Here is a 142617-nt window from a genome sequence, read left to right as displayed (position 1 = left end):
GCATGGTGTGTAGTGTATTTTTCCAACTGTTTGCCGCGATGAATCAGTGCGTTTTTCGTGGTTGGTCGCAGTCTACCGGCTCACTCTCTGACTGGCCGGTCCACGGTCAACACTCAACAGTACTAGTACATCTAGAAGAGATAATCAGCACTCATGTTTCTAATGTTCTTAGCCAGGAATCTTCTACAGAGAACTACCTGCATATGTGAATGCATAAATGTGTGTACATGTCGGCATTGTGCCGAAGTAATTCAACATTGAAATGGTCCGGGCGATAACTTTTAATTTGTCCAAATATCTTATTACTCGATCCTGTCATGTACTAGCATTTGCATTTATCATGGCGAAACAAGGATGATCTATTGATCTGTATCCCGGTCAGGGAACTGTATACAACAGTTCACCAGGGACTCAGGGAATACTGCAGTAGTGCTTAATCACCAGTTCATCACTGTTTAGTGACAAATTCTTGTTTATTCTTCAGTAAATGTCTCTTAACGTGATAATTTTGCTGTATACACTATGCTCATATGGAGTACTAATAATCATGTTGTAGCGAGGATGTTTCTTCTTAAGTATATCTACTTTATCATCGATATCAATATATAATTGCTTTTCACAATCGGGCATTTTCAATTTTTGCTGGCAGGTGCTCCTTAGAAATGAAGATTTCCGAGCGCGAGCATCGCAACTGCTTTTTGTAGACAGGCAAGTTAAGCCGCATGCCTACACTAGAATTTTAGCAAAAAAAAAAATCCCACAGATCTGTGAAACACTAGCGCCAACCGCCGCCACCACCCGGAGCCCGTCACAGTCGATGTCGTCGTTGAGGTCGAGGAGTTGAGAGGAGCAGCCGATGCGCGCTGTGAAGGAGGAGCCAGGTGCCTGTCTGTCGCCGCCGGCTGATCCCGCCCGTCACGGGGCCGCCATCGCCGGATCTGGCCGTCACGGTGCCACTGCCGTCGGATCCCGCCATTGCAAGGCTACCTACTATGAAAGAGGAATCGAGGCGCGTGCGGTGGTGGAGGAGGAAGAGCGATATGCAAACCTTCTTTTACTCTGTTTATAACAATAAAAGGGAGTGTATGTAAAGTCTAATTTTGTAGTAGTGTACTAATTTGTTAGAAGATCTTATCGTAAATGAGGCTAACAGCTGTTAAAAATCAAACTTATTAAATGTTAAGACGTGATAAACCAACGAAATGTGACCGGTCTTCAAACCAAACACCCTCTGAATCTTGCTTCCGGTCAATTAGCACGCTAGCTCCCGGATGGGTCAGACAAGTGCCCAGTGACAAAACTACGATCGATGTACTACTGTGGTTTATGGCTATTACTCCATCCGTTTTATAAAAAATTAATCTAGTACGAGATCTAGTACGAAATGTAACATATTCTAGTACTATGAATCTGGACATATATCTATCCAAATTCGTAATACTAGAATATGCTACATCCTGATTCGTTTTTTATGGAACGGAGTAAGTAGCCAATAAGAGCACACACTTCGTGGTCTAGGATTGATAACGTTGCTAGCTCAGCCACTGCTGTCAATCTCTTTGGTGATAACGTATTGCTGTGAGTTTGGACCGGTAGAGATCTTCTAGGCTTCAGTCCAATAGTCTCAAATCCTTATCTTGGTCTATAATATGGTATATTCATATATACTATGTATATACAACGAACTAAACAAGTACAAACTCCTCCATCGTTGTCACTGAAAACGAACTCTAAATTAATCAATTTGTCGAAGAGGACGGGATCAAACCGGAAATCGAATAACCAATTTTAAGCAGGCAGCTAAAAAAAAGAGAGCTGAGGCGACGTGCATAAGAGCACAAAACATGCCGTGAGCCCAGTGACGTCTTCATATCCAAGTAAATTCCCAGTGAAAACGATGGCAGTGGAGTGTACGTACGGTAGAGCTGCAACCAAAGGGCGAGACGTGGTAAAAGAGATCGAGATCTTCTGAGTGCTTGGAACATGTCAAAACTCAAAACTAGAGTGAAAAAGTTGAATGCCGTGTTAAACGTACTTTTCCTAGTATCTACTGGAACAGTACCCACCAATTATTAACAACATGCCAAGGATGATTATTATTCGATCCGCAAGTGCTTTTTCAACGACCTGGTTATACCGAACTAATGCATGCCTGTTAGTACACGGCCAACAACGCTCACGTTGCAATCGAGTGCTATAAACTAGGCTATATATGCACATAAATCGTTTTTTTATGGTAAATAACTAAAAAAATCATATTACATCCATGAAACTTTTATTTTTAAAATTCTTTATGAAATGTTTCCTGACTTCAAAACTAGACACCATTCATCACTGAACTTCCTACAATGTTTACTTCTCATCATTTGACTAGATTCAAAGTGGTTTGGTTGACAAGTGGTGTTAATGTGGCAGTTGGATTTATCTTGAAAATGTATAATGTTTTTATACTTTAATTTTAAACATTGGTTAGTCTAAATTTAAACTAATCAACGTCATACTTAAAAAAAAGAAAGAAAGAAGGGGTATTAATTATGAAAATAGTAAATAACCTAGAAAAAATTCTAAAGATGGAGGATTTCAAACCGAATTAAATATTGTTTTCTACCAACAATATAATAAGATAGGTTCAACATGGAAACCACATTGCTCCCCATAATTATGATTTGGGACATATGAATGATCCCACTCCAACTAGTAGTAGTAATAAAAGGAAACGGAAGGACACAAATTTTGTCTCGTCCACATTATCAGTCCATGTCAATCGCAGATGAATCATCTCAATGCAGGCCACTTCACGAATGGTTTTGAGAGGCCACTGGCAAAGGCCGAGTTTAGTTCCAAAATTTTTCTTCAAATTTTCAACTTTTTCATCACATCAAAACTTTTTTACACATACAAACTTTTAATTTTTCCGTCACATCGTTTCAATTTTAACCAAACTTTCAATTTTGACGTGAACTAAACACACCCAAAGCAAGAAGTTTCGTTTTCTGAAATGAACCATACCAAATTGATGCGAGGTTTCGTATTGATACAATAAAAAAAAGATTACAACCTGAGAAGTTGCAATTAGAAAAAGAACACATTACCACGCAACACTCCCCAATCATCCCCAATCATCCACCGGCTTAAGAAAAGAATTGATGTCGAGTCAACCGCCGCTGGAAGCAAGAAATTCCGTTGAGACGGAAATTAAAGCAAACCATTGGCGAAGTACATACTCCTGGATCAAGCACACTTGGGGTTTGACTCTCCCGAACTCAATGGCATTGACAGATTAAGTGGGTGTTTAACAACAACAAAGGTGTGGCATCAGGTGGTGCGTGGGCGTGCCGCGCGCGCGCGGTGGTGGATTCCGTTCCTCTTCCCTCCCCACTGCAAAATCCGCTACTTTCTGTACGCGTCATCTTTCTCTTGCGTTGGACGCGTACGTGCCGGGTTATCCACTCCGAATTCCGAACTTCCGATGCCTCTCCGCAAAGCGTGAGATGCTCTAACGCCACCGACAGGTGGGCCAGGGGAGGATTTCCGGGTCCACTGTCAGTGGAAGCAGCGGAAACTTCAGGAAGTAGTCCCCACCTTGGCGAATAGCCTTTCCGGTGTGACCACCCGCGCGGGCTCGGACACAAACGTGCGCCACGAGAGATGCGCACTACGCGAAGATGTCACCACCCCGGCCGTGTGCCCGTGTGGCTGACCAGCGGGCCACCGTATCCGCGGAGCCCACCTGTTGGTGAGCGAGCCGAGTGCGCGTAGCTTTGCAATCTGGCCGGGCGGGCTGCTTGTGAAGAACGTGCTCTTGCAACGGCATGAGTGCACGACCCGTTCCTTCCATGCACCTTTATTCTTGTACTACGTGGTGGTGAGCCCGCGCTAATTAGCCTGACCGCTGAGTCGCTGACATGGTGTCCCAGCGCGCGACGCCACGGCCACCCACCGATAGCCCCACTAGTTTAGCCAGCCCGACCCTTCGCCCTGGTTAAGGTTGGATCCGCTGTTGTCAGGTCAGGTCAGGTCTAAAGCCAAGGTATGGACCCCAGGCTATTTATGATCTGTCCTGACAAACTGGAGATGGAAATAGCCAATCACAGGAGAGTGAAGGACTAGTACCCCCTCAACCCCAGCTCATTCAGATATCTCAATCATCATAAAATCGTGGTCATCTCCCTAAACACAAGTTACCACGTACGGCAGCAGCAGCTTCAGAAGCACGAGTTCTGGGAACCAACAATTTCGTTCAGAAGGTTCCATCTTCTAGTTAACCAGGATTTTCCTCATAAATCCGCTCGTAATAACTTCAGTACAAGTATAACCCAGCAATAATAACACCAAAACAACGATCTCCAGCTGATGGATGGGCCGATGATCCGGTCAAAGGATGCGCGAGGCCGAGACCAAGGCCGCTCTCCACGTCGATTCTCCAGTGTGTCTAGGACTACTAGCTTAGTTCCACGACCAAAGACCGGTCCAACCCTTTGAACATTAGACGCACCACGTCCCTTTAAACACCCTGGAAAAATCCCCTTTTCCGTCCGTCCTAGTCCAGTCAAACTTCTTACTCTTCCAAGTGAGGAGCTTAAGCTGAGCTAACTGGTGCCCCAGCTCCGTGCACGCCGGCTATAAGAGGCCGCCCTCCCGTTCTCCCCACGCTGCCACGCACACACACATCGTCTCGGCGACACACGCGACCGGCTGGCTTAGCTAGCGAGCGAGTGGCATGAGCAGCGGCGCAGCTGGCTGGTGAGAGTGAGTGAGTGACCGATCGATCGAGCTTGCTGTGTGTGACGGATGGAGGGCTCGTCGTCGGACGGCAGCAGGTACGGCGGCTCCGGGAGGTGCGCGCTGGTGGCGGAGCTGGTGCAGATGCAAGGCATGGTGAGGCAACTGGAGGCGGAGATGGGCACGCATGGAGGCGGCGGCGGTGGGGGTGGTGGGGCGGCGCCGATGGCCGCCGGAGCGGACGAGCGGTGCCGCGCGCTGGTGTCCGGCCTGCTGTCGTCGATCGACCGGTCTATAAGCATCGCGAGGTCGTGCTGCACGGAGGCCGCCGCCGCCGGGCGCCTGACCCAGCAGGCCGGCGCCGCGCCTGAGTCGCCGCCGTCCGCCGACGGTAGCGCCGGCTCGGACCTCGGCGCCGACTCCCGGTGCCGCGCCAATGCGGCGGGGCCGTGCAAGAAGAGGTAATGATTAAGACCGCGATGCCTAGCTAGTTGATGCGATGTTGTTGGCGTGTTTTGATTAGTTTACTAATCGTCGTTGGTTCGCGATCGCGATGATTAATATATGCAGGAAGACGCTGCCCAAGTGGAGCAAGCAGGTGAAGGTGAGGTCCGTGCAGGACGTCGGCCCCCTCGACGACGGGTTCAGCTGGAGGAAGTACGGGCAGAAGGACATCCTCGGCGCCAAGTACCCAAGGTCAGCGCCGCTCCTACCAAACACCATTCCTTTCTCTACACCGCGCGCTCGATCGCGGGCACGTTGACCGGTTTCTAAACCAACGAACTCTCTCGCTCGCTTGCAGAGCCTACTTCCGGTGCACGCACCGGCACACGCAGGGCTGCCACGCCAGCAAGCAGGTGCAGCGCGCGGACGGCGACCCGCTGCTCTTCGACGTCGTGTACCACGGCGACCACACCTGCGCGCATGGCGTGCGCTCCGCCGCCGCCGCCATCGACGGCCAGGCCGCGGCGAGCGCGGAGCAAAAGCATCAGCCGACGCCGCCGCAGGAGCAGAACGCCGTCTCGGTCGCGTTCACCTCCATGGCCGTCGTCAACGCATCGACGTCGTCGCCCTTCGTGTCCCCGGCGATGTCGGACTGCCAGATTAGCTACGAGCTGGGCGGTGGCAGCATGGCCGGAGTCCGCAACGTGCCCGACGTGGAGCTTGCCTCCAAGACGAACTCCTCCATGGGAGACGACATGGAGTTCATGTTCTCGCTGGACTCCGATTTCTTGGACACCTACAAGTACTCCAGCTATTTCTAAGCGAACCCCGTAGTAGCGCCGCCGCCGCCGCATGACACGTAGGCACGTAGCTTCGAGCCTTGTACAATTTTCCTACACGTTGCCAGCCAGCTTGCCACATTAGCTAGGGCAAGCACCACGTACTAGTTAGTATACTACGTCACATCTTAAACCTTCGCCGTTTTTGTCTCAGCTTCTTCTTGCAGACTGATGCAGATGCAGCTTGTTTATCCTCTTTGATCCGAACGTCCTACCAAATCATGTATTTTTTTTCGACGGTCTAAGGCAAGTTTAATTTACAACACAAATTTGTCTTGTTTCTAGTAGGTATTGATTACGGTGCAAATTCTCCGTGCATTAACCCCGGACAGCGTCATGTTAGTTCGTCGGAGGTCCAAAGTCAGTGCCGGCTGGAATACAGCACGTACGATATGTGGATGTGATCTTCATTAAAGTGCACCGTGAGAGGTCAGAGGGCACGAATTAATTGATCAGCGAGCAGGTAGATTCTGATGGATTATTGGTGGATTGAGTTTGTACAAGCTTACAGATGCTGCTCCTTTAACTCTACCAATAGAAACCAAAAACACTTGCCGTCACCTGCAGGTTACTGACTAGTGACGACAACAATGAAATGACAGCTGGATGCTGACGTAGTGAACTGGGACGCTGACGGCTCGTATATATTTAGCAGTTACCACTAGCATATCCTAGTATATATACTGCTGGACTATATATGTTAATGTTAGTGTATTCCAGGCTTTTTCCTGTAAGCTGGTACACAACTGTAGATATAATTGAGCATGTCTATTCCACTGGTCTATTGTTCAAACATTCCACGGTTGTATCCGGTACTAGTGGCCAGGTTTCCCTTACCGCCGGTAACCGCGCGGTTACCGTGGTTACCGGGCTTATCGCGGGGGTACGGTAATATAAATACCACGGTAATTTCCTTAAATTTAAATAAATTTAAAAAATAATTTGAATTTTTAATAAATTTTGCACGGTTTTTCACGGTTACCGCGCGGTAACCGTGCTTACCGCCGGGGCGCAGTAACCCCGGTCCCGACGGTTTGGGAAACCCTGCTAGTGGCACTACTCTCTATCCATTTCTTATTAACCCCCAGTCCATCATTCAATTTTCAAGTGAATTTTTTGCTAGCTCTTTTGAATTGAATTTAGGAACCTAGAACTACAATGTGGGAGAAAGACGTTTAGATTATATTGCAAAGGGGAAAGTTCGTGTACACCCTAAGCTATGCACGAAATTCCATCTAATACTATGATCTTTAGAATTAGATATCTAACCACCCCGGGCTTTCTTCGATCCCCCAAAATTTTCTGCTATTTATACAACCCCTACCCTAGTCTTATCTTGCTTATATGTTATAAGCGATTTTGGCTACGTGGTATACACATTGGATGTGTATGTCTAAATCGTGATGGACTTCATATCACAAACAATAGCTACCCTTAATAGTGATTTAATTAGTCACATCAGGTAAACTATAACGTATTTCCTAGGTCATCTCGAAGATTGATAAAGCAAACACATAATGGTACGGTAAAATGGCTCGATCTGTTTTAATATCGACGGCGATACGTGATTTTGTGGTTATGGTTCGAGCCAATTAAGGTGACAGATCATAAGGTTAGTTAGCAGCCATGGATGAGCGCCTGTCCTATGCTCCTAGCTAGGGAACTCAGTAAAGGCTTGGTCATCGTGTAGGTGGAGCACGATGGACCAAAACTTCATCTCCGATTGGCCGACAGCACCATCCTTTCCAGGAGTCCTATACTATCATGGGGAGAGAGCTACGGAGACGATCGGGGCTGGGAAAATCGGACGCTGCTGACGTAAGCCCAATTTACGTGTAAAACTATTTTAAACTGGTTTTTCTCTTAAATTACTTATCCAAATCATAATCCGATTACACCATTAAATTCGTTGCAATTAAATCTTTAAAACAAGACCACACTTGGATATATTCCGATGAAAAAAATAGCTTATTATTAAATTATTTTTAAATATTACACGATGTTCCACTAGGTATATCGGAATTATTTCACTAAGTAGAGCGAAAATGTTTCACTCGTTTAAATCGGGTGTTGTTTCACCTTATATAAAAACAATGTTTCAGCAAATAGTGAAATAATGTTTCAGTTCAGAGCAACATTAGATCTATACATAGTGAAACATTGTAAGTACACTAGGTGAAACATTTTTCGGTGGAACAAAAAATAAACCAAATTTCCTTAATAGGGGGTTTCCAAAATACGTGGGTTTTTTTTTCCAATGGAATGTTTCGTTCACTGCAACATTAGATCTATACATAGTGAAACATTGTGAGTACACTAGGTGAAACATTTTGGTGGAACAAAAAATAAACCAAATTCTCTTAATAGAGAGTTTCCAAAATATGTGGGTTTTTTTTGTTGTAAAAGAGTATTTTAATGCACTGCAACATTGGATCTATATAAATAATGAAACATTGTAAGTAAACTAAGTGAAACATCTTTCGTGGAATAAATGGGAGAAAGAAGTGGGTGGGTCCAACAGTACGAGCGTGGGGAGGGACGCGCGGGGGGAGCGTCCGATCCGGCTCCCCCCGCGTCGGGCGCTCGGTACCAAGCATTCTCGCTATTATGGAGCTTTGGATATATATAGTTGGATTTGGATGGCAAGTTGGCGACGAGTGATCATGACTCATGAGCCATCTGCTTGATCTATATGTCTCTTACTTTCTTACTCATATATAGTCACTACAACAAAAATATTATATAAAGACACTTTCTTAGAGGTGTTTGTAAATTGCCTATAAAACCAGGGATTTTATAATGTAGAAACAGTGGCGGACACACCCATTGGGTAGGGTGGGTCGGCCGGCCCAGCTACGGTCCGTGTCACCCCACGCTCCCAAACCTCATTTTTAGTCGTGTTTCTAATACATTAGTCATCAGTCTACTATTGAATAATCAGATAAGTTAAGTATTTTAAGTAGGAACAAAAACATTTTATAAAAATTCATGTATAAGTAGTACCATTTTTTATCATTTCTGATTTTGGCCATACATACAATTCGGTTTTTTTATATTTCTTTAGTGCATAATACAGTCTACATTAAATAGCTAAATTGGTAAATATATAAAAAAATTATTTTACTCACTTGAACTACTTTGGCGAAGCACTTAAACCCCTAAATATTTTTTCATCTCGTTTTATACCCTCTAACTATTGAAAGTGGTCCCTGTCCCCTTACTGTCTAACAACATTTCTCATTTTTCTTTATCTCTCTACATATAAGTCATATACATTTGTTCAACCACCAATCTTCGTCGTTATCTTTCTCAATGTTCGTGTCATGTGATGTGCCCAAGCCGTGAACCAGCGGTTATGGTCTATGTGTGTTGTGCCATCACTTAATTAGGGCTAGCTCTGTCACCCCATCTGTATTGTAAATCTGCGTCTGCCACTGTTAGAGGTACTTTCTAGAGGCACTTAAATTGCATAGAAAATTTTTACTCTACTTTAGTGATATTATCAGTACATTTTGTCAAACTTTATCTTGTGGAGGTAATCTTTCGATATTTTAAAATATGCCTGATATGTAAATGCATTTTCTTGAGATATTTTAAACTCTTTTAGGAACGGCTCAAACATACAAGTAATGATATAAGGTTGAGTCTGTTAGTGCACTAAAGGTAAAAATGATTTGGCCAAGAGATCTTGAGTTCAAGGATTGGTAATATTAAGGAAAACTATTTTATTATCTTTTTTATATTTGTTTGATATGGTTGTGATACAGTTTAATGCATTTACCCTCTTATAGATATTTTATAAACGTCTCTTTGTTTGTAGAGACAATTCACCATAAGACACTTACTATATTTTTTTAATATGCCTCTACTGTAATGTAAATACGTTTGAAAATTAAAGTGTCCCTATAATATTAAAAAAAATATCTATATGAAGCATTTTTTATAGTGCAGATGCCTGACGCTATATTTGTGTCATCGTGTAGTGGGTACTCCTCTACAACTTTTATCCTATGAAAATAGAAGGTCATAGATTACGTGCAAACAAACCTCAAAATATTAATTGAATCATTGATAGATAAAAAAACATTCGGATTTATATTGTGAAAAACTCTTTCGCACAATTATAATTTTTCATAACCAGGTACTCCCTCCGTACTCATAAAGGAAGTCGTTTAGGACAATGTTTAAGTCAAACATTAGGAATATAAAACATGAATAACTCTTAAGTTGTTGAGTTTGAAAATATAAAAATTATATAAATAGATTTGTCTTGAAAAATACTTTCATAAAAGTATACATATATCACTTTTTCAATAAATATTTTTATAGAAACAAGAAGTTAAAATTGTGTTTTGGAGACCGTGTCGCTGTCCTAAACGACTTTCTTTACGAGTACGGAGGGAGTATGTAGTAATCACTAAGGGCCTGTTAAGTTCGTGAAAAGAAAATTTTTGGATGTCACATCGGACGTTTGACCAGATGTCGAAAGGGGTTTTCGGATACAAATGAAAAAACTAATTTCATAACTCGCCTGGAAACCGCGAGATGAATAATTTGAGCCTAATTAATCCGTCATTAGTACATGTGACGCAAAACTAATTAATAGACGTCTAACTTAATAAATACTCTCTCAGTTTCTAAATATTTGACGCTGTTGACCTTTTTAAACATGTTTGATCATTCGTCTTATTAAAAAAATTAGGTAATTATTAATTCATTTCCTATCATTTGATTCATTGTTAAATATACTTTCATGTATATATATAGTTTTACATATTTCACAAATTTTTTTAATAAGACGAACAATTAAACATGTGCTAAAAAGTTAACGGTATTAGAAACGGAGTTAGTATCCTTTTAACATGCAACAAAAGTGTGACAATTAATTCAGGATACAGGAATACATCATGTTAGTTGTTAGCAACATTGGGTTATATGATCCGGCTGGGGGAGGCCGGAGAGCGGAGATTTACTCATCATGCACCCACCGGATGATCCGTACGTAACCATCTTTCGATTATCTCGAAAATGAAAAGTTGTTAGAGGACATACACAGGAATCACACCATGCATAGCCAACACTTCTACAAGGTGGATGTACTGTTCGACCAACACATGCAGATGTAGTCGGCAACTACTCCATGAAAGCAATGGCTCCTCCTCAAGTGGTACACTATATTTATCTTCCACAAGACCACAACCTACAATGTCAAGATCAGCTAGCTTTTACTCTTCCTCTCTCTCACATATGCAGTCTTTTCAGCTTTAAGGGATGACAAAATTAAATGAAAACATTATCGATTCGTTCATTAGGGAATAGTGTATTACAAATAGTTGAATCACTATGCTTCCGTTTTCATAAAACGTTTTGACTTTTTAAAATTAAACTTTTATTAATTTGATTAAGTTTATAGAAAATCATAGCAATTCTTACGACACCAAATTAGTTCCACTAAATCTAATATTTTATATATATATATATATATATATATATATATATATATATATATATATATATATATATATATATATATATATATATATATATATATATATATATATATATATATATATATATATATATATATATATATATATATATATATATATATATATATATATATATATATATATGATAATATGTTTGTTTGGTGTTGAAAATATTACTATATAACTTTTTTTTCAAAAAAAAAGACTTAAAAAAAGTTAAAGCGTGTCTTATAATATGGAATGGGGGAATATTGTTTTGAAGTTTGAACTTCCATAGAGTATACAGCCGCCGCGTACTGCACCCAAAATTAGAGGAAAAAATAGTACTCCCTCCGTTTCAAAATGTTTGACACCTTGACTTTTTAGTACATGTTTGACCGTTCGTTTTATTTAAAATAATTTGTGAAATATGTAAAACTATATGTGTACATGATAGTATATTTAACAATGAATCAAATGATATAGAAAAAAAAATAATTACTTAAATTTTTTTTGAATAAGACGAATGGTCAAACACATACTAAAAAGTCAACAGTGTCAAATATTTTGAAACGGAGGGAGTACTTCCTTTGTTTCATATTATAATACTTTCTAGTATTACTCACATTCATATATATGTTAATAAATCTAGACATATATGTGTTTAGATTTATTAACATCTATATGAACGAGAGCAATGCTAAAAAATCTTATAATATGAAACGGGGAGTATACTATTATTAGAGCACCCGCAATGGTAAAGTAAGGTACTATCTATAAAACATGTACATCTCAGCAATAGACTAGATTAATAGTAAACCACTTCAATGGTATGTCTACATCGGTATCTATAGCTCTCTAATCCATTGCCTCGTTTTTCTCTATAGACTATCTCCAGGTTAGTAGATAGCTTTGCTCTCTCTCTTCATTTAATCTCTTCCAAGTAGGAAAATATACTAACGTGGATCTCTTGTAGAGAGCCTATAGATAACCATTGCGGGTGCCCTTATCAATCTGCACAAACATTTGGTTGGAGAATCGGAAATCGAGAAAACATGAAGCGCACGCATGCTCGACCAGCAGTACGTAGTTTGACACTTAGAGCACCCGCAATGGTAAAGTAAGGTGCTCTCTATAAAACATGTACATCTCAGTAATAGACTAGATTAATAGTAGAGCACCTCAATAGTATGTCTATATGGGTATCTATAGCTCTCTCATACATTGCCTCGTTTTTCTCTATAGACTATCTTTAAGTTAGTAGATAGCTTTGCGCTCTCTCTTCATTTAATATCTTTCTAGTAGAAAAATATGCTGACATAGATCTCTTGTAGAGAGCTTATAGATAAGGATAAGGATTGTGGGTGACCTTAGGAGTACAGGCTAAGAGCCGAGGGCCCGGCCGCTCGTCATTCTACGTACGGCGTATTCATTTCCCATTATGAAAATTAGGAACCCAACACTGTCACACACCCACAAGACCACAACCCAGACAAACCCACAACCTTGGCAAAGAAGACGGATCCAAAAGCAACAAATGTAGTAATGCTGTATCCTAATATAATCCTCCTCACCGCAACACTGCATTCAGAGGGAGACCGGCACTACAATTCTATAGCCACCAACCGAGCTCTAGCTATCTTCCTTCCTAGCTTCCGATTGCTCTGGTTTTAGCTTTAGCTGGCTCGACGCCCCTCCCCATGCAGTGCGTTGCGTAGCCCAAGTATGGAGGAGGAGCAGGAGGCAGCAAGGGGAGCCGCATGGGACTGCGGGAGCCCGCTGTACGACTCCTTCGAGGTGGCCAGGCTGCACCACGTCCTCGAGAGCAACCTGATGATCCTGCCGCCGTTCCCGCCCGACGACGACGACGACGCCGCGGCGCAGCGGATCATGCTGGACGATGGCCGGCGTGCCGCCGAGGTGGACGACGCGAACGGTGCGGCGGCGAGGAAGAGCGGCGGGAGGAGGAGGAAGAGGAGGACGGCCGGGTGGAAGGCTGCGGCGGCCATCTACAGGGCTGTCGCGTGCTGGAGGCGGCCATGGTAATCCGATGCGTCCACTGATCTCATGTCTACTCTTGGAGAGTCCGGACTGCGTAGTACGGTCTATCTTGAGTACTTGTATATTACATTTTTCCTATCTTGGGGGTCTACTATGTTTGAACAAAGTACACATTTTCCTCTTTTTTTTCCCCAAAAAAGTAATATTTTTTTGTCGAGAGAAAGTGTGATATTCTTCAGATCTTACGTACACATGACAGTATGTTGTTCCAATGTCACTATGTCAGCGATCAACCCATACCTTTTCCGTACAAAATTGTGTGTGGTCGTAGCACCAACCGTAGTACCAACATTGCGTGTACCCGGGAAAATAATAAAAATTTATGGGTTCCACATGTCAACTATAAAAAATAATTTTAAAAAGGTGGAACCCATGTGGTCCCATATGTCAGCCTCCCTCTTCTCTCTATCCCCCCTTTCTCTCTCCCCTACAAGGCAAGGAAAAGGGCGATCGGCAGCGGGTGGTCCCAGATCCAATTGCCACATAAACGCTACATCAATGCCACGTAGGACAAGGATCTAGTCAAAGGGAGCCACGTCATCCAAAACCGGGTACAATACTGCTGAGGGACTTCTTTTGTACTGTTTTGTAAGTTGGGGGACCCGTCGTACCCGGTTTTGCGACGGAATTTTTTCGTTTTTAGATTTTTTTTTAATATTTACAGAAATAATCTATCGACCAAAAAAATTGCAGAAATAGCCCCTGCCGCCCAAATGGTGGGCGGCAAGCTGACGTGGCAGACGGTGGGTCGACCGCGCCGTCTGCCGCCGTCGGCCAAAATTGCGATTAGGCCCTTGCCGCCCATACAAAGGGCGGCAAGGGGCTAATTGCAATTTTGGCCGCCCATTCAGAGCTTGCGGCCGTACTTTTTCATCTGGGTCCCTTGCCGCCCCAGTAGAGGGCGGCAAGGGACCCAGATGAAAAAAGTACGGCCAAAAGATTTTTCTATGTTATGTTAATAATAAATAAAGAAGTATTTATTGGTAAAACTTGTTAATATTGTTATAAAAATGTATTGAAGTTGGTTGTTGCGCAATTTCATATGTTAAGTGAGGTATTATTTTGTACCTTATTCGACGTATTAGTACTCGGATAATTTATATAGGCCTATCGCAGTCTAGGTCGTAGAAACATTATATGGACTTAAACAAGGAGAATTATGTAACATGAAGAAATAGTAGTACAATTTGAACATGATACAACTATTTGCATTGCGGTTACATAGATGATATTAGATTCGAACTAGGAGGGAGGTTGACGGAGCTCGTGGCTCCTCACCGGGAGACCGCGCAGGCCCCCCTTTGCCGGTTCGGCCGGGGGCTTAGGGTGAGATCTCAAGCTCTCGCTGTGTGTGGAAAGATCGCGTGCCAGGAAGAAACACGAGACACGGACGATGTATACAGGTTCGGGCCGCTGGGAAGCGTAATACCCTACTCCTGTGTTTTGGTGGATTTGTGTGTGGAAGAGCTACAAAGTGTGAGCCGACCTCTCCCTTGTTCTAGGCTCTCAATCTGGAAAAGAATCAACCAACCCCCGCTCTATGGGCAAGGTCCTCCTTTTATACTTCAAGGGGATACCACATGCACCCCTCCCTTTCCAAACTGGACTTTTCTTCTTTACATAAATGGACGGAGATTTGCACGGTTGCCCTCCGAACGTCCTTCCGATGGGACGGCACATACCTACCTCCACTCCTGCCGGGGGCAGGCGCGTCGTGGGAACGTGGCTGTGCGCTGACAATATGAGCAGTGTCAGACCGGTCACAAATCGGTCATTCTTGTCCACCGCGTGTCAGCTTAGCAACATGCATGTTTGCCCTTCTTCACACAACATCTTGCCTGTAATGGTTAGGATGAAGCCTGGCATATATCGATCGGGGCTAACGTGCCATCTCCGGGATGTAACACGCTAGCTCCAGCTGAGGACGAGTGCCTAGAGGCTCTCGTCTTGACGGGATGGGGCGAGGCGTGCGTCAGACCGCCAGTCGCCACCTAACCGTTGATCTGACCGGTCTGTGACTGGTCACAGACCGGATAAAAGAGCGCACTGCATTGCGCTGCATGCAGCGTGACACGCTTGACTAGACCGCAATAAATGCGGTTAGGTGAGCCCTACCGTGTTCACCCAACCTATGTACATAGTGCAAACCCCACAAGGGGTCGGGGCACCTTGGCCCTCGGGGCCGGGGCAGGAGCAACCCGACCCCCCCTCGGGGAAATCAGGAGGAGGGCGGATACCTCACCCTCGGGCCCGACGTCCCCGAAGGTGCCAGGCCACGTGGGCGATTCCATCTGCCTCAAGCCTCCGGGCGCAATACCCCCGGTCCCATATCACCGACAGTAGCCCCCGGCGTTATGTCAGGGCGATCACTCTTCTCAAGGGATGCGGTCGGGCATGACGCCACTCTTAAAGCCTGGTGACAGGTGGGACCGGTCTCCGTGATTGAGCAGAAACCCAACGGTCTCAAACTACGCATATCGGTAACGGTGTCTTGGCCGTCAGTCATGGGCGGTCTCTTCAAGACTGCCACACCACTTGAGCAGCGCGCGAATCTGGGTGAGCAGATTTGTCTCGCCCGGAGATACGGTAACGCCGCTTCGGTCGGCGAGCGTAATTAACGCGCGCACGATACAATCCATTTCGATTGCCACAACCGCATACCCACTTCATGCGCCGTAAGCGGGCGAATGGGATTAGTGGAAGCGTGGGCACGGGAAACGAGGGAGCGAGATAGCGAGATACGAGGGAGCGAGGTAGTGGGCGCGAGAAACGAGGAGCCAGGCCCAGCGATGGCAAGGGTATAAAAGCATCGAGAAAAGGATTTGCTCCCTTCCTTTCGCCATTGTTCCTCTTGCCTTCGCCGCCTGAGCTCTAACTCTTTCTCTGCTACGCCCTACTTTCGCCACACGCGCTCGTTCTCAATCATCTCTTCCTCCACCGCCATGGCTCGGGGCTCTGCTCTGCTCGACGGCAGCGTACTACCGCCTTCCCGCATCGTGAGCGAGAGGCAGGCTGGGCTGCCGCGCCGCTTCATGCCGGAATCCGCGACCGGCCGGGAGATAGTGATGCTGGGCGAGGCGCGCCCAGCACCAGACTACCCGGGGCGGTCCATCTTCTTCCTCCCCTTCGCAATGGCTGGGCTGGTCCCGCCATTTTCTTCTTTCTTCATGGATGTCCTGGAGTTCTACGATCTCCAGATGGCGCACCTCACCCCCAATGCGGTGATGACATTGGCCATCTTCGCGCACTTGTGCGAGATGTTCATTGGGGTGCGCCCCTCTCTTCAGCTGTTCCGGTGGTTTTTCACCGTGCAGTCGGTGTCACCGCCGTCGGTGGTTGGCGGCTGCTACTTCCAGCCGCGGGGGCCGGTGTTGAACCGCTACATCCCCTGCGTCCTCCGCAAGAAGTGGGACGACTGGAAGAGCGACTGGTTCTACACCCCCCTCGCCAACGAAGCGCACCTCCGACTTCCAAGCCAGCCCCCGGCGCAGGTCTCCAGCTGGCGGGCGCCGGTAGATCTGGGGGAGGACTACGACGCCGTCCTCGACCGCCTGGCGGGCCTGCGATCCCAGGGGCTCACCGGGGCCATGGTGTACGGCGATTACCTCCGCCGCCGGATTGCGCCGCTCCAACGGCGCGCCCGGAGCGCCTGGGAGTACACTGGGCCTGAAGACTACATGCGGACCCACCAGGGAGCCAGATGGGATTGGGCTCCCGAGGACTTCAAGATCGTGGTCCAAAGGGTGCTGAATCTTAGCTCCGCGGAGGCGTCTCGCATTCCTCAGGAGATCCTCCCCCTCTGCAGCGATCCCGACCGCGCCTCCATTCTAACCATTATGATGGGGGTCGGGGCCTCAGAGGAGAGAGCCCCTAAGGGCCACGACGGCGCGGGCGAGCGCCGCCGGGGGGAACAATCTGCCCCAGGAGGGGGTCGTGCTTCTGGGCCCCGCGTCGGGGGCTCGGGGAGCAGCCGCCCTGCCGACGCCCAGGGGAAGAGGAAGCTGGGAGGAACACCTCCCACATCTCCTCCCCGAGGGGGCGGGGCGGCGCGTGCCAGCAGTCGGCGCCCGGAGGGGGCCGCGCCGACGTCGCAGCCCGAGGGGGAGCGCAAGAAGAAGCGGCTCCGCAAGATGGGGGAGACGGAACCATCCCGGGGAAACCTGATTTCCCCTCCAAAGTGGTCATTTAACCGACCCCCTCGCAGGTTCGCCCCATTCTCATTGCGACCGTCTTTCTTCTATCCCATTGAGCAAGTTTTCTCTTACCCATCTTGTTTGTCTTCTGGTTTTTTATTCTGCTTCAGCGATGCCCCGTCACATTCCTCCCGCCACCCCAAGTCCGGCCAGTCCGAGGCCGAAGATCCAGCGGCCGCAGAGGAGCGGAGGCGAGAATCTGACCGGCGTGAAGCCGCAGACCGCCTTCGGGAAGCTGAAGAGGCCGCCCGGGAGGCCGCCCGGGTTCGCCAAGCGGAGGAAGCTGCTCGGGAGGAGGCCGCCCGGGCTCGCCAGGCTGAGGCGACAGCTGCTGCTGGCGCGTCACTTGGGCCCACTCCCTCGGGCGGCCCTCAGGCGACGTCCTCCGAGGCGGCTCGCGACGAGGCCGCGGGCGCATCGCCTGGGCCTACCTCACCGGGCGACGCCCAGGACCAAACGGGCCCGGGGGACATCCCCGAGCCCAGCGCATCCTCCGGGGGGCCAAGCCGCGTCGCATTTTCTCCAAGGCGGCTCTTTTCCTCATCTTCTGTCGCCCCGCTGAGCGCCGAGCCCCTTCTGCAGGCCCTGGCCGCCGCAAACACTGCAGTGCTGGATGGGTTCAACGCCCAAGTGGAGGCCCTGCGTGCGGAACGAGCGGAGCTCGAGGCCGCATGGGCGCGCGTTGAGGAGGGGCGGCGCTCGGTGGACGCCATGGTGGAGGTGGGCCGTAAGGCTCACCGCCGCCACATCTCGGAGCTTGAAGCCCGCAAGGCGGCGCTGGCGGAGATCGCCCGAGAGGTGGAGGAGGAGCGAGAGGCCGCCCTTATCGCCACCACCGCGATGATCGAGGCGCAAGACACCCTCCGCCTTCAGCACGCAAGCTGGGAGGCGGAGCTGAAGAAAAAGCTCGACGCCGCCCAAGGGGTCCTTGACTCCGCCGCTGCCCGAGAGCGGCGGGTAACGGAGACTGAAGCGGCGTCTCGGCGGCGCGAGGAGGCCCTTGAGTCCCGTGCCATGGCGCTGGAAGAACACGCCGGCACCGTGGAGAGGGGCTTGACGGACCGCGAGGCCGCCGCTGCTCTCCGGGAGGCGACGCTGGCGGCGCACGAGGCCGCCTGCGCCGAGGAGGAGTGCGCGCTCCGCCTCCGCGAGGACGCACTCGCTGAGCGGGAGCGAGCTCTCGAGGAGGCTGAGGCCACGACCAAACGGCTGGCGGACAGCCTGTCCCTTCGCGAGGCGGCGCAGGAGGAGCAGGCGCGCCGCAATCTTGAATGCGTCCGCGCCGAGAGAGCCGCACTGGAGCAGCGGGCTGCTGACCTCGAGGCGCGGGAAAAGGAGCTGGACGCGAGGGCGCCTATCGGCGGGGCGGCCGCGGGCGAAAGCGACTTAGCCGCCCGCCTCGCAGCTGCCGAACACACCGTCGCGGAAATGCAGCGAGCGCTGGACTCCTCCACCGGGGAGGCCGAGGCCCTTCGCTTGGCGGGCGAGATTGGGCCCGACATGCTTTGGGATGCGGTCTCCCGCATGAAGCGCGCCGGTCGGCAAGCGGGCCTCTGGAGAGGCCAGACGTCGGTGCCCCCCACCAATCTGGAAGGCCTCGCTCCGCACCTCAACAGGATGGCCTGGGTTCTCGAACAACTCCCCGAGGAGCTTGAGAAGACCATCAAGTCATCCTCGAGGGACCTCGCGCGGGGAGCGGTCGAACTCGTGCTGGCGAGCTACCAGGCCCGGGACCCCAACTTCTCTCCATGGATGGCGCTGGAGGAGTTCCCTCCCGGGACCGAGGACGACGCGCGCGCGCGCGTCCGGGATGCCGCCGACCACATCGTCAACGGCTTCGAGGGCTCGGCCCCTCGGCTCGCGTTCGCCCCTAGCTCCGACGAGGAGGGCGATGCCAGCAGTGAGGACGACGGTGGCGACGAGGCCGGCGACCCGGGCGCGTCGGAATGAGCCCCCGAGCCCCCGTCAATCTTTACTTTTTTCTTTTTCTTTCTTCTAAGGCCTTCATGCCTCTTTTGTATAGATCAACTTAATCTGCAAAAAATGATGAAAAATTTCTATGTTAACTTTATTTTGCTATACATATGAGTTGAGGATGATTTGTGCCGTGGTCCTTTTGCATTTTAGCTTGATTTAAGGGCTCGTGCTCAAGTCCCAATCCTCAGATGGCTCGGGTCGGGGCTAGTGCCTGGGGAGATCCACATGTCGAGACTGGCCAGGCCGGGAACATGGTGACCGAGGGTTATGGGTGACCCGATTGTGGGTTTTTGCCGATTCCCCCCCGGAGTTCACCATGCCCCGGGGCACGGCTCGGTTCTGGGCCCCGCTTGGCGATTTTAGCTGACCGAACCGAGCCCCCGAGGGCAAGGTTGAGCACGAGTGACCTTATTTCAAGTTAAGATTCTTCAGAAGGAAAAACGGCACAGACACAACCTTTAGGAAATTGAAACTTCTTTTATTGAAATGCTAAAATAAGAAAAGTAAGACTGTGCATGTGTGGTAGCCCCCGGCTAACCCTGCACACCCGAGGGGGGTGCGGGGTTAGCCCGAGCCCGAAACCGGACACCCGACCCCCCCCTCAGGGGTAGAAGCGACGAAGGTGTTCGATGTTCCACGGGTTTGGCAGCTCAGTGCCGTCGCCCGTGGCCAGTCGTACGGAGCCCGGCCGGGGGACGCCGATCACTCGATACGGACCCTCCCACATTGGTGAGAGCTTACTCAGTCCAGCACGCGTTTGGACGCGGCGTAGGACGAGGTCGTCGACGCAGAGTGATCGGGCCCGGACGTGGCGCTGATGGTAGCGCCGTAGGCTCTGCTGGTAGCGCGCGGCTCGGAGGGCCGCGCGCTGCCTTCGCTCTTCCAAGTAGTCGAGGTCATCTCTACGAAGCTGATCTTGATCAGCCTCGCAGTACATGGTGGCCCGAGGAGACCTCAGGGTGAGCTCAGATGGGAGAACCGCTTCTGCGCCGTAGACGAGGAAGAAAGGCGTTTCCCCTGTCGCTCGGCTTGGTGTGGTTCGGTTTGCCCAGAGCACCGCTGGCAACTCCTCGATCCATGAATCGCCGTGCTTCTTGAGAATATTGAAGGTCTTGGTTTTAAGGCCTTTGAGGATTTCTGCATTGGCGCGCTCCACTTGGCCATTGCTTCTGGGGTGGGCAGGTGAGGCGAAGCAGAGCTTGATGCCCATGTCTTCGCAGTAGTCGCCGAAGAGTTCACTAGTGAATTGGGTGCCATTATCCGTAATAATACGGTTAGGCACTCCAAAACGGGCCGTGATGCCCTTAATGAATTTAAGAGCAGAGTGCTTATCGATCTTGACAACCGGATAAGCCTCGGGCCACTTAGTGAACTTGTCGATCGCGACATACAGATACTCAAACCCGCCCGGGGCCCGTTTGAACGGCCCCAGGATATCAAGCCCCCAGACAGCAAATGGCCATGACAGTGGTATGATCTGCAGGGCCTGGGCCGGCTGATGGATTTGCTTGGCGTGGAACTGACACGCTCTGCATCGCCGGACCAGATCGACTGCATCATTGAGAGCTGTCGGCCAATAAAATCCTTGACGAAAGGCCTTGCCAACCAGGGTGCGTGAGGCGGAATGGGCTCCGCACTCGCCCTCATGGATGTCAGCAAGAAGCTCAACGCCTTGTTCCTGAGGAATGCACTTCAGGAGGATCCCGTTAGCCGCGCGCCGATAGAGGGTCCCTTCTACCAGCACATAGCGTTTGGAAATGCGTTGTACGCGTTCACTCCCTTCGCGATCCTCAGGTAGAGTCTTATCTGTGAGGTATGTTTGGATCTCAGAGATCCAAGCAATCAATCTCAGGGAGCTTGGAGCACTCCCTTCGGGTCCCGAGGCCTGGACTCCGACGGGCCTCGGGGGCCGGTCAGGCGCATCCGTCTCCCCTAAGGGATCGGGTCGCGCCGACGGCTGGGTAAGCCTTTCTTCAAAGGCGCCCGGTGGGGTCTGGGCCCGCGAGGACGCGAGCCGTGAGAGTTCGTCGGCTATCATGTTATCCCGCCTGGGCACATGCCGAAGCTCTATTCCATCGAAATGGCGCTCCATACGCCGTACTTGGCGCACGTAGGCGTCCATCTGCGGGTCAGAGCACCGATACTCCTTACAGACTTGGTTAACAACCAGCTGAGAGTCGCCTAACACCAGGAGGCGGCGGATCCCCAGCCCGGCCGCCACTCTGAGTCCGGCAAGGAGTCCCTCGTACTCTGCCATATTATTAGTCGCTCGAAAGTCGAGACGGACCAAGTATCTGAGGACGTCTCCGTTTGGAGAGGTCAACGTGACCCCTGCACCGGCGCCCTGGAGAGACAGAGAACCGTCGAACTGCATCACCCAGTGGGCGGTTTGAGGCAGCTGTGAGGGGTTCGTGCTGGCCTCGGGCATTGAGACGGTCTCTGGAGCCGGGGTCCACTCTGCCACAAAATCGGCGAGGGCCTGGCTCTTGATAGCGTGGCGTGGTTCAAAGTGCAGATCGAACTCAGAAAGCTCGATTGCCCATTTTACCACTCGTCCTGTACCCTCTCGATTATGCAAGATTTGACCGAGGGGGTAAGACGTAACCACAGTGACCCGATGCGCCTGGAAATAATGGCGCAGTTTCCTCGAGGCCATCAGAACAGCGTAAAGCATCTTCTGGGCCTGTGGGTATCGGGTCTTGGCGTCCCGGAGGGCCTCACTAACAAAGTAGATAGGCCGCTGCACCTTTCGGCGGGGCCGATCCTCTTCGCTAGGGGCCGTATCCCTGGGGCGTTTTTCGTTTAAGTGGCCTTTCGGGGCGCACTTGTCTTCTGTACCGATGACCTCGGGGTCGGAGGATGAAAGGGGCGGCCTTCCCTCAGTGGCCTCGGGGCCGTCCTGAGGGTCGGGGGCACCTGGCATCGTCGGACAAGCGGGCAAAGGGCCAACTCCGGTCGTCAGGGGCCTCTGGCCTCCGTTCGGCTCGGGGGCCTCTTCTCCCTGCTCTCTCCCGGGTCGAGTCAGCACAGGGTTAGCCTCGGGGCCAAAGGGCGATAGGTGCGGCCTTCCCTCAGTGGCCTCGGGGCCTTCCTGAGGGTCGGGGGCACCCAGCACCGTCTGACAAGCGGGCAGAGGGCCGACTCCGGTCGTCAGGGGCCTTAGGCCACCGTTCGACTCGGGGGCCTCTCCTCCCTGCCTGCTCCCGGGCCAAGTCGGCACAGAGTGGGGGTGCGCAGAATGAGGATTGTCTTCATCGCGCTCCACAACCAACGCTGCACTAACTACTTGGGGGGTCGCCGCTAAGTAAAGTAGTAGGGGCTCATTTGGCTCCGGGGCGACTAGAACTGGAGGAGAGCTGAGATACGCCTTCAACTGGGCAAGGGCATTTTCAGCTTCCTCCGTCCAAGTAAACGGCCCCAAGCGCTTGAGGAGCTTAAACAAGGGTAGCGCCTTCTCTCCCAGCCTCGATATGAAACGACTTAGGGCGGCCATGCAACCAGTGACGCACTGCACATCCCTAAGTTTGCTGGGGGGGCGGATCCGCTCTATAGCTCGTATCTTCTCGGGGTTGGCCTCAATGCCTCGGGCAGAGACCAAAAACCCGAGAAGTTTGCCCGCAGGCACACCAAACACGCACTTATCGGGGTTCAGTTTTATGCGGGCGGAGCGGAGGTTCTCAAAAGTTTCCGCTAGATCTGAAAGTAAAGTTTCTTGGTTGCGCGTTTTTACAACCAAGTCATCGACATACGCCTCAACATTACGTCCTATTTGGCTACCCAAAGAAATTCGAGTAGTACGCTGAAAAGTAGGACCTGCATTCTTTAACCCGAAGGGCATTGATGTATAACAATAGGTTCCTACGGGGGTAATGAACGCAGTTTTTTCCTCATCCTCCCTAGCCATGCGAATCTGATGATAACCAGAGTATGCATCTAGAAAACACAAAAGGTCGCACCCCGCAGTGGAGTCGACGATCTGATCTATGCGAGGCAGGGGGTAAGGATCCTTAGGACATGCCTTGTTAAGGTCGGTGTAGTCGATGCACATCCGAAGCTTGCCGTTCGCCTTGGGAACGACCACCGGGTTCGCCAGCCACTCCGGATGGATGACTTCACGAATGAATCCGGCCTCCAGAAGTCTCGCCACCTCCTCGCGGATGAAGGCTTGACGTTCCGGGGCCTGCCGCCGCACTTTCTGCCGAACCGGCCTTGCGCCCGGCCGCACGGCGAGACGGTGCTCAATCACCTCCCTGGGGACCCCGGGCATATCCGCTGGTCTCCATGCGAAGACGTCAGCGTTTGCCCGCAAGAAGGAGACGAGCGCGTCTTCCTATTTGCCATCCAGAAGACCACCGATCCGTGTGGTCTTGGATGGGCCGTCGCCCAAGGCAACCTCCTTGACCGGGACCTCGTCGCATGTGGCAATCCGCTGCCTCGGGGCGGTGGGGGCAGAGGGGCCAAGCCTCTCGTCACCACCCTCGGGCTTGGACGCAGCAGCGAGGCGGTCGGCGCGCTGCTCCATGCAAGCAAGCGCGACTTTAAGATCGCCATGGACAGAGATGGGGCCACCGGGGCCCGGCATCTTCATCTGGAGGTAGGCGTAGTGGACCGCCGCCATGAACTTCACCAACGCGGGCCTCCCTAGGACCGCGTTGTAGGGCAGACTGAGGTCCGCCACATCGAAGCTCACCCGCTCCGTGCGGAAGTTGGCAGGTCCACCGAAGGTGACCGGTAGGTCGATGTGACCTAATGGCCACGTGTGCCCCGGCGTCACACCGATAATCGGCTGGGACGGTCGGAGCACCATCCCCGGGGCCTTGATAGCATCAAAGGCCGCGGGGGAAAGGATGTTGAGAGCCGCTCCTCCATCTATGAGGACACGTCCCAACTTCACGTTGCAGATGGTGGGGGAAACTACCATCGCAACCTGCCCTCCCCGGGCAATGCACGGTGGGTGGTCGGTCTGGTCGAAAGTGAGAGCAACCTCTGACCACCGCGCCCGACGCATCGCCTCATGAGTAGGGGCCATGGCCAGAAGCTCTCGCTTCATAGCCTTGAAGCTCCGGCGAGAGACGTGAGCACACGCTCCTCCATCGACGGTGGCAATGGTGGCCCCAGGTTCTTGGAAACCTAGGTCATCATCACCATCATCGATGTCAACAGCGGGGGCCTTCTGCTTGGCCTCACTTCGCCGTTTACCGGAAGGAACCGCCGGGGACTTGCCCTCACGGCGTTCCTGCCTCCTGTCCTCCTCCCACTTCCTCGTTCGCTCAGCCAAATTTTTGACTGCGCGACAGTCCGCGAGATCGTGGAGGGAGGTGTTGTGGACGGAGCACCACTTGCCGGCGGGGCGCTCTCTGCTGGGAGTACCAGCCTCTTTCTTTTTGTCGCTCGCAGGCCTCCCCTTTCGGGTGGCCCGCGGAGCGCCTTCGACGGCGAGGACATGACCCTCGTCGCCGGAACGGTCCGACCTCTTCTTCCTCCTCCTGTCACGCCGCCCTGTCTGAGCGGCGGATCCGGGGGCGGCCGAAGCTGCCACACCGGAACCGGAGGAGTTCCATGTCCACGCTTCCTCCTTACGAGCCACTCGGTCCGCGAGCTGAAAAAGCTCCGCGGTAGTCTGGGGCTCTTTGGAAGCGATCTTTTCGAGCATGCGGTTGTGCCGCACGCCCCCCCTGAACGCGTAGATCACCGCGTGTGCAGGGATGCATGGTATAGTATTGCGGACTTGGCAAAACCGCTGAATGTACGAGCGAAGCGACTCATCATCGCCTCGCTGTACTGCATGCAAGTCCGCTTCTTCGCCTGGGCGCGGATATGTGCCTTGGAAGTTCATGGTGAACTGTTGGCACAAATCTTCCCAGGAGTGGACCGACGCGGGTGGCAGGTTCATTAGCCAACCCCGCGCCTGTCCTTTTAGGGCCATGGGAAAGAAGTTCGCCATGACCCTGTCGTCTCCCCCAGCGGCCTCGATCCCGGTCGTATAGACCTGGAGAAACTCGGTGGGGTTGACGCTCCCATCGTACTTCTCGGTGATGGTGGGCCGGAACCTTGGGGGCCAACGGACATTCCGAAGACTCGCCACAAAGGCTCTACAGCCGACACCACCAGCCGGGGGCACGGAGGGCTGATCCTCACGTCCATGTCGAGGTGACACTCTGGACGAGGAGGCGCCCTCCGTCGCACGGGGAGTACGCCGGCCATTACGCCGGCGCTCGATGTTGAGGCGGGCATCCGGCTCCCCGTGCTGATCCTCCCGAGTCGAGGGTGTCGACGAGGGAGTGGCAGCCGAATGCCGTGCAGCCGCCGCCGCTCGCCGCGCCCTCCGCCTTGACGACACGGAGCCGGTGGTAGCGGCGCCGGAGGTCTTGGTGGTGGCGGACCGTCCACCAGCACCCAGGCGCTGCTGTGCCGTCATGACCAAGTTGGCCACATCTTCCAGCCATCGTTGGGCTGGAGACTCCGGGTCATGGACGACAGGCGGGTGTCGTAGGAGCGCGCCAGCAGCCTGAAGCGCACCCTGAGGCGTGCCGCCGTCGCCGTAGACGAGGAGGCGGCGCTCCCCATCTTGCCGTCCTCCTGCACCACCTGCAACTGGTGATGCCACGGATTTGTCGACCTTCTCAAGCGCCTCCCCCTGCTTAGGGCTTTGGCGCGGAGGAGGTGGGGGAGTACGAGCTCGACGGCGTGGATTCGGCTCCCCGTCGTCGCCGCTCACACTCGGAGAGAGGTCGTGCGCTTTTCCTTGCTCGGCCATTAGGCTAAACAAGAAAACTTGGCGCCCACGGAAGAGTCTGAGAGCTCAGAAAACACACGCTGAGCCCCCTACCTGGCGCGCCAGATGACGGAGCTCGTGGCTCCTCACCGGGAGACCGCGCAGGCCCCCCTTTGCCGGTTCGGCCGGGGGCTTAGGGTGAGATCTCAAGCTCTCGCTGTGTGTGGAAAGATCGCGTGCCAGGAAGAAACACGAGACACGGACGATGTATACAGGTTCGGGCCGCTGGGAAGCGTAATACCCTACTCCTGTGTTTTGGTGGATTTGTGTGTGGAAGAGCTACAAAGTGTGAGCCGACCTCTCCCTTGTTCTAGGCTCTCAATCTGGAAAAGAATCAACCAACCCCCGCTCTATGGGCAAGGTCCTCCTTTTATACTTCAAGGGGATACCACATGCACCCCTCCCTTTCCAAACTGGACTTTTCTTCTTTACATAAATGGACGGAGATTTGCACGGTTGCCCTCCGAACGTCCTTCCGATGGGACGGCACATACCTACCTCCACTCCTGCCGGGGGCAGGCGCGTCGTGGGAACGTGGCTGTGCGCTGACAATATGAGCAGTGTCAGACCGGTCACAAATCGGTCATTCTTGTCCACCGCGTGTCAGCTTAGCAACATGCATGTTTGCCCTTCTTCACACAACATCTTGCCTGTAATGGTTAGGATGAAGCCTGGCATATATCGATCGGGGCTAACGTGCCATCTCCGGGATGTAACACGCTAGCTCCAGCTGAGGACGAGTGCCTAGAGGCTCTCGTCTTGACGGGATGGGGCGAGGCGTGCGTCAGACCGCCAGTCGCCACCTAACCGTTGATCTGACCGGTCTGTGACTGGTCACAGACCGGATAAAAGAGCGCACTGCATTGCGCTGCATGCAGCGTGACACGCTTGACTAGACCGCAATAAATGCGGTTAGGTGAGCCCTACCGTGTTCACCCAACCTATGTACATAGTGCAAACCCCACAAGGGGTCGGGGCACCTTGGCCCTCGGGGCCGGGGCAGGAGCAACCCGACCCCCCCTCGGGGAAATCAGGAGGAGGGCGGATACCTCACCCTCGGGCCCGACGTCCCCGAAGGTGCCAGGCCACGTGGGCGATTCCATCTGCCTCAAGCCTCCGGGCGCAATACCCCCGGTCCCATATCACCGACAGAGGTAGTGCAATAGTTGAACACAACGACGATGTAATAATGGGACAAGGAAGCATGACAGTAGAAATTTCAATATGCCAAGTTGTCCGATAATAGCTAACCCCTACGTGAGGATCCCTCTCCTCTCTCAAACCGCGCTTTAGTAACCCTGTATTGCTCTGGTAGTTCAAGCTGCACAACACGGCTAGGTGGAGTTAGAACCCTTCTGGTGTCTATCCATTCTCTGTATTGACATCTCCTTGGTGGTTCCTGGGAGGAAAGAATAGATGTAAAGCAAGCAAAGTTAGTAAATGTTGTGAGAAAATAAGGAATCATGTAATCAAAATATTCTTACCATGAAATTGTCGTCAAGAATATTTGGACAAACAAAGAACCTTCGACCCAATGTTGTAGGATTTATGGAACGAAGAACCTGACAACGATCACCACACCTGCATCTTGGACGGGCTTCCCATGGAGGGAGTGCCGTAGTTAGCTGTCACGCCCAGAAATTCCCGAATAGGATTCCAAGCAGAATGTGTATAAAAATCCCCGTCCAGGACCAGCCGGGGTACACAAACGACAATGTTGACATACAGATCCACGTCTTACAAACATCATAAAGTCTTACATAAATGCAGCGGAAGGAAAGGAAGACAACAGGAGCTAAGCCTGGACTAAACTTTGACTAAACTGCAGCGGGAACACCACTCCACAGGCATCCTCGACGGCACGGACGAAGCCTACTCCTCGGGGAAACCTTCATCTGACGCATACCCGTCCTCTGGGGTTGGGAAAAGTAGAGCAAGACTGAGTACTACCCACTGTACTCAGCAAGTCATACCGGAATAGGGGTATGATGCAGGGAATTAACAAAGAAGAGCTAGAGTGGTTCATTTGCATAAAGCGAGCATTTATAAACAGAAATTGAAAGATTTAAACAGTTGTGATAATTAATTAATATTAATCATCCGCTGTCCAACGCTAACCCACGTTGCGACAGGCCCCACCATCCACCTAAACTATCCAAATTCAAAAGATTACACTAGGGTGAGACTAATCACGGTGAATCTGGTTGACCGCCCATAACCGCGGGCACGGCTATTCGAATAGTTTTACTCTGATCAGAGGTGTACAACTTTACCCACAAGACACAGCCCCACGACACGTTTCCGTGCGCCGACATGTCACCACGACATACCGGAAAGAGGCCGTGACAGGACCCTTCGCATAACCCCCTCTAGCCAAGCACACCACACCTCAGGTTTCACCCCCGTCCCCAGCGGGCAACGGGCAGTCCCCTCTCGTGCCTAGGTGAATCCGGAAGCGACAGAGGCCGTCGCAGGGCCCGCCCCGCTCCATCACGCCCACCCTTGCCTGGATGCGTCGACTAGAGGAAAGCTACACTACAAGCCCAGCCGTTGCCCACGCTGGCTTGTGGTAAGTACGATAAGTTCTTCCAGGGCATCCCGTGAACCGGTCCTTAACTGCCATGGGTGCGACCAGCAAAACCATGCACCCACAGCCCACCATGTGATTCATTTTATTTAACCAACACCAGAGCGGTGGTACTAATCCAACATTACCATTAGAACCAACAGTCTAAACATTAATATGATTTTCCCCATTGTGAACTAGTTGAACTAAGCATGGCTAAGCAATTCCTAGTCCAAACTCTAATCATGTTATAACCCCAAGCTAACAAAGGAGCATGATATCCAAAAGAACATGGCTGTAACAAAAGGTAACCGTCCCATAGTAATATTATAAAACAATGCAATATTTGAAAGAAAACAATAGAGCATTTGCAATATGGGATCAACATGTTCAAGTGACAAGCATGACTTGCCTTGCTCTGCTGCTGGAGGGACCTCGGCGACTATCTCGAAGTACACCGGAGCGTCGGAGAAATCGGAATCTAGCGACATACAAAGCAAACATTGCAAACAGGCTATAAGACTACTGAAACAGGGAACAAAACCATTTTTAATGGATTTTACACATTTTTCTTGATTTACTGAGACTTGAATGGGCTTAAACGGAGCTCGGATGAATTAGTTATGAATTTTAGAAGATTCACTGTGTTTATTACTATACAAGAAAAACCTTAAATTATTTATTGCGCAATATATTCCAGGGCTGACGTCAGCACGGAGGGGATGCGGCGCCGACATGCGGGGCCCGCATGTCAGCGGCGCACGGATGGCCGGTCTACCGTGGACCGGGACGACGCGGGTGATCCACCGCCGGTCCACGGGATCGACGGCCCGGATCGGCCCGGAACCGATCGGACGGTGCGGCGGCGGCCAGGCTAGGCTCGGCTCGGCACAAAGCCGGCCGACCGGTCACGGCGACGGCGCGCGCACGCGCACGCGCGTTGCCGACGACGGCAACCGCCGGCGGAGACGGCAGCGCAAGGCGGCGCCGAAGGGCGGTGAGGCTAAAGCGACGACTAACGGGCGGCGGCGCTAAAGCGGCGGCTAGGAGGGAGAGGGAGGGGAATAGAAGGGAGAGGGCGCCTCACCGAGGGTGGCCGGCGCGGAGGAAGACGACGATGAACGGCGACGGCAAGCCACGGGAGGACGACGTCGGCGGGCGGACGAGCTTCGGGGTGCCCTAAGGAAGGAGAAGAGAGGGATTAGAGAGAGGGAGATGGACCACGGCGACCGGAAACCATGGCCGAACGCGGCGGTGGAGGTGGTGCTCACCCGAGTGCGAGGGAACGAGGGTTCCGGCGACGAACCTCGACGGAGGAGGGGTGGACGGGGTGGATCTCGGCCACGCGAACCCGACGGCGGCGACGGCGTGGTGCGGCGGCTAGCGGCGGCCGGAGCAGCGAAAATGGCGGCGGCAAAGGGTTGCACGGCGCGGGAGCGATGGGAGGCTCGAGAGAGTGCGGCGAAATGGGGAAAAAGCGAGAGGGAGCGACGGCGATGCTTAAATAGGGGGAGAGGGAACCGGACGTGGCCGGGAGAGGCGGGAATCGCCGGCCGACGTGGGGAGTGGGGGAGGAGAGAGAGGCGGGATTCGATTTTCGAATCCCGGCCATCTCGGGCGCGGGCGCGAGCGGGAGAGAGAGGGGAGTGGGCGCGGGAGACGCGGCGCACGCGCGGGCGTGGTCGACGTGGCCCGGAGGAGGCGGAGACGTGGGCGCGGCGACGGTTGCGGCGGCGGCGGCGCGAGCGGGATCGGCGGGAGGTGGGGGAAGGACCCGACAGGTGGGCCCCACCTGTCGGCGACCCCGGAGAGGAGGGCGGCGGGCGGCCTGGCTGGGCCTCGGCCTGCGGCCGGCCCAGTAAGGGGGAGGGAAGGAAGGAGGGAATAGGCCGGCGGCCCATTCGGAAAAAGGAGGAAAAAGGGAGGGAAAAGAAAAAGAAAAAGGAAAAAGGATTTTCCCTGGAATTAAAATATTTCTTGCTCAATTTTAATTGGTTAAAATTATTTCTAGAGCTCTGAAAATTCCACTAAAAATCCTGTTAATGAGTTTCGACATGTAGAACTCAAGGAAAAAATTCCACATGTCAAATCCGATTATTATTTGCATTACTTTCTTAGGGTTTTCTCCTGATTTGCACCGGTATTTTCTTAGGGTCATTTATAAATTACAATTTTGGCTTGGGAGGAAAACTTCGGGGTGTGACATTAGCACCCGCCAGTCGCTCTGTTGTTCACGACATTGTCGTTCATAAGCCGCTTTTCTCTGTAAGTATTGCTCAGTACTTTCGGATGCGAAATACCAGCGACCTTCTTGTAAACAAGTGGTTAGGTCGAGAACGGGATTTTCTGTATCGACCCACTCGATGTATGCGCAAGCCGTAGTGCGGGTCTGCCGAATAGAGTAGTGTTACGAAGAATAAAGCGATTGCCCATACGGAATGAATAAGCATATACAGATAATAAAATACCTCACGGTCATAGTTAGGGCACCTAAAAAAGCGCCTTCCTCGAATTTCAGGATTCCTCGAAGCCATTAGTTGGCATCGATCACCGCATAGGCAGAGAGGACGCTGGCACCAAGGTGGTAGTAGGTATACACAAGGATCGCTACGCCAGTTTGGATCCTCAACACCCCGGCGTCTAGCCATTGACGAAAGCCGGTCGGATTTGTAATGAAGCAAGTGGGGAAGAGAGTACTGAATGTGACTGAGTTCTGAAAGATTGTGAGGCCTCACTCGTTAAGGCGACTTATATAGACGCAAAAAATCGAGTGATACCCCTGACATGTGAACGTGGTGGGGTATGGTGGGTACGCCTGATTGGCGCCGAAAGATACATGCATGATCGGCGCCGAAAGTTACATTGGTCGTATGCGCCAAATGGCGGGCAAAGCTCTTCCAAAGCTCATTGAATTTTTTCTCCTGGTTCTGATTGCACAGCCTCTTGAACATGTTCATGAGCTCCTTGTTCTTGAATTGCTTGAAGAAATTAGCTCCCATATGACGCATGCACCACCTACTCTGTACATCTTCCCAAACACCGGGGTATCCTCGTTCCATACTCCCAAACTGCAACTCTCCTATCGCTCGCAGAATGCCAGCGTGCCTATCATGTATCAGGCATACATTTGGCCTCATACCAACAACTTTTGTTTTAACCAATTTCAGGAACCAGTACCAGCTGTCGGTATTCTCACTCTCAACAAAAGCAAATGCCAAGGGCAATACCTGATTGTTCCCATCTACCCCTATTGCTGTTAGTATCTGGCCCCGATACTTTCCTGTCAAGAATGTCCCATCAATGCAGAGAACAGGACGACAGTTCACGAATGCCATCTTGCATGCATGTAGAGCTAAGAACGCCCTTTGCAGTACACTCTTGCCAGGATGTTCAATTGAGGGGAATTTCTTCACTTCGTAAGAGCTCCCAGGGTTTCTTTCCTCGATAACACCAAGCAGGCGTGGCAAATTGTCATACGAGGCTTCGTAAGTTCCAAATCTCATCTCTATTATTTTCTGTTTGGCCCTCCAGGCCTTGGCATAGCTAATAGTATACTTGTATGTCTCTTCAATGTGTCGGATTATTGACCTTGGTTCATATGTGAGATTATCGATGACATGCGCATACATCTCAGATGCAACAAATGCACATGTAATGTTCCTGTGGTATTTCTGAACACCAGGTAGAAAACATGTATGCTTGGTAACAACTGACACTGTCCAATAATCCTTCCATTTCCCCTTATACGCGTGCACTCTCCAGGGACAACCATCTTTTTCCTTAACACACCGAACTTCATATTGCGACCGGTTCGACTTGGCAACCCAAAACTCTCTATGAAGTGACACTGCAAAATGTTTTACCGCCTCCTTCATATCTTCTGCTCTACTATAAATCGCTCCCTGAATAACCTCACTTTCTTTGTACTCCCATCTCACACTATCCTCTTCAGAGACGATCAGCCCAGAAAAATCCTCACTAGCCCATTCTGCTGGATTAATATCCGTCTCATCATCTGACGAATCACCTTCCTCTACACGCTCGTTGTCAGAATCCTCCCTCTCCATTTCATCCACAATGGCACCGACAGTCTCCCCCTCGTCAGCCACTCCACCTGGTTGAATGCCCACTGGAGCTACTACGCCCCCGTCCTCTCGTGCGTTGACCTCCTCCACAGAAGTCTCGTTTACTTCAGCACTTGGTACCTCGCCATCATCCATGTTCGTCTGCACACCTGGATCCTTCGGGTGAACAAACGGAACCAAAGCTAGAGGCCACCCGCGTTGCAATGCATTTTCCAAATACCATCTCCACACTCGAGAGTTTTGAACTGGCATTAGTTCCCAATAAAAACCCTCAGTTGCCCGACTTACTATAACATTGATTGTTATGTCACTTGTCTGTGGATCAACTCTCAAGCCCCTCATTAACCATCCTTTTATAGAAGGTACACTCCTCTCAGCCGGTCTCTCAATTCCCCTTTCTGATACAATAAAATCTGACAGATCTACCCCAGTTGGCCCGTAACGGACGTTTCCTGGTCCATGGTAAACTTGGAATATTTGTTTGTTCGACATATCTGTCAACGAAATAACTAGATCATATTACTCTTTCATGCAATAAACATCTACAACGTAATATCTTCTTGTGTAAGCCAATGCAACGGTAATGTATTAATTCCAAACTAGCAGATCTACGTAGTTACCGATATCTACAATACGCACTTCTAGATTAGTACAACTAAAACCCTAAAAATATAATGCATTTATTCAAACAAATTTTTAAAGAATACACACTATTTAACTCAATAGTCACATATAGGATCTATGAATATTACCTGAAATCGGCGTCTGAATCCGGCAGGGCTTCGCCCCTTCTTCTCTTCTCCTCCCCTCTCTTCTTTTTTTTTCACTGGAATTGAGGAGAGAAGAATGAGGGCTTGGGGCTGGGCAGCAGGCCTTTTATAGGCAGCGAGGCCTGTCGCCCGGCCAGAGGGCGGCAAGGGGCCGCCTGCAAAATAGCCGGCCCCGACTGGCTTTTTTGCATTCGGGCCCCTTGCCGCCCCACCAGAGGGCGGCAAGGGTTTTCCTGCAAAAAACCCTCCCTCCGTCACCGTCCGTTCCTCCCCCGTTTGCCACGTCAGCTTGCCGCCCCAGAGGTGGGCGGTAGGGGCTATTTCTGCAATTTTTTTGGTCGATAGATTATTTCTGTAAATATTTTAAAAAAAATCTAAATCCGAAAAAAATTCGTTTTGCGACCAAGGAACGAAAATAGGGACTGGGCGACAAATAGAGAGACCCAAGGTGAACTTATTCCTAGTGATGAATATCGCTGCCGAGACCCACGCGCACCTTGGCGGCTGGGCCTCGCAGCCAACCGGCCGGCCAGGCCTGTCCCCCTCCCTTTGGTTACAGCCCACACAGGAAATCCCTGGCCCGATCAAGATCGCTTCGGAGTTCGGACGCCTCGCTCGCCGTCGCGACACGCGACCAGACCAAAAGACTCGCACTCTATCAAGCGGCCCTGCGGCCACGCGTCGCGCAGAATTCTACCCGCGCCCGTGTCCCGCTTCTCCCACGCCTGCCGGCCGGCTGGCCTGCTAAGCCATCCGCCGGGCACGATGGCACGGTGCACCCTGTACGTGCTCTCTATGGCTCTGCTGTGCAATCCTAGGCGAGAAGAATCCGACTCAACCTAGACCAGCTGGCTCCGCGTTTCTTCAGAACAAGGAGTCCAAGCAGCTGACTCTCCAAGAGGACCAAGACTCCCAATTCCCAAGTGCACTTTGCCTGATCTCCTACTAACCTTATTCTCTACGAATCATACTACTGAAGTAGATCGTACAGATTATCCCCTCACGAGTCACGACACCGCTCATTCAAGCGTGGGTTGGGAGTTTGTTGATCGTCTACTTGCAGAGAGCCAGGCAAAGCGACTCGACGACGGATATGATGAACTGCTTGGCATGACTGCATGAGCATCCAAGTGCAGGCTGAACCGCTGAAGGGACCACCCACATGCGATTGCTGCATCAGTTTAGTCAAGTTCAGTGTCAGGGCACAAAACACCCGACGACCACACTGAAAGATCTGGTGGCAACGTGACGGCAGTAACAGTGACCAAAAGGCGTTAATCCGACACCAAGAAGGCAAGCACATGACACGAGAGACAGAGATAACCAATGATCAGAACAGACGAAATCAGCACATGCTTCATGCTGCCTCGGCCGAAATGTCAGCTTAAGAACTAAAGAACCCAACTCAACGCAATACAGCATCTCAGCTACAAATAGCACACGCTCATCGGTCACGACATCGGAGCAGCTCTATGGACGGAATAATATCCTGAGCCTTCTCTTTACAAACATCCCAGCAAACTCAGCTGCAAATCCTCTAGCTTCTTCCTCTCTCGCCATGCTCAAATGCTGTGACAGCCGCTCCAACTTCTACACGCTACCTACCGTTCTCTTTGCTCGCCGTCGTTCTACTCCTCAGCCGTCTCAACTCGACCACGACGACGCTGATGTTGTCCTTGCTGCCACGGGAGATGGCGAGCTCGACCAGCAGGGCGGCAGCATCGGCTGCGGTGCTCCCGGAGACGGATTCTGGGTACTTGGAAGCTGCCCGCCCGCTTAAGCAATTTCTCGCAATCTTGCAGGCCACATCGTTGGATACCACATCCCACAGCCCGTCGCTCGCCAATATGAGGAACTCGTCCTTGTCCGTCCTGTCCATGACTGTGACCTCAGGCTCAGCTATTACATATGGCTTGAGGTAATAGTCTCCTGAAATTGCAGAAGAGATGAAAGAACTTCAATTCAGTGATCAATTCAAAATAGAGCTAGAGTCATGACTAGTGATATGACTGTATCTATAAGATTATAACTTGTGATGGTTTATCAAAAATCACAAGTGGTCTGCTTTGCCCATCTCAGGGAAGTTGGCAGTTTGGCACAAGAACCACTACTACTATGCTAGTGTAGAATGACTTTAATGGAGCGCGCCAAATTTTCAAAATGGCTGCATACTTGCATATGAAAAAATGATCTACATTCAGCTGTATATTCTCTCTTTCACAGATACTACAATTGCTAGTCTCAGCTAAAAGTATCAAGCATGTTGATTATCTTTGTTTAGAAAACGTTGAGGGCAACAGAAGACAAAAACGTACCAATTGACCTAGAAGTAGCAAGGACACCGAGGATACGGTATCCATTCCAATTGATAACCCTGCCACCTGCTGCTTCTACTCTCTCCATCTCGTCAGGTCTGTCTGGCTGTGTACAGTCAACAAAAGTTTCATTAACATTTGCTGCAACAAGCATTACGCCCCTGACAAAATGAAACCACAAATCAAGAGAAGTACTAAAGGAGGAAGCTAACCCCCAAAAATACACTGGTCACAGGAGAAAAATGCAAATATAAAAGGCTTTGTTTAGGCAAAGGGAGCAATACATAGTTCAGAACTTCCACATTTCAGGATATTATGAAGTTTATGTTTTTGTACTCGGCAGGTGGCAGACGAGACAATATGCACAACTTGTGGTTTAAAATGATGGATATGATGAAGCATCAGTGCTTTTGTATAAAGCTGCTCTAACAGAAAGGACATATTGGATGAAGCAGAGTTGGTATCTAAAGGAAGTATAATGCATGAACTGTCAGCGAATGTCAAGAAAATTATATGTTCTAGTTGCGGATATGTCAAGCCATATCAAGTGCGACTGGAAACTTTTAGCTTTTTCGGTATTGACAGTGTAACGAACAGGAAAATTGTTTGTCAACAACCTTCCTTAACCACTCTGCCAATTTCCTATCACCCCAAATAGAAATATCTAAATGAAGTGACAATATGACTACAATATCTTGGTTGTGCTGTGTAGCACGAACTTCCACGTATTTAGGAGCTGTGGCCAATATTTTGAACTTTCTCATCTCGCTAACAAATTTATTCAAGCACACATATAGGACTATTGAATATCTTTTCTGAACATCATTACAGTTCAAGGCTTGCATGCTATATAATCGAGGTTGGTCCCCACAATGACACTTAAAACGCCTAGCTGATGAATGACAATGCTTAACGCAGCAGCCTGACGATACTTCAATAAACAACTACCACACTTGATATAACTTGACACACCAGCATCTACAACACATTATTTCTTCACCTGCCTCTAGTAGTGTTCATGCATACACTTACTGTAGACACCAATCTCAACTTCATCACACCCTAAAAAGCCAAACGTTTTGCTCCCCATAGCTACATCTACCTTCTAGGCATGTATCATATACCTACGAGCACTGTCCAGTGTCCACAGCATGGCATTAGCATTGTAAAAACTGAAGAATATAGCAATTAAATATATGGATAGTCAAAGATGCCTCCAATACCAAAATCAAGTACCTTTGTGTACAGATTAAAGCTTAAGATAGCTTTTTTTCTGACATCTAAACATTTATTGTAGTTGAGAAAAAGATATATTAATTAAGAAAAACATCCAATACGGTACATTCAAGCTCAACAGGGCTGAATAAGATGCAAACACCGTGTAAATTGTTAAGGGCATGGGGGAGTTTTCTTTACAGAAACCGGTAAAGCAATATTATCCTAGAGAGCTGGAGTTAAATCGAACTTTGACTATATAAAAGTAGACCTTTAATTTGGCATCAATAAACTAAAGAAGTTAAGCTAGCCATCAATAACAAAGCAAAAGGTAGCTTGAGTCAATAGATGCCCGGTTGCACTATTTGAGCACAAGGGCATATGGCGGTACAAATCCAGACCTAGCCAAACACTGTAAAGAGAAACTTTGCTCACTCCTAATGCATACCACTACCAAACTTACAAAACTAAATAACACAAGTTGATTACGGCAATAGAAGCCCTTGCGGTTTCGTTCCGCGAAAGGGAACTTCATCACACTTAGGAAAGGGACAGGCAAAACAGAGAAAGCAGTTTGACACTCATGTTTGAAGTATCTCTCTTGGCAATTGCCAGTTTATTTTCGGCACGTGCAGAGTTGCAGCCTATGAGCCTATCTTTCCAAACCCCCACATAGCTGTACACAAAAGTCTTAGGGCCTGTTTAGATCAATTTGTTGTGGCAAATTTTCTTGGCAAAAGTTTTGGTGGCAAAAGATTTGGCATTGAAGTTTTGCTAGTTAGTGTTTAGATGCATGGTAAAGTTTTGCCATTTTACTAGTAAAGAGAGAGAGCACGGCTCCAAACGCACTTTTTGGCAAAATTTGCTACTCTAGACTCCTAAATGACAAAGGTCAGATTGTCAACTTATGCTACTAGTATTTAGATCCATTTTGACAAAAAGTGCTCCAAAACAGCAAAACATTTGCCATTTTGGAGGAACTAAACATGGTCTTAGTTTCCATGAAGTTGAACACGATTCTAGATACCATTTCAAAACAAAATATAAACAAAGGGAAGAACTCATCCTCAGATCCTCACCACAGTTCCAGGGAATTTAGCACCTAACGGCCTAGCGAAGACATTGACCTGACTTGTCAGTTAAAAGGCAGTGATTCCGCAATTCTCAACTCTAAGCAGCTAGGATAAATCATCTTGGATGTTGTATGTGTATTAGCCTGCCTCTTCCCAGAGGCCATAATCCCAGTTTAGCTAATTAATGCCCTGACCCTATGCTGCTGTCTGCCCATCATCTCAAGCATCACTGTAATGACAACCAGGAAGAAGCTTGAAACACATGCCGCGCGCTATCAGCAGATTAGCCCTGGTAGGACAAGGAAAAGCTGATGCTCGCCTTTGCCCACAAGGATAGCGAGAGCATCAGAAACCGATCCGTTCTATTCCAAACTGACTCTGAGCCATCCAAACTCTGCCGGCACACTCTTGGTACTACTACTTGGTAACCAGGAGCAGAGCACTATCACTCCTACACCACTCGACAGCTAGCCCCAATGGCGTACACAATGCACGTACGTACGTGCGCGCGCGCGCGCGCGCGTGTCGACACCTCTCCGCGACGATTAGTACTCCAGGCCGGATTTGGTCATTTACCCCCCCCCCCCCCCCCCCCAACGACTCCGGCCAGGGAGGTAGGAGAGTCTCCGCAAATTCACCCCCATTCGCACACAACGTGACAAGGCGGCCTAGTCCCACACGCCCACACCACACCACCGCACCCTCCTCTCCAATTCACCGCAAATCGCCTTCCGTTTTGGCGCAAACGTACGTGGTGGTAGCTAGTAGGGCGCGGTGATGTAGCCTTGCACGTACGTATCGGCAGCGGCGCCACAGTACGCTACCAAAAGCGACGAGTAGGCGAGCCAGCGGGGACGCTTCGACACGGCCCGCACGCACGAAAAGCAGAGGTGGTAGTTGTTGTTGTAGGCGACGCGGGGGGAGCGAGCGGCAAGGGCGACACCTGTACGTAACCACCACCCCCCCCCCCCCCCCCGGGGCCCGCCCGAGCGAGAGAAAAAAAAAATCTCGCGGAAAGCCCGAAACCGTGGTGCTTTGACGACGACGTCCACGCGTCCCTGATTCGCAGCAGGGTTCGCTGTTGCAGGTTGCACCCCGCAAAATCTAGATTAGTGTGGATCTGGAGCGCGTGGTTTGGAGGGGGGGGGGGGGGGGGGTAATCATGCCGTTGATGCATGCTTTCTTGGCGATGTGTTTTGTTAGGCGGTGAGGTGAGCGGGTGGGGGCGTGGCGTGGAGTGTGTACCTTGTGGTCGGAGGAGAGCGGCACGGCCACGCCGCCGCGGGAGAGGACGGCGCGGGAGTCGCCGCAGTTGGCGACGACGATGCGGCGGGGACCCACGACGGCGACGACGGCGGTGGAGCCCACCGTCTGCTCGCCCGTGTCGGCCTCCTCGGCGCCGCCGACCTCGCCGTCCACGCGGGTGAAGCAGGCCGCCATGGCCTCCTTCCAACGGGCGCGGTCCTCGTCCTCGACGTCGGCGCCGCCGCCCCCGCCCTGCAGCAGCCTCCGCACCCGCACCTCCTCCGCGAGCACCACGTGCATCCGCTCCCGGCACGCCTCCGCCACGCGGGACCCGCCGTGCCCGTCGTACACCGCGAAGAACCCCTCATCCTCCTCCTTGCCTTCCTCTTCCGCGACGCCGCTCCCCTCCACCGCCGCCTCCTTCGAGGCGGCCAAGAACGGCGCCGCGACGAAGATGGCGTCTTCCATCTCCCTCCGGCGCCCGATCACCGACACCGCCCCGTGCGACACGCACGCCGGCCATCTCGCCACCTCCGCGGTGGGCTCGGGCGCTACCTTAGCCGACTCCGACGAGTCGGAGGAGCTGTCCGACGCCGGCCGCACCCTCTTCGCGGCGTCATCCTCCGCCACCGCCGACGCCGTCCGCCCGAGCCTCCGGAGCTCAAGCCTCCTCCTCCTCGCCGACCTGGACACGGTGCCCACCTTCCTGTCGCCGGCGAGGACCTCCCGCACGGCCATGGCGGCATGATCCCGCCTGCTTGTGTCACTGCTCATTTCCCTCACCAGAGAGAGCAAAAGAGAGTGAGAGCGTGGCAACGCGAAACGGCATTAATACCCGCGTCCGCGGGGAAGAAAGGTCCGAGGAGCCATCCGGGCCGTCGGTTCGTCCTTAGATGGCACGGATGCGTGACAGCGAGGGCGGGAGCCCGTATCCGGACGTGGATCTCGCGGGCAGGGACGTGGACGGCCCAGATCAGCCGGCGCCCGGCCCGTGGCTCTCGCGATGAGCGGCTTTCCATCTCGGGGCTCGAGGAAGGGCGTGGTGCACCCGGCGCAGGTGAACCACAGGGAGGGGATCCGAACGCCCTGGTGGTGTGGCCGGGATGTCAGTGAGGTATGGCTCTTGTAGACAGGGTGCAGGGAACGGTCACGGCGGTTGGCGCTTTTAGGTAACGCGTGGGACCCGAGTGGGAAGGCGAGAGGGGTTACGTGGAGGTGAGAGAAAAGAGGGTTCTGTAGGGGCATGTCGTGCAATTTTGACTGGTGGGCTGAATTGGTAGATGCACACATACAGTGACAATCTCGACGTGTCAATAGCCCAACATGCTCAATTCTGTTTTTTGAATTTTTGCCAAGTGTATATCTCCTTAACATTTGTCAATTTTATCTCAGGGCATCCACAATGTACTACAAAAGTAGTTCATAGGGAATAAACTATTCCATTCAGCCATCTAGTAACATTGTGCAACTAGCCCATATAAAGAAAATAGCAAAAGGTATCAATATACATATAGACTACCCATATGACATAAATAATATTATCTATCTCTACTTCTCTCTCTTCTCCTAATGTCAGTCACATTGTATCCATATACATTGTGAGGATTGCTATAGTTAAAGTTTATTTATGTAGGTCCCATCTATATAGACCACTTTTGCCATATACATTGGTGATACCCACTACTCCCTTTACCCAATAATATAAACATAAAATTTATCTGAGAACATAGGTTGTACATTCGCAACTACTTTCTCAAACAAATTATAATCACCCGTGCATCATTTATTTTCTCACATACTTTCTCATGTTAACTGATCTCGACCATCCCTTACAAGAAGAAACCTTTTTTCTAAAAAAACCTTATTAGCTTCATCTAAATTTTTTATTTATTTCTCACAAAAAAGTGATATATTGATTTCGATGTTTTGTCATTGTAGTTTATTTTTTTCAAGCATTGACGAGTCTCTGAAAACACGTATAAAACTTTCTCGATTATTCTTTTTTTTTTTTACAAATAAGCGTACGAGCTGTTGTAGGCAAAACGATGGTTAGATTGTTAAGCATTTCTTGTGCAGGTGCACAACCACAAGGTGCTTATCTATACTACTATAAAAAATAATAGTGGTGGTGTGACAGTTCTGCCACAGCACACCATTACTTTTGCACATTTTACAAACTGGAGTAGTCCCTAATATTTCATACACTATGTAATAGTTTAATATTTATTTGAATCAAGTTAATAAAATCTATATAAAAAAAGTATGGGTATTATACCAAAGCAATAGGATGGGAATTTTGCTAATATTTTAAAATAGAGAAAGTAAGATTTACATACTTGATAGGTATCTTGGAAGTTGTTTTTCATTTTGCAATATTTGGTTCTAAGAGTATCAAATTATAACGCACACTAGAAAATGCAGTATTACAGTATCTTCCAAAGCATTGTAAAATTTACTTCAAATAATAAGCACGGCCTAGATCGAACGGTTATCAATAAAAATCAGTAAAATTCAAACAAAAATTGTCAGAAAAAGTATTAATTTTAGTCTGAATATTTTTGAACTTGGCCGGTCAGCTTGTCCAACGTTCCTAAATATGGAACATCTTGATAAGGTCGATAATCACGAATTGACGACAACTGGGTATATTTTAGATCTTCTTAATAACACCGGTGTTTATTTTTTGTTAAAAAAAAATCTTCGGTGTTTTAGCGTGTTATTCTAATCATGAACGTACCTCGCAATCATGAAAGGTAAGTAATCTGTCATCGTTAGGTGATATATGACTTTGATAACACACGAGTTAGTATTCACGCGAGGCGCGTCGGTTTCCTTCAAAAGCATAACCACAAGATGCGACGCGGCACGACGAAAGGGACACCCAGCAAGGCCAGCACACATAAAACACACAAGATTGATCGAGGCAGCACGCCGGGCACCTATAGGAGCGCCACCGAGCTCTCGGTCTCCCGAGACGAACGATCGATCCACGCTTTCAATCCACAGCGCGGTATGGTGGCGGAGACTGGACGGTGTGGAGAGCGGAGGCGCGAGCGAGCGGCCGGGCGAGCGAGCGAAACCGTGCATGCACGAGACGAGCGCGTGGGACGCCCGCGGGCGCCTGGGTGGATACGGGGAAAAACCCTGCGATTTGAGGTGGAGCGTGGCGCGCGGAGGCGGACGGATGGGGACGCGTGTCGCCGGCTACCGGACGCGCGGGGGGATGCCAGGGTCCAGGTGCAGCGAATACCCTGCGCCGCGCGCGCGACGTGGAGAACGGCCCCGGCCATTACCGTCGAGTCGAGTCCATCGTTGCACGACGACTCCTCGGATGTGGCCATGCCGTGTCGTACGCAAAGCTCGCCCTCCTACTACCGCGCTATGGCTTACCCTCGCCTAGCCTGCTGCAGCTACTCGACACGTGTGGCACCGCCTTTACTTCGCGGAACAGGGGGCCGGCCGGGCTTGTACTCTAGCCTTCCCCCACGCTCGTGACCTGCCCACCGGCGCACCGCTCCTGTACCAGGAGTTCTCTGGTTTTTGATCGATCCATCCCGGACCAGTATTGCAGTTGTCGCAGTGCTGCACTAGCATGACTGACCTGACCACCGCAGTCAGTTTCTGTACCTTTCTGTTCGAGGTTTTTGGAGAGATCAGGCGATGCTTGCGCCCATCGTGCCGCTGGCGATTTAACGAGACTTGGAAGCAACAAGCATGGGCAACATCAATAATAACTGCTTGGAGTATTTGCCAGCGCGAGCATGCCAGCATGGTAACTTTTGGTCAGCTAAGGAGTAGGGGGTGTTGTGTTTACTAGACTTTAGCAGTGTTTAGATTCTAAATCTATTATATTATTAAAGGAACAGAAAAAGGAGTCTTCACGTTCGCTCTCATAACCTACAAATTCTCACATTAATCGGAGAAAAAGAAAAAAACAGAGTCCATATATAAATACAATTTAGAAATAGCTGAAATTCGGAATTAAAAAATAAGGAATATTAGAAGAGGAGACTAGAGTCCATATAGAAATACAATTTTGAAATAGCTGAAATTCGGAATTAAAAAAATAAGGAATATTAGAATAGGAGACTAGAGTCCATATAGAAATACAATTAGGAAATAACTGAAATTCGGAATTAAAAATAAGGAATATTAGAAGTAGAGTATAGAATCCATATAGAAATACAATTAGGAAATAATTGAAATTCGAAATTAAAAATAAGGAATATTAGAAGTAGAGTATAGAGTCCATATAGAAATACACTTAGGAAATAATATAAATTTGGAATTAAAAATAAGGAATATTAGAAGTAGAGTATTGAGTCCATATAGAAATAAAATTAAGAAAAAAAAGAAATTTGGAATTAAAAATAAGGAATATTAGAAGTAGAGCATAGAGTCCATATAGGAATTTAAAACTAACTAAAATTTGAAATAAACATAATAAAATTAAAAGTTGAGTTTACAGTCCGTAATACAATTTACAAATAACTAAAATTCGAAATTAAGAAAAACATGGGAAGAAGAGTTTAAGGTCAATATAGGAATACAATTTAGAAGTAACTGAAATTCAAAATTAAAAATTAAAGAATATTGAAAGATGAGTTTAGAGTCTACATAGAAATACAATTATAAATAATAAAAATTTAGAAATAAAAATAAATAATATTGGAAGAAGAGCATAGAATCTATATATAAATATAATTTACAGAAAGTTCGGAATTAAAAAAAAGAAATATTAAAAGACGAGTCTAGAGTCCATATAGGAATATATATAATTTACAAATAACTAAAATATGATATTAAAAATAATTAATAACTAACACGTATATAAAATATAATATGAATATTACACATTAGTAGTTTTGTAATGTTATTGCAAAATTTATAATTATGTTGTCATTTTAATATATTTGAATAATATAATGAGAAAACATATATTCTATTGTATGAGATAAAATATAATGATGCTAACCACGCAATCTGCGCGGGCCACCATGCTAGTTTTTTCTTTAAACTTTCAACTTTTCCGTCACATCGATCTTTAATTTCTTACACACGTAAACTTTCAACTTTTTTATCACATTGTTCTAATTTCTTCAAACTTTTAATTTTAGTGTGGACTTGTGCTAATCAATTCGGAAGCCAATGTAGTGGTTGAAAATTGAAAGAATAATGAGCGTGGCACAATTGGAGAGGCAGTACCCAGGTACGTACGTACTAGTATTAGGGCAGTCCCAACCCATAATACTAGACATGGTTTTCATAAACTCCACATCATCAAGAAACTAGTACTAGACACTACTCTTCCAATGCAAACACCGCTATTCCATACTTCAATTTAATACTACTTATCTCACATGATGTCTTCGATATTGTGTAGAAACCATGTCTCATGTAAGACATGGTTTCCTTCTCTTTTCTGATTTATTCACTTGCCACATTATTTTTTTTATCCTAGGTGGCAACCTATTTAATACTATGAACACCATCCTAGTCATTGGGTTGGGAATGCCCTTAGTAACACACATGGCGCCTGCACGACGAAATAGGAGTTGGAGTATACTCTGGTATGCTTACGAATTGAAAATCTTTTGGGTCGTTTTGACCCTACATGTATATACGTGCACGCATGGATGATGGATCGATATACGTGGTCTAACCATGATCCATTTTTTGTGGTTAGACGAGACCCCCGTGGATTTTCGTCATCATCATACGCCTCAGCGATCGGCAGATATTTGTGCACGTTGAGAGCAGGCCTGTTTACGTACTCTATCTCCGCAATGCCCGCTCAAACAACCGAGGAGGCATAAACGCCGATATACTAGGACGTGGAAACTAACCAAGCACGTATACATCTTTGTGAGATCGTGCACTACGTACGTACGTGCCGACGATCGAGGATCGATCGAGTCGGTCATGTGGAAAAAGTTGGAAGACATGATGCATGGCATGCCATGGGAGAAGGTATGGGGCCGTTGCATCTGCAACCTACGAACGGCAGGCGCAGCTAGCTACTCACCAATTTATAAAGGAGGCGGTAGACGTGGCGCGACACGGCTTTGTGTATAGGACGAAAGGGCACCGTGTCCCGTGCGTGCGTGGCCTCTCCCGGCCGAATAAAGTGAGTGCAAGTCAAGCGTCGCGCTCGGTCCTGTCGCTTTCATACGTGAACTTTTTTTTTTTGCGAGTTTACGGAAAGAGCGTAATTTTAATTGGGAGCGTGGCTAGCTTGAAAATGTTATCCGTCGTGATGTCCATCACGAACTCACTTGTTAGAAAAGTTAAAAGGAATGCTGTTGCACATATGCACAAACCAAACGCGTACTGAGCCACTGAGCCTCGTGTATCCGGCGGGCAGATAGAGAGCGAGAGCGAATTTACCCAAGCAGAAATACGTAGGTGCAGTGCAGTTGTTCGGTACAGCCGGTGGGAGCAGCGGCAAGAAGACAGTGGCGAGTGGACCCCACGTGCCAGAGGAGCCCAGCTGATTCATGGTACTGCTACAATCGCCGACGGCCGTACGATGTAACCCACATATATAGACGTAGGGTCCACCGGAGTACCGGACCATACCGGCCCGGCCCACATGCCGTAGAGCTGTTCGCAGCCAAGCTAGCTATCCACACGCTGACACGCGTATAGGCGGCTACACCGACTCATCACACACCAGAAGAGCGCAGTTGATCGAGTTGGGATCAAATCTCAGATTATCAGAGGCAGAGCACCAGGGTTTCCTTTACCGTGGTTACCGGGCTTACCACAGGGTACGGTAATATAAATACCGCGGTAACCTCCTTAAATTTAAATAAATTTAAAAAATAATTTAAATTTTTGATAAATTTTGCACGGTTTTGTACGGTTTTTCACGGTTACCGCGCGGTAACCATGCTTACCGCCGGGGCGAGGTAACCTCGGTCCCGGCGGTTTGGAAAACCCTGCAGAGCACCTGGTTTTGTCAGGGTACACACGAATCAGATTGTCTCCTCTGTCTGTTTTTTTTAAGAACTTGTCTCCATTCATGAGCCCTTTAATTTGTCTCGTTGGAAATGCCGATAAGTGCTCCAACTCTCTTCTTAGCTTCAATGTCTGTGCTGCGATAACTTTGGCAAATCACCCCCTTTTTCTCCTGTGATTGAATGGGGTAGAATTTTACGAAAATATTTTGTAAGAGGGAGGAGAAGAGAGCTAGTAGGAAAGGACATTGTGTAACTTTAACCAAGAACAATAAACCGAGGAGGATTGAGATCCCCTGACTTTAGGGGTTAAAGTTAGAGGTTAACCGTACCGTAACTTTGAGCTGTTTTCAGCCGTCCGATTCACAACGAACGGACGTGATCGATCGCTACAACGATTCGTGAATAGTAACTATGAACAATACATTTCACTATTATGCACAGTGAAAAACTGCAAAACATTGTTTTCTACTGTAGCAACAGACTCATTTCATCGTGCGTCTCTACCTTTTTCCCCTAAAGGCAGAGGATCTGGATCCACCGGGCCAGGGAGGCTCAAGCAGTGGTGGGGTCGAATAAAGATAGCCAAGGTTTGAAGGAGAAGAGTAAGAATTAGAGATTGGTTACATATGAAATAGGAAATAGAAACAATAATGAGGAAGATATACTATCTCTCAGAGTTTAGGCAATTGATTTATATTGGTTTCGGTATATTATAGATATTAGTTAGGACGGATACATGGCCAATAACCCTAGGCCATGACTCGGGGTATGAGATCGAAAGCCCATGCACTAAGATAAACTTTTCACCATAATAGACCAAGCTCGTGACAAAATAGTACATGTCAGCCTAGGTCTTACTCCAATCTAGATTCACAACCTCCACTTTTGATTATATATAGTGATAAGATTATATGTATATAATTTGGTAGCTCTATAATCTTAAATCTTTTATAACCATTTTAGTGCACAAAGAGACCATACATTATGTTTTCAACTGTTGGCAGAAGGTTTGAAGGTTTAGCATAATTGAAAATAATCTATTGAAGAAACAATTGTTGTTAGGTACTATTGGCGTGAAATTCATTACAACGCACCAAGGCCTAGGAGATCTGCTTAGCTCTGGTGCAAATCCTATCAATTAGATTCAGGGCGTGTCAGCTAGTTTGATCCTGCAACTAACAAGATGGAAATGAATCGATGATCAAGAAGCCGATCAGACAATAAATCAATGGGAAGTAGCGAGGCCAACCAATGTCGATAGGGTTTTGATCAATCAGTTATAGGCTCAATGTAGATTCATAATCAGATAAACAATGATATTCACGCTATCATGGCTAGAACTAAACTATGCATAGTCATCAATAAATCATTCTTTATCAAAGACAATCTTGATAGATCAAACCAAACCGAGATAGTATAAGATTTGAGTTCATAAAGAGAGATTTAACTAGTGAGTATACGAGTCTGAGTATAAGCTGATACAATACTTAGAAAGTAGTAACAATATAACTCATCGGCTAGAACTCCGAGATGAACGTTGCATAAAAAAACCTATCGGCTTAGTAGAATTAAACTTATTAGCAGCAATCTAATATATTAGACCTAACCGAGACAGTATAAGATCATAGATAATAATAGGAACCTATTTAGCCAATGGATCATTAGATCTAAATAAATGTGATGGATATATCGATCAATCTAAAACAAAAATACGATTAGAGAAATACCAACTTAGTCAGAATATCGGACCTAACTGAGAATGTCCTAACTAAGCCGTTATGACTCTAAACAACGATGCAGTTAAAAATAATAAATATATTAGATAGGCAATGCTTGAGTTAACTTGAATAAAATATCGGACTTAACTGAGAAAGTTCTAGCCACACTGATACAAGCGAACTTGACGAAACTTACTTCCTCGCTGGAGATCGAAACTGATGCAGCCTAACTCGAAATTAAGAACTCGTCGGAATAAAAGGTGGTGATGCTTTGAAAGTAATTGTATTGATTTGTGGAGATAGTTTACAAAGATCACGGGTGTACATATTTATATCCTTGGGTTGATACAAGTCCTGATTGGACACGAGATAAGACTCCTAACAAGAAAAGGAAAATGATTAATCCTGCCTATTTAGAGATATACTAAAAATATGGAACTGCCTTGTCGTGGCCTTCACGATTCCTCTTTGAATTCAGCTTGATTTGGATAAACTTCTATCTACCAGTCTGCTTCGTCTCCAATATGACCAATAGACATAAATCTGAGTTGTTCGGATAGAGGCTAACTTTGCCACAACTCCATTCGCCATAATTAGAGCAAGCCATACAAAGTATGATCAACAATTTGTTGGTCACAAATATGGCAAACTTTTGCTAGAAAATAAAAGTATTACATATGGGCCAACATAATAATAAAGTGTGACTTAGCTCAACTGTGACACTCACCCAAACACCAGCCTAAGAAATTATGACCTGTCCAAGGTTTAGCATGACAAACTTCGGTCGCCAACCAAACAACCCCCAAGAAACAGGACAAGCATGAAAAAAAAATCATATCTTCGTAAACATGTAGGGAGTTTTATGTTCCGATGCTTTCCATATTTCATATGCCACTGGTCTAGACTATGTAGGGTTGTGTGGCTACATGACATCACCGAACCTGACTAGTTCAACAAAAAATTTTAAAGCTAATAGAAAACGATAGATAATTCCACTTACACTACAACACACCTCTCACGTGGGGGCTCCCTTGAACCTCAAGGTGTAAAATAGAAGTGACATACATTTTTATTAATTGCGCACCGAGCATGATTTAAATTCGAAATGATAAGACTTTTGACTTTGCATGCAATCATATTAAGTTACATGTACTAACCAGTTAAATAAAAAACTTAAGCTGGTAAGAGAAAACGGATAAGTCACTTATATTGCAGCACGTACTCAGTACCAAACCTAAAACTCGACAAGACACCATATTGTCACCAAAGATGAGAAGCCATAAACCAAAGGACTTGGACTTTTAGTTGCATTTTGAGTTGAGGTCTCGAGGATGACCCTGACCTAAGTGTGGTAATGGGCCTGTGTTTAGTTCACGCCAAAATTAGAAGTTTGTTCGAAATTAGAAGATGTGATGGAAAAGTTGGAAGTTTGTGTGTGTATGTGTCAGGGTTATGGATACCACATACCTAATAGTAGTCGACTAAATCTCGGCAGGACCTACCACATACCATGTCTTATACGGAAATAACCTTCGGATATAGGAGGAGTTCCCACTGGTGGAGAAAGGGTTTTTACTCCCGGTTCGTAACCCCCCTGTAGTCCCGGTTTTACAACCGGGACTACGAATCCGGGACTAAAGATCGCTATCTTTAGTCCCGGGTGAAAAAACCGGGAGTAAAAATCCATTTTTAGTCCCGGTTGGTGTTACCAACCGGGACTAAAGATGCTTTATCTTTAGTCCCGGTTGGTAACATCAACCGGGACTAAAAAGACTAGATCCGGTTGCTCTTTATTATTTTCTTTTCTTCATTGTTTTCAATCAAAATCACAAATCAATCCCGTCCCAAAATCACAAATCAATCATTCTCAAATTGCTTCCAAATCCACAATCGATCATCTCAAATACTCAAATACATCACAAAATCTCAAAAAAAATTACATCACAACTTCTACAAAATTATCAAATATTCACATCACACACAAATCAAATACATCACACAACAATCAGATCCAATCAAATACATCACACAACAATCTCAAATTCTTAAAAAAAAAAATCCGCCGCCTCGCCGCGCGCCGCCGCCTCGCCGGCCGGCCCTCCGCGCCCCGCCGCCCTCGCGCCGGCAGCCGCCGCAGCCCGCCGGCCGCCCGCCCGCCGCGCCCCGCCGCCGCGCGGCCGCCAGCCGCCGCTGTGCCGGCCGGCCGGCCCGTCGTGCCCCGCTGCTGCGCGGCCGCCAGCCGCCGCCGCGCCGGCCGGGCCTCCGCGCCCCGCCGCCCTCACGGCGGCTGCCGCCGGAGGCCGCCGCCTCACCGCGCGACGCGCCGCGGCCGCGCCGGCCGGCGGGCCCGCCGCGCCCCGCCGCCCTCGCGCCGGCCGCCGCCTCACCGCGCGCCGCGCCGGCCGGGCCTCTGCGCCTGACCGCCCTCGGTCTGTTAGAGAGAAGGAGAGGAGAAGGAGAGGAAGATTAGGTTGAGGAGATAAGGTTGAGGAGAGGAAGATATAAGGTTGAGGAGAGGAGGAGAGAGGAGTTAAAGGAGAGAAGGAAATACCTCGATCCGATCGCGCATGCCTCTCCGATCTCTGCGTCGATCTTTTTTCCCGGTTGCGCATGCCTCTCCGATCTCCACGTCGATCGGTTGGTAACACCAACCGGGAGTAAAGCGTATGGCGATCTTTTTTCCTGGTTGGTAACACCAAACGGGACTATAAATGGATCTTTAGTCCCGGTTGGTGTTACCAACCGGGACTAAAGATTGAAAAGTAGCATGGAGCTTTCAAACCGGGACTAAAGATGTTTTTAGTCCCAGTTTTTAATACAACCGGGACTATTGTGAAATCTGGTCGACCGATCAAAGATGGTTTCTCCACCAGTGTCCGCATAAGGAAGGATGAATAGAGTTCTACATGGAAACGACAAGTACTACTCGGATTGTATCCATATTGGTTTCCCTAGTTCTACTTGGACAAGGGGACACCTCTGGGTATGAATACAAGGCCCCCTAGGAGGAGAGGGGACATGGAACAATAGATCAAGACACAAGATCAACATACAAGCCAACATGCGCCAAGACAAGACGCCTGATATCGATTTCAGAGATAAGCATGGCTAGTCCCCTACGGTGTCTACAGATACTGTCAGGAGAGACATAACAATGTCTCTGATCTCGCCGGATGCGGATTCGAGGAGGAAGACTACCCTGTTGTCGACTATGTGATGATACTTTAGTCCGCTATGTCGACAACAGACAGATAGGCTACCCCAAATATTGTACTGGTGTGATTATGGTGAATAAGAGCAATGGCCGGCTTCGGGCAACAGGATGTAGGGCTATTACCTGCCAGATAAGGAGCCCGAACCTGTATAAAAATCCATGTCTCCATCTCTTTTACCTCAATCTCGCATATACCCTGGTACCAACGATCCTCATACCATCCAAATACCGTAGTCGTGATACCAAACGTCGACAGTATGAAAGTTTTGATGTGATGGAAAAGTTGGAAGTTTGAAGAAAAAGTTTGGAACTAAACACGGCGTGGGTCTATCTTTTTAACTAAAAAACCGTTAAAGATTATGCATAAAATAAAGTGAGATTTTTTTACTTAATACTCCCTCCGTCCTAAAATATAAGCATTTTTAGTACAGTGACAAGTCAACTATTTTAAATTTTAACTATTAATAGAAAAAAATTAAAAAGATCAATCATATAAAATTGATGTTACTAGATTTATCATTAAATAAACTATCATAATATGTAAATTTTTATTTAAAACATCTTATTTTTATAGATATTATTGGTTAAAGTAGTATCTCGAAAACCGAATCAGAGTTCAAAAATGTTTATATTTTGGGACGGAGAGAATACTGCATACGAGAACTATAGATAAGATATGTTGGAAATTTGGTCATAATTCGGCATATTTTAATCCAAAATATTAAGACAATAAACATGACATTTGCAATATGAATAGATCTAGTGACAGTGCTAGATGTATACAACTTGAGTATTCTTAATATGAAATAAGCATCAACATTTACATAGTAACACAATGCTGCCATTGCGAAGAGTATTAACAAAGAAGCATCTAATAGAATCAGGAGAATGAAAGTATACCCTGAGAACGTCCCACCGCTGGATTTTGAGGCAGTATTGTCTCCGTTGATGTCGTTCATCATCTTGTCTCCAATCTCCGTCGACATCTTGGTGAAGGCGTCGATGCAGCAGCAGTAGCCGTGAAGAACAAGAGCAGTCGCGCTTGAAGAGTTACCCAAAAACTTGATCGTCCGCCTACCCGTGCAGGTTCTCAAGCGGACAGAGTTTCGGAGGCACCTGCTCGTCCCGTACACCTGTGCGCGCAGGTGAACAGAACCGAGGAAGGATTCTGCAGCTCAAGAACAGAGGAGGAGGAACTCGAAGTGCAAGAGAGGTCGTGAAGAACTTCCGTCCTTCTGAGGAGGAACTCGAAGTGCAAGAGAGGTCGGGAAGAACTTCCGTCCTTCTGGTCGCTGCAGAGTATATATATGCGAGCGCGGGAGTCACATTCGGAGTCATCAACCGCGGTGTTTAATTCCGTTACCGACGGAATCAATTCACGGCGTTTAAATCAATTCTCTGTGTTTATTACCAATTCACGGCGTTTAATTCCGTAACCGACGGAGTCAATTCACGACGTTTAAATCAATTCTCCGTGTTTATTACCAATTCACCGTAACCGACGGAATCATTTCACGACGTTTAAATCAATTCTCCGTGTTTATTACCAATTCACGGCGTTTAATTCCGTTACGGAATCAATTCACGACGTTTAAATCTGCGTTTAATTCCGTAACCTCCGTGTTTATTACCAATTCACGGCGTTAATTCCGTAACCTCCGTGTTTATTACCAATTCACGCGTTTAATTCCATAACCGACGGAATCAATTCTCTGTGTTTATTACCGTCCGTTACAAAAGAGAGAGCGCAGCAGCAATTGTCTGTCTCGCCTCGCCCCGTCTGGTTGTCCGCGCACCATCTCAACCGGTCAAGAGACTCTCCACTAGCTCCGTATTTAAGTTGAGACCTTTTCACTTAGATTTCCAAGGTGGTATTATTACCCATAGCACTTAATGTGGGCCAATAGAATTTATTAGGATTTAATTGGGTCTAGCCCATTAATCTAATAAGATAGTATAAAAGGATCCATAATTCTTACCCCATTACCAGTTTATCACCCTACCCTTAGGTCCCTGAGCATGGACCATGGTTAACAGAAAGCACACAGGTGTGCAAGTGCATTTAGCGCGTCGCCTGGTTGTGGACTTGTGGCCTGTGGGATCTTTTTGGAACGGCAGCAAACTGTCTCCCTCGCACAGTTCGCACGCAGTCGCTGGCTCACAAGTTGGGCGGGGCTCGCGTCCGTCCGTCCACGTGGCTTGCGGCAGCCAGCCATGAGCCATCGCACGGGGCGAACCGACCGGTGGCTTCTGCGGCTTTTGCCCGGCGGGAGCAGCACGAGCAGTACAGTTACACAGTAGTAGTAGTTACGTCGTACACTGCTGCATGGGGGCAGCTTGGCCTGGGCTGAGCTCCGCACCGCGCGCTGGTCACACACGTGTTCCCCTGGGCTGCATGTGGTCGCATGAGTCATGGCTCGCATTGATCAACCGTATGCTGTGATGCTGTCCTGCGCGCAGCAGCGTCACGCCGTATGCTATGCTGTGACGCTGTGTTTGCTCGCCTCAAGGCGCGGTTCATGCCTGGATTTTTCACATTTTGTTTCTTTTGAAAAACTTATTTCCTAAATAGACTCCTGAAAAAACTTATCCCAAAAATAATTTTTTTTGGGGCGCCAGAGTGGCTGGCGCCGTCATCCAACGGGATGACGGTTGGCGCCGTCCTCGCCTCCATTCCTGTTTCTCTGTATGGAGTTACAACGGTGTCATTTTTTTTATTTTTTCGGATGTTTTTTCACACTTAGGATCACGATACAATCAACCACAAAAAAAATTTAAACTCGAACTAGCACTTAGCTAAGTCTGAAAATAGCTAGCATACCACTTATTCTACTTTACACCTTCACTAAAATTAGACCATAACTCCTTTAGTAAAACCCTTTGATCAGTATGTTACACATAATGCACTCTATCACTATATGAAATTACTTAATCTAATTCAAAATATAACCACATGAACAGTACAGAGAGATGCAATTTTTTTATTTTTATTTCATTTTTTTGATTTTTTTTTACACTTAGGAGAACATAGGAACCAACCATATAAAAAATAAATTCAAACGGACAAAATATGTGACTTGTATAATTTTCCAAAACTCTACCGAAACAGACAAAATATATCATTTATTAAAATAGGCGTAACTTTTTCATACGGACTCAGAATCAGGCAAATAATATATCCACGGACATCTACAGAAAATGTTACATCCGATTCTCCATATTCCGGGTAGAGCTTTGGAAAATTCCACAGGACACATATTTTGTCCGTTTGAGTTTATTTTTTATATGGTTAGTTCTTGTGAGTTCCTAAGTGTGAAAAAAAATATCAAAAAAATAAAATAAAAAAGTTGCACATCTCTCTCCTCTGCACTAGTTCGGAGAGAGAGGAGAGGAGAGGAAAAATTCCACAGGTCACATATTACATCCATTTGAGTTCATTTTTTCTATGGTGGGTTCTTATATGTCTCTAAGCGTGAAAAAAATATCAAAAAAGAAAAATAAAAATAAAAAAATTCGGGGGGGGGGGGGGGGGACGCCAACCACTCTGGCGCGCTCCCCCTAGCCACCTCAGCATCGCCCCGCCACGTCGGCAGGGGGACGGCACCAGCCACTCTGGTGCCCAAAAAGGACCATTTCTGGGATAAGTTTTTTCAGGGGTCTATTTACGAAATAAGTTTTTTAAAAGGACCAAAATGTGAAAAATCCAGCGGTTTATCTGTGGTTGTGTTTGTAATACGGAGTAGTACAAGTTGTTGCGGTACTCGCAAGATAGTGGCGGTCTGCTGCTGCTGCTTCTGTCAATTGGAATTGGAACAGCTTGAGCGATGGAGTATTCATAATTCCTCTCTGCAAAAATATCTCTTCCCCTGTTACAATCTGCTCGGTCGCTATTGGGTGCTCGCCGAGGCGCGGAGCACACATGTTTGGGGGTTTGGGCCCACGCTCCTTCGCTGAAATGGGACCACCCCCTCTACGTTTGATGTACTTTATTGTTTGAGTAAATTGCATCACCGGTACACGAACTTGTCAGATGTGTACAATCTAGTGCATGAACTTGTAAAATGCTCGTTTTGGTGCATGAACTTGTCTAGCATGCGGAGGAAGGCGAAAAGGACACTATATTGCTAATCTTATTGATTTAGGGCATATATCTAAGAAGGTTGCTATTAGACATACACCTCTTCAATAAAAAATAGAATAGAATATAGTGATAGTAGAAAAAGATTAAAAAAACGAGCAATGGTATAAATGTTAGAAATATATGAAATTCATTATTTTTATGGTGAAGAATAAACTAGAGACCAAATTTATAAATATTGAATGTCCTATGCATACTCACTACACGCATGCACGTCACATCCTAATCAACATCGCTTCATAAAATTATCATTTTTAAATTATTTTGGTCCTCATTTACATTGACAAATTCATATACTGAAATGAGCATTTTACAAGTTTATGTATTAAATTGCACCCACCTAACAAGTTTGTGTAGCATCAATGTAATTTACTCTTATTGTTTCGAAGGGACTAGTAGTCCAGATGTCAAGTGTATAGAAGAATAATCGTCACAACGATGCAGTCATACAGAAAATCATTTGAACTATTAGTCAAGTCGAGGTATGTTTTTGTTCGTGTGTGCTCTAGCCGTCAGAATTTTTGTTTGCTGATTTTTATTAATCGCTTTTGTGGAGGCTTATACATGCAACAGTTTATTGTTGAATGGGTAGCTAAGATGAAGCAACGGCGAAGTCTGCCTTTGAGGCCAAAGGCAGACGATGTGAACCCTTAAATGTTCGGCAATGTTAAATCCAGCAAAGTCTTTTGGATATATCTGAATTCTGAAACGGCCCCGATGCAACGATCCTGTGCTAATTCTAAACGTTTTAACGCATGGAAGCTCAAACTCCAACGTGCAACGATTGCCGCTAATTTTCGATTTTAAATTTGGCAATTTCAGGGGTCAGGCAATACAGAAACGGTGCTTGCGATTCTTCGTACAGGTGCATACCCCGTTTCTACGAATAAATCATATATGTCAAGACGTTTCCAAAAGAGATATTACAACATTTTTCCGTCCCTACTATGAACATACAAACAGCATGAGATTGGTGCTTCTGTCAGCTCCTTTGATCTTGGATGTTCTAGACGGCATGGCGAGCTCATTTGGCACTTCTGTACATGTTGTCAATTGTTCCCTGCAAATCGAAGTAAATTTAGAGCTGCTAGTTAACCTCTGAATGTAAGGCGTCCGAAAACCCTTTTTTTTGGTTCTTAGTACAAAAAACAAATAGTGGAATTCTGCTGAAATAAAGGGACAATAGCTTCAGAATTATCGAGATCTAAAACTGATTCAAAGGACCAAGTAAGCAAAATGAGAACGTTCTACACGCGTGAAGTATGTAAACAACATATGCCATCAGTATGACGAGAATTTGAATGAGCAATACCTGGTAGTACTTGAGCAATTGAGGGCGCTTCTTTTTATATGTTGGAGTAATCAAATCACGGTCCATGTCAAATGGCACTGGTTCAAGATGTACAGCCTTTATGAATTCAAAACCTTTGAGCTGCAAAAGTACGTAGAAAGTTAAGGAGTTAATAGGAGCAAGCGGACAAACGTGATATATAGAAGAGATTAATTTCCTTTCAGGAAAAAAAAGCAAGCAATAATCAAAATATTACCTTCTTCTCTTTTCCTACTTTTGACAGTTCTCCCAAAATGTATTCTTTTGCTTTGGGGTTCTCACACAATGCCTCCAAATCACCACTGATTCCATTTGCTGCAGCCCAGCTCTCCAATGCTTCCTTGTTTGGATTGACCACAGCAACAAGGAATGACTCAAAGCTATTCCCATATACCCATATCTGAACAGATGTTCAAAAAAAAAAAAAACAGAGGAAAGTTTTTCAAATTGTTTTAGCAGAAACAGAAGGTAATGACCCATCAGTCATTTATGATACCAAAAAGGCAAAAACAATGTCGCAGAATAAATTTAAGGAGCAGAGAACTTTAAAGCAGATAGCCATATACCGAATCTATAGCAGAAACAAGACCATAAATGTTCTCCAAATTTTCTACTGCTACATATTCTCCTTGTGAAAGCTTGAAGATATTCTTTTTGCGATCTATGATTTTCATACTTCCATCAGGTTGCCACTCACCAATGTCTCCTGCAAGCAGAGAACAGATGTTTCAATTTTCAAACCTCTCTTTGCAACTAGCTGATCATATTAGTACTGTCATCCAGGCACAGTTTAGTAAAAGAGAGTAGAATGCCTTGCAATCTAAAGCGGATGTATACTCTGATTAATTGCTGCTTAAGCTTAGCTAGTTAGCCCATTCTCAGTATCACAGTGTGGACCTACTATTGATATTACAAGGCCTAAAATATTAAAACATGAATCCTACTCCAGAAATGAAATTATTGCAATTGTGGAAATGGTATCTGACATTCTTTTTACTGCTGCAGCCACTAAAATCTACAAAAAGCCCCCATAAGGAGAGAAAAAAAAAACTATGAAAAAGCAAGACATACCAGTATGGAACCATCCATCAATCAAAACATCCTTTGTAAGGTCTTCACGCTTGTAGTATCCTGAGAATACTGTTTCTCCCCTGATGCAGATTTCGCCACGCGGTCTAGTTGCAAGTGCATCATAATTCATTTCAGGCACTGATTCCAGGCAGACATCAATATTTGGCACTGGAGGACCAACAGTCCCTATCATGCACATCTGATTTGGTAGGGAGACGAAAGATCCAGCACAAGTCTCCGTGAGACCTAAAAGAGACCAAATGATTCAAAACAAAGTTCTGTTGGAAAAAAAATTCAGGTTACATGGATCAATGATAATGACCTACAATTTAGGAAACTTTTGTTTGTTTTTATGGAGGAAACCAATTTAAGAACTAGTGCATGTTGACAGCGTTTGGAAAACAACTGGTAACCAGCCCATAACTGGTTAGAAGGTGGTGAATAGTGCCAGAACAAACCAGCTGCAATACTTTAATTTAGATTTGAAATTCGTAATTTAATAATTTTGATATTTACTAACAGAAGCACTTTTTTGCTGACCAGTTACCTTCTGCTTCGGGCTGGTACAATGCTACTTGTTAACAACCAGTAACCATTGTTTGAATTCCAATATTTGAATGTTTGTCTGGTAAATTCCGTTAACCTACTGGTTACCAGTCCAGCCCAGGAGATTAGTATTTTTTTCCACCAATTTTAAAACTTTGCATGTTGCACAACAAAATCAAATCAAAACTTCCATTCAAAAAACAGAGATTTCCATCAACACAATTGCCTTCTATTAATATTTTCAGAGTTTATCTTTTGCTAGTAAGAGCATAGATTGAATAGACCAATAACATCAGTGATGTTGTCATCAAAACAATTGAGTTATCCCATCAAGTATATATAGCATCGTAGAAAATAACTTTACCTACTCAGTTACATCAATTTATAATGCTTTAATAATTAATTGGATGGTATGTCTAATGCATACAACTAAATAAAAATGATTGTACTGATCAAATGGACTAGAAAAGACATGATAGATCAAGAGAGTTGCAAGTGTTCTTTTATCACAAGATTTTCGGTCCAGTCTTTGCGTTCGTACTCCTCCCGCTATGACTGCGGGCGGGTATTAGGATTATTTATTAATCTATAGGCTGTTCAACTCCTAGACCTTTACTCTCCTAGACCTTTGGTCTTATGTAATTCACTTGTATTGATTGTATCTCAGCACTAGCATTCATTGTAATTCAGCTATATATATAAGAGATCACCTCCCCTCTTAGGTGAGGCATCTATCCTACTTTCTCTACAAAGATAACAAACAAAGATATACCATATCCTTGTAAGACATGTGCACAAGTCACCACTCTCAGGTATTCTTCAACATGAGTAGCAAGTGGAGCAGCTCCGGACAAAATAACACGAACATTTCCCCCAAGACCTTCTTTCACCTGAAGCATGATAAATTAAATTTCTAAAATAAGAATGGCAAGTTTAAGAACACATAAGAGTGAAGAAGTAGCGACTGCAAAGTTCAACTACCTTACTGAAAACTACTTTGTCACATATTGCGGCAGCTTCATTGTGCTTAGCTCCTTTCATCATTCTAAATTGCTTGCTGCAAAATATAATACCTAGGTCATACTCGATTCTGTGACAGGTGAAATACTTCAATTTGATAGTTACAGATTATTAACTAATACTAGCATAAAGTGAACTTCAGAAGAAACATTGGACCTATAATATTAAAAGTGCAAACAACTATTCCACATTTTCTATTCCCCAAAAGGCAAACATTCAGAGTACAAAGAGTAGTAAACTTACAATTTGTAAGCAAGATTGAACAATGTACTCTTTATGAAACCCCCAGATGCAATTTTAGCTTGGAGTCCTGAATAAAGGGTAAAAATAAGGGAAAGTTCCATGAGCACGAGCAAACTCTAGCAAGATCACACTCACAGTGACAATATCAAATCCTTTTAAAAAGTACAAGCAAACTTCAAGTCGACAGAACAAAACTATCACCAGGTTCATGCATGAGCATATATAAACAAACAGAAGATCCTCATATACCAAAAGCACAAATATGGTTCAAGTTTGCATTAGAATAAGATATGAAGTACTCAACATTCAACTATTGTTAGACACAGGAGAATTCCTTGGTGAAGTAAGAAACACCAATAACAATATAGCCAAGTTATTAGGTAGTTTCTTGAGTAAATTAGTATAAACACCTTGCCATGACATGTCAAGAGTATCAGTGGATCAGACAGCCAGCCATCTAAGAATTTACCAAACAAAAGAGCAAACCACACCATTAAGACCAATAAGAAGTATTTCACCAAAGGAAAATGACAGATTCAATCTATATTAATTAGTGTATATATTAAAACAATATCATCTAAGAATAATTGCTATTGAACAATATGATCAAATGATAAATATCTACTGTCTTGCCTCACTTAATCACAAAAATATCTCACTGGATGCCTATGAAAAAGTATGACGACTGTTAATAATTTTCCATACACTTCAAGAGCTCCTTACCAGAAAATATCCGGTCAAGCACACGTGGAACAGCACACAAGATAGTTGGTTTCAGTGTCCCAATATCTTCAACAAGCAGCTTAACATCCTGAACCAAATTTTTAAGATAGTCATCACAGGTTCAAAAAATCAAAATCCAAGAGGGATCAGTAAACATGTAACGGTGCTTACCCCACGCCAAAATCCAATGGAAGCACCATGGAACATAAATAGCTCTTCCACAACACGATCAAAGATATGAGCAAGTGGAAGATAAGACATGTAAACATCGGTTTGCTCCAGCTGAGATTCCCGCATAGTTAAAGCAATTAAAGATTGATCAGTGATTATATATGGATGCATAATGAAAGGGCTGCTGGCATATCTTACCTGCTCATTTACACAGTTAAGCAGCCGATCTACACCTGCGACTAGGCAAATAATGCTTGCATTGGAGATCAGTACACCTTTGGGGTCACCAGTAGTTCCACTGGTATACATTATAGTACATATGTCAGTCTTTGCTTTCACTGGAAGATCGAATTCTTGGTCTGCCTGAAGATACAATGTCATGTGAAAAATAGAATATCTGAAAAGCTATCCTAATAAAATAGGTGTAAAATGAACTCTTGAAACAACTTTCCAAATTAGAAAGAAACAAAACTACGAGAGGTTTAGGACCATAGGTAGACTGTAGTAACTGGTGACAACAAAAAGTTAGCAAACTTGACAAAAGTTTGTAGGCAAACAACATTAAAAATTAGCGTTTTCAACTTCCATGTTATACAAATGAAGTTACATCAAAATCTTTGCCTATACAGGTATTGAAGGATCTGTGGATAGACAAATACTAATGTGCACATTGCCACATCATTATGAGGCATTTATGTTTAAGAAATGATAATGTCAAAACGAACTGCATATAAAATTGCTGGCAGCATGTCTTACCAAAGAAAGAAATTCATCCCATGAATAGATCTCCAGCCCATATTTGGAGGCATTTTCCTTTTGTTCCTGAGTTACCTTCCCAAAACTAACGATTGCTGCAAATAGTATTACATCTTTAATTTCATGGTAGAAGCATGTTATTTCTTGATGATGGTATGGATGAGTGAAACCTACTTTTCAAGAATTCAGCTGACTTGGGGAAAGTCTTGAAGATCTGCCAAGTTGAAATTACTCAATATGCATCCGGAGAGATAAAGCATGCTTTGATATGATGAGATACCCACAACCCATTGACACAGTCGCAAAACAACCATCGAAGTGTCGTCCAAAATATAAATAACACAATGTAATACAGTTGAAACAAGATAATTGTGTAACTATAGAAAACTGTCTTGGAAACATGCATTTTTTTTAAGTAGAATGAAGCAAGGTTTCCATGGATCTAAACGGGTGATGGAGCTTTACAAAGCATAACTAAAAACAAAAATGAACTTAAGGAATACAGAAGAACAATTGGTGTACTGCTAGCTTTTCCCCAATGGACAGTTTACAGATATATTTCCAAAGATGCTCACCAAAATAAAGATTAATTTTACATATTCATCATACAGATAAAGACAATTATGTAGAAGGTCAACAACAGTGCAAGTATTCTCGATTCAGGATGCACTGCAATGCAATCATCGAAGTTCTACATACTGGTATGAGACAATGAAACAAAGTAACAAACTATACCTGCTCAATTTTTTTCTCCTCTGTGAAAGCAATCTCAACTTCTGCATGGCACAAAATAAACTCTACAGCACCAGCTCCTGCATCAAGAGCATATTTAATACAAAGGTATAAGCTGCAGTTGCATGTGTTACTATGTCGTTTCATTTTATGCATCTAAATGTGTCAACTAGGAAAAAGATCCTTTACTTATTGAATGACATTTAGCTCTTAGTTTGCTTATAAGAAAACAACAAGATCATCATAGGAAACTTATTTGCAATATGTTCTAATGATGTGACAAAGCTTTTTCATTCTTCTGGAAACATAATCATAGTTGCCATAAGAGGAGACCATAAATAGTTCTTGAGCACATGCTTAACAGTATCAAGGCTACCTTCCTCAGAGAAAGAAGCATAATGTTAACAGGTGCACAACTAAATGACCTACCACCGCCCCCAAGCAAGAAGTATCATAGAAGAAAACAATAAACTCGTCAATGTGTGTATAATGCTCTTAAGAAAATGTTAGGATATATACCAAGAGTGTCATATAATGGAACGCAGTAGATTCCATGAGCATTGCAGGCCTGAAAAGGACAGAAACATAAATTGGCGAGACATAAGTACCAAGCGTTACAATTGTTTCAGCAACATAAGTGCCCCAAAAGACAAAAATGACTAAATAATGGGTGAAAATTGACAGTTTACTTGCTGCGAAATGATGAGAGTGCATCCAGACAAAAGCTGGCTACAGAACAAGATTGAAAACATTACCTCCATCGTGATAATCCATTCAGGACAATTAGCACCATAGATACCACAACGGCTTCCCTGCAAAATTATCAAATTAAAATGAGATGGTATGATTCTTTAATCAAGATATAAGAATACATCAAAGTGTTGCTTCCAAGCTGAACAAAAAGTTCATACAATGTTTAATTCAATTAACAATGTTCAAAGAAATTAGCATCCCATCTCATGACATATATATAGAAAATATAATAAATTATTGACCAAACCTTTGCAAGTCCACGGCTCCTAATAGAGTTACCAATCTTAGTCGAAAGGTCAAACACCTCCTTGTATGTCTTCCAAACGTATGCACCAGCCTATAATAGCACAAAAATCCTATTTAGTTTTTTTTCTTTCTGGTATAACATTTCAAGGGAATAAACGAGTACATGGAGTGATTGAGGTACCTTCCCGTCAACAATCTCACGGTGACCAAGCATTCTGTTGTCTGGGAACTTCTCCACGGCCATTCTGCACAAGAACAGACATTGTCGAAATCAAGAAATTAGAGAAGCTCAGTAGGAGAAAAGGGTCATTAAATTGAAGAATTGACAGAATTCAGGCCAGCAACTAGAATGCAAAGGACAAACCAATCCTGTTAATTCCCTCTGTACTTTCCTATCCATATCCAGAAAGAGACCAGACAACATGGACCAGTCTGACATCACCATTACGACCCACAGATCGAACAACAACGGTGCATGGCTAGGCTGAAAGTGATTTTCCAGTTACAAATCACTCCCGCGGAATTCTACAGATCCATAAGGAATAGGAGGTCTGAAAATTATGGGACAGACAAAGATTAACTAATTGGCAAGGCTTTTTTTAAAATCTAAGCTAACTGTCCCCTGGTGAAGCATATGAACATAAGCAAGCATACCAAATCTAAGCACAGAATTTGTCACCCATTAATGAGAGATAAGATCGAAACTGAACCAAAGGACACCAAATCCCAACCTCCATGTGCAAACCAGAAATAAATAGCATACGGCCACTGGAAACAATCCTCTGAATCTCAGTGCCAGAACAGAATCCACGCATCAATTAATGTTCCCCCCAACCAACCAACCCATACACGAATTCAAGCAAACCGATGCTTGGCGCCTCGCCCACGCCCCGCCCGCCCCGCCTCCCACCGGAGGTCAGGCGAGGAACCCCTCGTCATCGTCGTCACAGCAGCAGCAGCCACTCACCGGAAGATGTCGTAGCAGCAGTCCAGGCCGGCGACGGGCGGCGGGAAGCCGCCGCGGGCGAAGGCGCTCCGGTAGGCGGGGCCCACGGAGGGCCGGCCGTCGGCGGCCGCGCGGCCCTGCTCGACCTCCACCACGTGCTGCATCTCCATGCCCTCCTCTTCCTCTTCTTCTTCTTCTTCGTATGCTTCTCCCTCTCGCTGCTTCGCTTTGCTTTGCTTGCTTCCCTCCTCTCTCGTGTTCGGGTCGCGTCGCGTCTGCCGTGGATGGAGGCGGTTTGGACTATTCCCGTGGACTGTGATGTAAGAGGCGGGGAGAAGCGGGGATTAAAATAGAAAAGGCGGCTGGGGGGCAGAGGAGAGTCCGTGGCAAGCGGGCCCACATGGCATGGACGGGGGTATTTGCCGTATTGGGCTTGTGTGAGAGCTGATTGATGGTGGGTGGAGCAGGCGGCCTAAGCGTTGGAGGCTAGCACAGTGGCAGCGGGGTTTCTTCGCTATCAAGCTTTAATAAGTAGCTCACCCATATTAATTGTGCATTTTTGACTAAAAAAAGTTCTGCCCATCAATATTCCACAGCGATTTGGAAAAACCGGCCTGTGCTGAAAGGGAAGTTCTACGGCCAATTTGGACTGTGCTGTTTTGATGTTTTCTAAGTTTTATCCTCTCTTTTCACAATTAATTATTTGTTCAATTTAAGAAAAACATGACACGCTATAGAAAACATGTACTCTCTCCTTTTTTTTCTTTACTATAAGGCATTTTTTGAGTCGACATGAGAATTAGGATGTGTATAAAATCAAGAGAAATATTTACCGTGCTAGTCATATTTAAAGGGGTTGCTAGCTGCTGGCGCGCATGCGCCAGCAGCAAGCACCTCCCTAACTACTCTATAGTATTAGTTAACACCCACTTAGTACTAATGACGAGTAATTAGGGAAATTTTTTTGGGATATTTTTTTACTAATAGATTAAAAATTTTTAAGTCAGATTTGAAAACTTTTGATTTAAGATTTAAATTTTAAAGTCAAATTTTGAAAACTTTCCACTCGGATTTGAAAACTTTCAACTCGAGATTCGAAAACTTTCAACTCAGATTCGAAAACTTTCAAGTCCAGATTTGAAAGTTTTGAAAACTTTCAACTTAAGATTTGAAAACTTTCAACTCAGATTTAAAAACTTTTAACTCAAGATTCAAAAACTTTCAGGTCCAAATTTAAAAAATTTAAAAACTTTCAACTTGAGATTTGAAAATTTTAAAGTTAAGATTTAAAAATTACTAGTAAACTAATCACTAGTAAGAAATAGGAATAACAAACAACGAAAACAAAATATAAAAAAAAGAAGAAACGACAGGGTAAAAAAAAGAAAAAAAAAGAGAGAAACTTAAGTGCGTACGTGCATGGGCCTTAGTGGGCAGCATGCGCGCCGGCAACGCGTACGCGCGAGTTAGTGTTTCCGCATATTTAAATACATTAAAAGTATAAAAGAGTAGTTAGGCTGTGTTTGGCTTTTAACTTTGGGAATTAATCCCTCGAGCACATAAAACGGAGTGATTTATTAGCGTATAATTAATTAGTTATTAGTATTAAAAATTTAAAAATAAATTTATATATTTTTCCTATAGACTTTTTTTTAAAAAAAAACATATATCGTTTAATAGTTCGGAAAGAGTGCGCATGATAAATAAAGGAGTGAAAGTTGGGAAAGAGATGAATCGAACTTAGCCTTATTTGAAACAAGGGAGTAGTAAGGTGTGTTTTAAGAGAGAGAGAGTACGTGATAAATAGGAGCAAACAAGAAGAACATGCATGTTCTGTATTTTGAATCTACTACTCCTCTATGTCTAACAAAAAAAAAATCAAGTGAGTAGTTGTTGGCTTTTGTTGAATTTGCCTTTCTTGGCCTTGGCTTGGCAGTAAGCGTACTCAGATTGCCTATGTTGTTAGGTTCCAATTGGGTTGTGTTTGGGCTTGAATGTTTGGCCCAAAGCTCAAACTGGAACAAAAAGGTACATTAAAGATTAGTGTTTACATGTTTCTAATTTATAGAATGGTAATTAAAATTATAATGCTACTACAACGTGTTTGTTTGCTACTCCTCTATTTCATACTATGAATTGCTTTAGTTTTTTTTTCTAGTTAAACTTCTTTAAGTTTGACCAAATTTATAGAAAAAACAAAGTAGTATTTTCAACACAAAATAAACATATTATCAAAATATATCCAATGCTAGATTTAATGAAACTAATTTGTTGTTTTAGATATTGCTTTTTTTAAAACTTTTATTAAACTTGAAAAAAGTTTGACAACGAAAAAAATCAAAGCAACTCATATGAAATGGAGGGAGTACATAGCACATCTTACATGGCTCCTTCAATTAAGAGAATTGATCATTATTTGCCATCCTTCCAAAATACATATGTTTAAATACCACTCTGTCAAATTTTCATTCACATTTGTCACATGTTAGCTTCTCTTTCGACTACATGTCCCCTAAAAAAGCGCAAGCGTGGGGTTCTACCCACCACGAAGCTGTGCACACTGCGCAGTGCTGTGAATACAACTTTAATTAATACTTTATTACGAACCACGGTCAGACCGGCAATCCATTGGTTCAACCATCAGACCGGTACAAACTGAGCCCTTCACCTGTTCAACATTATGTCCGAGTTTTTTCACTATGGCCCCCGAGCACTTAGCATGCTCTGGTCGCTCCTCCCCATCACATGCTATTTTATTGAGAGAAAATCCAATAAATATCATTGACAAACGTCCAATTCCAAAAAAGCCATCGATAAATGCGAGTTCCATAAAATGCAATCGCACAACGATTTTCTCCTAGAAATGCGTCACCTTTAGAGTTTCGTTCATCCTACATCGTTAAATACGTCATTCATTCTATAGCTGTCGGTGACATGGGATCAGGAGTATCATGACTAGAGGTTTGAGGCAGACACAATCGCACACGTGGCCTGGCACCCCCGAGGGACGTCGGGCCCGAGGGTGATATGTTCTCCCTCCTCTTAGTCCCCCCGAGGGGGTCGGGCCGCACCCGCCTCGGCCCCGAGGGCCGAGGCGCCCCGACCCCTCGTGGGTTTTTGCTCCGAGTGTATGGGTTAGGTGAGCACAGTGGGGCTCACCTAACCACATTTATTGCGGTTTGGCTGAGCGTGTCACGCCGCATGTAACGCAGTGCAGTGCACTCATTTATCCGGTCTGTGACCAGTCACAGACCGGTCAGATCGCGGGTTAGGTGGCGACAGGCGATCTGACGCACGCCTCGCCCCATCCCGTCAGGACGAGGGCTTCTAGGCGCTCGTCTCCAGCTGGAGCTAGCGTGTTACCTCCCAGAGATGGCACGTTAGTCCTAGTCAGATATATGCCAGGCTTCATCCTAACCATTACAGGCAAGATGTTGTGTGAAGAAGGGCGAACATGTAGATTGCTAAGCTGACACGTGGTGGGCAAGAATGACCGACGTGACTGGTCTGACACCGGTCATGTCGTCAGCAGACAGCCACGATTCCACGTCGCATCTGCTCCCGGCGAAAGTGGAGGTAGTTGTGGGCCGTCTCATCAGAAGGTGACTCGAACGGCAACTATACAAATCTCCGTCCATTTATGAAAAGGTGGGGGAAGTCCCCACAAAAAAGAGAGAAATGGTGCATGTGGTATCCCCTTAAGATATAAAAGGAGGACCTTGCCCACTTAGATGGGGGGACTGGACTTTTCCAGATTAGGAACCCAGAACAAGGGAGAGGCTGGCATATACTTTGTAGCTCCTTGATACACAGATCTCCCAAAACACAGGAGTAGGGTATTACGCTTCTCAGCGGCCCGAACCTGTATACATCGCTCGTGTCTTATGTGTTTCCTGTCTCGCGAACCTTCCACATACAGAGAGCTTAGAATCTCACCCTGAGTCCCCGGCCGAACCGGCAAAGGGGGGCCTGCGCGGTCTCCCGGTGAGGAGCCCCACGCTCCGTCAATAGCACTTAACGGCGGGTTGCTAATGGAACCCTAACGACGATAACATTTTTTTTGGACAATGTCGCTCGTACGATGGCATTTCATTAAACTCACACTTATCCATGATATTTCTTGAAATTGGGCGCTAATAAAAATGATATTTCTTGGATTTTCTTATTTATTTACCGCCTCCCTAGCATAGCCTATATGTATCTTTTCTTTTACCCAAGGTAACCAATTGTGTCATATCATTTGACCAGCTCTTCCAATTTTTTTTCCAAATCCCTCGACGATGTCGATGGCAAAGGCAGTGCCGGTTTTGGATGATACAAATTTGGGTTTCCTATATATATTACTTTGACATACTAATTCCTTTTCTTTTCTGATCAAGACACAAATTTTACCTCGGCTGCCATTAGTATGTTTTTTAAACTTTTTTTAGGGGAGAGGAACTAGGAAGGGATGTTTTTTAAACTTCTAAACAATATGCTTTGCATAAAATTTTTCTTTATAGGAGTTGCTTTAAAATATCACATAAATATATTTTAAGTATGTAAAGATTAAAATTTAATTAATAATACGTTAATAGCTTTTTTCCCATGTCCTAACTTCATTCCTCATCTTTCCTACGAACAAACACCTCCTTGTAAAAAATGCTTTTAAAGCTTTTCCTATGCTATGTACGTATTTCTATTTATACCAATTTATAACTCTATCAGTGTTACACCTGTTAACTACAAAACTCATTTTGTATCCAACTATGCAAATTAATATGGGTAAAAATTAACACTCCAAAACTAAATGGACTCAAAACGACCTTTGGCACCCTCAAAGGAGGAGACCTTACAATTCAGATCATCACGAGTCACCTGCTCTCCGAGGTTCCCCTCCACGTCGAAGTCGACCTTCCCTAGAACGCGCCTCTCGGTCCATATCAGATCGCGCAGGCCCTTCCGCATCTTGGCGTTTGCCGCCGCCGCTTCGGCCTTGACGACGACCACGCCTACCGCGCCGCCGCCCTCCAACAGCTTGCCGTCGATGCAGAACGACGGCACGGGAGCCCGGGCGAGGACGATGCCGTCATGCCGTGGTACGAGACGCGCAGCGCGGTGTCGTCCCTGCCCCCGCCGCAGGCCCGGTAGCGCGGCCGGCGATGACGACCTTGGGCCAGATAGGCGTGCGTCGGCGTCGACGTCGAGCCCCTCGACGCCCACGAGCCGAACGGAGAAGCTAGGGTCCGGTGGCCCATCGATGATAGGTGCCATAAGTACTAAGTACTACGTAGCAGAGCAGTATTGGAGTATACAAGAGCACAAGGGCCTGGGCGAAGTACTGATCCATCGATCGATCTGCAAGGAGATAGCTAGAGGTCAATATCACATTCTTCACGCATGGATATGATTTTTAGATCGCGATGGGCGGGAATTTGGAAACAAATTACTGGATCATCGAGGATTGATCCGGCACAAGCACAGGCCTACGTACCTTGTTTGGCCGGCCGGGAGAACGGAGAAGATCAGCCGATCGATCGTTTATCCTCGAGAACTAGAGAGATACTGCGTTCAACTGTTTTACCTGCATGGCTGGCTGGCTGCATTGCCGACTCCTATGCATGTACGTCGCCCGCGCCCACCGGAACATATTTGTAGCGAGGCCAGTACTGGATCATGCGTATCCGTACAGGATTTGTTTATAATGTATCCACATGTGCTTCCTGCTTTCCTTTAATCGAGTCTCCGTACAGGGTTTGTTTTATTTTTACTCGTATGTACCAAAACCGAAGAACCAAACATATACTGAGGGTGAAGCCCTGTTTAGCACCGAAAGGCTAGTATTAAGGTAGCGAATGCTCACGTACATCGAATCAAACTGAAACTGAGGCCATGCTAATTTGGCTAGCGCTTCTAACCATCCTTGAAGAGAGAGAAGGATAAATCAGGGTCATCCATAGAAAGAGATTCAACAGTGGTCCAGACTTTAGTACCTTCGAGTACCATCTCTCCGTCAGCACCACTCCCTCCGTCTCAAAATAAATCAACCATCACGTATAAAGTTGGTTTATTTAGGACGGAAGGAGGGAGTTTTCCCGTTGGCCTGCGGGACGCTCCTCCCCGACCGAGTGCTGCAACGATCATCCTCCCCCAATAGATCCTTCTCATTCCACCCCTCGCCCCTGGGCCGCTCGCACATGCCTCCACGATTTCCTATGTTTCATCCCTTCTATCTTTCTCATTTTCATTCCTCTGCCCCAATCTCCCGACGAGCCCATGCCTTCTATCTTTCTCCTTTTCATTCCTCCGCCCCAATCTCCGACGAGCCCATGCCGTATGTGCCTCCTCTGGAGGCTCGTAACCTCCTCCTCTTCAATGCCGAACTCCATTGCATGCCTTCCGCTCCATTTTCCCCATTTGAAGGCCCCCAAAGCAACAGCTTTCATATCTTAATTGGGGCAAGGCAGTGCATAGGCGCTCGACGCAGAGAGGCGCAAGGAGAAAATGATGACGGGTAGTGAAGAACACGTGAGCAAGGTTTACATAAAATTATTGTTACCAGTTTTACCCCCTTGTCAACGGACAATTGGATTTAAGTGGTACCTTGCAGTACCTGGTACTTGGTGGTACCTTCTTAAGAATGATAAAATTGCTCTAATTTAACACCGAAAAGCCTAGCAAGCGAAAAACCTACGCTGAATCGAACCGAGACTGACGCCGAACCAAATTTGGCACCGATCCAAAAGGCTAGCTAGTGAGTGAACCAGCATCGCACATATGAGACGTTTCCATTTTTAGCTAATTCCAGATTGTGTAACTTCTTCTTTTTACTCACCGATTTTGTTGGGTGATTAAACGCGTAATTTTTATTTTTGCCGTTTGTGGCGCTAAGGGCATGTACAATGGTGTCTAATAACAGGCTCTCTTCGTTGTCATGCAAGTAATTTGGTGACGTGGAAGAAAGAGAGGGAAAGAAATTGGTGATGTGGAAGAAAGAGAGGGAAGGAAATTTGGTGACGTGGAAGAAAGAGAGGGAAGGAATGAGAAACACCGTTGTTACGCATGACAACGGCTCAGAGTCGACTCTTAGCATTTATTAACAGAAAGTTTGTTGCATGAGGGTGGAGAAAAGGAAAGAAGTATAATAAAAACATTATTTATGCATTAATGGTTTACAAATCTTATTGTTTCTACTATTGTAGGAGAATAGTATCTAATTACATTAATTATTTAGATAGTTCATATTAGACTCTACCTTTGTACATGCCCTAAGACTCACGCCCATGCAAAGCTAGATGAGTTTTCCATAAACGTGTTTCACAATTTGTTACCATTTCAGTTGGTTTAGCCCAATGGAATTTTTATAGATTTTTTTCTTGTTTTCAAATTCATATTTTGATTTTTGCTTGAAATTCATCCATAGAAAATTTCTATATCCAAATGAAATTTATATATATATATATATAAATTTTATAAATCTAACACTCCTATGTATGAAATTTACATTTAGAAAGTTAGGCCTAAATTATAAGTAAACGTCTAGTGTCAAAAGTAAATATTTTTCATATAAAAAGTTTTCAAGTGTAAAGTTTGTAGGTGCAAAGTAGGCTAAAATCAAAGCCCACGCAAACATGCAGGTGGATTGGAGAAAGAAAGACTCCTATTCGAAAAACATATAAGTAGAAAAAAATATAAAACTAGAATGTCACGTGTTGTCCAATCCTATAAAAAATAAGTTCACATTACTCGTTACATTCCAAAATATAAGAGCCAACCACTTTTTTGATGTTTCATAATACAAGATACGCATGCATACAGTTAACTAGCACATTCCCTCTCCTTTAATTTTCTTTTGTATCCTCTATTCTTAATATTTTAAATCATATTAGGTGTATGTATTATATTTATTGGGTCATCCAAATGAGAAATATAATAATAATTCTTTATGGGAGTAGCTATATTTATCGCGCCATATTTTTTACCAAAAAATAGTCAGCATGTATTTCCATTTTAAGTCCCTAAATTACATATGTAAATTTATTGTATTTACAATTTAAGTTTCAAAATTACATACGTAAGTCTCAAATTACTTACTAATTACATATGTAGGTAGGGTGTAACTACTAATTTTAGTGCATTTATAATGTAAGATAAGATTTAAAATTACATATATAAGTCCAAAAATTACATAGTAATTACTTATATAAGTGGTGTGTAACTACAGTGTAATAAATTTGTATAAATATATAATTACAACAACAAAGGAAGTTGTTTAGCACGCTTGAACGTATGCATGCACGAATCTTATGGAAATCAAACGGTCTAAACTCTGACTGGAATCTAACAAAAAAAATATGTTGCCACAAATCTAGCAAAACCGTTCTCTTTCAGTATCTTCGTTAGTAAAAGTTGCGCCTTATATTTTAATATGGAGGGAGATATCTGTTTAGTAACCCCATAGGGAAAACATAGGACTCTCTAGGCACAAGCAAGGTTATCAGTATCCCGATTCGTATCCTAGTATCTTAGGATATTACGATCCTACCAAGCCGAAACGATACCGATCCCACCTAATATCCTAATTTTTATAGTATCTCGATCCTACTATTCATTACTACACGATCCTACGAAATCTTAGGAGGTATCCCGATTCTACGATCCCTACGATACTACAAAATATTATTTAAAATAACATGGTTTAAAAATAATGTAACTAAATATGCTCAAATTTATATGAAAATCAGTTAAATATATCAAAACCAACATGGTTTCTCTTGATAAATGTCTCTATTTGCATGATATATATCATTACTATATTTTTTATATAGAATGGCTAAAATATTATTTAAAATAACATGGTTTGAAAATAATGTAACTAAATATGCTCAAATTTATATGAAAATCAGTTAAATATATGAAAACCAACATGGTTTCTCTTGATAAATGTCTCTATTTGCATGATATATATCATTACTACATTTTTTTATATAAAATGGCTATATATAATTAATATAAATGTTAATTAAACTTAAAAAAAAGAAAATCTCATAGTATCCCGATACTACGATACGATACGATCCTATGATACGATATTACTTTGAGCAAAATGATACTACCTATTATCCTGATCCTGACAACCTTGGGCACAAGCAAGCGAAACCATGCATCATCTGAATTGATCTCTTAATGATCTCGCGCGCCTTCGAAAGAAGCAACTTTGAAATGTAAATTACCTAACCTGGACACCTTCCCCAGGTTCCCCTCCACATCAAAATCGACCTTTCCCAGGACGCGCCGCTCGGTCCATATCAGATTGCGCAGGCCATCCCGGATCGCGGCGCACGCCCCTGCTTCGGCCCTGACGACGACCACGCCGTCCGCTCTGGCTCTGCCATGCTCGCCGCCGTCGATGCAGAACGACGGCACGCAGCCCCAAGCAAGGATGATGCCGCGGTAGGAGACCCGCAGCACGGTGTCGTCCCCGCCGCCTCCGCCGCAGGCCCGATAGCGCGGTGGGACGCCGCCCACGTCCACGGCGAGGTCGAAAACCGGCGGCACCGCCGGGGCAGCCGACTGCAGCTGGTGGCACGGGTCGGGGTGGTCGAGCCCCTCGACGCCCACAAGACGAACGGAGAAGACCGGGTCCGGTGGCCTATCGATGATGGGTAGTACTATGAACACTAGCACGTTGAAGGCCAATATCATCGTAACGATCGGCACGTAGAAGCATTTGAGATCGTCGTCGGATTTCGTCATATCTGCGAGGAGTACACAAGAGTAGAGATCGATCGATATATCATGCACGCGTGGATGGTTAGACTTGACGGCGAGAAAGAAATTAAAGAATAGAATTAACCGCACGCGCGCGGCCGGAGACCACCGGTATGGACGAGATCGATCTATTGATCGGCCTCCGGGCTCCGGCATGCACAAGCGCAAAGCGTACGTTATACCTTGTTTGGCCGGCGGCGGGGAGAACGGAGAAGTGCTGATAGATCGTGTAGGTGTAGGTGTAACGCCGACGTCGTGGTATCGCCTTTGTCGGGCAAAAGCCTGTTATCCCGGTTATCCCCTGAGCTCGAGATATATCGCGCTCAACTGCCTAGTGCCCATACGTGCATCATCGCCCAGTCATATGCATGCGTCGCCCGCACAAATTACGGCCTAACTCCAACGGATTTTACATGTACAGATCAGTGTTATCTCTATCTCTCTACTAGATGGACGTTCGCATGCAAGGTTCGACCCTTCACCAGACAGAAGTACCGGCCCACTTTGTCCTCTCCGGTAGCTCAATCCTGCTCCTTAGTGAGAAATTTGGGATCGATTTCACGGTATATTTGTTTTCTTCTAAAATTTGACAGATATAAATATAGTGAAATCAATGAAACATGCATATAACTACAATATAACTTGTATGTAACATTCACCCAATTTATTTTAGGATTTATGAAAGTGAAAAGGAAAAAAAAATCACAGCGCACACACATGTGAGGATTTGGTCCCGCCACTTCTGTTTCATGAAAATAGTATGTTACCGAGAGATTTTTGAAGGTTACATACAAGTTATAATCACGATTGTATTATATTTACATCTATTAATTTTTTTGAAGAAAATTTGTCCACAAAATGTAGGTAGTCCCCAGAAGAGATCGCCAACTGGCATCGTGCGTCATGGTTGACATTAGCTGCTTGCCTCCATGCACGCTGACTACATCCACACCCATGCTCTCCCCGCTTCATGCAAGGTCGCCCATCGCTCACCAATATGTGTTGATCCCAACAATGTCGTCATCAGCACCCTCGTCTATAGCATTGTCCTGACATTATTCCCTAAGCACCCACCTCCCCCGCTTGCTCTTGTGGCAATCCCGTGCCCCGTTGTTACCTCATGGTGTCGCACATCATGTCCGACTCCAACATCACCAGCCCCGCGTAGTCGTCGTTCCGAAAACCGATGGTTAGGTCATCGCTGTTGTTGGCATGGGACTAGGAGAACTTCTACCTAGTGTCACTGTCGGACTCTGAGTTTTTCGACCGGCACAAGGCTGGCTCGAGGAGGCCAACCGCCTCCGCAAGCTCAAGGAGAAGTCCTGGAGCACCGCGGGAGCGACAGGTGGCCCTACGCAAAGTAGGAGAGCACGACAGTTGTGACATAGAGGGAGTGGAGGTTAGTCGATGTGCAAGGAGGCAATAAGCTGGTGGTGGCCAAAATGCACAGTGACCATGGACTAGCTCTTCCGGTGTTGGAGGGAGGAAGAAGAACAACCTAAAGGATAATTATTGTCGACGATGGTTTTCCGGCGTAGATGGTCTAGTTTAGAGTGGTATTTTAACTAACTCCAATTGAAATGATGATATTCCAAATCACTTTTTTTTCCGATGGCATGATCCCAAATTTCTGCAAGAAATACTGAAATGAGGAGAAGCACCGCCGTGCTCGCTTGCCTACAGGAAGAACCGAAGGACGAGGCAAGAGAGGATGACATCGAAGCTGGAGCCTTAAAACATGGCGACCGGGATTTGATGGCTGAGGCACGCATCACAGGTTGACAGCAGTGGACTGCGCCTTCGCTTGGCCATCTCCTTCGTCTGCATGCTCGAGTTCTGATTGAGAGTTGGAACTTGGAACCCTCTTTATGCTTCCACCCTGGACTCTGCTGTAGACATCGTCAATTCGTCATTTACTCATTTTCCAAGATCAAATAATAAAGCGGCAACATATTTCTCTCCTGATTCGGAAGGATGACTGACAGATTTAGCTTACACTCTATTATTTACATTTGCTAGTTATGAATAATGTACAGCTAGAAATACAAAGAATGTACACCCAAAGAATATTGGTTACAAGCTTCACTGATTATCGTCAGGAATCAGCTCTAGAATTTGATCTGGTGAAAAATAACGCGGACCCGTTAACACCACGAAGAATCATCAACCTTGCATCAACGTATGTCCCACAAACAATTTTTGATAAATCAAACATTTCTGGCGGGGTCTGAGTGCGGATCTCTTGCAGCACCTTCTGCGCAGAACTGACATTTAAAGTCGAGCTGCAGCTCATTGATACGTCGAGTTCATCCATGGTAATGTTTACTGTGGGGAGGCTAGCAGGCAGCTCTTTCATTTTTGAAACTTTTCTCCACTTACCACGAAGGTATCTCCTAGAAGATCTTGAAGATGCAACCCTACTATCATCACCATCCTGTTCGTGAATATAAATTCTTCCAGTTGCTATCCTCGCAGATGAGGTAACAGATAATGTTCCTTCGCTACCAGATTTGTCATGAGGCCAATCAGATTCTGCCATAATTTTGAAACCAATGTCTGAGGTCAGAGAGAACACAGGATCAATGGAGTCTGAAGTTTGTGCAAATGTGAGAAACACATCAGTGATGAGGATTCTCGGAGAAGGCTGACGAAGTGTTAGACCGATGTGCCTTCCAGTACAGTATAAGAGACGCCAGTGACCAGGTAGGATGTTAAGCCAGTTCTGAGTGAATAAAAGCAAAAGGAAATTAAAATATATTATGTTTTGGAAGAGAAGAACATGAACTTGAAAAGAATAAGAAAATATATGTTCTGAAAATGGACTGACAATAAGAACCATATCTATCCTGCAACAAACAAAATAGGAAATACAAAAGATATTATATCTTTCCACCTAATATTGATGACACCATAGACAGAAAGATCAAGTGAATTCATAGCATCAACGCTAACAATAATTGAATTCAAGATATGGAAACAATTAATTTCAGCTGTCATAGCAAAAGAAAAAGAAACTCAGCTACACAATCATCTCAAAACAAAGTTCAATCACACTGGATTCTTTTTATCAGGACTTGGAACAGGACGAAGTTACCTCTGTTCTTGGATTAGGGTTTAGCACCTCCATCAATTCAACAAAATATGCTAATCGTCTACGCTGTAAACATGGAAAAACGAACTTTATGAGTACCTTGGGGTGCCACCACAAGTCCTCATGAAAATTAGGAGCTATCAGATGATACAAAGTAGAAGTTTGATTGTTAAAATGTAAGCTTCATTAAAAATATGCCAGTTTCTAAGTGGGTGGAAGCTCAAGCCTTTAAACAAGATTTATAGATGAGAACATGGTATGCAGCTTGATTAATACATGTGCATAGAGTTAATACCTGATGCTGTCCATAAATATAATCTTCAGCCATGCGGACAGCAGTAGAACCCAAGCCCCACCGTATGACATCAACTGATGGATTTATGCGCCATTTAGGTCCACAAAGGAAGGGGTGCCTCAATGCATCCACACAACTGCATATTAATTGGAACAACAGAATAAAAATGCAAATCTCAGATGTCCAATAAATAGCAAACATTTATCAAATTTTGCAATGTTTTGCTTGTGGAAGTACTAACAGCAGTGAATAATCTTACCTTATCCTTTTGTCAGGTTTTGTTGCCAGCAATAACGCCAAAAGATTCCAACCAGCACCCCATTGTCGATCAAGCATCTAAAACAAAAGGAAATAATTCATAAATCACAAATAGAATATCAGATAGCTCCAAGAAATGGAATGCCAATAAATTAGAAGAAACACAATTCTTCACCTGCAGACCAATATTCCCGGATGGAGAATTTCGGCACAGAATAGGTAAAAGGAACTCACGCAGACATGCTGGGTCATCTCCCTGCAGTAGAGGATACCAATCATGGAAATCATTCTTTTTAGTTTTGCCACTAAAGCTGCTCAAAACTTCAAAGAAATCAAAACCAGATGTATTAGCATATGGCAAGTAATCCTGAACAGGAATAACTATGATTTGTAAAACGGATTCTGGCTTTTCATTAGGTTGACTATTCAGTATTCATTTGCTCAGGATAGTATTTCCCTAATTAGTTATTACTACCATATACCTTTACGACAAACCTATATTATCTTGTTGGATTCTGACAAACATTATACCTTTACGACATTAAGGATAGGAACATAGAGGATGCAAAGGATGCACAAAACGCACCTTTGTCAAGAATGACTTGAATTTTAGGAAAGTAGAAGAATCCATTAGCTCTCTCAGAACCATCTTTGCCATGATAAAGCCAACACATCTAAGGAACAAAAAATAAATCAAACTTCTAAGTTATAGCATATATCAGTTCATGATCTTTATGCACTGCTTCACTGTCTACAAAACAGTAGAGTGAATGCAAATATAATTTTCCAGCTTGCACTTAAGTACCTCATGTCAAATGCAATCATCATTTTTCTCCTTTCATCATTACTTGCTAATGTGCTATTTCTAGGATCATTGTCATGAAAATCAACAGCATTCCCAAGAATACCAACCTAAAAAGTTAGAAACCATGGAAAAAGGTCAACCATGTGAGGTTGCATAAAAACATAGCAACAGGATAAAGGGACAAATGGAATGCACATGACAACTTTCAGACACACAGGGGTTTACTGGGCATTGACTTAGGCCCTATTCTATTCTTCAACTCCAAACTTCAACTTCCTCGTTTTCTTTTAGCACGCTATTATTTTAAAAGTTTCTATATAGAAGTTGTTTAAAAAACAAATAAATCTATTTTTCAAATTTATAATAGTTAATACTTAATTAATCATGTGCTAATGAGGTTTCTCGTTTTGCGTGCCATAAAAATTTATCTCCAGGTGGAGATCGAACGGGGCCTTAGTGTTGAACATTAACTTTATGGTTTATTTTGAATTCAATATTTGCTAGCTTAATGTTATGAATGCAAGTGATATAAGTGCGTTTTTGTACACCAACATACTTAAAACAATGTCATACAGAGATTGTGCCAAACATATGGTACTAGCATTTCTAATCCAATAGTTCAATGATGGGAATATTGTTCACTGAACAAAAGTGATACACCTTTGTGAAATTTCCATTAGTCAAACCAAATTTATGATAATTTAACTGTTTACTATATATGAATTTAAGAATCTTTTCTTAACCATAAACTGGATTATTTATTCACTGGGCAGTGTAAATATGAAATAAGTCTGCGAAATACAAAATAATGTAAAACATGGACAAATATCACAGTATGATTTTTCAACAATGCTGATAATTTAGCTCAATCCAACATCTACATACAGTATTTGTTCTAATTATATATTGAATTTGCCAAATAGCTTTGAGTATTGTAACTCGCAGAGAGACACCCTCCTAGCTTGGCTAGACTCTAGAATGCAGTTGTGTATTTGTCACTTGTCAATAATTAAAACTGCAGAAAGACATAAAAGAGTAAAGAGAGTTCTGCAATTCACATGGCAATTATTTAGTGTCCAGTGGCCTTCCAAGCTTCAGCTGTAATAATCAGCAAAAGCTGGCACTTGAGAGTCGATGATACTAACATAAAAACCTAATACCTCAACTAAGAACAGTCAAACATTACTGGTCAATTGCTAACATGCACAAGATTGGAGTGCTGTTCTTAGCATTTAGGAGATTGCATTCATATGCATGATTCAGCTCACTACACTGAACAGGATGACACAGTTTATATGTTCATACAACCATACATCAAACCGCATGGTGAAACTAAAGTCTTGGTTATTTTAGCATATCTGTGTTTTGAGAACATATTAAATTGGAACTATGAAATATCATTCAGACATGCCAGAGATCTAGTGACCACGTGCTGGTGCACAATCATGCTTCACACTAAAAGACGAATGTATCTTCAAGTGTTCAGCTATATTGCATTAAAAACAGCAAATATTTATTAATGCCATAAATAAACTACTAGGCATAATAGCAAAGAGAGAACAAACTTATCACTTATGTCAACAAGAACATAAGAAAAGGTTACTTACTTTAACATGTTTGTCTATTGGGCTTACATGAACATTCTCCAATCTAAGCTCAGTATGTGCTAGCCCATGGCTATGCAGATAATTCACCTGCATCAATGAGCATCTTCAAGTCCAGATCTACCAGTAACTGAGGATACGTGAAAACTTTAAAAACTTTGAAGCTTACACCAATCAGAAGGTCTCTCATCAATATCCTGATTAGACGTAGCTGCCGGGTTACAGCAGGTCCTCCTACTGAATCATCACCTACCCTCCTAACTTGTTCCTCATCCAACGCTAATGTTGCTTCTAAGGTTGGAAGCCAATCAGAGAGTTGCAACCAGTGGCGCAAAGAGTAACTCCCATGGTACTGAAAAGTTAATTCAAAAATAAAAACCGATAAAAACACAGTACCTATATTAGTTTCAGGGAAAAGAGTACTTTTGCCCCTCTTAAAGTACTTTTTTCTGGCCATTAGAAACCTAGACCTCCTTAAAAGGCCAAGTGAAAATACTCAAGAATAACTTCAGGTGTTTTAGTTGCAAGAAATAGAAAGCCTGATGTGGTGGTTACATCCAGATTCGTACAATCGTACTAAACCCATCCCTGACATGAAAAGGACTGCATAATTAATCCAGACCCCCCCAATTGTGAGACTTGAAAATGATACTGCCACATTTATCTTAACCCAATCAGCTGAAGGAAGTAAAGACAGAAACTCTAACCCCGTGCACCAGGATGAAGGATCCATCGTCCTGCTCCACGTCATTGCCTGGAGTAACATATCCATGGACCTGCATCGCGTAAGAGTGGTACATCATCTGTCGGCGAGCCAGCTTCTTCAGCACCTGTGATCACAGAAACCCACTCGAGCTCAACCACACGCGCATTAATTCCAGCTCACAAAAAATTCTAGTGAGAAGAGCACCCACCTCCAGCGCGCGCCGGCCCCTGCGCTTCGCCTGAAAGCTCATCAGCTGCCGCAGCACCACCGTCGAACCGTACAGCTCACTGAGCACCAAAATCAGAACAAATGAGCATCGATCCAACGAATTCGCACTACCTGATTTGCTCCATGCCACCAACCTGCTCGGATCGCGCACCGTGGCCTCGAAGATCATCTCGTCCGACTGCAGCACGGAGCAGAAATTCACCACACACGAGCAACAACACAGCAAAATTCACTAGTAGGAAACCGAATCCGTGGGGGGGTGCGGAGAACCCACCCGCCCGTGGAGCCCGACGCTGACGCGGTCAGCGACGTCGAAGTCGCCCATCTCGAACCTGACGACGGGGCACGGCCCCGCTCCTGCCCCCTCATCCGCCGCCACCGGCGCGGGCGTTGACGCCGACGAGCTCGCCTCCGCCCGGAACCCCCGCCGCCGGCACGGGCGCGCGGACACGCCGCCGCGCAAGGGGCGCGCGGGGCCAGCCCCGGTCGGTCGGGCGGCGACGGCGGCGGCGGCGGCCGCGACGACAGGCATCGCGGGTGGGGTCGTCGGCGGTCACCGTCGTCGGCTCCGCGGGACGGGAGGGCGGCGGTGGCTGGGCAGCGAGGAGGTGTGGAGTGGGGAGGAGGCGGGGGGGTTAAGAAGAGGAAGGGGGGGCGCGAGGCGGTTGCGTGCGGGGACGTAGCAGCCATGAGCTCGGCGCGCGTCGGCCTCAGGCCGCGCGGCGGCAGCGACCGTGCGGCCGTGCGTGGGGCGCGATTTTTTTGGGGGGCGCGGTGCACCAGCTCGGCCGTGCGCCGGGCGGCGTACGTCGTGTTGCGCCAGGTGGGCGGGGCGAGGGGGAGCATTGGAGTCGAGCGGTCCACCGGTCTGTGTCCACTGTCTAGTTAATCGCCGTTCTTTGCGGTTGACTGTAGCTGTCGAGTATGAATACCGTTGCATCCCAGATGATGTGTGTAACTGTGTATATGTACGACTTGCAAGGAAATGGTAGGCTTCCTTAGTAGGAGTCCCGCTAAGACGGTACACTCTAAATATATAAGGTTGTATTTTAAAATTGAAAGTTTGACTAAAATTAAAAGTTTGAAGAAAAAAGTTGAAAGTTTATGTGTATAAAAAAGTTTTGATGTGATGGAAAAGTTTAAAGTTTGAAGAAAAAGTTAGAAACTAAACTCAGCCTAAGTTAAACTAAATCATTTATCATTTTTAATTCAAGAGGTCAGATTTATTTATAATACCACCTCGGTAGTAAACAATACGGAAAGACATAATCATCTAGCTATCTTACGTAGAGCTGAATTAGGTTTTTTCGGTGTTCTCGTCGAAACACGCAGGCATACTCCTTGCTTTTGGGGACATTGATCCGAAGCTCGAGTACGGTCCGTGCGCTATTTTTCTTCTCTGGTTGATAGAAAGAACCCGGAATCAAACCGGTGTGTAAGTAGAGATATGGTGGGGGTAAATTTGTAATTTTGCATATCAATCGAAAACCCTATAACTATTGGTTGTGCTGGTCGAGTGTGCGTATGACGATACAGGTACAGAAAGTGAGGGAAGGAAATCAGCGTGCATGACAACAGTTGATCATTGCTGGAGGCGAGGGAGGCTACAACTTAGATGGTGGAGATCGGAAGGTTGTGTGCTCATAGTGTACAACATCAGCCCTGGGCAAGAGACGAAACCAACGTCACCACAATTGTTGCTGTTGTAATGCCTCTCCCACGACCACATACGTCCAGAGGTCGTGCTCGTTGTGCAGCCTTCATCTTGCCAGTGTGCCCAAGCCGTTCGTAGACAACCATTCATCTCTGAATTTTTGAATACACGTAACACACACAGTATCATTTGCACGCAATAACAAAGGCACGTATTTATGTCTGAATTTCTGAATACACGTAACACACAATTTTGTGATGTTCTCATTCATTCACTTATGAAATTTGATATGAATTGACTTGTTCCACCTGCTAAGGCATCGAGCAAAAATTACTTGCACCATGGCATAATAACAAAGCCAACCTGAATATGTTGCCGTTAATCATCTCTACCAGTTGTTGTTTCTGGCTTACATGTGCTCATCCTTCGCTGCATGCCATCGCTGAGGAGCCATTGAGGAGGACTGTCGTCGCTGTTGTCGCATTTCGTCGGTGAGGTAAGGGCATGGGGAGCTCGCTGAGCTGAGCCTTGGCGAAGGCCACCTTCTCTTCTCGTTGGTCATCGTTACTTGTCGCACCGGGGAGGAGGGGCCATAGCTGCTTTGGGTCAGGGGAAAGCACGTGGGTGGTGGTGCACCGAATATGAGGGGGGGGGGGACACCAATGGTGGATGAGAACAACGGCTGGAGTAGGAGCCGTCGTGGCTGGAATTGGGAGCACACGTGTTAGTAGCAGTAAATATCAAAATTACCTTTAGCATAGAGTATCAAAGTATTAGTATGCCTTTATAAATCAGCAACTTAGATTATTTTTATTGGCAACAGAATACTACTGGTAATTCCTAAAAAAAAATACTACCGATAGAAAATATCGTAGATGAGCCCCTTTAGGTCTCTTGTAAGGATTTTACCAGTAGCTCATCCTTAGTATACTTCACCAACAATATGGTTTTCTTGCATATACCATTGCTCGATTTACCTAATTTCAGCTCATGATAAAGCAATGCAGTTTTATCGAGACATTTTGTGTTTTCTTCTGATGAACCGTGTATTTTTCCTTTATATGCTTTTTCAAATTCGAAATCAGTTCTATTGCAATATGATTTCTCTAAGAAAGTAAAAAGATTAACATGGATAGCTAGGGGTTAACAAGAATAAGGCGAGTTATTTTGAGATATTAGCGGCTCGGAAAACAGGACGGATCATTAGTACATAATTAACTGAGTATAAATTATTACAAATTTATTTGATTTTTATGAAAAACTTGTATATAGAAAATATCTAGTTAGAAGTATTGTTTGGAATGTACTAACTGAAATTGTCGTCCCAAATTGTAAAAACAAACTCAACCTATTGTTTCTTTGCTATACACATGTTTTTCTTTTTTTTAAGTCATAAACCTGTTTTTTATCTATATATTTTGGGTTTATAAAATTAAGAATGTTGTTGTAAAGGTGATGCTCGTATATTAAAAAAAGAAGAGTCAACGCAAATTTTATGTATGATAAGGATGTCCCTTCGTTCATTGTGACATGTATTTTTTTTGGCTTATAGCCTATGAATTACCACATATATGTTTTATAACAATTTAAATATCGTGTTTTTTTCCGATATTACTATTACTTATCATTATTTCTTAGAATATTTTTTGGAAACAACTTTCTAAATTTATAATATATAATTTGTTCATATGTATCCTCAAATAACTACTTGATCTTTCATCGTTCTAAAAACAAACAGATCCAACCAAATGATAGTCGATAATTGCTTAAATTGCTACTATCATTTTAATCCTGTTTTGAGAGGATTTCGAGAAGCAGCTAATGAAAATCTAGAAAAGTTAGGAAATCCAACTTCTGACTTGGGAAATCCAACTTCTGACTTCTAGTTCATTTTCTGGATTTTACAATTACAGTTATCATAATCTAAGTGAAAATCTAGACGGTTGGAGGAGTTTCTGACGGCTGTAGTTTATAGGAAAATCTTCTAACTGCCAGAACCTTCCAGCAAGTCCCTTCGTTTCGTCGCTTAAAAAATTCGGTTACAATTTCGTACAGAGTATCCGAAATTTACGGGACGGCCAGCCCCAAACATGGCAGCAGATGAACTCCAACTCCGCTCATCCGCTTCCGTGTCCCGCCCCCTTCACGTCCGCTGCAGCGGCAAGCCGGCAACCAACCACCCGGGCCAAATCCAAAGCCAAACAAAGGTCGGAAGTCCCCGACGCGCACCACACCACCAAACCCTCGAAAATCAAGAGCCCGTAAAACAGAAGAGAAAAAAAACACAAGGAAGAGAAAGAAAACCTTTTCATCCAAGGACCCCCTTCCCATTCCTCCACCCCACGAACCCCGTCGTCTCCAATCCCTCGCCGCCGCCTCCTCCTCCACCCCCCACCTCTCCGCTCCCTCCTACCAAAACCCTAGCCGCACCGCGCCGCACAGGCCCCGGCCCTCCCCTCCCCTCCCCCGCCGCCACGGCCGCCTAGATCCCCCCTCGGATCCCGCGGGCGCTAGGGTTTCCCGGGCTGCGCCTCGTCCCCGGCCTCACCCCGGCCTCGCGTACGGAAGTCGTCCGGGGCTAGGGTTCCGGATTTGGGGGGGAGCCCCGCCATGCCTCGGAGCTCGCGCCACAGGTCGTCGTCCCACCGGTCGCACAGGCGCGGCGGGTCGGTGGAGCGGTCGGAGTCCGAGGGCGATGAGGCGGGCGGCGGCGCCGGGGCGCGGGAGGAGGCCGCGGCGGCTAGGGTTTCGCGAGATCCCGAGCCGGAGAGGCGCCGCTCGTCGTCGGGGAAGGAGGTGGTGAGCTCGGGGAACGGGTACGCGGAGCACGGGAGGAAGAGGAAGGACAGGGTGGAGGAGATGGTCGTCGATGTGGTCAGTGACCGCTGGAACAGCGGCGTGTGCGAGGATCACTTGGTCGAGAAGAGGTCCAAGGGCGAGGTGTTTGGGCCTGTCGATGTGGACAAGCTACCTGAGAAGTCCAGGGGATCAGGGGATGAATCAAAGAGGTCGAGTAGGCGTATGGTGTCTATGGATGATAGGGCTGAGGAGGTTGTGTCCAAAAGTGATTCTGGGAAGCGCCGCTCCGACAAGGATTTGGGGAGGAGGGAGAGTAGTGGGCAGTATAGGGATGACAGAGATAGGGAGAGGGAGAGAGATAGGGAGAAGGAGAGAGATAGGGAAAAGGAGAAAGAATGGGAGAGACAGAAAGAGCGAGAAAGGGAAAGAGGCAGGGACAGAGAAAGGGATAGAGATCGGGAGAAGGATAGAGAGAGAGAACGGGAGCGGGACAAAGAACGGGATCGAGAACGTGACAGGGAGCGGGAGCGAGAGCGGGATAGGGAACGGGAGCGTGAGAGGCAAAAGGACCGAGAGAGGGAGAAGAAAGATTATGATTCCAAGCATGAGAGGTATGATGATGGTGGTGCTAAGAAGAATGGCTCCAAGGCAAGTAGGGGAGAGGAGGATGGTTACTCATACAAGAGAGATACAGAGATCAATGGTAAGGTCCTGGGCTCATATGTTCTCTTAAATGTTGATAAGGTTCCCGTGACCTGTGCAATGATATGTTCTATAGATTGCAGAACATTTTACTCAGCCTCGATACATTTAGACTTGTTTTGCTGGAATCACATCACCATTTTAATTTCACAATGAGTTGGCCCAACAAGCATTGCATGCTGTGGAACTCCACAAGTTTGTTATATTCCTATGTGCAGGTTTTTTCATAAATTTCTTTTTATACTGTTGATCTTATTGTACTTCGATACACTTGACTTGTTGGGTTAAGCAAATTGCTGAAAATGCATCCGTTTCAACCATAGAGATATAAATTTATAATAGCCCTATTATGAGTAGATGTACATATTGATTGCTGAACTGGCTAAATTTTCACAACCAATTCGTTGAATTCAACCCTGATTCTCATTTGATATAAGTCAGTAGCTGAGTACATAATTTTGAGGAAACATATTTCTTCTAATCTCGTCTAGTACTTCTAACAGTAGTAATCAATGTGTATGTACAGAATATATTTTGTGAATAGTGAAATTTGTGCTCAAAGTGCCAATTGTTGTTAGTATCCTGTTGTTCTCTTTGTTTCCTTTTATTATCTTCTGAAATTATATCCTTTGGAAACAGCATCTGCAACAAAAGAGAAGTACAATAACACCGAGAAGGACCTTGATAGACATAGCCGAAGAAAAGATGTTTCTGAAGATAAAGATAAGTGGCCTGCTGAAAATAGAGATGGTGATGATAGAAAAACACTTTCCAGATATGATCATAGTAAAGTTAGGAGCTCTAAGGAGCAAAGGTTTGATGATGATAAATATAAAGAAAAGTACAAGGATGATTATGAAAGGGATAAAAGACAGCAAGATGACAAGTGTCTGGATGAGCGGTTGACCCGTGATCATGAAAGTGATAGAGCTGATTATAAGAGTTCTAAAGACGGACACAGAACTTCCGAGAGCCACTACAGAAAGGATGTAATTCAAGAACCAGATCATTATGATGATTATGGTAGTAGGTACAAGGAAAGTAGAGGGAGAAAAAGGCCTCCTGAGGAAAATGATGACCAATATGATTTGAAGCCTCCAAGTGCACGGGAGCAACGTGGCAGTGCTGATAAGTCTTCTGGGAGTGGGCGACTTGATGCCCTGGTTGAGAGAATGAGGTCTGACCATAGACATCCAGAAAATGTCGATTCTAGTCCGAATAAAGTCCATCCAAGAAGTTCACCTGGCCCAAATACTTATCATGACAAAGATCAAAATTGGTAATGCTTCCTCATTATGTTTTGCATCAAAATATTTTATCTTACTTAATAGGCTTCAGCATTGCAGTTGTATCTTAACTTAGGTTACATATGTGAAAAAAAATCTAAATTTGTTTTAACTCGGCTTTGTCACATATCTTATCTTAGTGTTGTGCATATTGTTTTTCTCTTTGGCACTAGAACTTTATTGAGTAAGGAGGTTTGCTTTTTCCATGTAGATTTTACAGTCAGCAATGATAATATTTTTTTTCCATTCTTACTAATTGCATATGTAGGTATTGCAAATAGTGTGGTTCATACAAAATAATGACCAATAACATCTTCCTGTAAATAAATAGAGAGTGGTTCTGTCATTTGTTGGTCAGCTGGTATCTTTCCAAGTGTGAACTAACACATTTCTGTTTCTGATGACGCCACATGTGTATAGTTTTCTTGTCAAGTTCTCTGACTAAAGGTGCTTATTATAGCTTTTGAGGGTGAGAAATGGATATAATGATCTTCAATTCAAAAAGGATCTTATATGGGGTGAAGTTGTTGAATGGGTTTTTAGGGGATCTCCTGTGAGGTATAGAGTTAATCTGTTTTCAGTTAAATTTGTTGGCCCTTTATTGAGGTAGCATTTATATTAGTCCAGAGAAAAAAATGTTGTATTGGTTTACTGCCACTCTGTTAGTGGGTGTGAGAGCTTGATATTTCTCATGTATATGTGGTCTGGTTATTCAGCTCATTTTACCTCTGCAGATCAACTTGACTAGGGAAAACTATCAGGAATCCTTTAATTTCATGATCCATGTTCTATATGTCGGTTTTATAATGAGAACTGTATTTTTTTCACTTTAAGTAATTTTTTGTTTAGATCATATTATCTGCATTTTTTACTTGATGCTCTACATCTTTTAATAATCGAACGGTTGATCACTTGGTGTTCAGGCACGGATCTAAATTGACAGATCATGCTAAGAGAGAAATACCATATGACGAGAGAAATATTCGACCAAGGACTTCTTCTGGGAGAGAACGGACACCTGCTTCTAGACTGCGTGATAGGGATGCAGACAACCGGCCTTCAGAAAGGCTGAAACAAAAGGATGATCTCCAGTCACGTGACATGCAATTGGAAATTTCGTCATCATTACAATATGATCGCACACCTAGGAAGGATGCACATCCTTCTCCAAAGCACTTATCTGAAAGATCTCCAACTGAACAAAGGTTTTCAGGAAGGCTCAGTGGTGGACGTAGTACTGATAATAAAGCAGAAAGAAGTGGCCTGACCAAATATAGAGATAGAGATGGTGATTCTGTAGAACGGTCAGTTCATCAAGACCGAACACCAGCTAAAGCTCCATACAGAGAACCAACACCTTCTAGTTCGTCCAGAGGTGGCCATTTTTCAGGCACTTCACCAAATCATCCACTGCCACCACCTCCAAGGCACAGAAGTGATGATTCTTCATTTCTGGGTTTGCATGATGATGATCGTAGGCCTCAAAGTGGAGACAGGAGGTTCCATCAGAAGAGGAATGATATGAGTTCTGGACGTGGGCATGGACATGCCTGGAACAATCCACCGAGCTGGCCTTCTCCAGTTGCAAATGGTTTTGTTCCCATGCAACATGGTGTGCCTGGATTTCACCCCCCTGTTCATCAGTTTTCTGCCCCACCAATGTTTAATCTCAGACCCCAAATGAAGTTGAACCAACCTGGAGTTTCATATCCTATGCATGAGTCAGTTGACAGGTTCTCGACCCACATGCGCCCATTTGGGTGGCCCAATCCTCTAGATGAATCATGCCCCCCTCACCTGCAAGTTTGGAATGGAGGCAGTGGCGTATTCGCCAGCGAACCCTATATGTATGGCAGGCAAGAGTGGGATCAGAACAGGCAACATAGTGTCAGCAGAGGGTGGGAGACAACTGGCGATGCATTGAAAGGACAAAATGAATTGCATGAGCGTGAACCTTCTGTTACTAAAAAGGAGCCTGATTGTTCAGCAACACCTGTTCCCGAGACTTCTACTGGGCAATACAATCTTAATTCTCGTATTGAACAGAAGGAGATGGATCAGACATTAGAGAAAAATGGAACGAAGGATGATCTGAAAAGCTCTTTTAGAAATACTGGAGGTTCTGGTGGGGCACCACTCATGACTTCTATGCCATCAAACAGTGGTACTGCAATTTTTTCTAAAAGTTATCTGTCCAAAATTAGTGTGTCACGGGATCTTGTTGAGTCGGAGCTGTACAAAAGGTGCATATCCTTGCTGGCAGACTTTGGTATTGCAAATACTCCTGAGGTTGTTGGGACTGGACTTGTGCAGGTATTGACCTGGTCATTTGATGTTAGTATCTGTTCAGCTGATCTGGTTTTCCTGTTTTCTGACGATATTTATTGCTCATTCCGCAGAACAATGGAAGCTTTGGGAAGATAAATAGAAAACTTGGAACCCCCAATCTGTTGGGTTCACATAACCTTAAAAACAAGAGTGATATCTTTCAGGCAAGTGTCAACTTATTCAATCTTTTTTTTTCAAGTATTCATCGTGCAATACCCAAGCAGGAAATTCATTGCTTTGAGTTTCTCCTATTCTTACAACAATCCTGTGATCGTAGCAATTATTAACCTTTACATGAGAATGCTTGTTAAATTTCTGTTCTTTTTTTTCTTTCACAACAGAGAGCTTTGGCCCTTCACAAGAATCAGACAGCAAAGATTGTTTCTCCTACCCACTCGATTCTCGAGACTGACAGGAAGACATACTTACCAGAAGATAATCATGATGACACAGAAATGACTGACCATACTGTGTCGAAGGAATTGCTTGTCGATAACTCTGAACCACATCATGGTGCTGATACCATGGAGAAAGAGTTACCATTGAGACAGGAGCTAGCTGGTGGCATTGGCGTGACATCTCCAGCAAGTATAGAACCTGGTAATGTGGGGGCACCTCCAGTAATTATTGAACCTGATGTAGGCATGGAGGATGTGGCACCTCCAAAAATCGTAGAACCTGATGAAGGCATGGAGGATGCGGCACCTCCAAAAATTGTAGAACCTGATGAAGGCATGGAGGATGCGGCACCTCCAAAAATTGTAGAACCCGATCAAGGCATGGAGGAGGTGGCATCTCCAACAATCAAAGAACCTGATGAAGACATTGAGGTGATGCCTTTAGGAACTGCAGAACCTGGCAAAGGCATGGAGGAGGTGGCACCTGGAGGAATTTCAGAACCTGAGAAAGGTATGGAGAATTTGGTGCCTCCAGGAATTGCAGAACCTGTCAAAGATGGCATGGATGATGTGGCTGCTCCATCTGCAGGGCCTGCTGCCGGCCTTGGGGATGGTGTGCCAGAAGTTACTGTTGAACTAGCTGATAGCGCGCAGGAGAAACCTCCAGCCATGGGAGAATTGGGTGATGGCATGGAGGTTATGCCACCACCAGTCACAGAAACTAGCCTAGGCAAGGAGGATTCTCCTGCTGTTCCTAGTTCTCCTGAAGTTCAAGAGATCGTCTCCGGCATGCATGCAGGCATTGAGAAAGGTATGGAAGGAGAGACTGATAATTTAATTGATGATAACCCTGGGGATGGTGAGGTGAACGCATCTAGCCTTGAGCTGGATGTTGCAAGTGGCGCTGATGATTGTGAAGCCTTGGTGGAGAGTAGGGTAAATTTAAGTCGGATACCTAATTCCCCAGAAAGTACACATTGAAACTCCTTTCATTTCATTTTTAATTCCTTTCTCATTTTCTTTTGTCCGAGGGTGTTGCGCCTTCTGCCTAGAGTTATTTTGAGTTGCACCGTTCTTTTTGCCTCCCGTTGTTGCTCTAGAGTGTTTGCCGTGAGCTTCCATGCTGTCCGGAACTTGACGTGCACATGGAGTGTAGAATGCAGGAGCTGCAGATGGGGGGTATCTGTGTCATCAGCAGGCACTATTGCCATGCCCTTTCAGCAGTACTCCCATGTTTTTCTGCTCGCACGTGCTACGTTGCTAGTATCCGTAGGCATGAGCTTCATAATATATTAGAGAGAAATTTTGAAATGCTGTTATGGTGTTTTAAATTTTGTTGGATAAGATACTTTAGTGCTAATGGTAGTGACAGAAAAGCAAGATTAGTTTTTCCGTTTTAATCTGGTTAAGATATACCTTTCCCGTTAGACCTGCGGTAAGGTGATTGATTGAATTTCTTGGTTATGGTTTAAAATCACAGTCAATTTCTTTAGGGAAAATTATTTTTGAGATTTGATTAGACCAACTTATGTTCCAGCTATCAAGCATTTCAAATCTACTCGGTTGATCTTTTATAAAGATTAACTTAGGGTCATGATTTGTTGTAGTTAACCGATGACCTCGATAATAAGTAACTGGCCAGCAATAAAATGTTGAAACGGGAAATGACCTTGTTAATGTTTGAAGGAAATGAGAAACTTGACCACCAATAATATGATAACTGTTTAAGGGCATCCACAATATACCATAAGAATGGGATATAACATTGTTCATAGGACGTTAAATGTTAAAATTAACCATAATTTTATGACTCAACCTTATGAAATAAAATAATGAGATAAAACATGAGAGACATACATGCACACTAGAGAGGTTGAGAATGACTTTAACATGGTAGGATCTATTTTAAAGTAGGACTTTTTTACATAGTTGTGGGATTCATCTTACCATCAGTTCTTGTCTTAAACATTTTGACCATAGACATAAGGTGTAGTGTTTTGTCCTATATCAAACGTCTTCAAATTTAATTAAGATCATAGAAAACCATAGCAACATCCAGCATTAAATACATATATTACTTCATAAAAATTGTTTGACGGTAGATGTAATGAAATTTATTTGATGATATAAATTTCCTATATGCGTTGGTTAAACTTAAAAAAATGATTTAGAAAAAAAACCAAAACATCTTAGTACTTACACATTTTGAAATAGAGGGAGTAGCAAGTTAGAGTGTCGCCAGACTGGAATAATGTGACAGAAATTTTAGAGCCAGACGTCGCTTTGGCCTTGTGGGGGAAATGGCTAGTGTACTCTGGATGGAATGGTATGCGGAGATGCTTGTTCAGGCTACCTCCAATCCATATTAAGACCGAGTTCTAAAAAGACTACTTCAAACTGCTACTTATTTTATTTTCATGAGTGTGTTTTCTAAAATATTAAACGTTGTATATTATATAAAAAAGTTACATAAGGAGTTTCTAAAGAAGTTAAATAAATATATTATTAAAGTTTATAATAATTAATACTTAATTAATCACCTTGTCTCATTTCGTTCGTCGATGAAACCAGCCCACCCTAAAGTCATTTTTGGATTTTTTTTTCAAAGTCAGGTCTGTTCAAATTTAATTCCACATTACTAATATTTTCATCACAAAATAGATTAACTATAAAAATGTATTTAACTATGGATTTAATGAAATTAATTTGATATTGTATATATATATAGGTTTTTCTATAAACTTAATCAAATTAGGATTTTGACTCAGAACATACTCTAAATGACTTACAATGTGAAGCGAATAGGGTTTTATACAAACCTCACGTCGATAGAAGTTTGCAAACGGCATCAGCTTCACCATATCTAGCAAATGAACTCTGAGTATTACTTAAATTATGCATGAACGGAGAGATAGCAAGCCTTTCCGTGGATAATTTTGAAAGAACTTCTATGCCATGTAGTAAAACAGAATTTGTACAAATTATGCTTCTTGCACATGATATATCGTCCACTATAAGGAAACCACATACATACTGATACTGTCGGTAAGAAACGGGATTTTCTTTAGGCTTTTCGTTCAAAAAAAGCATATTCGTTCACATACCTGACAAGAGCCAAATAATTCTATTGAACAAACGGCAACTAAGAGAGTTGCCGTCTTTCAATAATTAGGAAAGATGGCTATTTGGATGGCTTAGGCTGTGGTCGTTATCTGGGGTTGGAAACAATCTCTCCGATACGCAAAATGAAACGACTCATTAGCGTATGATTAATTAAGTATTAGCTATTTATTTTTTTAAAAAATAATATAATTTTTTTAAAACAACTTTCATATACACTTTTTTTTTGAAAAAACATACCGTTTAACAATTTAGGATGCATGTGAGTTGGGAAAACTAGGAAATGTACTCCCACTTTTTTACGTCATCGTTACCGGGATTATCGTTACACGTGGATAACCGATTGGTAACTGACAAATTTCCAAGAAACCTCGTCAAATATCCATTTGAATTATCACTGGACTTTTGTTATTGCTACCCGTCGATAACGAAGAAGGGAAGCACCAGCGCTAATATTAACACAAAAGCACTACGCCACTACCTTCGCCACTACTTTCGCAGACATGATCGAAATGCTAAGTACACTAGAAAGCTAAGATGGGGGCAAAATTTTTTGCATTAGAAAAGAACGACTGTAATCGATAAATTAGTGCCATTTACAGGGATGGAAGCTCGCGCTTCTGAGCTATAGCTAAACTTATTTTCTAAATGCTATGTTAAAGAATGGGGAAGCAACAAAGAACAAGGTAAAGCATATACCACCAGCCAACCCAGAAAAAAGAAAGAAAGAAAGAAAGAACAGTAAACTAATGGCCAATTTGACATCTACAGTAAACTAATTCATGAATTTACGACAATTAGCCGTTTGGCAGAGGCAAGGAACTTTGCGATCATCAGCCTCGTCAGGGTCAAATAAGTAGTCATACCTAAATTTAGGAAGCAAACACATGGTTAGTCATTATGTACTTCCTTTCTGAGTTGCAGCTATGCTAAGATAAAGAAATAAGCTTTGTATTTTGCAACATACGTTAGCTCTTCGCCGGCAGAGACATTTTTCTTGGCGATTAGGACAATACGGCTCTCGTCATGCCCCACACTCATAATCCTTGCATAGCAGTTTGGAGTGCACTGCAATAAAACACGAAAACATCATATGCGCGTTTACTATTTCAGAAACTAGAGTGGGATTAGGGGGGTATATATAATCCTTACAGAATGATTAATCAAGCGTGCCACGTTTCCTTTATCTGTGGCATCAACGACTACTTCCTCGCTGATTTTGAAAAGCTGAGAATACAAAAGACAGCAATAAGATGCAATTAATATTAGGCGAATTATAAGATAGGGATACCATCATAAATTTCAAAATAAGAGTCTATCGTATGATTACTAATGCCATGTGTATCTTCTACATACATACGATAGCTGATTGAAAGCCACTTCCTCCATTTCGTATTATAAGACTTTCTAGCATTGCTCACATTTATATATATGTTAATGAATCTAGACTTATATGTGTGACTAGATTCATTAACATCTATATGAATATGGATAATGCTAGAAAGTCTTATAACCTGAAACGGAGGGAGTATATCACATATGAAACTATTCAACCCTTTTGTAGAGCCTAATCCAGTCATACCCCCATAGTATTAGCTTGGATGATGAGAAAAAAATATCAGCAAACCAAGCTACCAGTAAATGCATCAAGTTCTTAGTCATGGCGATGAATTGTATGCTTATATATAGATGGTGATATTTCATAGAAACATTCGCACTCATCAAATACATCAGACCACCAATCAAGCAAAATGATATGGAAAATGACTTACATAACAATCTTTGCCTTGTACACGATATTGTTCTTCCCTTAAATCAGCAACACTTCGTCTGACCTGCTCACCTCTATACTCGAGCACCTGAATAAAAGGTAGAAACAGAACAACACCATTACAGTCGAGCCTGCCAACATTTAGGTGCCACATTCCTAAAAAGCATTTGCATGGCATACAATAGTTCTGTTTGTAAGTACCATTTCTCCTTCTTGAATGCCCCTACGAGCAAAAAGTCCCCATCTATGAATTCCTGACCTACCAAAGCATACTCTGGTATGCTCTGTTTTCTGAAAGAAACAATGAAAAAATTAAATACATATATTATTGATATAGAAGGTATAGAGATTAGTAAGGCACAAACCTGCAGATAGTGTAGACGCTCCTTAAAAGTAGAAAAGGACTCTGGATCCCTCTCTTCCTGCAGAGAAGTACAGACTTGTTTACAAGAAAGCTGACTTAAGGATTGACACAGTTATCTAATAAATCACAGAATTACCCTAGGTGGATTCAAACTGTCGATTTCATCCCATCGATGTTGACAGGATCCCCTTACACGGTGTGCAATTGCTCCCTCCCGAGATCTCTGCATGTCAATCAAGCCAACAGTTCCTAGTTACAGACCAACAGGCCCACATATACCATAACATAAAAAAAGCATCTTTATAAAACATCAGTACAAACAAAACTTAAGATCCTCATGTAATTGATGTTGGAATGCTGCTACAATGTAAGCATGCAACAACCAACAGTCAAGATCCTGGACTAGCGTTACTCATGATTGGACCAGGTCGCATCTTTGGGGACAAATCTCCTTTCATGAATGAAGCACAGGCAATATTTCATCTTATAGTGCACCTACGCGTTACTCGCTCTATTTTGCATAGAAATAGCATAAAATAACAATAATGTCCTCTAAACTACAGCGTGGAACTTCTTTTGCAACAGTCACTTATGTTGGCATGCTAAAATGCTAGTTTTACGACTTCTTTTCTAGCAGGCATAAAGTTGCATCAAACCTCTTTCAACTAAAACATAAGGCATTTTTATTAAAATTTTAAATCATAATCTAATACAAGAGCAAACCTTTAGTTCTTTCTTAACATAAAACCGACATCTTGCTGCAGATAAGTTCTCTGAAATTTCAACTTCTGACACTGAATCCTTGGGAAGATCTTTCCTAATCAGCCTTGAAGCAGCTACAGTGCCATTGCTCTGAACAAGTTTTTTTGAAGAGATAGTTCCAGCAGGAGTTTGAATTATCAAAACATTGTCAGGATTAGGGGCCCTGCACAGAAATGTGGAGTCAGATACTTGCAAACTCTCCATAAGATGAAAAGAGCAAACTAAACTATGGATTCTAAACAAAGGCACCTTATTGTCAAGTGTTTGAATTATCAAAATTATTGATTCTAAGCAAACTAAATATGACGCAAAAATTGATGCGGAAAGCTAAATGCTTCACTACTGCATTCAGAAATAAAGCCATTACCGATGATGAGCACAATATGAAATCTTGTTTGTTGTCTGTTTGCCGTTTTTTTCCAAGCAGCGTATCTGCATCCATGAAAAACAGAGTATGTAAAGACTGAGAAGAATAAAAGATGCAAGCAAAATTGAAGTACAAACTCCAACACACTCATCAACATAAAAGTAATCAGCTGGTTATAGTTAATGTTAGTGTACCTCCATCCTATAGCCTGCCCTTGATGCACAGATGGCATGGTAATAAGTTGAGCACCTGTAGCACTGTGTACACGAACCATGTATTTGCCTACAAATGACACACATCTGGAGCAATGGATGAGAATAAGCATAATTAGAGTTTTGTAGTTCAACTTCAATATACAAGACATTTTAATATTGTTCAAGATTAATCTTCTTAAGACACTTAATATATCATCCAATTATACTACCTTCATGAATAGCAAAGGCGTAATATTCAATATCCCAATAGCAGGTTCCATCAGCTCATCACTAGCAAAAGCAACTTGTGGCTGAAACCATGCACATGTCACATGTACCCACAAGTTATCAACATTTGTTGGCTTCAGTGCACCACCTAAAAAGTACAGAAGTCACAAAAAACCAGGTTAGTGAATAGTGATTAACAGCTACTCAAATATAAATATATTTTTATTAGAAATATATTTTTATTAGATAAAAAGAAAGCTGAGTCGACAAACTCATTCTAGTCTGGTGTGATTCAATATTAGGTAAATCTAAATATTCATGCTACTAGTTGAGAAGGGAAGAACAAACAAACTGAACAGTGAACTTTTATATAAACATAATGTCACTAATGTTGTTCAGCTTAACGGACTAAGGCTTGTAAAACAAAGCTGTATACACAATTATTATTATCTGTTCACTGCTCTTAATGAAGGGCAGGCTTATGGAATACTTTTGAAACATATATGTCAGTGGTATATACCTTTTACAGGGCAAAGACAACACTCCCTTTTTTGATCAGGTGTTTCACAAGCCCTACAAACCCATGAGGTGAAGTCTTGCTTTCCCCTCACGCCATAGCATTCCTGATGAACTGCTATCTGGCATCTGAACGTGAATATTGTTAGTCAAGTTCAGAGTTTGTTCCGTATTTCAAAATGATTTCACAGTTAAGAAAAACATTTCTCGTAACAAAAACTTAACTACCTGTTACAGATTACAATTTTGTTGTAATCCCAGTCTTCAACCCATCTACAGACTGCACATCTTTCTGTTGTCCATTTTACATTTACAGTATCATATGGTTCTGTAAAATGTAAATAAATTTTAACTCCATCAATCCAATTCCCTTGTGAGAAGGATCATTCAATACTACAGGCAACTTGGAAGATCTAAATTGAAGTTGAGTTACCACTTAGCAAATCAAGAAGCTTTTGTTTCTTCATTTTCTGAGAGGAGCGCTTTGCAGGATTTGTGGAATATGAACTTGATTGATGTTGCTCTATCTGTAAATGAGAGTGTTTCACAATTATGCACAAGCAAACATAAGTACAAAACAATGAAGGCCTACAAAGCATATGTTAAAAACACTATTAAGAGCACTATGTTGAGGGTACTGAACGCACCCATTTTCCAAACGGCATAAGCGTGTCCTTGATTTTAATACTTGACTTCCAGTTTTTACTTCTGCAGCCAGCATGCCGTTCCCATTCATTGAACAAAAATTTTTGTCCCTTGCATGGACCACAATGGCAAGAAATTCTGCAAAAAAAGGTTTTACAAATGACATAAGTAGAATCAAATATACAAGAAATGAACGCCAGAATTACATCATGGGATAAATGCAATAATACAAACGGATGAACATGAGTAAGTACAGTAAGATGGGTAAGCAAAAAAAGGAAGGGATAAATCATGTAACTAATAGACCATTAACAAAAGAAGAGATGGTGCTGCATGCATGCCATAAATGATAAAATATATACAGTTAACATAAATTGGTGCTTACAGTTCAAGATCTCGTAGGTAAGTTCCTTCCATGCCAAAACAGATAACTGCAACTTTGTCAGGCTTGCTACTTTTCTGTGTGGAATTGTCAGTTCTGTTTCACAAATGAATTATAGATATCACTCTTGAGTCAATAAATAGAACCTTTCAATACAGAAATGCCACAAAATAATAGTTCTAGACTTGTGCCCCACCTATGTTCATAAGATTTTGTCTTCTTGCTGGACAGATTTGAGTTCTGTTTAACTCTACAATAAGGGCAGAAATAACTGTTGTCTCGTAGATCCTATAGCATTAAATCGTGAGCATGTTAGATATTCACCTAATAAAGCACTGATGATGCATTTGTTTTTTAATTATGAGAAAAGCATAACCTTGAGGTTGCTGCACTTTTTGTCACATTCTGCATGAACCCAACTTTCACAGCCATGACAACAAACCTGAGTAAGCACTTTCATCATCAGATTTGCAGGGTTGGAAACGAGGAGATAAATCTATTGCTTTAATAAGTGCATACTATCTTACCCATCTTCCTCCACATTTATGTTGCCAGCTTTTCAAACATACACCACAATACTCTTTGGACCGCAGTATCTGCAGGTACAGAAAGTAGAGTAAGGACTACATTATCCATGTTAACTGTTTATCATTACCACCATAACATAAGCAATCAAGTAGTTTTGCCATATGTACCTTAGCACACTGTCTGCAAGCAAGTTGTTCCATTACATACACCATCATGCTTGGGTCTTTATTTGGAAAGCAATTTCCACAACTCTCACATTGAAGTGCTCTTTTGTAACGCTGTGTACAATGTATGAAAAAACATAATTAGTTCAACAAGTAATGCATGACTCAGCACTTCAAATGCAATATTTTGACAGAAATACTGAAGTTCCACGTTAATCTTGAGTCAATTAAACATTGGTATTCCACTTTACAGAAAAATCCTGGATATAATCATTCTGTTCGTTTGCACAATAACTTTATGAGCTAGTGCTTATTTGTTACAATATTTCACTGTGTTACTTTACTTTTCAGGTTTGAGAAATCATTCTAATCCAGGCTGAGCTACATCATAAAACCCCTATTCAGCCAGAGTGTTACACCATAAACTTTTTCATCAAATTTGATAATCAAGTTAAACACAATATAAGATTGGACGTATAAAATTGGTTGATGGTTGAAATTAAATGTGCACACGCATTTACATAGATGTACATTAACTAGCAAAATCTATCAGCTTGCCTTAATTTGAGACTGGCACTCCAGCTCATTTGAGCCAGTCACTTCTTCTAAATCAGCTGGAAAAGATTGGCACACTGCAGGCTGTCCTGTTGTGTTGCCATCCATTGGAACTTCGAAGAATCCCTGATCAGCCAAAAATGCCTCTTCTAATGCCCTCTGGAAATCACCAGGTTTGCAACTGCTTAGTTCTGTCTGCCCTTGAAATCTGAAACAGGATATGAAATGGAAATATGCTATTTATTAGTACACACGCAGAGGCACTATCTGCCGTACCACACATTTACTCCCATTTTTACCACTAAAAATGCCTTTCCTAAAATGTTTTTACTTTTCAAGAAACACTATATTTGTTATAGGCATAATTCATGCCAATCGTATAAGTAATTATTACTTACCGGTCCATGTAGTCCACAAATGGAAATATCCCTCCTTGCCTCACCCAGATGAACTTCTGCAACCCGCCATATTGTCAAATCATTATTCAGAATAACCTCTTAACAGAGAAAATAGGCGCCAATTCAAACCAGAACATAATAGTCATTATATGTACCTTCTCATCACCGAATTCTGCAGCCCAGCCGAACAGCATCACACAAAGCACAGCACCGCTGCGTGGCTGTGGTGGCAATGCCTGGGCAGCAGCTGGCTGTGCTGGATCGACCACCACCCCCGGCCACACCGGCTGCCGCTTCCCGAGCCTTGCCCACACAATGTCGCCATACACAAAATCATTCCTCCAGTAAGATAGCTCTTCCTCCTCCTCCTCCTCCTCTTCTTCTTCCTCCTCCGCCTCCTCGTCCTCGTCATCGTCATCGTCATCGTCATCGTCATCGTCATCGTCATCGTCATCGTATTGCCTTTTCATCAGTCCCTTTCTATGGTAATAGCTGTATGGTTCACCGTGTACAGAAGTGACCGTGCTGAGGGACATGGAGTACTTCCTGGAGGCAACAAAGTTGTGGCCTTCCTCATAATCATCATCGCCATTTTCATCTAACTCTGACATTGTTAGACTCCTATCAGCAATTGCACCTTTGCGATATAACACCTCGCTTTTGGGCACTAGCTGCACAGCCTTGGCCGGAACAGGTGGCTTCGCCGGCTTATCCTTCTTCCAGGGGTCGATGAGCACCGAGTCGTTGAACCGCGAGGGCAGCACCTGGGCCCTCCCGCGCGACGTGCGCACCACCGGCGGTCGAGACGCCGCCGCGGCGGCGGCTGCTGCCCGCGAGGCAGCGGCCGGGGACGCGACCTCGGCCTCCTCGCACCAGCGGAACCCGAAGGCGGCGTAGGGGATGCCGGCGACCGGCACGTCGCCGAGCAGCTCCACGGGGAAGAACTCGTCGCCCCTCCGCCTCTTGGGCCGCCGCTCGCCGCCGTCCCCATCGTCCTCCCCGACCCCGGCGCCGCCCCCGGCATTGCACCGCCTCAGCGAGAGGATCTCCGACCGCTGGTTCCGCTTAAAGATCATCCCTCACCAACCCCCCCAATCCCCCACGCCGCCCGATTCCGACCGCGGGGATCGCACGGCGCGCCCTCTCCCTGCGAATTCAGCGAAAGAACTCCCCCGCAAGAACAAACCCTAACCCTACCTTCGCCGCGCGCGGCGTGCTCGGGGGAATTGGGGAATTCGCCTCTCCCCCTCCTCCCCCCACCTCGCGGATGGCGGCGGCGCAGCGGAGGCGATGGGAGCACGGAAGATGCAAACCTGGATGGATGTGGATTGGGAAGAGGAAATCGGCTTCGCTTGGATTTCCCGATTTTTTTTTGTTGTGTTCTTTGTGTGTTCTAATGGGTTTCCAAGTCGTGGGGGGGGGGGGGGGGGGGCGAAAGAAGAAGAGGAGCACGCACGAGCACGACTCGGTGGTAAAAAAAAAAAAACGCGATTTTTTTCCCCTTGGAGCCTTCGTGCCGCTGAGGGGTTGAGGCGGAGAGGAGGAGGGGAAGCAGCAGATGAGGCCGCCTAGGAAGGTGGGTGCCGTGGTGGATAGGGGGGGTGTTACGATTACATGGAAGAAGAAGTCGTCGTCGTCGTCCTCGTCGTCTTCGTGGGGGTTGCCGTTTAGATTTTGTTGCTGCTCGTGGCCGTCGCCCATGGAGGTGGTGGAGGAGTTGTGAACTGGTGCTGATGGATGGGTACGAGTTTGGAGGTTGCATTTTTTGGCGTCGTGGCAAGCCAAGCTAACGCGCAAGAGTTGTGATTTTTTTTTTGTTTTTTTTTTTCGGTTTTTGGGATTTGGGGTCTGTGCTATGGGCTCGGTTTGTGGATTTGTGAATTTGTGATCCTGTGCAGCTGGGAGTTCGATTTTGTGGAGATGGCATGATTTAGAGAAATTTGGGCGTAGGGTTTGGAGTGCTTGGAGAGAGATGGAGGTGGCCATGAACAAGTTGTTTGTGATGTGCATGTGCAGCAGCGCACGCGAGTTGGTTGGGGTGATGTGTACTGATGCTGGTTGGGAGGGGGGAGAGAGCCTGGGCTGGGAGGGGCTCCGCTCCGATTTGGTAAGTTAAGCTGCTACTCTGCTACTGCTGCTGATGTATCGGTGATGGGATTATGGACGGACGATGATTCCGACGGCTCGACGGGAGCAGGAGGCCGCCTGGTCACGGCGGATTTTCCCCCCTTCTTGTTGTTTCGTGTTCGAGGCTTTGGTCCCGAGTCCCGACGGTGGTGGTGCTTCGCGTAGGCCTTTGTAGCCTTTGTGGGATTGGGAGCCATGGAAATTTTTGTTCATGGATTTCTCAGCTTGGTCGATCTCCTCGGCACGTAAATAAATTTAGTCGTGCAGGGGGTGATTCGGGGTGAAGGGGCAGGCAGGCTGTAGATCCCGTCCGAGGCACCATCTCATGGAAGCGTAGATGCAGCAAGACGAAAGTGTCAATTTGAGCTATATGCCTATGTCTATCCAAAGCAAGACGAAGGAATGATTCCAGTTTTTTTTTTTCCTCTCCGTCGGGTAGGTTACCCGTCTTCGTGCTCGAATCTACGTGCGCATGTCTTAGCCGGAGAGGTGAGCGAGAGAAGAGAAGCCGATCCCCTCCCCTTCCCCGCCGTGCATTCGTGCCGGCCCCGTCGGATTCCGGCGCCCTCTCCGGCCACTACTCCGCCGGAGCTCGGCGACCGCCGCTCGGCGAGCCACCCAGCGTGGCATCGTCGACACGTACAGGATTTGCACGATCCTCCCAGTTCTCCCCCGTGGAGCAATTCGGTGGCTGGTGCGGTGAATCGGCCTCGTCAGGTGGTTCCGACGACGAGTCGTACGGAACCAAGGAAGATTCGCTCCTGCGGCAGTGTGATTCTCACGGGTCATGTGCGAGTTTGGGTGGCTCGCCCAACGCCCCAACTCACGGGCTCTGCGTCTCGGGGTCGTGGCGAGAAATGATGGCGATGCCTCTGTAAATTTTGTGTTTGGGTTTTTCGTTTCGTTGGAGTTTTGGTCTGTTGTCTTCGCTGGGTTCCGGATTCTGTTTTCTTTTGCCTTTTCTCGCAACGCTGGGCGATATGTGCTTGGGAGTTTGATTTTTTAAAGAAATTTTTTTTGATGCACAACTACTCCTACCTGCGTTTGTGCTGGATGAGAGAGACAGAGATGTGATGGAGGTGGCTTCCATGAACAAGTTTTGTGCAGTGCAGAGATGGTGTTAGTGCCTTGGTGAGGATGGTGTTGTCACGAGTAATTAAGGTGGGGTGATGCACTGTTGCGAACTGCAGTATCCAGAGGAGTTTTTCATTAATCTGGGGAATTCAGCTGCTGCTGATGTTGTCTCGATGGGGGGGGGAGAACGACGGACGCTGATTTTCGCCACCTCGACGGAAGCAGCCGGAGCTCACGACGAATTTTTCTCTCTGTTTTCTTGTTCTTGATCCTGACTGGCTGACTGCACTAGCAAAGAAGGACCCATTCGACATGGGAAAGGATCTATTAGTCTTCTCTCTTTCTCTTTTGTTTATTACGCCACCTTAATTGCAGACTCGCAGTCAACCATTCATGATTGATTACTGATTGTCCGGCCACAAATCCGGCGGCGAGCGAGAGAGGCGTTCCACCATTGCGTGCGTATCTGTGTCGTCCCCGGCCGCGATTCCGCCGGGCGCTGGCCCCGTCTCACGACACGTTCGATTTACCCTGCGGAACGGCGGGTTCTGACGGTGATTCGGCGCGTCACCTCGTCGTATTCCAAGCGGCCTTGGCTCGTGCGGTGCCCTTGAATTGAATCTTCTCGCTGCGGTTGCGGAGCAGTTCTCGCGAGAGCCCTGCATGCGGTGATTGTTTCTTTTTTAACTCTCTTTTTGGTCCTCCTGTATGCAACATTGGTGCCATGTTCACGTGGGGACGAAGACGAAGCTTTGCTCTGCTGGATAGGATCATAGGAGGCCTATGGAGTAATAAGCGCCTATGGCTATGAGGTGAGGCGATGGCCGTTTTTAATAGTGGTAGATGCGAATGGCCCATTGGTTACAGTGAGTGCGCCCAGCTTTCACCTTAGGTCTCTCGGCGTTCGGCGAGCGACTGCGACGAGCAATTCTAGCTCGTTGCGGTCAGTCCAATCCATCGGTAGTTCGGTACAGCCGAGTGACGGGTTCAGCCAGCCAATTCGTTCTCAAGGGCGATTTTTCTTTTTTGTCTTTCGTGATTAACGGCTTGGCGCCCCAGCTTGGAGTAGGAGTAATACACTAATCGTGTCTGCGTGTTGCAAGGCGTATGCGGCGGGCTGGCAGCACCGGCTATTCTTGCCGATTCAGCCGTGAAATACCTTCGGGTGCAGCTGCCTGAGGCGTAGTAGTAAAATTTTTCAGGTGTTCAGTATAGTTAGCTAAGTCTGTGGGCCTGTTTACTTTAATGCCATTTTCAACCTTACCAAATTTTAGTAAGGTTGCAAAAAAAAGTGGCTATATTTAGTTTGCTGCCAAATTTTGGTAACTGCATATGCTGCTAAATTTTGGTAACTGCATAACAAATCCTGCCAAAATTTGGTAACTACATAAGAAATCCTGTTAAAATTTTGGCAACTACGAAAATTTGGTAAGGTTTTTTTTTTTTTTTTCATCAAAGTAAACATGTCCTGTGTGTCAATTGCCGGGTGCCTTGCTGATTCAGTGCTCTTCGTCTGAGTGACGAGTTCAGTTGGGGGCTAAACGAGCATAGCATCATCTTGTTTCTACGCTACACATATGCTTCGGGGAAGGACGATCGCATATACGCGCACATGACAACTGCAGTGTTGCGTGCCGCCGCCGCCAAGCACCGCCCGGTACCGGAAGGGAATCGGAGCACCAGAATTTGGGTACAGGAATTGAGGAAGAAACAGAAATTTGGGGGAGAGTTTAGTTCGTTCGTTCATTAATCCCCAGAGTGAACTATGTTTTCTTCTTGTACGCAACGCCCCACAAAGGCTCGCAGGCCCAAACACATTGAGGCATACAGGCCCCCACTTACATGGCGTACAATACAGCCCATATGCCTTGGCACACAGGCCAGAATACTGAACTCGACCCATATAACTATTTTTTGACTGAATACCCATATAACTTTCACTCCGTATTGTCGCTTGAACCCACACTACTCTCACCTGTCACTACTCACTATCACTAGGGATGAAAAAGATAGGTTGAAACGGGCAATCGGTCGATATAGGACTATAAGGTATCTCTTCGAAAACGATATTCGGTTGGCCATGGATTATATTTATCAGTTAAACTATTCAGTGTCGATAACAGTACGACGCTGAAAGAAATTAGAAAAAAAAAATCAAATGTTATAGATTCCTAGAATTAGAATTAGTTTCAAATGGTATTTTTAATTCCTAGTTGTCGGTTATGAAAATATGACATGCAGCATTCAGATATATGGCACCTAATAGGCCGGCTGGCCGAGCGACTCCTAGGCCTGATAGAAGCACATGTTTGCTTAATCCTACCTCGCGCTAACTTTCACCGTGCAATGCCATGTCACGCAGTTGAGTTGTGATTCAAGATTGTTTTGTTGGTTTTGCTAAAACAACATCGTGCACTATCATATGATAACCCCTGCGTCATCTACACATAGGTGGCTCAAGGGCGAAACCTAGCCGTCGCCATGATGTCCTCTCTTCTGCCTTACTGTCGCTGGAGCACACCGTTGGAGAACCAAGCGGCGAGCCGATATGACGGCGGCGAGGCCAAACCTCACCGGAGCTCTGCCTTTGGCACAGGAAACACATCCGTGTGGTGTGTGTCGCACAGGGAAGGTAGCATGACGGGAGGCCGACATGATGACAGGGAGGTTGGCGTGGGCAATGGCAAGGAGGCCGGCGCGATCGGCAATAGTAGGCGATCATTGTGGGTGAGATAGTGCAGATTGGAAATCGTGGCACCAACGGCGGGAGAGGCACCTGGTGGTGGCTAGCTGTATCCATGACGAGCGAGATGTGGGCAGTGCGAGAGACGACGTTGTGGGCTGCGGGAGGCAACTTTTGAGGTGAGAGACCCGATGAAGGCAAGTTTGGGCTAGCCAGTGATATAGGCTGGTGCGGGAGAGAGTGCTACAAGCAAAAGCCTAGTTCAGGGTTCCTTGAGCCGGCAACGACGACGTCTTTAGGCACTGTGACCCTCTTGGAGCGTTGTCGAGCGGCCACACTCCACCTCCTTGGCAGGACTCTCCGAGTGAAAAGTTAGTATAGTTAGATGGGAGATGGTGGAGCCTAAGTGTCATGACCTCCATGGAGGCATTGCTTAGGAGGTCTTCATTCCACGCGAAGTGCAAAAAACTGGATTGGTGAGTGACCCGAGCACCCTTCCGCTCACCAGTCCGACGGTCTGACCAGTGGACCGATGGTTGAACTACGGTTCAATAGCACATATATACAATGTATATTTTCTCTAAAACACAAGTGAATAAAGGAAGGATGACTAGAGCCAAGCACTCTCAGTGCACAGACCCACGTTCAAGTCCCCATGCCATAACCCTTTTTAGCAATTTTTGTCAAAAAAAAGGCGCCTGGGCCTGAATGCAATGGATTGGGCCTTACCTTAGAGTGAGGGACGAGTGGGTCTCCTTCTCTCTCGCCCTCTCCCTCTCCTCAACCCTGTATGTGAGGATAATCGGAAACTCATCGACGATCTTCTATGTGGAGTCGGTGTTTGGCAGGGCATTTTCACACCCCCTTGAGGTCTAGCATTGATCGGTCATGCTTAGTAGTGGTTGTGGGTTGAGGATAATCGGAAACTCATCGACGATCTTCTATGTGAAGTCGGTGTTTGGCAGGGCATTTTCACACCCCCTTGAGGTTAGCATTGATCTGTCATGCTTAGCAGTGGTTGGCTTGGTACTAGCTAGTACCTTCTTCTAGGTTATACAAGGAGCTACTAGCTTACGGTGGTAGGGGGTTTGCGAAAGAGTGGTTTCCTAAGATGATTTCAGACACTAGATTCCACCACAATGCAAGTTATCTACAAAAAAACATTCTTAATTGTTCCATCTCCATGAGTTTTCTTTGGTTAAGTTTCCTGCAAAAGGAGTGGTTTTCTACTATGATTTTAGACACCAGATTCTACCAATAAATAAGTTATCTGGTAAAAAATACATTCTAACTTTATACACCACAAAGACCATCTCAACGTCTGAACTCTAACTATATCATCAAGCTAACAATGGAACTAGAAACTACTCCCTTGCGGCCTCCGCCTCCTCGTCGCTTAGCCAGCAGAAGCCGTCCGAACTTCATTAAGAGACGGAGTAAATGGTCTTTTACAACGGTTACAACTAGCTGAAACAACTCGTCGTGCTAAAGGCATAACTCGCATCACTACTTAGATTACAGTTTTGAGTGCCTCCTCATCGTTATCTCCCAGAACTGGTTTGAGCGCCTCGAAGATGGAGATGTAAGAAGCTATACATGATAGAATCACGGAGGTAATGTTAGCTATCTGAAAGAAAAAAGAATAGTTAGATCCATTACTCAACAAAATACTCTAAATTCAGAACTTTCCAAATTGACAGAATAATAAAAATATTGTTATACCCTGAAATACGTGTGGTCATAACGATAGATGCAGCAGCCTGCCCAATACAGCGTGAAACCAGCCTCCAAGGAGCGTATGTAGACAACCAACTTCCTCCTGTTTCTGATTCGAGGAACCTTGGCATCAGGTGCCTGATCTTGACAAATGCATCCCTTGCACTGGTGGAAAGAATGGTAACACAAAAGGTACACACTTAATTCTAGTACATTTCCAAAAAGAAAAAAAGATGTTCCCTTTTTTAATTTTATTTCGACACTTAAGTACAGTGACATCAAACCATCAAGGTCTCATACTTGAAATGTATGCACTATATATGTGCCAGCTCCACATGACATGAAAATAGTCATACAAAATATTGACAATTGACAATGTCAATAGAACCATATATTTATTTGTTTTGTTAAAGTGTTGCATTGCTGATTGCACTTTGGTAAAACTGATTTAGTTGTGCAATCATTTACCAAAATGGTAACTCTATCACTAAAATAGTAGTGCAATTGATTAGCAGCGACAAAAACTATTATGCATCAGAAATACAACTTCCAGAGGAATGCGTGAGGTTCATACCAGGTCACCATGTGGGAGCAGCGAAGATGCCACCTGTGTCAGGGTGGCCAATGCAGATATGGTATTTGCAATTTTATGTTCTCTCTTGAGATGTCCAAAAACTCCCACATCCAGCAATAGAATGACGATGAGCAACATCGATAACATTGTGGTGTGGCATACCTAAAAACTTCACAACGTTAAAGCCAAATCCAGTTTTCTCACCTACAATTTGTTATGTATATGTTTGAAAAGCATTACCGCATCACTCATAACACCACTCGGGCTCCACTTGAAAACTAGTGATGTGCCATAGATGATAAGCCCAGCAGAATAGATAGCCACAGCTGGAGCACCAACAATTTTTCCATTGGCTCCATGTAGTTGGCATAGGGAAAACGATAGCCACGCAAGAGTTGCCATTCCTGTTTTGATGAAGTCGGTGTTGGTGTAAACAATCTTGAGAGCATTTGGATTGCTACCGGTACTCCAGTGGACCACGAAAGGAGTAACGTAGGTTAACATCGATAACAAACCGCCTTAGGAATAGAAAAGAATGGTTAGCGACATATTAACAAAGGGAAATCATTCACATTGTTGTAAGCCGAGTTAAAATATTATAAATAATATCTTCTAGAGGAACACATTATATTCATTCAATATTATTATCTAGTAAATCCTACAAACTTTAGATACTTTGCAAAAAAAAGATTATAAACTTACATATTTATTATTTAAGCTCATGCATCAAGTAATTGGGTTCACATCCTCTACCATAATAACACTATCATTATAGGTAATGACATGTGAGATAATAGAAGGGTGAAACCTATAAACTAATGACTGTAATGGTAGTAACATTATGGTAAATGATCCTCACCCCAAGTAACTACACACATAACCTCATTGTTTGGCTTATCATACTTATAAGCCAAAAATTAAATTTTGAAACTCAATTTTGAAGTTGATTATGTGATTTTTCTTTCATTGTATTTTATTTCACAGCATTTGCTTTTAATAACTAAGAACACATATATAAAAAATTTACTTATAAATTATTTTTTGGTTGTTAAGAAAGAACCATGCTTACACCATACCTAATGACTAATGAGACATTGGACAAACGGAATCAAAAGAAAGACAAAACATACTAACCAAAGAGTATGAATGGAAAATTGAACCCATTTTTCTCGTTGATAGCCTTCGCCCCCTCCTGGTTTGCCTGCAAAAACGTGCTCATCAGATCAGCCGCAAAGAAGCATCGAGTTTCTGAATGCATGTACGTGAAAAAAAAAAGGTGTCGGATGAACATGGTGTGCCCCAAGCCCCCAACAAGAAGAGACAGCTCTTTCTGTAAAATTTGTTGAATGAATGTACTGAAAAGATCTACCTTAGAGACAAATGCAAAGCCCTTAAACGTGAAATAGATTCAGAACTTATGGACTTAAACTGTGCCCCCAACAACAAGATACTCACAAGAAACCAGTTTTTTTTCCTGAATACAAGTACCGTAAAAAGATCCAACCTTCAAATTAACCGATGAAAAGCCCTTAACATGAAACATATTCAAACTAAATGAACTTAATGTGCCCCTAATAAAATAAGATGCACCTGCCACCAAAAAAAACTTCAATTTCTGAATCCATATACCGTGAAGATCAGATGTATTGGCCTACTCTATTTTGCACGCCAGAAAAATAAAGTTTGAAGTGTATATAAATGCGAAAGTTTGGCAAGAAAAATCTACCACCTACTTTATCCCGGCCGAAAATATCATCACGGTAGTCGGACGCGTAGACCAGAACGAGCATACACGAAATCAAGATGCAGAGACACCCCAGCCGCCTCATGGCCACCCTTTCCCTCTGATTATAGGGCAGAAAGCCAAGGAAACGGCTTGTTAGGAAAGCAGAGACGAGTCGCAGTGCGGCCGTCGGTTTACTGTATCATCAATCAATCTATCTCAAGCTGAAACCGCCAGCTGATTGGGCAAGTACCGCAGTCAATTTTAGAGATAAACCTGGGAAACATCGGTGAAAAAAAAACGTTAATTTAGAAAGCATCCGCATCAAAATTCAGTCAATTTTAGGGATAAATCTGGGAAACATCTGTGAAAAAAAAAAGAAACGTTACTTTAGAGAAAATTCACATCCATATTCCAGAGTCTGCTAAATCTAAACTATCTACACCTTGCAACGAAAGCAGCTTTCTCCAAGACTCCAACTGATTAAACTGAAATAAAAAAGATAAGAGGAAAAAGAAAAACGCAAAGCACTTCGCCTACCTAGCGCCACCACAGGCTTCTACTCCTTCCCAAGGCTGCGCCGCCGTCCCTCCCGCACTCTGAACGAGCCGCACGACACGTACGAGCTCGTGTCGACAACGTCGTCCGCCGCTGCCGATGATATGTAGCAGGTCCCCCCCGAAAGTCAGCGATCGATCGCTGTAACCCCTCCCCACATGATTTCCTTGTTGACATTAAATTTATGCATCTAAACTTTATACATATTAAGTTTACATATCTAAAATTTATACATCTAAAGTTTGTAGTCCCAAAGTTTACAAACATGATTTAAATTTATATTTAGATACAAATATTTTTATATATAATATTTATATACATAAAGTTTATATGTGGAAAGTTTACGGTATAAAGTATATATATATATATATATATATATATATAAGTCAATGCACATGAATAAAAGATATTAGATTTTGTTTTCTATCTTTTTAACTTGTTTTTTTAAAAAATTTATGGTGCAGTAATAAGGGGGAGGAGCCATGTTAGGGGAGGGGCGTGTGATCGCTCACCGCCGATTGAATCGGAAAAAACTAGAACTAGGAACCTCACCAGCTCGGTTCACTTTAAAGATCTTCCATGCAATCGGACTGGAAAAACACAGGTGAACCTGGGAAAGAAGCCACCGGGTTTTTCCGCCGCTTGGATTCTCAATAATACTCGGGAGAGAGAAGTCAAGGGCGAGATGAATAAGAAAAGAAAAAAAAAAGAGGGAGTGAGAGGGGATGAAAAAAAATTAAAAAAATATTATTTTTTAGAAGGAAAAAGTACGAATTACCCCCTGAACTATCGTGGTCGACCGAATTACCCTACTAAACTCGAAAACCAGATATTGCTCACCCTGAACTTTTAATACCGGACAAATTACCCCCTCGATTGAATCCAGAGCGGTTTTGTCCTACGTGACGTACACGTGGCAATCCAGTCAGCATTTTATTTTTTTTAAAAAATAGTGGGACCCACCTGTCATACCTTATCTTCCCCTCTTCCTCTTCCTCTCTCTCGGGCTCAGGCTAAAATCGTGCACGATGCGGGGATGGGCGGCGGCGAGCGAAGGCGGATGGGCAGTCGGCACGTGGGGGCCGGCGATGGGCGGCCATGGCGTGCGGGGGCCGGCGATGGGTGGCGGTGGCGCGGGGTGGGGGGGCTGGCGATGGGCGGCGGTGGCGTGCGGGGGCCAGCGATGGGCGGCGGCGGATGGGTAGTCGTCGCGCGGGGGCCGGCAACGGCGGGTGGTTCGACGTGCTGGGGCGGATGGGCAGTCGGCCCAAGCAACCTCCACCTCGATGAGCCCGACGAGCGGTGGACGTCCGCCTCGGGACGCTGGCGAGGCTGAACGGGTTCAACGGCACGGTGATCCTACGCACGGTGACGTCGATGCACTACGAGAACGGCGGATGGTTCGATGACGGGGAGTGCACCGCGACGCGGCCGGTCAACAAGAGCGAGAACAGGGCGGCGTCGGAGATGGCGGCGACGGAGGCGGAGTTCTACCGAGCGCAAGCCGAGGAGTTCCCGGGGGCGGTGGCCCCCTCGTCCCTCACCGCCGCAGCCTCCGCGTCCCGCAGCGCCGCCCACCGTCGTTCACAGTGAGAGAGGAAGAGTGAGAGAGAGAGAGTGGTAGAGAGAGAAGAGAGAGAGAGGAAGAGTGGAAGAGTGGAAGAGGAGTATGACATGTGGGTCCCATATTTTTTTATAAATAAAATGCTGACTAGACTTCCACGTGTACGCCACGTAGGACAAAACCGCTCTGTATTGGTTCAAGGGGGGTAATTTGTCCGGTATTGAAAGTTCAGGGTGAACGATGTCTGGTTTTCGGGTTTAGGGGGTAATTCGGTCGACCGCGATAGTTCAGAGGGGTAATTCGTACTTTTTCCTTTTCAGAATTGCTAAAAAAGCTTGTCGCAAGTTTTTGGGTAAAAAACTTCCAAATATAACTATAATATAGTAGTGTAATTACTATAATTACACTATGATTACATTGTAACTACACTGTAACTATATTGTAATCTCTATATAAGATATAAAGTTGCATATATTATTTTAATACTTATATAAAGGGATGAAAACGGAGCGGATAGTTTCCGTCCGCTCCGGACAAAAATGGATACGGATACCTTTCGGATCGGATAGTTTGGATACGGATACGAATACGGATATTTTCTCCTGGATACGAATACGAATATGGTATCGGGGGTTCCGTCGGATACGGATAATAATTCGGTTATCCGGTGAACAGTGATATTTGGATATCCGCAGGACCCATGAGATATACCCCATTTCTTTCTAACTCTATATCCTTCAATATACCTTTATAGATTTTAATAGTAGTTTATCTCTTAACACTAGTCCATACTATTAATATTACTTAAATTTCAAAAAATATTTATAAATTATACCTCATTTTATATAAAATGAGCTAATTATATATGTTAATATTTGTTTCTATTAGAAGTTAAGTTGGTTTTCGTGTTCCGACAAAAATTTGTTTCCGTATTCGTGTCCGATCATATTCGATTCTTATTCATATTCGAGATAATCCGTATTTGTTTCCGTATTCGAGCTATCCGTATTCGTTTTCGTATCCGGTAAAAAATATGAAAACGAATATGGTATGAGCATTATCCGTCCGTATCCGCTCCGTTTTCATCCCTACTTATATACAAGTTTATATTATAGCTATAGTGAAATTATATTAGAATTATACTATAGTTAGATGAATTATACTCCCTCCGTTTCTAAATATTTGACACCGTTGACTTTTTAGCACATGTTTGACCATTTGTCTTATTCAAAAAACTTTGTGAAATATGTAAAACTATATGTATACTGTCGACGGGTGATACCCGTAGACCGGATATAGAGGGTATTGGGGTACGTTGGTACAAGGATCTATGTAGTACGACATCAAGCAAACAAAAGACAAGAATTATACTGGTTCAGGCACCTTGATAGGTAATAGCCCTAGTCCAGTTGATGTGGGATTATATGGTAGAAAACACAGGTTACAAAGAGAACAGGGGAACTTGTCGGATCCGACGAGATTGTAGTCGTGTTGATTCGACTAGCTCTCGATGACTTGGCTCCTCGTAAGCTCCGGCTTCGTAGGCTGTAGAAGTTGTGTTGGCTCTGAGATTCGATGCCTAAACCCTCCTCGGGGGGCCCCTTTTATATCGCAGATGTGGAGGTCTCCTCATAGAACTCGGAGGCATCAGACCCTATACGATACGCCAACGACCCAGTTCTGCCCGAGTAGGATTATTCCCATCTGTAGATTCCGTGAAAGGTTTCCTTAGAATACACAGGAAATATCCGCATGCGCGTTGGTATGCCATATCGATATGTAACGTATATCGAAGGGTAAAGGGTATGCCTAACCCGTAACCCTGACATATACATATAAGTATATTTAACAATGAATCAAATGATGGAAAAAGAATTAATAATTACTTAATTTTTTTAATAAGACGAACGGTCAAATATATTTAAAAAAGTCAACGGCGTCAAATATTTTTTCCTTTAAAAACTTAAGGATAGTAAAAAAAACAACTTTGGATGAACTTGTGTACCCAAACAACCAGAGACGTTCTATGTGCAAAAACCACATATTTTTTTTGAATGAATGTACCATGAAAACTTGAAAAGATCCAACCTTGAATACCGATGCAAAGACCTTAACATGGTGGTGTGCCCCCCAACAACAAGAAGCTCCTTCCGCAAATAATCATGTTTTTTTTTCCTGTTTTCCTGAATGCATGTACTGTGAGAAAGATCCAACCTCCTGAATGCATCTACTGTGAGAAAGAATGAAAGATCCAACCTCCAAAGAAACCGATGCAAAAGCCCTTGCGTGAAAAAAAAAATTCTAACTTGATGAACTTGGTGTGCCCAAATAAAAAAACGTTCTTTTTTTTTGCGGGAGAAAAGACATCAAGTTCTGAACGCAAATACCATGAAAACGATTCAAATGCAAAGCTCTGCTCTGCTATGCACGCACGCTAGAAAAAAAATACAAACTTTCGAATGGTGATGAGGAAATCTGACAAGCAGGAAAACACTACCGCCTCCGTGGTGCCTCCTGCCTTGTCCCGGCGAGAGATCGATCGCTTCAGGAGAGTTGGACACGTAACCAATAACGAGCATACACGAGAGGAATTAGAACAAGAAGCAAAGACATCCGAAGCGCCCGACGCATGGCCACACTTCGTGAACGCGCGGACGGCGCTGGGGCCATGGCCACGCAGCGTGGGGCGAGCCTTCACTGTGGCGTCCCGCTCGGGTGCCTCCATGGACCATGCGGTGTGGGGCGAGGAGAGACGCGAGAAGGCAGCTTCAGCGCGTGCGATCAGTGCCGCCGGCCGTGCCGGTGCCCGGCCTAGCGAGCGTGCGAGGCCTCGACTGCTCGACAGAGCTGGCTGCTGCGACGGCGTGAGGAGGAGGCGGGACATAGTGACGGAAGCGGCCGGTGCAGCGGCGCCGCCGCCATAGCGATCGCGAGGTGGAGGCGGCCGTTCGGGTTGGGTTGGGCCGAGCAATTGATGGGTTTATCCTGCAAAATAGTCAAACCGTATCGGACTGTACCAACGGGTGCGGGCGATGCACGTAACGAAATAGGAGTATATATATACCTTGTTCTTGGGGAGAACAGTTGCACGAACTCGGCGACACAACCTACTAGATCATATCGATCTGTTTCTTCTCCGGCCAAGGAAGGTACGTACGCCGAATCCTCGATGTTGGGACCTGATCGATTTTGTTCGTCTCTCCAATAACTTCTATCAGTCTGACTATATATGTCTCCATCTCCATCTCCATCTCCATCTCCATCTCCATCTCCGTGAAGATGGAGCAGCAGAAACAAGGGTTGCCGGGGGTCAACCTTGCTGTCGGCGTGGTGATCGTTGGAATACTAGCGTTCCTCCTCTTGGCAGTTGTACTAATGGCGCCAATCATCAACGGGCCACCGGATCCTAACATCTCCATCCGGCTCGTAGGTGTCGAGGGGCTCGACCCGCGCCTGCCTGCCCCGGTGCCGCCGGTTTTCGACCTCGCCGTGGACGTCGCCGGCGTCTCACCTCGCTACCATGCCTGCGGCGGAGGCGGGGGCTCCAAGCTGCGCGTCTCGTACCATGACATCGTACTTGCCTCGGCCCTGGTGCCGAGTTTCTGCATCGACGGCAAGCTGCTGGAGGGCGGCAGCGCGGCCGGCGTGGTCGTCGTCAAGGCCAGAGGTGGGGCTGACGGCGCCAATGCCATGATCCGGGGTGACCTGCGTAATCTGATATGGACCGAGAGGCATGTTCTAGGAAAGGTCAATTTCGATGTAAGTGGGAACTTGGGGAAGGAGTCCGGCTTAGGTGATTTAAGCTTTAGAGTTTCCTCCATTGAAGGTGCGTAAGATCATCGAAAGATAAGTTGTTTTAGGGTGTTGCTAATTAATCATATATACACCCTACATCCATTGTACAATATTTTTTTAGAAGAATATTTTTTGAAGAAGTTAGAAACGCCTAGAGATTTTTCGGCTAGTTCCACAAGATGGTGGATTAGCTGGTCTTGAGTTTAAAGTCTCATTCCTTTTATTTATTTGATATTAGATCATTTCCTAATATTTATATTTTTTAAATATTTTTCTAGAAGAAGTATAATATAGCTGTTCTCTTTTTAGCCTTTGGCTCTAATGAACAATGCAACCACGGTCGTAAGCACACGTGGAGATTGAATATGTATAACTTTAACTCGGTGTTAATTTTAAACTCTATGTATGTGAATAAATGAATGGATAGAATTGTGATGCACACATATATATCCGAGTGAATGTGGTGTGGATGTGGATGGGAATAAAAATGAAAATGTATCTCTATGATTGTGGTGTAGTGCATCTGAACTTTTCTTTTTAACCTCTTACATCTACTAGGCAGGCGGTTGTTGCATTTACACATACCGGTTTCTTATAATAACTGTTTGTGTAAATCGTTTTTCACATGCAGTTAATTTTGCGCATGTAGAAATAGCTGATTTCCATATGCCCTGGACTATAGTCGGCTGGACAAACGCCCGTATAAATCGGGTATCAACCACCTACAAAAATGTTTTGTGCAATCCGTTTGTACGGGCGTTTGCAATCCGTATAATGTTTTGGACAATCGCCTGTAAAATCCGTTGGCCTTGTTTTCAGCCATGCGGCCATGCCGTAATGTACGTTTTGAGGTGATTTTTTTTTTCAGATGACAATCCAGTGGATCTCATTACCCCTCTATTTTGACCTTACAAAAAGGTTGAACGTACAATATATTTGAACATACAAAATTAAAGAAATAAACTTGCTGTTCATTTTTTTAAAAAAATACGTGCAAAAATATTCAAACTTAGATAAAAATAAAGTAAAACCATTGATAACAACAAAAGTACAGTTTTTTTTTAAAAAAAAGGTGAAATTGCACATTGTGTACCACTGCAATTTAGAGTTATCAATATGCAGTTTAAATTGATTGAAAATTTATTTTCAGGCTTCTAAAAGCAATATCCAGTTTAAATTGACCTCGCTTTACATCTGTTTTTCCGGACGGCACGGGCAACGTGCTTGCAGCACCCCGGTAATACACGTAAACACTTTTGAGCGCAGTACACGTAAGCACTTCATGTCCCGAAACATGAACACGTCCCAGTTGTCTAACTGCTCGAAGATATCGTATTTAGTTCGTTGTGCTCTTTCACGACGCCTCCTCCATCTGTGGGTGGGTACAGCCTAGGTGAGGATGGTGGTGTGACGAGCCAAGAATTCAGTTGCTGCTCTGCTAAAGTTGTGTCGATGGGGATAAGAGAACGACGCTCCTGATTTGCCATCCCCAACGGTGTATTTTCTGTGTTCGGATCTGGGAGATGGGAACTCATTTCCTTCACACGAAAACGGAACGGTCCATTAGCGCGCTGACGGAGCTCGTGGCCCCTCACCGGGAGACTGCGCAAGCCCCCCTTTGCCGGTTCGACCAGGGGCTTAGGGTGCAATCCCAAGCTCTCTCTCTCTCTGTATGTGGAAAGATTACCCGCCCGCAAGACACACGAGACACGGCGATGTATACAGATTCGGGCCGCTGCCAAGCGTAATACCCTACTCCTGTGTTTTTGTGGATTTGTGTATGGACAAGTTGCAAAGGATTAACTCCTTTTCCCCTCAGCCTTCCAAAAGGAAAAAAGTCCTCTCTCTAAATGGGCAAGGTCCTCCTTTTATATCTCAAGGGGATACCACATGCACCTTTCTCTTTCCAAACTGGACTGTTCTTTTTCTCTTTAATGGGCGGAGATCGGTACGGTTTCCATCCGGGAGCCCTTCTGATGGGACAGCCCACACCTACCCCCACCTCCCCCGAAGACAGAGATGACGCGGGACCGTGGCTGTCTGTCGATGACGCGACCAGTGCCAGACCGGTCATTCTTGTCCACCACGCGTCAGCTTAACAACGTGCATGTTTGCCCTTCTTCGTGTAACACCTTGCCTGTAATGGTTAGGATGAAGCCTGGTATAAATCTGACCAGGGCTAACGTGCCATCTCTAAGAGATAACACCCTAGCTCCGGCTTGAGACGAGTGCCTAGAGGCTTTCGTCTTGACGGGATGGGGCAAGGCGTGCGTCAGACCGCCAGCCGCCACCTAACCCGTGATCTGACCGGTCTGTGACTGGTCACAGACCGGATAAAGGAACGCGCTGTACTGCGTTGCATGCAGCGTGACACGCTTGACCAGACTGCAATAAATGCTGTTAGGTGAGCACAGCTGTGCTCACTTATCCCATATATGTGGCGCAGACTTCCTTAAGGGGTCGGGGTGCCTCGGCCCTCGGGGCCGGGGCAAGCGCAACCCGACCCCCCCCCCTCGGGGGAATTCAGGAGGAGGGCGGACACCTCACCCTCGGGCCCGACGTCCCCGAAGGTGCCAGGCCACGTGGGCGATTGCGTCTGCCTCAAGCCTCTGGTCATGATACTCCCGGTCCCATATCACCGACACGCGCGATTAATTAAGTATTAGCTGCTTCCTCTATTTTATATTATAAGACTTTCTAGCATTGCTTATATATATATATATGTGTGTGTGTTAGTGAATCTGAACTTGTATATGTGTCTAGATTAATTAACATCTATATGAACACAATGTTAGAAAGTCTTATAATATAAAACAGAGGGATTAATTTTTTTTTAAAAATAGATCAATATAATTTTTTAAAACAACTTTCATATAAAAACTTTTTGTAAAAAAATGTACTATTTAACAGTTTAAAAAGCATGCGCGCGGAACACGAAGAGAGGAGGGTTGGGAACCCTTTGCAATGAACACAGCGAAGGGGAGCTCACGTCACGACCATTTTCTCTCTGTTTTCGTAGTTGGCGGTTCAGTGACGCTGATTCGGTTCCTTTCTATCCGCCTTCGGCCTTCCCCTGCGCGTGCGTATCTGTGTATTGCACACGGCCACGATTCCGCCGGAGATGGGCGGGCACGCAGGCCGGCCGATCGCCTGTCGACGACTCGTTCGATTCCCCCAGCGGAAGCGGGGTTTTGAGTTTTGACGGTGAGTCAGCGCGTCACTTGGTCATATTGCCAAGGGGGCCTTCAGCCCTTCACCCGTGCCGTTCCGCGGGTACGTACGCAACACTAGTGGCTAGTGCCATGTTCACGTCTGCCCGTGCAGACGAAGGTTGTTCCAGTGCTGCACAGGAGGCCGTGATGGAGCAAGGGTTGCTGACTTGCTGTGCAGTTTAGTGTAGTAGAGGCAGACCAAAACAATGCATAATAATACACTGGTCCAGTCTGCATGTTGAAAGGCAGTATCGCACTTGAGGTCATGACAAAAATTAGGTGTTTCAAACTACGATACTTTCGTACACCAGACCACCAGTAATCTATCCAGTTGCTTCACAAGCATCCTTCTACTCCAAAATGGTGCGGGGCTGTGTGCCGCTACAAGGTTTTAATGCTATAGAACTTGGTTCCAACTAAACTCTGCATCAAGTGGCGAAAGAGGAGACCTTGGAGTCTACTGCTCTGCATCCCCCTCTTGCGCCTGGTGCCCTGCCACAGGCCTTAGCGCCCAGGATATGTAGACGTAAGCGCTCCCCCAGGACAAGACCGCAGATGTAACGTTGGCAAACTGAAAATCACACAATTCGTTATGTTGACACAGAAATGCACACTAATTCCCAAAAAAATCCAAACAGAAATAACAAAACTATTACCCAGAAAAAACTGTGATCATAATTGTAGGCACAATAGACAGCCCAGAAGAGAGTTACACCCGCATCCACTGCACGTACGAATATAGTAAGCTTTCTTCTGTTTTTGATCACTGGAGCTTGAGCAGGTGCCTGGGGCGGATCAACAACCACAGGGGCTTGAGAAGATGCCTGGGGCAGATCAACAATCACTGGGGCAGGTGCAGGATCTGCGCAGCACAGAGCACGCTGGAAACAAATGGCAAGACAAAAATAATCAATTAATCCAATGACAAAGGTTCAGTTTAGCAATGATCTAGATCACAAAGGAATAGACTGCTAGCATATGAAGCCTAAAATCAACATGATTAGTAAAGAAAGCAAGTACTTCTTAGATGCCCATTGAATCTATACTTTCTATAAAGTTATAGCCTACTAAGTCCAAAACTCAACATGCAACCATGTCACATCATCACCCACTAGCAATAATTACATATTTGATCTCATACAAGCATAAAACACATCTACAACTTATTTAATTCTACAAATCAACATGCAAGTATATCCAATCATCACCCCTCACATCATTTGCACAATATTTTAACAAATCTATCTATCATTTTTATAATATTTAATATATATTTCCTCCGTTTCACAATATAAGACTTTCTAGCATTGCCCACATTCATATAGATGTTAATGAATCTAGGCATATATATGTGTCTGATTCATTAACTTCTATATAAATACAAGCAATGCTAAAAAGTCTTACAATATGAAACAGAGGGAGTACTTATCAATATGTTTCACATTAAAGCGCGGATATCATTTGTTTGTTTCATGATAAGTACTGATAAACTCTGATGTTTTATTATTTTTTTCTTTTTACTCCTAACTTGATTGTCGAAAAAAAATATATTGAGAATTGCTTAGTAATTCCTATAACAAAGCGCGGAGAATCACCTAGTTGTTAGAATGGCAAAAGTCATTAGTAAAAAAGAGACAATTATGGAAGCAAACTAGAATTTTTTTAAAAAAACATTCTCAGTGTGTTGTAAGTAGAGAGTCATACCATGCCTGCATAAGGTAGAGCTTCTGATGTCACCTGCATTAATGCGGCCAGTCCTGAAAGCACCTTAGCTGTTTTCTGCTCCCTCTTGATGGGTTCAAACATATCAAATAGCAGCAACAGGAGAGTGATGCCCAGTAGCAGTGCTATAGTAGTGTGGCATATCTAAAATCATCAAATGTTAAATTCAATTCACCTCCAATTAATTAAACAGTTGTTTGCAGTGAAAAACTTGACCTTATCACTTACGGTTCCATCTGGGCAAAACCTCATCACCAGAAGAACACAATATAAGACAAGGCCGATCGAGTAGACAATTATAGGAGCCCAACCAACTGTTTTTCCATCAACTCCATGGCGTTGACAAAGGGAAAACATCAGCCAAGAAATTATGGAGAGTGCAATAGAGAGAAGATCGAACTTGGTATAGAACGATCTGATAACGTCATAGTTGCTGCCGCTGCTCCAGTAGACCACAAAAGGGGATGCGTACAATAGTATTGACAAGAAGGCACCTTGAGAACAAGAAAATAATTGTTATGTTGTTTTATTCAAATAATTGTGTCTTTCATATAATCGAACAGAAATTATTCTAGACAATCGTTTAAAAAGGGCCAAAATTAACTACTTCAAAATCTCTACCCTCGTCTGTTTAGTCCAGGAACCTGGAACTCTGATGAATTTTTTTTATTTATAATTTTTTTTATTAAAAGTTTTACAAAAATAATTTTTCAATTTGAAAATTGACGGAAATAGTCGCCTACCGCCCTCTGGGAGGGAAAAATCGCCCTCCCAGAGGGCGGCGAAAATGACGTGGCAGCCGGCCGTTCGCTCTCGGGCGACGGCCGTCAACCAAATTTGCAGGCGGCCCCCTTGCCGCCCTCCGCTAGGGCGATTTTATACTGTGCGGGGGGCCGCCTGCAAATGGGCGGCGAGGGGGGCATGGAATTTTGCAGGCGGCCCCCTTGCCGCCCTCCGCTAGGGCGATTTTCTACTGTGGGGGGGCCGCATGCAAATGGGCGGCGAGGGGGCATGGAATTTTGCAGGCGGCCCCCTTGCCGCCCTGGGGGAGGGCGATTTTGTACTGTGCTCTATATTTTTTGTATAAATATCAATAGTTATCAAATCTTTTTATATTGAAAACTATACAAGATTAAAATCTCCAAGACTGGTAAAATACAATTTTATTATTTTTTAGGGCATATTTGAAATGTGAACATACGCGTATCAAGGAACGTGACGGGGGTCGACACGCAACCACTCGCGCGACGTGCGTGGACGGAAGGTGCCGAGCTGTGCACCCTCGACTGCTGACAGGAACGAGCGGTGGTTCCTGTCAATCCCACGGTTCAACAGCGCCGGTGTGTCGTACGCCATACCTGCATCAAATAGGTTGATCAGAAACATATAAATAATTAGTTCAACATAAATAATAAATGTTCATAAGCGAATTACTAACACATATTAAACAAGAGTACAAACAAACAAAAGTGTTTAGTCCGAACACTCATCACGATAACATTATGATACAACACCGAATAGTTCGCAATACTACTAGTACAACAATAGTCGGAGGTACTCATTACAACAAGATTGAATTGAAATTACACGATAGAAGTATTTAGTCCGAACACTCATTACATCATTTTATTTCCTAAATCGAAAGCATTGTTACACCATGGAATCGCCTGCTGCGCGACGACGCCTTGGCCTTGCGCGCCTACTTGTTGTTCCTTCACCAGGTGGTCGCCTACCATCACTTGCCTGTCCAGATGGACTAGCATCAGCGCCGCTTGGAACTTCTGCATTCTTCGGGCATTTCTTGTAAGTATGGCCGCGCAGATCACACTTGCTGCAGCGTAAAGTCCTCCCACCTGCTTCTGACTCATCCATATCATTTCTGATGCGTCTAGTTTGGCGTCGACCCTTTTTCACCCTTAACTTAGATGGATCTGGAATATAAAAAACTTGGGCACTCAGCGTTGTGTAAGATCCTGAGATCCCGAACCCATATATCTCCTCACTCCATGTATGAAAGATTGCTTCTTTCCTGAAATAATTTGAGACGTACACATTGGGAGATATGCCACAATCACCGGCAGCAGCAAGAACGTGTGAGCAAGGAAGGTGATGAAGCTTCGGCTTCATACAACTGCAGGTACATCCACCATCCGCCTTCAAGACACATTCCTGCACGGCTTGCTTGCGATAGATACCACGCCTGCTCCTATCAACACACATTATTTCATACCGATGCACTTGTGTGCCTTGAGCAACAACTCTATGTCTCCGTGCCTTTTTGATTTTATCTTCCATGTACTTTGTCACTACGTTGCCAAACACTATGTTGTTATCGGCCATGGACGGACCAATTTTCTTGTATCGATCCCTAAAGTAGGCTTGCGTGCCGTGAAGGATGAATTCAACAATAGCAACCAATGGAAGTACCCGAACTCCTCGCATTACCCAGTTGTACACCTCTGCCAAATTGGTTGTCATTATGCCATACCGAGATCCATCGGTGTCGAACAATAGAGCCCACTTCTCCTTAGGCTCATTCTCAATCCACTGAGAGAAATTTCTGATGGCCGACCCTGACCTCCTTCTCATTGTTGGTGGGTCATCATGTAATGCACCAAGAGGTATGGGAGGCTCGTCACCTTCAACTTGTGGTCTGCGAGATTGCTCATCTGTTTGCTTCGTTGTCAACTCATCCAACTTGTCCCACAACTCATTAAATTTCTTCTCTTGGTTCTGTGCACAGAGCCTCTTAAAGAGATCCATAAGATGCTTGTTCTTGAATTGCTTGTAGAAATTTGCACCCATGTGACGCATGCACCACCGACTCCGAACATCAGGCCACTTAGCTGGAAGTTCCTTCTCATCCCAACCGTTCTGCAAGTAGTCAATAGCCCGCAACATACCCGCATGACGATCATGTATAAGGCAAACGTTGGGCCTCATACGCACCACTGCAATGTGCACTCTCTCTAGGAACCAGTACCAGCTTTCAGTGTTCTCACTCTCTACAAATGCGAAAGCCATAGGTAGAACCTGGTTGTTCCCATCACACCCAATTGCTGTCAATATCTGACCTCGGTATTTACCTGTCATAAAAGTTCCATCTATGCATAGAACAGGTCGACAATGCACAAAAGCATTGATGCAAGCACCCAATGAGAAAAAGGCTCTTTGCAGCACACTCTTTGTTCGATCTTCAACCGATGTAAATGTATGTAGGTCATAGTAAGTATTATTATTCCTCTGGGCAATGGTGGCTAACAAACGAGGCAAATTATCATAAGAAGCTTCAAATGTGCCATACCTCATCTCAATGATCTTTTGTTTGGCTCTCCAGGCCTTTGCATAGCTTATGGTGTACTTGAATTTGTTCTCGATGTGCCTAATAATTGATTTTGGTTCAAAGCCAATGTTACCAACAACACTGCTGTACATCTCACTTGCCACAAAAGCTGAAGTGATGTTTCGGTGATACTTCTCCACCCCTTGTAAGTAGCACTTGTGCTCGGTCACAATGCTAACTTTCCAATAATCATTCCATTTACCCTTATATGCATGGACACGCCACGGACATTCTTCCTTCATGCACCTCACTTCATACACATAATTTGTTGACTTGACCACCCTAAACTCTCTCTGCAATGAAACTGCCCAATGCTTCACCGCCTCCTTCATCTCATCCTTATGAGCATACCTTGCACCCTCAATTACCTCGTTCTCCTTATACTCCCAGGGTACATGATCACCCTCTGATATAACAAGACCAGAGAAGTCCTCATTTGCCCAATCAGTGGCCATTACATCACCTTCCTCATCGGATGATGCGTCGTCCTCCGCTTGCTCATTATCCGAATCTTCCCTCTCCATTTCATCAACAATTATACCGACTCTCTCCCCCTCATCCGCCATGCCCATGGCCTGCTCCTCCCTTGGTTGATTTTCCTCATTTTGCATCGATGGTCCAACAACATCCCCTGCATTGCTAGGACCCTCCACATCTTCGGTTTGCATTGAAACATTTGTATCTTTCTCTTGTACCGACACAAATATAACGAGGGGCCATGACCGTTCAAAAGCCATTTCCACATACCGTCTCCAAGCAGCAGTGCTGTCCATCGGCATTAGTTCCCAAAAATAACCTTCTATTGCACGACTCACTACAACAGATACTGACATTGTGTAGACTTCTTGGTCTATTCTAAATCCTCTCAACAACCAACTATAAATTGACTCAAATGTTCTCTCCGCAGGCCTATCGATGCCCTTAGATGTCATTACAAAATCTGACAGATCAACACCATCTGGACCAAATCTAATATTTCCTTCACCGTGAACTATCTGAAATGTGACCTTACTTGACATTGTGCCTGATGAAAACAATAACTGCGTTAACCTCGCATTTCTGTACTACGCCCTAAGTTACATTCTCTACAATATTGTTCTCTAAATTTCTAAAAGTAGGTTACATTCTCCAGATCAAACTAAACTACATCTTACAATTAACACTACTGTCTATGTCTCAATTCATACTATTATATTCTATGCTCTGGATCTACACATATGTGCTGTGTGCTACAGATCTGCTAAAATATATGGAACTAAAACTAAAACGCAACATATGTACTCAAACGTAATATATTAGTACAAATGCAAAAGATGTATGGGAGCATACCTGTGATGAAGTGAGCGAACCAGCAGGGCTTCGCCGCTCCCCTTCTGCTGCCCTCCCCTCTCTCTCTCTTTCGTTTTTTTGGATTTTTAGTGAATATAATGAAATTTCACAGGGGAGGGGCTGGGCTTTATAGGGGGGAGGCAAAAATCGCCCTCCCCCAGGGCGGCAAGGGGGCCGCCTGCAAAATTCCATGCCCCCTCGCCGCCCATTTGCAGGCGGCCCCCCGCACAGTGCAAAATCGCCCTAGCGGAGGGCGGCAAGGGGGCCGCCTGCAAAATTCCATGCCCCCCCTCGCCGCCCATTTGCAGGCGGCCCCCCGCACAGTAGAAAATCGCCCTCGCGGAGGGCGGCAAGGGGGCCGCCTGCAAATTTCGTTGACGGCCGTCGCCCGAGAGCGAACGGCCGTCTGCCACGTCATTTTCGCCGCCCTCTGGGAGGGCGATTTTTAAAAATCGCCCTCCCAGAGGGCGGTAGGCGACTATTTCCGTCAATTTTCAAAATGGAAAATTATTTTTGTAAAACTTTTAATAAAAAAAATTATAAATAAAAAAAATTCGAACTCTGATCACCTCCTTAGCAGTACAATAAGGCAATAAGAGGCCCATTACAATCTAGCCTTATAGAGAGAACTAATCAACAATGATGACTGGCTTGGTCATCCCAAGTTTCTCCTTCTTGCTGGCCCCATTCTGCACTGGTGGTGGTGGTGGCGGCCCAATCAGCTTAGAAGTTGGTGGAGGTGGCACGATCTGGATCTCCGGCCTGCGAGTTGGTGGTGTTGGCCCACTCTTGGATTTTGGAGGCCCATTATGAATTTCCTGTTCAGATGATGGAGACGAGGTGCAATTGTTAGTGTTAGCTGCATGTATTCATAACTGTTGTATTCCATGTGCAAAAATCCCACTTAGATCAACTGATGTAAAACCACCATAAGTGCAAAAAAAAAAGGATTGTCTATGCGACAGCCAGCTGAAATTCTTTTGTATTTCAGTCGGTTTTTTCTGCCATACAATCAGCATGTGGTTTTCATCCACCCCACTGGCCACACACAGCGTGAAACTCCCTCGCGGGCATTTCACGTGGCGTGCTTTGTTGAGTGGGCCTTGCAAGTTTTATTGGAGATAGAAAAGCCCACAGCCCGCAGGAGAGAAGAAAGCCCACGACGTTTTCTCCCCTCATGGAAACAAAACCCAGTGCATTCTCTCTCAAAATTGGGAAAGCCCAGCATTTTGTTACTGAAAACAACGCCCAGGAAAAAACAGAGAGAGAAGATATCCACGAAGACCACTCTCTCCAGCACACAACACCATTGAAAGCATGTATGAAACCCAGGTGCTACAGGATCTTCTGTTAATAGGAAGACATAGCAAACTAACAAATGTAACCAAATGCTCAATCAAAACACTTTCATCTCGAGACCGCAAAAACTGATTCTGAACTGCTACTATGTTGAAAACTGAGAACGCAGGAACACTGGCCTGAAATACCAATCCAGGAATGATTAACATAAACTGTTTGCATTCACAAAAATAGTAGATAAACAGAAGATAGTAGGGGTGAGTGTGCGCGTGTTTATAAGTGTGCATGTGTCTGTACTGTGTTTCGAAAACAAACAAAAAAAAAAACATTTCATCTGTCAATATATCATGACAGTAAAAAACTACTAGCAGTTACAAAACCTATTAGCTTTTACTCTTCAGCAACTATCTATTAGCTGTGACGATCCTAGTCTGTTTCTCTTAAACCTAAATTGTCAGGGGGCGCAAGGATGTGAGACTAGCAAGTGGCAAACTCAAGGAACAAAACTGACTATTGTTTAGAACTATGAACTACTATCCAGAATGAAACAGAAGACTTGCAGGATCCAACTCCCTCTGTACTCTTTGCTATGTGTTTTATTACAAAAGTAGCATAGCTTTCCTTTAAAAAGGGTACACCTGCTATAGGGCCACACATTGTTATAAGCTAAAAAAAATTTAAAAATCAGAATCAATAAACTTCTGAAAAAAGCGTCAAAACAGTATGGATCTACATGCTCGCAATTTTTCAGAACGGAAGTTGCATCCGCATGAACACACAGATCTGGAGTTCTGGACCAACTCCTCCCCCCCACCTCCCTCACCCCCCCCCCACCAAAAAATAAAAATCAAAACATACATCATAAATCCCCACCTAAGAGCATGAGAAGTGCCATTGCTGCATTACCGTCCCCACACGAAGCGCCGTAGAAGCCTCGGCGACGACCGCCGGAATCACCGCGATTACCTCGCCAACAAAACACACCCCAACTCTTTTCCCACGGGCTCCACGTCCACCGGAGGAGACTATCCAAATCGCCCTCTCTCGCTGACAGATTACCTGGACACGGCGGATGCGGATTTCATTTCCTCGTCGAGCCAGGCCCAAATCTTGCGGGCGTTGCGGCGGAACATCGCGCCGGACTTGCGGATGTCGGTGGCGAAGAGGAGCGCCGCTGCCGCCAACACCGCCGCCCCCAGCACGAGGTTGGTCAGCGCCATCTCTCTCACTCGCGACGCCTGTTGCCGGCGGCGACCGAACCGGCGAATCTCTCTCTCTCGTATGCGTGGATGCAGATGGGAGAGTGACACGCAGCCTCGGGCGCGGGGCATCGGATTTAACAAAAAAAGAAACGGGTCTAAAAGCCCGGTAGTCTGTCGGGCCCGATAACGGGAGCACAAATCTTGAAACAGATCGGATGGTCACAAATTCGGAATATAGCAGGGAGATGGTTAGCAAGTAAAATTCCAAACTTGGATGAACCCATGCAAGATCCTTCTATACCGAACGCATCATGTGTATCGACTGTACTGTAAGTGCAAAAATCCCACACCTTGAACGAACTGATGCAAAATCATACGTGGAAAAAAAAAATCCAAACTTGGATCCAGATTTGAATAAACCCATGCATCCACTGTACTGTACGTGGAAAAATCCCACACCTTTGATCAAAACTGATGCAAAACCATCATACGTGAGGGGAAAAAAATTCCAAACTTGGATCCAGATTTGAATAAACCCATGCATCCACGGTACTTTACGTGGAAAAATCCCACACCTTTGAACAAAAAACTGATGCAAAACCACGTGGGGGGAAAAAAATCCAAACTTGAATCCGGATTTGAATAAATCCATGCGAAATCCTTCTATATCATACACATGCATCGACTGATGTAATGTACGTGAAAAATCTCTCAACTTGAACGAACTGATGCAAAATGTACTACCATACGCGCAGAAAAAAAAAAACTGATCCAGATTTGAATAAACCGATGCGAATTTTTTCTATACCGTACGCGCGCACAAAAGATTTTGACGTAAAACCCACATCTGTACCGTACATGTAAAACTTCAAAACGTACACGAAATTGTGCCAAAACCATCTCTACTATGCACGCACAAGAAAAAAAACGCGGCCTTTCTGAATTTGGTATGCACTTTCGCAGTAAAAAAACACACCTTTGCTCCAGTATTGTTCGAGGCGCTTGCGCTCGGCGGTGGGCCGTCCACCGGTTTGGTGATGAAAAGAACCTCAGGATAGATGGCGACGTAGCCTAAGAGAAGGAGAAAGATTGCTCCGACGAAACAGAGATAGCAACTAGCTCTCGCCATGGCTAATCTGTGATTGCCCTTTCGGTTGGGGAAGAAAGCCTTGTGGTATAAAAGCAGTAGCAGAGCTCTGTATAGAGGGTGCATGCGCGCGCTCACATCTGCTCCTGCACCGTGATCGCTGCCTGTTCTGTGACTACCCTCCGTTAGTGTCAGAGCCTCTTTCCTCGCGAGCCCATGCCGCGTGAGAAGCACGCGAGATGCCGTCAGGGTAACGACGTTAGGCGATAAACACAATTTTGCTAAAAGTTACTGTTTTCTTCTGGGCTGGTTCCTTTTCTTTCTCTCCCTTCTTTTTGGACCAGCCCGTACCACAGTTCTGAGTCTCCTGACTCATTCATTCGGTCATTCCCTTCCCCCTCCACCTCGTGCGAGCGCTATTGGGCTTGTAATTTCTCTGGGCTCTTAGGCAAGGCGATGCATGCCCTTGCCAAGGGTGGAATATAGGAATAAGTCTAACTTGACTCCCTAAAAAGTGACCCGAATGTAATCCATGAACCTAAATCGCAAAACCGGATATTTCGACCCCGAACTGTTGAAACCTATGCAATTTGACTCGCTTTGCATTTTGGAGGGCGGTTTCGATGACGTGGCGGTGTTGACGTGGCGCTTAGGTGGCATTTGAATTAAAAACATATATGTGGGACCCATTTATCATTCACACACACAATTGTGGGGCCTACTGACATGTGCGCCCCACATGTCATCCTCTCTCTTTCTTCTTCCTCCCCTCTTTCTCCCTTCTCTCTTTCTTTCTCTTTCTCTCTCCATTCGACCGTCCGCGGGGAGCACGGGATGGAGCGGCGGTGAACGGGGGCAGAGTGGTGGCTAGGGGTGGGCGTTCGGTCAGACCGAAAAATTCGGTCTCGGTCTTTCAGTCTTCGGTCATTTTGGTCTTTGAAAACTCATGACTGAATTTCATAAAAAAAAACTCAGGACCGACAAATTCGGTCTCGGTCTCGGTCTGATTGAAATTTTTCAGAGTAAGTTTGGAATGAAAATTTTTGACAAGACTTCCCCTCTTTTGAGACATTTTTTCACACACACACACACACACACACACACACACACACACACACACACACACACACACACACACACACACACACACACACACACACACACACACACACATATATATATATATATATATATATATATATATATATATATATATATATATATATATATATATATATATATATATATATATATATATATATATATATATATATATATATATATATATATATATATATATATATATATGTCGGTGACATGGGGCCGGGGGTATCGTGACTAGAGGCTTGGGTAGCCGCGGTCACCCACGTGGCCTGACCCCCTCGGGGGGGTCGGGCCCGAAGGTGACGTGGCCACCCCTCCCTCTGTCTCCCCGAGGGGTCGGGCCGCTCCCGTTTCGGCCCCGAGGGCTGGGGCGCCCCGACCCCCTGTGGTTTTGGCGCCACGTGTGTGGGTTAGGTGAGCACAGCGGGGCTCACCTAACCGCATTTATAGCAGGTTGGACGAAGTGCACCACGCCGCATTTAATGCAGCGCAGCGCATGCTTATCCGGTCCGTGACCGGTCGCGGTGTGTGACCGGTCACAGACCGGTCAGATCGCGGGTTAGGTGGCAACAGGCGGCCTGTCACACGCCTCGCCCCGTCCCGTCGGAATGATGAGAGCTTCCTGGCTCTCGTCCCTAGCCGGAGCCGGCGTGCCAACTCCAGGAGTTGGTATGTCAGTCCCGGTCAGATCCATTCCAGGCTTCAGCGCAAGTATGGCAAGGAAGTCGCTGGCCATTAAATGAATGTTGAAATGGGCGTCCACCGGAAAAGCAGGCGAGCGGGGCAGGAGGCGTGTGCTCTGCTTGTCAGAGGTCACTTCCGGCTGTGACTAGCCCTCATTGTAAAAAGCATGTTTCCCTTCTTAGGCAGCTAGAGGCCCATGTGGTGACCCCTGACCAGATAAAAAGGAGGCCCAGGCCTAGGAAAAAAAGGAGAGAAGGGGGTTGGGACTCGGGAGAAGGGGTTCTAGAGCCTGAACTCTCTCTCGCTCTCCTGCTCTCTGTATTCCTTCACGCACAGATCCACCAGAACACAGGAGTAGGGTGTTACGCTTCTCAGCGGCCCGAACCTGTCTACGTCGCCCGTGTCTTGTGCACTTCCTCTCTCGCTGACGTTCCTCAGATCGAGGGCGAAGAACCTCACTTAGCGCCCCCGGCCGAACCGGCAAAGGGGGGCCTGCGCGGTCTCCCGGTGAGGAGCCCCACGCTCCGTCAATATATATCACAAAAATACGAGATAATATGCAAGATTAAATAGCACAGGTCTCAAAACTGAAGTTCACAACAATCACACACACAGTACAACTCACAAGCACAAATGGAAGTTCTAGGTTGATGACATTACATCACACACAGATTACAACTCACAAGTCACAAATGGAGACGGATGCGGCCGGCGGAATGGAGGAGGCTGGCTGGAGAGTGGAGACGAAGGCAGTGCTGAGGCGGAGGCGGGCTGGCTGGAGGCGGCGGCCGCGGCGGTGGAGGACAGAGGCGATGTGGTGGAGGGTGGCGCCGACACGGTGCAGGGCGGACTCCTAGCGGCGGAGGCGGCGGCCGGGGGGGTGGAGGATGGAGGCGGCTTGGCAGAGGCGACGCGGCGCAGTGGAGGCAGAGGCCGAGCGTGATGGAGATGGGATGCGGTGCCGCGCGATGGGAGACTGGGAGTATGGCTGTGCGGGTGTGTGGCAAGTGATAGGGTTATATCTAGAGTTAGTACTACTGGGCTTATTGGGCTCTAGGCTTATTGGGCCAAATTTTCGGTCGATTCGGTTAACCGAGCCTAATAACTGAAATGACTGAAATAAATTCGGTCTTTCGATGTCTGGGACCAAACAAATAACCGAAATTTTCGGTCTTGGCCTCGATCTTTTCGGTTCGGTTCTTCGGTTCAGTCTAAATCTGCCCACCCCTAGTGGTGGCGGCTGGCAGGAGCTGAAGTGGCGGCGGCGGCAGGCTGGAGTTGACGTGGGTGGATTGGACTACGAGGTCGCACCTCCTCATGCGACGATACGGATGGATGCGGGTAGGTGCTGGAGGACGGCAACGAGGCACTCAGATCCGGCATAGGGAGTGGCGGAGGAGGAGGAGGAGGAGAAGGAGGCGGTCCCACGTCGTCCGCTCCGGTCTCCCCCTGGCACTCTCGGAACACGCCGACGCTCAGCTCTTGGCCTGTCGAAGCCATCGACTGTCGTCCCCCCGCTCAATCTCATCAGCATCGGCGTCGGTACTGTCGTCCTCTCCCGCCTCTTTGCTGGTCCTTGAGCGCCCGCTGTCGCTCCAAAACCCAGGTTAGCTCCAGCCCACCACCGCCGTCAGCTCCACCATACTGTCATCGCCGCTTCTGCTAGCTCCCACCGGCCGCCACCACTTCGGTGCTTGCCCACCGCCGCTCCAGCCCATGCTCCCCGCGGACAGTCGAAGGGAAGCAGAAAGAGAAATAAAGAGAGAAGGGAGAAAGATGCGAGGAAGAAGAAAGAGAGAGGATGGCATATGGGACCCACAATTTTTTGTGTGTGAATGACAAATGTGTCCCACATATATGTTTTTAATTTAAATGCCACCTAAGCGTCACGTTAGCGAAACCACCCTCCAAAACCACCAAGGGAGTCAAATTACACCGGTTTCACTAGTTCGGGGGGTCGAAATATCCGGTTTTGTGGTTTAGGGTCATGGATTAAATTCGGGTCACTTTAGGGAGTCAAAGTGGACTTATTTCGTGGAATATATAAGTCCACTTTGACTCCCTCGATATAGTGCAATCTAATTATTCCTCAACCGCATTACCCAGTATATTGATCCCCAACTATTAAAATCAATGACTTCCTCGGCTATTTTGAAAGTAGTGCTCCCTCCGTCCCAAAATAGTTTTGCACTATTCATGTCCAACGTTTGACCATTCGTTTTATTTGAAATTTTTTTTATGATTAGCATTTTTATTGTTATTAGATGATAAAACATGAATAATACTTTATGAGTGACTAATTTTTTTATTTTTTTATAAATTTTCAAATAAGACGGAAGGTCAAACGTTGGACACGGATACCCATTGTTGTACTTATTTCGGCTGGTTGACCTGGTCTGCTTGGCTGAGTCAGCATGTGTAGTACATATGTTAGTGTCACCTCCTCTATTTCTTTATCCCATCTCCCTTTCCCACATGACAACATGGGATGAACTTGAGCAGGCAGCTCACGCGAGGTCATCGAACTTGCCAAAGATGAAGACGACGGCTTCGTGGCCTTGTCCGGTCGGTAGGAGACCTCGAACACCGCGACATCGGCCTTCCGCTGTCATTGCTGCCGTTGATGCTCGTCGTCGCATCGGGGAGAGGGGAGAGGAGGTAGCGGCAAAGCAACAACAGGAGGCCAAGAGTAGAAGCTCGACAACCTGGGTGCTCACCGTCGGGTGGAGCTCGAGGAGCCACCGGCCATCGGGGAGGAGGAGTGTCGATAGCTACAAGGTTGATGTCACGCCACACCCGGATGTCACCGGGTAGAGCCCCGTCATGGAGGTCGCCGGCAAACTTAGGCGTTGTCATCATAAAGGGAGGTGCAAAGCGGTGCCAAACCAAGCACCCCTTGCCACCACTAGATCCCTCTTCTCTCTTGTGCTGCCCCACCCCAGGAGGGCTTGGACTCGGCGTGGTGGGATCCAACCATGCAGAGGTGGATCCTGGCAGGGATCCTCGGGTGTTTACGAGCGAAAGTTGAAGAATATGAGGTGGTCCTCGCTGTCGCAGTCCCTTGGCGTCGCCCTCTCCTTGAGCTCCCTCTTGTCGTGGCTCGTGGGTGGCCGTTAAGGGGACTCCCAGGCCACCCCGCACTGCGACGCAAGAGAGATGAGAAGAAAGAGAAAAGAAAGAGGGGAGAATAATAATTGTGTAGCAGGGCGAGTTAGCTGGGCGGGACGGCGGCGGCTCTGAGGTACGTCTGGACAAGAAGAAGCAACAACAGTTAGTGGTAGAGGAGCCGCTGGCTACGGTAACAGACTCCTTGTCGCTACTCATCTCCGCATTGTTGATCATCGCGTCGCTGCCTTCGACTGTCATTCCCACTTGAGCTCGCGTGGCGGTGAGGAGGAAGGACGGTCCTCATTGTTGGATGTCATCACACCACCATTGATTGTCGTCCTTGCTCAAGCTCATGTGGTGGTGTGGGGAAAGGGGAGGGGAGGGGAGGAGAAAGAGAGGGATCACTGGCATGTGGGTCCCATATATGCTGACTTAGTCGGTTGAACCCGGTCAGCGAAAATCGTTTTGAAAATAGGCGAGGGAGTCAAATCACACCAATTTTAATAGCAGGGATTTCAAGATATTTGATATTGCAGTTGAGGGATACAAATTAGATTGGACCTATCTTCGAGGGAGTCAAAGTGGACTTATTTCCCAAGAGTATTTAGCTAATAAAAAGAGGTTCTCATGGCTCTCCAAGGCCAATGAGACCAGTCCATCGGACCACTCTCTTCACTAAACTAGGTCCATATATAAACCAATTTGGGAGAAGCAATCCATTTTGCCTTCCTCAACTATAGGTTGGGTCCACTTCTTGACACAACTGTAAAACCAGTAAAGAGGCTCCCTCAACTATGAAAACTATCTCTTTTTGTCCCCCTTGGTGGTTTGCAAAGGTGGTTTTGGTTGACATGGAGCCTATGAGGCACAATAACCTGGTCTATTATCTAATATGGCACATACTTGTTGTTTATGCGTACTTAATTCAAGATAGAAAGCTGTTGGTGAAATGGCAACCAGGGTACCCATTTCCCCGAAAACAACTACAAATAAAATAAATGGCATGCTTAAGCCATCCTTATAAATAAAAAGCTATATTGTGCTAGTGCGGCTAAGAGACCCACCTTGGTAGGTGGTCCCGGGCTCACCTTAACCCGCTTACAGAGTAAGTATGAGGCATAAGGTGCGCCTCAGACCCGTCTTTGTTTTGGGTCCCGGGCACACCTTAGCCCACATAAGTCCTACATTACTCAGTAAGAGGAGCGTAGAGACATATAAAATTTACATCTTAAAGAATAGACTAAGGTCTGCCTCGGACCGTGCCATGTCCCTGGGTCCTAGTCACGTCTTGGTCCTCATAGGTCTCACTTTCTTCAAGGAGTGGAGGATGGAGACATATGATTAAAAGATATAAGCTAAGGTCTACCTCGGTCCCGGCCTTGCCTTGGGATCTGGGCCCACCTTGGTCTTCGTGGTTTCTACGTTATTCTGCAAAGAAGAGCGTCAAAACATATAAGATAACTACATTATCTACTCATCAAAGATATCTTCGAGAAGCACGCCTTAAGATGAGTTATCATCACGAAAGACGCGAAGGTGCGACCTCAGGACTGGCTGGGGAGATGGACGGATATGAAGCGGTCCTCTCTGCCATAAATGAAATAGGTTTATGGTGAGCCCTGTCACACCCTGAAAATTCAAAATATATAAATTGTTGTTTAAATGGAATTTCTAGAATTTATTTTTAAAAGTCTTGAAAAGAAAATCTAAGTTTAATTAATAAATTCCAATATAAAATTGGGCCAGATAAAATTTCATTAAATACTTTGCTTAATTCTATAATTCCTAGATTTTTCTGGGATTTATTTGAGCTAAGGAAGTATTTTTAATAAATGGAATTGCATTTAAGAAATAATTTTAATTGAAAAAGGTTTTAAAAAGTCTCTTTTGGCTTTGGGCCGAAAGTCGGCCCAAAACCGTTCTCTCTCTCCTCGGCCCAGTCCGGCCCAGTCCGCAGCCGCCCGCGCGAGCGCGCTGTCGCTGACAGGTGGGTCCCACCTGTCAGTCGTCGTCTACCTTCGGCCGCCGCCGCCCGAAACCCTAGTTTCGCGCCGCCGCCGTTTCCTTTCCAATCCGGCCGCTCCTTTCCTTCTCCGGCCGAATCAATAGAGGGGAAATGATCTCCGGGATCTCCTCTACCTTTTCTCCTTTGGAATCTTTGGCTAAATCGTTTTGGAAAGAGTTGGATTCGAGTTCGTCTCGGATTCGTTCTTCCCGATCTTTCCTTCGCCGTTGCCGTCGCCGTGGGCCTTCGCCGCCGCCTCCGAGCCCCTTTAAAAGGACCCCCGGTGTCTCCTCTACCCGTCGCAGCCCTCGCCTTCGCCTCTCGTCGTCGGAAGAGCTCTAGCGCCGTGTGCCCTAGCTTTGCCGTCGCCGCCGCCGCTTCAGCCGTGCTCCGCCGTCGCTCCAGCTGTCGCTGCCGCTCGGGAAGACCGCCGTCGTCATCGCCAAGTCGCCGCCGTCCTCGTCCGCCCTTTCGCAGCCGTCGGAACCCGCCGGAGCTTCGTCGCCGTCGACAACCCGAAGGTAGCCGCCGCTTCCTTCTCGTCGCCGTCGTCGTCCGTTCCTTTTCCGCCGCCGTTTTGGTCACCGGTGTGTTCGCCGCGTTGTCCTCTACGTGCTGGTGCCCTCCGTTGGTGCCGTGGTGCCGCCGTTCGCCGGCGAGTGTCCGCCGCCCGAGCCGTCTTCTTCGTCGAGCCGCCGCCGTCGTCGGTGATGTCATCGTTGACGTCATCGAGATCCTCTCCCGTGAGCCGGTCGTGGACCGATCAATCTCGGCCATCCGATTTGGATCGGATCAATCTCGGCCGTCCGTTCGCGTGAACCGCCGCCCGTGCGCCGGTCCACCCAAACCCTAGCCGCTGACGCAATAAATCCCCTTTTCCTTTTCAAAAATAATTCATTATTGCGTCATAATTCAATTTAAACCGATTTAAGTGTTTTAATCCGATTTAATCTTTAAAAATTCATAACTAATTCATCTTAGCTCCGATTTAGTTGGTTCAAGTCTCTAAATTTTTCTAAAATTGAGATCTACACATTAAAAATATCCACATGTACTGTTCATGCTTGTTTATGTGCTGTTTTGGTGATTTTTGCTCTTTTCTGCTTAGATTCCGTCGTTTCCGGAGAGTCCGTTTTCGCAGAAGAAGAGTTTGAAGAGTTCCAAGGCCAGCAAGGCAAGTCACACAGATCCCAAACAACCCTTTGAGCATGTTGATCCTATTTAAAGCTATTGTTTCTATTCAACTATTGCATCTATTTTCGAATGTCATTGGGTGGAATTGACCTATTCTTTGTTATGGCCCTTTTGTACATTGATTACCTTATTCCTTGATACCTTGGGTTATTACAATTTGACTAGTTGAGCTTTATTTATATTGGTTCAACTAGATATTAGATATAATTGCTTAGCCCTGCTTAGAAACATTAGTACACTTATGGGATAACTAATGACTCACTATTATTTCATGATGGCTTATTGATAGTTCACGATGGTCAATCGTGATTAGTTAATTAATTAATGTGCCAACTAAAACCTGATAATGGTGGGTTGTGGGCACATGGTTTTGATGGTCGTGCTCATGACAATTAAGGACCGGTTCACGAGTTTCGGTTGTGAAACATTTATCGTGCCAACCACAAGCCAGCATGGGCAACGGCTTTATCTTTTGTATAGCATGGTTCATTGCGGGGCACCAGACTGAGAAGTGGCGGAGATAAGCCCACGGGGGTCGCTGGGGAGTCCATGCCTTGTTTATAAGGGGGTGATTATGATCCAGGAAGGTGCGCTGCAGTGGATTGTGTTATGCGAGGGGTATCGTCACAACTCCTTTCCGAGATACCGTGGTGGTATTGAGGCACATGGTGACATGATGTGGGGTTGTGTCTTGTGGGTACAGTGGTACACCTCTGGCCAGAGTAAAACTATTCGAATAGCCGTGCCCGCGGTTATGGGCGGGTCTAACAATGTCTTTCGTGATTAGTCTCACACCTCTCATCATAGTAAAAGATGCTATAACTGGTAATAATTTGATTAGCTCCTGGTTTGGAATGGTACATTCCTGGTTTGGAGATAGAACTGTGCAGCCGGGGTGGTTGTTCAGAATGGTTGGGCCTATACAACAGGGTATGTTGTATAGCGTTGGATTAATATTGTTTAATTATTACTTAACTGTTTTGTTAAAATTCTCAAATGTTTGCTAAATGCTGCTTTTGCAAATGGAACCCTATTATGCCATCCTTTGTTATCCTGTGCACTTGCATATTTGCTGCGTGGCTTGCTGAGTATGTCATATACTCACCTTGCAATCATTCATCAGAGGAAGAGTTCTACAATGAGGCTGATGGTGTGGAGGATTAGGTGTAGCCTTGGTCAAGCTGCCTGTGGAGTGGAGCCGTCTGCGCCGTTTATTTAATTTCCGCTGCTAGAACTTTATTGATTGAGAGGAACTATCTACCTCTGTAATGACATTTTATTCGTTTATTAATTAGAGTAATATTTGTACTCTATTATCAATTTGTTATTGTGTGCCTCGGCTGATTCCTGGACGAGGGTTCACACACATGTAAGCGTTTGGAATTTTGGATAGAAATTCCGGGCGTGACAAGTTGGTATCAGAGCCTCTTTGACCCTAGGTTATGCCAAATGGTTACCCATAGAAGCCCTCTGAAAAATATTGGAAAAGTAGAACTGTTCTCCTCCCTTTCTCTTTTAATTAAACCAAACTAATGGCACATGCACTTCATAATCTCTTTTAATGGTTCTCATTCAAAATTTATTCCAGTGTTATTAGTACTGTACATCTATTACTGTACTAATGGCTCATTTACCAGCAAAAGTTTTACAATACTGTTTTATTTAATCTTGCTACAATAAAATAAATTTAGCATGTTGATTTTATAACTTTCTTTTGAAACCAGTTATTCAAAATTACAAAATTTGTGACCTCGTTTCCAACTGTTTTAATTTATTTCGCAAAGCTTGGTTTACTTTATTTATTTACCTTTTACTCTGATTTTCTAACTTTATTCAAATTAATCCAAAAACTTGTGCTATTAATTGGATAAAGGTCTTAACTCCCTCCTTTCACTTGTCTTTAGATGCCGCGTTACAAGCCTGAGTACCTGTTTGGTGTTGAGGGTTTTGTCCAGGAGTTGCATACGATGTCCTTTGTCATTGGATTTGGGACTGCCCCTTTTTATGCCCAGATTCCTCATGATCGTCATGAAGAGAAGTGCCGAGTCAAAGTCACCTTGAACAGCAATAGTGAAGAGGTCCCCTCAGTAATGTTCGAAGCTGGAGGAAGAAACTACATCCATGCATGTCAGGAAGTGGCAAGGATCGCCATAGGAGAGCTCCGTGATCGCTACAGTGATCAATTGGCCGACACTGAGTATCGCTACCATCCTCGCCAACCTCAGGGAAGTGACCGTGGCAGTTACCTTGAGACTGAAGGAATTGAGAATGATGTTACCACGAAACATTTGGTTGAGATGTTGTGGGCTATGGATGAAAGTCGTGCGGAGACTGTGTTAGCAGCTCAAGATCGTGAAGATCGGAATCGTGGTAAGATTTGCAAGCTAGAAGACAAGGTGGATCGTTTGGAGAAGGAATTAGCCGCATTGAAGGGAGAAGCACCGCCGCAGAAGGCCAAGATTCGTCTTACCGCAAGGAAGAGAGCTCTATTCGTCCCTCGCTATCAACTAGCGCCAAAGGTTCGTGTGGTGGAGAAAGAAGTTGCTCCAGCTCAAGCGGATCCTCCGGTCATCATCATAAGTAGTGATGAAGAAGAAGAATCTAAGCGCAACAATTCCAAGATTGAGTGGGTAGCAACTCAAGATGATGAAGACGAGCCTTCAATCGACCTCCGATGCTTGGAAGAACTAGAGTGACTTGTTAAGTCGTTGTCTTAGATCGTTGTGTTAGTTTGCTTGCTTAAAGTTTGCTTGTGTGTGTGGGTCTCGCATGTGATTTACATCAGTGGTGGGATGTAAGTGCATGCGTTTGTTTGCTTTTGAGTGTTAGGAAGTTGGAGAGTTTAGTGGTGTGAGAGTCTTCAGTTTGTAATAATGAAACTCAGTTAAGATCAATAAAAGTTAAAGTAATTCTCTGTCCTAAGTAGTTTCCCCGGTTTCTCTTCTTGTGCCCTGTCCATGCCAGATGGTGAACACTCGTAGCAATGGGAATGGTCCCAACAACCCCAATAACAACAACAATGGAGAGAATCCCACTCTGGCCCAAGTTCTTGCTCAACAGACACAGCTTATGAACATGATGATGCAGCAATTTCAGAATCAGCAAAACCAAGGGAATAATCATGCACCTCCACAGAACAAGTTAGCAGAATTTCTTCGTGTGAGGCCGCCTGTTTTCTCTAGTACCACTAATCCTGTTGAAGCTAGTGATTGGCTGCATGCCATAGAGAAGAAGTTGGATTTACTTCAGTGTACTGATCAGGAGAAGGTCTCATTTGCATCACATCAGTTGCATGGCCCTGCATCTGAATGGTGGGATCACTTCCGCCTTAACAGGACTACTGCTGAACCTATCACTTGGCTTGAATTCACCGCTGCTTTCCGGAAGACGCATATACCATCGGGAGTAGTGTCTCTCAAGAAGAAGGAGTTCAGGTCGCTTTCCCAGGGATCTCGCTCTGTTACGGAGTATCTGCACGAGTTCAATCGTCTTGCTCGTTATGCTCCGGAAGATGTGCGCAATGATGAAGAGCGCCAGGAGAAGTTTTTGGGAGGACTTAATGATGAGCTTTCTTACCCACTCATGGTTGGAGATTATCCTGATTTCCAGAAGTTAGTGGATAAGGCTATTCGTCAGGAGGACAAGTACAATCGCATGGAGCAGAAGAAACGTCGGATTGCTCAATTCAAGACACAACAGGGAAATAATCAGAAGCCGCGTCTTAATTTAGGACCCCAGTCCATGCCACAGGGAGGTTCTTCGTCTGTTGTTCGTCCGCAACGTCAGTTCTTCAACAACAATGCTGGCAACAACATCCGTAATCAAGCTTCACGTCCTGTTGCAGCTCCAGCACAGCAACAACCCGCCAAGAGGGAGCAAGGCAGCAAGCCCGTGGTGTGTTTCAACTGTGGAGATCCAGGACATTATGCTGACAAGTGTCCGAAGCTGTCACGCCCTGAAGTTTCCCCCTCTCCTTGCTTTAAAAATTGGCTAAAATAAATCGTCCGAAGAAATTGTTTAATTTAACCTAGAGAGAAACCCTAAGTTAATAAATGCAAATAATAATCGGAATCGGCATGTGGAATTTTTCTTGGGTTCTACATGTCAAAATACGCTAACAGGATTTTTAGTGGAATTTTCAGAGCCTTGGAAATAATTTTAACCAATTAAAATGAGCAAAGTGCAATATTAAATCCCTGGGAAAATCCTTTTTCCTTTTATCTTTTCTTTTCCCTCCTTTTTCCTCTTTCTTGGGCCCGGCCCATTCCCTCCCGCGCCGGCCTTCCCTCGGCTGGGCCGGCCCAAGCCGGCCCACTCCCTCCCTCCTCTCTCCGGGTCACCGACAGGTGGGGCCCACCTGTCGGGCCCGTCTCCCTCCTCCCGCCGATCCCGGCGCGCCGCCGCGCCCGCAACCGTCGCCGCGCCCACGTCTCCGCCTTCCCCGGCCCTCGTCGACCACGCCCGCGCGTGCGCCGCGTCCCCCGCGCCCACTTCCCTCTCTCTCCCGCTCGCGCCCGCGCCCGAGATGGCCGGGATTCGAAAATCGAATCCCGCCTCTCTCTCCTCCCCCACTCCCCACGTCGGCCGGCGATTCCCGCCGCTCCCGGCCACGTCCGGCCCCCTCTCCCCTTATTTAAGCATCGCCGGCACCCCCTCTCTCTTTTTCCCCATTTCGCCGACCCCTCCCGTGCTCCCCATCGTCCCCGCGCCGTGCAACCACCCACCGCCGCTTCTTCCCGCTACTCCGGCCGCCGCTAGCCGTCGCTAGGCTCGCCGCCGTCTTGCGCCGTCGCCGCCGTTCGATTCGCGTGGCCGAGATCCACCCCGTCCACCCCTCCTCCGTCGAAGTTCGTCGCCGGAGCCCTCACCCCCTCGCGCACGGGTGAGCACCACCTCCACCGCCGCCGTCGGCCATGGTTTCCGATCGCCGTGGTCCATCTCCCTCTCTCTAACCCCTCCCAACCTTTTCTCTAGGTCCTCCCGGAGCCCGTCGCCGTCGTCCTCCCGTCTCTCATCGTTGCTGTTCGCCGTCGCTCCTCCCTCGCGCCGGCCGAGCCCCTCGGTGAGGATCGGTCTCCCTCTCTTCCTCTCTCTCCCTTTGCCGCGCCGCCCGCCGCGTAGCGTCGCCGCTAGGGTCGCTCGCGCCGCCGCTTCGGCCGCCGCCGCCGTCTTTGCGCCGTCCGCCGCCGCCTCCCGTCGCCGGTTGCCGTCGCTGGCAACCGTGCGCGCGCGCCGCCGCCCTCGCCATAACCGGCCGGCCGGCTTGAAGCCGAGCCGAGCCAGGCCGCCTTCCTCCTTT

The 142617-nt window shown here is 45.7% G+C and overlaps 8 protein-coding genes, 1 long non-coding RNA gene and 1 other non-coding gene across 12 annotated transcripts; 3 read left to right on the top strand and 7 right to left on the bottom strand.

Annotated features, from left to right (window-relative positions):
• Positions 1-4654: 4654 nt before the first annotated feature.
• LOC4324183 (transcription factor WRKY19-like) lies at positions 4655-6787 on the top strand. Its single transcript, XM_015776833.3, has 3 exons — positions 4655-5183; positions 5293-5418; positions 5525-6787. Exons 1-3 carry the CDS (start codon positions 4792-4794, stop codon positions 5985-5987), a joined length of 981 nt encoding a protein of 326 aa, XP_015632319.1. The 5' UTR covers positions 4655-4791; the 3' UTR covers positions 5988-6787.
• Positions 6788-35216: 28429 nt separating this feature from the next.
• On the bottom strand, positions 35217-40572 carry LOC4324182 (probable protein phosphatase 2C 8). The gene is made up of 3 exons (NM_001428062.1): positions 39749-40572; positions 36216-36321; positions 35217-35829 (listed from the first exon to the last, which is right to left on the bottom strand). The coding sequence occupies exons 1-3, from the start codon at positions 40520-40522 to the stop codon at positions 35498-35500; spliced, it is 1212 nt and encodes a 403-aa protein (NP_001414991.1). The 5' UTR covers positions 40523-40572; the 3' UTR covers positions 35217-35497.
• A 15992-nt stretch (positions 40573-56564) lies between these two features.
• LOC4324180 (long chain acyl-CoA synthetase 4) lies at positions 56565-64634 on the bottom strand. Of its 2 annotated transcripts, XM_015765894.3 has the most exons (19): positions 64339-64634; positions 63553-63616; positions 63373-63462; positions 63128-63184; positions 62892-62940; positions 62376-62452; positions 61815-61854; positions 61641-61735; positions 61083-61247; positions 60885-60995; positions 60714-60801; positions 59991-60057; positions 59709-59784; positions 59500-59617; positions 58182-58427; positions 57677-57816; positions 57328-57510; positions 57093-57212; positions 56565-56840 (listed from the first exon to the last, which is right to left on the bottom strand). In XM_015765894.3, the coding sequence occupies exons 1-19, from the start codon at positions 64485-64487 to the stop codon at positions 56805-56807; spliced, it is 1971 nt and encodes a 656-aa protein (XP_015621380.1). In that variant the 5' UTR covers positions 64488-64634; the 3' UTR covers positions 56565-56804. The 2 variants fall into 2 exon arrangements, with proteins under 2 accessions (XP_015621380.1, XP_015621379.1); XM_015765893.3 differs by having other exon boundaries at positions 60885-61247.
• Positions 64635-72681: 8047 nt separating this feature from the next.
• On the bottom strand, positions 72682-74478 carry LOC112937666 (uncharacterized). Its single transcript, XR_010738744.1, has 2 exons — positions 74250-74478; positions 72682-74054 (listed from the first exon to the last, which is right to left on the bottom strand). It is a non-coding gene; the product is annotated as an uncharacterized protein (transcript).
• Positions 74479-76002: 1524 nt separating this feature from the next.
• On the bottom strand, positions 76003-81664 carry LOC4324179 (probable plastid-lipid-associated protein 14, chloroplastic). The gene is made up of 13 exons (XM_015765521.3): positions 81329-81664; positions 81189-81232; positions 81035-81113; positions 80828-80950; positions 80290-80472; positions 80124-80210; positions 78517-78623; positions 78298-78385; positions 77887-77967; positions 77713-77789; positions 77454-77589; positions 77162-77224; positions 76003-76789 (listed from the first exon to the last, which is right to left on the bottom strand). The coding sequence occupies exons 1-13, from the start codon at positions 81584-81586 to the stop codon at positions 76163-76165; spliced, it is 1953 nt and encodes a 650-aa protein (XP_015621007.1). The 5' UTR covers positions 81587-81664; the 3' UTR covers positions 76003-76162.
• A 3373-nt stretch (positions 81665-85037) lies between these two features.
• Positions 85038-91307, top strand: LOC4324178 (uncharacterized). 2 transcript variants are annotated; one of them, XM_015761534.3, is made up of 6 exons: positions 85038-86210; positions 86849-87488; positions 88419-89808; positions 89895-89987; positions 90165-90732; positions 90811-91307. In XM_015761534.3, exons 1-6 carry the CDS (start codon positions 85319-85321, stop codon positions 91200-91202), a joined length of 3975 nt encoding a protein of 1324 aa, XP_015617020.1. In that variant the 5' UTR covers positions 85038-85318; the 3' UTR covers positions 91203-91307. The 2 variants fall into 2 exon arrangements, with proteins under 2 accessions (XP_015617020.1, XP_015617011.1); XM_015761525.3 differs by having other exon boundaries at positions 90165-91307.
• A 2572-nt stretch (positions 91308-93879) lies between these two features.
• LOC4324177 (histone-lysine N-methyltransferase ATX4) lies at positions 93880-101628 on the bottom strand. The gene is made up of 23 exons (XM_015766222.3): positions 100371-101628; positions 100216-100271; positions 99821-100025; positions 99266-99376; positions 99098-99166; positions 98947-99012; positions 98767-98858; positions 98574-98666; positions 98191-98326; positions 97977-98070; positions 97772-97871; positions 97548-97672; positions 97030-97175; positions 96800-96904; positions 96606-96670; positions 96200-96401; positions 95613-95699; positions 95478-95534; positions 95314-95403; positions 95114-95200; positions 94494-94568; positions 94309-94409; positions 93880-94207 (listed from the first exon to the last, which is right to left on the bottom strand). Exons 1-23 carry the CDS (start codon positions 101289-101291, stop codon positions 94117-94119), a joined length of 3174 nt encoding a protein of 1057 aa, XP_015621708.1. The 5' UTR covers positions 101292-101628; the 3' UTR covers positions 93880-94116.
• Positions 101629-107348: 5720 nt separating this feature from the next.
• Positions 107349-110815, bottom strand: LOC107276384 (uncharacterized). Its single transcript, XM_026022566.2, has 7 exons — positions 110653-110815; positions 110123-110388; positions 109524-109590; positions 108630-108907; positions 108390-108551; positions 107822-107980; positions 107349-107726 (listed from the first exon to the last, which is right to left on the bottom strand). Exons 2-7 carry the CDS (start codon positions 110216-110218, stop codon positions 107610-107612), a joined length of 879 nt encoding a protein of 292 aa, XP_025878351.1. The 5' UTR covers positions 110219-110388; positions 110653-110815; the 3' UTR covers positions 107349-107609.
• Positions 110816-115241: 4426 nt separating this feature from the next.
• Positions 115242-116445, top strand: LOC112937876 (uncharacterized). The gene is made up of 2 exons (XM_026023103.2): positions 115242-115383; positions 115514-116445. Exon 2 carries the CDS (start codon positions 115514-115516, stop codon positions 116066-116068), a length of 555 nt encoding a protein of 184 aa, XP_025878888.1. The 5' UTR covers positions 115242-115383; the 3' UTR covers positions 116069-116445.
• A 9712-nt stretch (positions 116446-126157) lies between these two features.
• Positions 126158-128242, bottom strand: LOC136356093 (uncharacterized). The gene is made up of 2 exons (XR_010740777.1): positions 127841-128242; positions 126158-126453 (listed from the first exon to the last, which is right to left on the bottom strand). It is a non-coding gene; the product is annotated as an uncharacterized lncRNA (long non-coding RNA).
• Between the last annotated feature and the right edge of the window lie 14375 nt (positions 128243-142617).

This window comes from Oryza sativa, chromosome 1 (genome assembly GCF_034140825.1).
Source record: "Oryza sativa Japonica Group chromosome 1, ASM3414082v1".
Taxonomy (NCBI): Eukaryota; Viridiplantae; Streptophyta; class Magnoliopsida; order Poales; family Poaceae; genus Oryza; species Oryza sativa.
This window is presented reverse-complemented; position numbering and strand designations above follow the sequence as displayed.

Excerpts from the sequence above, each read along its gene's own strand:
- LOC4324183 (XM_015776833.3), top strand. The coding sequence starts at position 4,792 with ATGGAGGGCTCGTCGTCGGACGGCAGCAGGTACGGCGGCTCCGGGAGG. Across the intron at positions 5,184-5,292 it reads GCGGGGCCGTGCAAGAAGAG|GAAGACGCTGCCCAAGTGGA; the intron begins GTAATGATTAAG and ends TAATATATGCAG. Across the intron at positions 5,419-5,524 it reads CTCGGCGCCAAGTACCCAAG|AGCCTACTTCCGGTGCACGC; the intron begins GTCAGCGCCGCT and ends GCTCGCTTGCAG.
- LOC4324182 (NM_001428062.1), bottom strand. The coding sequence starts at position 40,522 with ATGAGCAGTGACACAAGCAGGCGGGATCATGCCGCCATGGCCGTGCGG. Across the intron at positions 36,322-39,748 it reads CGCTCTCCTCCGACCACAAG|CCAGACAGACCTGACGAGAT; the intron begins GTACACACTCCA and ends GACTGTACACAG. Across the intron at positions 35,830-36,215 it reads TGCTACTTCTAGGTCAATTG|GAGACTATTACCTCAAGCCA; the intron begins GTACGTTTTTGT and ends CTGCAATTTCAG.
- LOC4324180 (XM_015765893.3), bottom strand. The coding sequence starts at position 64,487 with ATGGAGATGCAGCACGTGGTGGAGGTCGAGCAGGGCCGCGCGGCCGCC. Across the intron at positions 60,058-60,713 it reads GCTTGACCGGATATTTTCTG|GACTCCAAGCTAAAATTGCA; the intron begins GTAAGGAGCTCT and ends CCCTTTATTCAG. Across the intron at positions 57,213-57,327 it reads AAGTAGGAAAAGAGAAGAAG|CTCAAAGGTTTTGAATTCAT; the intron begins GTAATATTTTGA and ends GTACTTTTGCAG.
- LOC4324179 (XM_015765521.3), bottom strand. The coding sequence starts at position 81,586 with ATGCCTGTCGTCGCGGCCGCCGCCGCCGCCGTCGCCGCCCGACCGACC. Across the intron at positions 80,473-80,827 it reads CCTTCATCCTGGTGCACGGG|TACCATGGGAGTTACTCTTT; the intron begins GTTAGAGTTTCT and ends TTAACTTTTCAG. Across the intron at positions 80,211-80,289 it reads TGAGAGACCTTCTGATTGGT|GTGAATTATCTGCATAGCCA; the intron begins GTAAGCTTCAAA and ends TCATTGATGCAG.
- LOC4324178 (XM_015761525.3), top strand. The coding sequence starts at position 85,319 with ATGCCTCGGAGCTCGCGCCACAGGTCGTCGTCCCACCGGTCGCACAGG. Across the intron at positions 87,489-88,418 it reads CATGACAAAGATCAAAATTG|GCACGGATCTAAATTGACAG; the intron begins GTAATGCTTCCT and ends CTTGGTGTTCAG. Across the intron at positions 89,988-90,164 it reads ACAAGAGTGATATCTTTCAG|AGAGCTTTGGCCCTTCACAA; the intron begins GCAAGTGTCAAC and ends CTTTCACAACAG.
- LOC4324177 (XM_015766222.3), bottom strand. The coding sequence starts at position 101,291 with ATGATCTTTAAGCGGAACCAGCGGTCGGAGATCCTCTCGCTGAGGCGG. Across the intron at positions 96,671-96,799 it reads GGGCAGGCTATAGGATGGAG|ATACGCTGCTTGGAAAAAAA; the intron begins GTACACTAACAT and ends TCATGGATGCAG. Across the intron at positions 96,402-96,605 it reads TCATATTGTGCTCATCATCG|GGCCCCTAATCCTGACAATG; the intron begins GTAATGGCTTTA and ends ATTTCTGTGCAG.
- LOC107276384 (XM_026022566.2), bottom strand. The coding sequence starts at position 110,218 with ATGAGGCGGCTGGGGTGTCTCTGCATCTTGATTTCGTGTATGCTCGTT. Across the intron at positions 108,552-108,629 it reads GTGGTGTTATGAGTGATGCG|GTATGCCACACCACAATGTT; the intron begins GTAATGCTTTTC and ends TGAAGTTTTTAG. Across the intron at positions 107,981-108,389 it reads TGCTCCCACATGGTGACCTG|TGCAAGGGATGCATTTGTCA; the intron begins GTATGAACCTCA and ends TCTTTCCACCAG.
- LOC112937876 (XM_026023103.2), top strand. The coding sequence starts at position 115,514 with ATGGAGCAGCAGAAACAAGGGTTGCCGGGGGTCAACCTTGCTGTCGGC.